The sequence below is a fragment of the Synchiropus splendidus genome, chromosome 14 (genome assembly GCF_027744825.2).
Source record: "Synchiropus splendidus isolate RoL2022-P1 chromosome 14, RoL_Sspl_1.0, whole genome shotgun sequence".
NCBI classification, from domain to species: domain Eukaryota; kingdom Metazoa; phylum Chordata; class Actinopteri; order Syngnathiformes; family Callionymidae; genus Synchiropus; species Synchiropus splendidus.
This window is the reverse complement of record NC_071347.1, coordinates 1,613,994-1,758,172: the sequence shown is the minus strand read 5'-3', so window position 1 is coordinate 1,758,172 and position 144,179 is coordinate 1,613,994. Positions and strand designations below refer to the sequence as shown.

Sequence of the window (144,179 nt, the reverse complement as noted above, 5' to 3'; positions counted from 1 at the left end):
AGGGCCCTTCTTCCTTCTTTTCAAGACTGAGAATTGGTTCTTGCTCCAATTTTTTTCTCATGTTTTACTTTGATTCTTGATGTATCTCGTCACATCTAGTCTGCCTCAACCTATCTTATACATCCTGTATACTCTACACCACTCCTCATCACGCCCTTCTTTATCTCGCCAATGTCTGTCTTTCTTCTGCCCAATGCTCAAACACTCTTCACCCAACATGTTTTTATTCAAATCCATATTATGGCTGTTCTTTCAGAACCGTCCTGCATGGAGCGACTTCTCTCCAGAGACTGGAAAGAGCGTGTGGACTGTTTGAATGCCAATGAGTTGCTAGGAGAAGTCAAAGGTAAGTCAGAGAGGAAACTCGTGGCTCATGGGTGGATTGATGGAAAACAAGGACATATTTGATGATTACTTGCCTGGCGGAGTGGGAGGGTTGGATGAATGTAATCCAGCAACCAGAAATATTTATATAGAATAAACCAAAACTGTTGCGTTGTATAACCAACCTGAACCTACTTACTGCTATTTTAGAAATTTAATGGCTACGTTTTGCTCCAGGATTGTTCAAATCAAAGCAATGCATGTTCTTTTCTATTTTTTTTTTTCAGACTGTCTACATTAGGGGTCTCAAATAGGTTTGCAAAAGGGCTGCAGTGGGTGTGGGCTTTTGTTCCAACCCTGCATGCGCATATACTGTAGGTTAACCAACCAAAGCTGAAATAAGCAGAACCCTCTGAGGACCGCTTAGAGATCCCTGGTCAATATACACCTAGGAAGGAGTGAGAGTAGTGGCAGCAAATGAGCTATTTAAGCTCCAGTGGCTTAAAACCCTACCATTCCTTCTTTTGCTGGATGAAAACATAAATAAATCATGTATTATTCATTGATTGAATTGAAATGTATTGAGTGTATTACTGTTAACCGATTTAATACAAACAACTCCATCTATTTTTAAGCATCCCATGATGAGTAAACTTCTGTATATTGGTAGACGAGAAAGTAACCAAAGATCTGGAGAGGTTAAAGACAAAAAAGTGAAAGGGGACCAGAAATTGAAACACAGTGTGGAAAAGAGGTTAAAAGAGACGAGGAGTGGAGAAAAGTGCATCCAAAGTTGGACGTAGAGTAACCGATGGGGAGGTCAGCAGGGGAAAACTGGGGAAAGAAATATGAAAGCATGAAAAAAGAGACAAGACGAGGAGAATGTTGCCTTTGATTCGGGGATGCTAGGGGGTAATTTCTCTCCCTTTCTGTGTGTGTGTGCGCGCGTGTGCATGGGTGTGTGTGTATCTGTGTGTTTGAGCCGTATGGGTCAGGGGCACAATAGGGGCCTTACAGAACTACAATGGATACTCTGTTAGTATGCAGGTAGTGTTGGGGCCACCTTGCAAACTCTGTGAAAGGCCCCAGGGCAAGATCCGATACACAAACACATGTTCACTAACACAACACACGTATGAGCGAGGGAGAATGAGAGCGAGCGTGCGAGAGAGAGAGATGGAGAGAGAGAAAGAGAGAGCGAGAGAGAGCGGATCTATGAATTGACTCCCCAAAGCTCAATTTAAAAAATAGATCTTGTGCAAATCCTTCACATCTCAAACAGTGAGAAGCTCTCTAATGGCAAACCACACACAAAACTGACTGACTGAACGAACTGATGAAGAAACAAATGAAACAAAAGCTGACAGTAACACATAACACACTGAAAAGGTGTTACAGTTCAAGTTTACAGTACACACAGCCACTGCTCAGGACCACTTGCTATGTAGCACATTCAGAATGTATTAAAATAAGCATTCATTCAAACATTAATTCAAATTCCAGGCTAAAGTCAGGAAGTTCAACATACCATCTTCAAAGTTTGTCTGTGTAAATGGTATCAAATGAAGAAACTAGAAAAATGTGAGAGGGACATTGCCTGCTGACAGGAAACCTGAGCAATCCCCTGCAACACATAACAGATTTCAGAAGACCAGATCAGCATGCGTCTCATTGAGGCCTTCAAATGTCAACCCGCCATTAGCCTGAGGGAGGTATGGTACACAGTTGAGTTGTAAGTTACAGCACCTTCTAGCTTGAGGCCTGTAGCCCTCAGTAGTGAATTCATAGATGACACGGCTGCTGAACAGACTAGGCTAACAGTTATCTGTTTTATGATCCACAGAATGAGTATGGAGGTACAGTATAGCTCTGGCAACACAAAGTCAATGACACTGTCCTTGTGCGCCTACCATCCTGTTTACTGCTGAATAACACAAGGCCTGGATGTTCAACCACCACTCCCATAGCGCATGTGTTGTGTGGTGTAACTATGTGTTCTGGGAGAGTGAGATGAATAAAATGGCTTGCATTAGCCAAGGTCGACTTTGCTCCGTAAAACGTGTATCGAGAGTGCCGTTGTGAAACATCATCCACCCCCACTACCGAACCAAAAGGCATGTGCAGCATATACACCAAGTCCTGGATGTTTTTCAACAACGCATCTTCCCTCCCATGGCATAAGAAATTTACAATGGGAATGTGGTCCAGCAATAAGATGCTGATATCATCACATTTCTTTTTAAATATTTGCTTTTTTAAATGTTGGACCTTTTCATATACTCTAGGGCGGCACATTAATGACTACAAAGACACCGGCATACTTAAATTGGCAAACTCCTTATCTACCAGCTACTCTAAGCATTGTTCGGGGTCCAATAATGGAAGAATCGCCTGAGGTGTTCACAGAGGTCAGGTTGGCCTTAGACAACTATTAAATATTAAAAATTTCCACCCTTACTGGCAATGTAATTTAATTGCTCAGTATACTGTACTTTGTATGTATCAAATATCAATGGTGGAATACCAACATTAAACAGAAAATATTAGTATTTGTGCAGTATGTTCACATTCCTTTCTTTAAACATCTCATACAGATTTGTTGCCACTATCCTCAACTTTCATCGTCAAATTTGCCTGAAACATAAACCTGACAAAAGGTTTTAAAGGTGCTTATTTTCAAAGAAATGTTTATTTTTGCTGGGTGCAACATATGGAGGCACGGCAGAAGATAACTACAAGAGACGGCTGTGAGTTATGTGATTCTGCCACAGGGAGTTTCTTAACAGTTTTCCCCCCTAATTGTTTGTAACTTGCAGGGACGACATTTACTTCAATGTGCTCTGGGCCTCTAACGCCTTACAAAATGAGTTATTCAAGGAATTCTCGAGTTGAAGAAGAATAGAGTGGCACATTGGACCATATTGATTTTTGTGTTTCAAGAGGTCTTGGCGTAAGTAACAGGGGATATGGTTGGGATTTCTCCAAAGCAGCAGAAGGTCCCATGCCGGAATAAATATAAACTCCAAAAGCAACACATTCATGAAAGATAATCTATCAAGCTGTGTTCTTATAAATCCCAACTCCAGGTACACCCGAGTCACTGGAAGAGAAGGAGCATCAACTTTCGACCATGATCGGCCAGCTGATCAGCTTGAGGGAGCAGCTGTTGTCGGCCCATGATGAGCAGAAGAAGATTGCAGCCTCACAGATGGAGAAGCAAAGGCAGCAGATGGAGCTGGCCCGACAGCAGCAGGAGCAGGTACGGACCGTTCAAGAACATCTTCAATTAAATACGTCGAAATTTGTCGTCCAAAGTGAGAAATCCTGACAGCACAATGGCCTTTCAAAACAGAGTACAAAGTGAATATTACCTCTTCCATTCCACATATTTTCAATAGCGAAAAGACAGTTTTGCTTTGCAGGTTTAATGGATGTTAAAAAGGATACGACACACAGTGCTTCATCGGGGGAAAAACATGCAGTGCAAGTGCAGTAATAATTGATATTTTTTGTCAATTCATACTTAACGCTGAACACAAGTAAGATGTCTTATGAAGGAAAAGGACAAATGCATATCAATTTATCATTCTCACTGGGTTTGGCATCAGTTTTATTGGCTTGCGAGCAATTTTAAACGAATCTTTTTACAATCAGGTAAATGGGGCTGCAGGCCGGTGTCATGAGAAGTGGTTTAATGATGGAGGAATAAATCTCACCATTCACGTTTGATTTTATATTCTTCCCACTTGTCTGTAGATAAATTATAACACATTTGCATTTCGTTATTCTATATTTTTTCAGTTAAATGATAATAAATAAATGTTACACTGATAACGTTAAAAGGTATCTTCATGTAGTTCATGTCATCAATACAATCGTTTTTGAGCCACTCGAAGTGAGTTAAAATGAGACAGTGAGACTTGTTTACCATATGTGCAGTGTTTATATTTGAGGAACATTATTACAGGTATGACATCCCAGACATTCCAAACGCTTTTTCATGTAGCTGCGCTGTGGCTTCAGCAGTCCAATAATTGCCTGATTTGTCTGTCTATAACTGAGAGAGATTCCATAAAAATGAAAGGTTGACAGACAGACCAGTGGCAGAGAGGTGTTTCGGTGAGACATTTTCTTTTCTTTTTTCCTTTTTGTTTTGGCTCTTTGTCGACACATTACTGTAGATCTGACTGGCTCTGTTTGGACAAGTCCACAACTCCCATCACAACACATTCCACCTTTCACAGACTCACAAAGGAGCAGAGAAGATTCAGACAGAGAAAAGAAAGACAGATTCCTACATCAAGCAGTCATTTGGCTGTTGAGACTTGATAGCGTAATGCCCTACAGACAAACCTGCTGAAATCTGCCTTTAATGAAATATGACATGAGTGCAAATGGGGCGCCGCCTCCCATTCACCATCCTGTAATTAGGTTTTTGAATAAAAATACTAAATGACTTTGAAAGACAGAAGAAAGAGGCTTCTGCCTGCATTTGCTGATGCACAATAGATGGGATCAGTGAAGCACATGACATGCTCCGCAAGGATTTGAAGCTCACGCAAAAGTACTCCTTCAATCAAACTCCATCTTTCATGGATTTTTTGATCAGAAAAAGACCTGACACATCTGCTGATCTGCACACCAACAGTGAGCATTTACATTGAATAATCATGAGGAATTGAACACATTCATTGACAAAACATGAATGTATTTTGGCCGGCTTGGCTGGATTTCACTAACGTTATTTTATTTTATTTTATTATGTACAGAAGTAACGACTCCACTGGTTCAAACTTGACTGAGATGAATAAAAATAAAAGTACATCTTGAGCGATTAAATGAAAGTTCATTACAGATGAAATCAAAGCAAACACTGGATCAGTCATCTCCCGTTTATGCAATAAATGCTAGTACAGAACACAGAAGTCTGAAAAGACAATAAGTAAAGAGGAACATGACATGAGTACACAGTAGAACTGTGCACAACAAATGTTCCAAAGGAGCCGCAGAGTTGTACACTAAAAATGAACAAATGGAGAAATATTTTTCTTCCATTGCCAGTTTGAATTCCCATTTGAATTATTGTTTTATCAATCTTGCTCTTGTTGCCTAGTGTTATTCAGTGTATTATTTAGGGGTGGGATTCAATAAAAACAATTAATCTAGTTAATTAGAGGATTTGTGATTAATTAATCTCAATTAATCGCTGTTGAATGGTATAAGAATATTTGCCACAAGAAGCCACATTTTTCAATTAGAAAGAATTTGGTATATTACTGAATCAAATGACGGACCCATATGTACATTTAAATAACAAAATATTGTTTATTTTGTATCAGCTTCACAATGGTACAATAAATCACGATGGTGGCTATATTCCAGTTTTTATATCACCTTATTTAAACTAACGCTCTTTTAATGTCTTGAAAATATTTGTATAAGAATTTCAATTTTCTAAGAATTTCAAATACATTCAAAGTAGTGGAAACCCTGCGAAAAACATCCCTGAACAAAAGCAAACAGATGCTTTTCTTTGCTTTTGTTCAGGGATTCCTCCATGTTTGTTGTTGTTGTTATCATCCTAGCTGCCACGTGTCTTGTGCAGCAGTGTCATCAGTGGTTCCATGTTGTCTGGAGAGCAAAGTGTTAAATTAAATTAAATTATTTTTTGTTGTAATTAATTAATCCTAATAATGTTGAAATAAATTAATCGAAATAAACTTCTTAAACTCCCACCACTAGTATTATTATTGTTGTGTATTATTTAGTGTAATTGACTGTTGTCTTTTCCAATATAATTAACCAGAAAACGTACTTAAAAATGAGCCACAATAATTCATTTCAAACTAATTCATGCACTTGTTTTTCGGTCTCTGTTCAGATTGCTCGACAACAGCAGCAGCTACTGCAGCAACAACACAAGATCAACATTCTGCAGCAACAGATCCAGGTCAGTGGGCAACACACACACGCATATATGCACAAGTCTCACTTTCATTCCATACATATCTCTGGCGACTCGCCCTGTCCTGAGTAGACTCTGCTCCGAATCACAGAACCTCTCCAGTTAGTTCCTGATCTTTCGCTATGAGCTGTAGTAGAATAGTAGAATAGTGTAGTAGTATGTGCAAATGGGAGACCTACCTACGCAGTGCTTTTGCAAAGATTGTATTGATCACAGGAAACATTGTTATCAGCCGGTTATGTCTTGCACATTTCCATGGGGCATTGATCATTCTGCGATCAATAAACCATCCTATTTTATCCCAGCATCTATTCTTCAGCATGCTTTCTCATCTCATGTTGATAGACTCTTTTGGTCAGATTTGTAATTAACTTTTTGAGTTGCTAGTTTATTTTTGAGAGCTGACTTAGCAATGAAGCTACTAACTTCAAATTCCTTTGCAGTGACAATGGAATTCTTCATAAAAATGAACTTGTCAAATAATTTAAGTTGCCTACTTCATGGAGGAATTTAGCTAACTTTGAGTCCCACAAATGGCCACAAATCTCAAAGGTAATCTAACGTCAAGTGATTTACCAATGATTTATAATAACAAAATTTTCCAAATGGGAATTTAATGTAATTAAAATATGCTATAGACATTGTATGACTGATTCATCTCAATCTGCATTATTATTTTAAGGATTTCTATATGATTCCTCAACAGGTACAAAGCATTTGAGCCAAATACATAACATTTAATGGAGGACATAAGCAAACGTTTTCCATGGTCATGCATTTCTCCAATCTCCTAAATCTAACTAATTCATAAACAACCTCCAGCAGTGACTGTAACACTGGTAGATAAACCTGCCTCCAATAGTCTTGCACTGAGTACAGTTATTTATTTAATTTACCCTATAATTTAGCATGATCGCGTTAAGAGCCAACTCTTGGCCTACTACTGCAGTGTCAAACTCCCAAGGCCTGTTAACCCCCTGCTGCTCCTTGACTTAGAATCCGCCTGTGTTCCTGAGGTGTGACGCAGTTAACAATGTTCCCCGCCTTCTATTTCTCTTGTTTTATGACCAGGTCCCAGCTTTAGATCTTAATAAAGCTTGGATCAGACTTCATTAGGCCTCTGAGTCCCAGGGGAGAGCCCGTAAACTTAGAACTTCCTGCAAGGTATCAAGCATCAATGCTGTCTGTGTCTTGTTTGTTTTAATGATTAAAGAAGGCTCATATTTTAGCTTTATGTAGTTTGTCACAAAGTTGTAGATTTTAGAGGGAAAACACATTTCCTGCTTGCGGGATGTTAACATAGACACAGTGGCGTTAAGCTACGTGTCAGAGTTGCATTCTTGTCTTCGCCTTTTTACTGATCACTCTAGATGAGTAATGCTATCGTAATCTGAGGGCACTGGCACGCAAAATATACATAACACAGTACTTCAGGGGTCAGATGTGACTCTTTCAACGGCCTTCTGTCATCAGAACTCGGAGAGTAAAATACCGTCAAACACACCACAGCTTCTCTGACTGCGTTCCAATTTAGCCATCCTGCTGGAGCCTTTAATATGCTTTAGTACAGTAGCACGTGAGGTGCCATCACCTTCAACAGCAAGATCATTGAAAGTGACTTTCCTTGATGCTCTGCGGCCCAGTTAACGAATCACAGTTGTTGATCACTATATTGCAGAGTTATGTGGACAAACAAACTTCATGCTGCTACATCACATTGGACCTGTTGGAACTGTTTAGGTCACCGTAACTGAGTTACTGATTATATATATATATATATATATATATATATATATATATATATATATATATATATATATATATATATATATATATATATATATATATATATATTTTTTTTTTTTTTTTTTTTTTTTTTTTTAATATATATATATACACACACCTCCATGCAACTTTTATGTTCAGAATTACATGCCCCCACAGCCACGGACGGTCTCAGACAAAGCTCAGGTAGATCACCATACTAACAAACACAATCATAAAGCTACATGAAGTACTTGTGCGCCAATGAAATCCACAAAAATGAGGAATACAGGACATTTGCTTCATTTCATTTTCATATCTAAATATATCCCATTTAATATAAAGAGCAATTTGTACAAATTCATCATTTTTTTTCAAAATAATAATAATAAAAAAAAAACAAAATGAATAAATAGTAATTATAATAAATACATTCAAAACATCATAATGTTTTTCATTATTATTATTATTTTTTTTTTTTGCTATTTCAGTGTTTTAAATCTAAATCTAAGGTTCTTGAATTATTGTCAAAAAATGGCTCTAATCACAACATATCCTGAAGGGGTGCAAATGTTCTATCGTCTGACATCTGTCCACAACTCACACTCTGAGCAAGAGACTGTTTAAGCTGTGTTGGGATTTTTTTACATGCAGAAAGGGATTCCCTGGCCTGTTTCCACTTATCAAACCGAGACCTGAACTTCACTCTGGCCAAGGCTTTGAGGATCTGGCCAAGTGCTACCATTTCAGCTTAGAAGACATGTTCTCAGTCTAACAGTGCCACTCAGAAGACAGTAGAGCCATGTGCTAAATATTTGAGCCATTAAATGTTTTAGCAAATGCTTTCCGGAAGGGCAAATGTATTTTCTGCTGTTTACAAAAAAAATTCTCACCACTTTGTGTTTCGTACTGAATCGGTTTTATTGTAATTGAAGTTATGGGCAGACACTATTTCATCTGAAGCATTTTGAATGCAATTGTGTCAATGTGTTTCTTGTAGAAGTGGCACAGTTCAAAGTGACTTAGGTTTCCTGTTGTGTGGTTTTAAGTGGGGTGGCAAGCCGGTGGGGGGCATACTGGGGTTAAATAAAAAACTTCCGAAGGTGCCCCTTTGTGGATGAACAAGGTTGCAGACTCTACACAAGATATACTCTGAATGCACCTTCACTTAAAACTGACATAAAGGACAAGTGTGCGGCTGTTGTTGACATAGAAACGTTGCTGTGAGTAACAAGGCTTCAGTGATGTTCCGACTGTGCTGCAGCTTGAGCGACTCGTCCCAGCGGCTGACAAGCATGTGTCTTTGTTAAGTCGGTCCCCGTAATGGCTCTCATATGTGGACCATTTCCTTCAGGCCCACAAAGGCACAGGCCCTAACCGCACCGCCTGGGCCCGAGCTAACAGGCTAATTAATGACTGCAAAGCCACACTCCTCCTCCTTCTGCTCTCCTCCACTGTTTTTCATTTATAGCCCCAGCTCTGCTCTTCCCTTTTTCAATCCTTGTTTCAAGGGTGCTATTTTCTTATTGTTGCTGCCATTTAAATTCATTCCTTTGTGCAGTGGCTAAACTTCCTTGCAGGCTGCTGCATCTGCCCAAGCAGCGACTTTTTAATTCATGTCAGGCCACTTTGCTTTCTATGATTATAATATCTCTCTCTCTCTCTCTCTCTCTCTCTCTCTCTCTCTCTATATATATATATATATATATATATATATATATATATATATATATATATATATATATATATATATATATACACACAGATGAAAAAACAAATGTCAGCGCATCTGGTGGGCAGTTAGAGGGGGTCTTATGTTATTCTAAGGAGCCGAGCGAAGTTTGTCCCCCTCCTCACCACCTTCTCTGATCCATTTATCCTCTCCCCCTTCTCTTAGTTAATGGGGATCTTTGTGTGCTTGTGCTGGTGAAGCAGCTCCAGCCAGTTCCACTGTTCCCACAGGAATACAATGAATGGGAGCATTTTGTCCCACTCCATAACCTACGACCACCAAACCAGACTTCTCTACCTACTTCATTGCTGTTCGGACAGTCTGTCCTAGGTGTTGCTTCATATATGTGTCCACAAATTCGGGTGTTTTTGCTCTTCATTCAGTTCCAATATGTGTAGGGGCTTTCCACAGTGCAGATATGTTATGTCAAGACTCTTTGCTTTTTCATCCATTCTCATCATCACTTCCTTTCTTTATTTATACGATTCCTCTGTCCATTGTTTAGTCTTTGTTGATTTTATTGTCCTTCCTCGCTTTCTTTCACTTAGTGTTCCCATTGTTTCTTTCTTACAGTGTACTATCTCTTTTCTTTCCAGTCCCTTTTCCCTTCCTTTTGGAATTTTGGTTCAAATTTTCAGCATGAAAAATAATTGTTTATTCACATGCTCATTGTAGCATCTAGGTTTTGCACCGTCTTCATATTTTCATTGTTTATTTCTAACAGGTGCAGGGTCACATGCAGCCCCTGATGATCCCTGTCTTTCCCCACGACCAGAGGTCTATTGCTGCCGCCACACAGCCTGGTTTCCTCTTTCCACCAGGCATGTCTTACAAGCCAGGTAACATACTCACGGATGCATGAACACACACTCACATGCATACACTCGCGCGCACACACACACACACAAACACGTTTGTCTTCCTATTTTAGTGAGGACTGACACTGACATAATGCTTTCCCCAGCCTCTCACACACACACACTTGGACCATGTTAATGAGGTGTTTCAAGTCAGGAATGTTCAGGAAAACAGCGCAGAGAAATACAAGGATATTTGTTAACTTCACTAACAATGTATTGGACACCACCACATCTGAAACATCTCTCTGTGCTTTAAAAGTGACCCTGTCTAACACACACACACACAGGCACAATCAAAACTCATGTTTCTGTTGTGCCCTGTGTAAAACATCCATTTGTTTACCAGCAGATCAGTATGATAGTCCGGTGTTTTTAGACTGTTAGAAAGTGCAACAAAGTCATTTTTATTGAAAAATCCGATGGTGCACCACTACTAGAAACTGGGCCAAAGGACAGTTGTGCTTGGTTGAAATTGTTGACAGTACCTTTTATTTTGTCAAAAAAAATGTAGTTATGAATATAGACTTTTTGCGGAAGATAAATTAATTTGTGGGGATGGGCAGAAATGAAAATTATTGGACAAAATGTAAAAACCGAAACACTTGGCACAAGAACTATTATGCCAAATACTGTATATGCGCCACGCCATTCATGGCCAGGACTGTGAGCTTAACTCACGGGAAAAAATAAATACATAAATAATAATAATAATTAATGCATTGCAAAATGAGGTACTATTAATGCTTCAGATATTAGATCAATAAAATTATGTATATATGTAGCACTGGCATTTTTACAATGTGCAAAGTCAAATAAAAAACCTCGCTCATGAATCATGGACAGGCTTCTAACTGAATGGCCCAAGAAATATTTTATTTTTAAATGATAAACTGTATATTTTTTCTTCTAAGCTGAAAATAATAGTTTGATTATAAGTAATAATAATAAGATGTAATTGCCATTCATGTCAACCGTAGGCATATCAGACTGCAATGCAGGGTTGGTGAGGGCGCGTAGAGTTCTCCCTCTATGTCCAAATGATGATCTTTATTAGGACAGACGCGATGACGTGCAGAGCAGCTGAGTGTTAACACACTCAAAAATGAGTGCCCCTGTCATTGTTTTGCACTTACTGGTAAAGGAAGAACGTCCCCTGCAGACGCATTAGAGAAGCTGATCTCTGCAGGTAGGAAAGAACATGATAATGTTCTTTATTAAGACCCACTGTTGTGATGTGGCTGTCGCAGGAAGCTAGCTGTTAGTAAGGGTAAACATACAAAATAGGTGTGAATCATATCATTAGCTGACCTATGTTAGTCATTCAGTTACTTTGCAAAATGGCAAATATGATGGCTGTGTATTAGTGATGGGTAGATGAGGTTTCATGACACTGTATTGTAAGGTTGATGAGTGGTCATGAAACAGTGTCCTGATTTTCAGAGGCCACCAGATGGCACTGTCTGCTGTGAAATGTTTGGTCTTAAAAATCTAATTCAATGAAACCTCAGAAACCTGTTTGTGATACTGTTTCATGATACCTCATGTACTTCATTAATGGTTCATGTCTTATTTTATGCGTATGTATGGTTTGGCTGTGTGCAGTGTACTCGCGAGCAGTGCACGACTACACAAGAGTGCAGTTTGGAGGGATCACTGTTAACAAACACAGTCCTGCACCATTGACAATGTTTGTTCTGGCATTTCTGATAGAATCTTCAAAAAAGAAACACTCCTCTCAGCACCACCTGCTCTCTTCATCTTGCTTAACATTCCTTTCTTCTACATTCTTCCAGGTGTGCGACCGACGCCACACAGCACCAACAGTACACTTAATGCAGAATAATTGAAAGTTGTTGCCACAACGGGTGTCTCCCACCAGGCCTTGTAGAGTGCCTGGGATGAAGAATAGCATTTATGGAAAGCTGTCCTTTGACTTTGGCATGTTCGCAACAAAGACTTGGACATGGAAAGTGTTTTAGACAAACAGTGGGGGTCACAGAGTGGAGGGTATGAATTTGTGAGTGCATTCTGTCGTACAACAATGAATGTTGCAATCTTCGAATGAATCACCAGAGAGCTTTCTTGCAGTTATGAATAAAAACAAGAGATATGAGGGCTTGTCCAAGGAGGAGAACACGTCCATTCTTGTGCACAAAAGTGCCCCCTCCTCATTCTTTCCACCTGTAACTGTGTTGTTTTGTTCCACAGGTGAGAATTACCCCATGCAGTTCATTCCATCCACAATGGCAGCTGCGGCGGCGTCTGGACTCAGCCCATTACAACTTCAGGTAACACACCTGGTCTCACGAAAGTTCACAATTAGCAGCATAATGAAAACGTACAAATAAACAGAACAGCGTGGTTAAGTGGGAAATGATACAGTTCTGTACAAGCTGGGCCAGCTGTTTTTTTTTTTGTTTTTTTTTTTTTTTTTTTTTTTTGGACTTCAGGCCAAAACAAGAAGCACAAGGATGGACAGGAGCGACACTGGTACTTTAAACAATCATTTCACAGTTTATTTGTTGCCCATCATCACTGGCATTCATCTCAGACAAAGGCAGTCATGATGAATCACAGAGGAATTCCACCCCAACAGCTCAACAGCTGGACCTAGCAATTCATCAGATATTTTATAGCTTCTTGACACCTGTGGTTTAGCACTTAAGCATAGCAGCTACCATAAACTACAATAGGGAGGAACAAAAAAGTAAATAAAAACAAAAGATGGCAATGCGCGATCTCGCTGCATGACATGTAAACCCCCCTGCGATGTACCTACCGTCGACGGAACAAAACCTCTTGAAGGCTTTTCATGAAGATAATGTAGACTTATCACATCAGTTATTACCCTAGTCTTGCTTTTTGGTCTTTAAGAATTCTAATCTCCGTTCTTCAATTTGCATTGTGGTGCTGTCTTATCAAGACTCTCATTAGCAGCTATTGACTTAGCAAAGCTTCCGTGCTGCGCCTAGAGCATTGCCGCCTCTAGCGTCGGCTCGCGCCCCCCAACCCCGCCTTTGAAATGATCAAAAGAGCTGTACGGTGCGCGAGAGGTAGAGAGGATGAATGACGCCGGGATGCTATTAAAACACATTACAGGATGTGGAGAAGGAGAGAAACATGAATGAAAGAGGAAGCTTTTTATCACTGCTATGGAGACAGCAGGCAAAGGGAAACGTTTGTGAGGGAATAATGAGTAATTATCTGAGGGGTTTTGGTAAGACGGAGATGGGGCTTCCAGCACATGTTTGCACATTGTTGTGACAACAATTGCACCAAACGCTATTCTGACACATTTTAAAGCTGCTCAGATTTCCATTTTCAGCATGAATGACTAGTAAGTTAACAGATAAGTCGATTAATACACTATGAACTGTTCGCAATAACTTCCAATAGTCACCAACATGCTACATCCCTGGGTACGCCAGCCAGCTTTAACCCAACAATCCTGAGGGTTATTTAAGAGCCTTCCTTGAGTGTTTTAATTTGTTCACCCAACCAGAGATTTTGAATGATAAAGACAGCTCATACAACTCAAGGCAGGTAAGTAATGGAGGGATGACTACTAAAATCACAATTCTGTTGGGTTGCAGCATGGCAAAAGTATAGAGAAACAAAAACAGAATTTTCACCTTTCACCTTTCCACCCATTTAGGACCAAGGATTCATGACAACTGCTTTTGTTTGGTCACAAATCTTTCAAAACGTGTGGTCAGTACAACCACCTGAAGCTAAAAATAACCAATCATCCAGCTTCCTTAAAACATTTGTCACTGTGGCAACATGTCAGCACAACAAGCAGAGACCCTTCAAGTGCTTTATTGCGCTCATGACGGGTAGACAGACTCACAGCTCATGCCAGCTGTGGCATTCATATTTCACCTTGTTTTCTGTTAACATACTCAGACTGAGTTTATGAGTCTTCTTCACCAAACTCTTATTTCATCTGACAGAAAAACATTACTGCTTGAGACACCACAATAGCGCAGATCCATCACAATCCCTAACAAGAACCATCAGCGTGGGAACCTGATCTGGCCAATTGTGCTTTGGAGTAGACCCCTTCACAAACAGTGGATTCCTACTACAGAAAGGCCCCCTTTGTGCACAGCTAACGTGAGGGAAATATAGTTACTAATGCAGACATTCTTCTTAAATTCGAGCCCCCCCACTCTCCGTTCCTCGACTGGTGGCTGAATATTGTCTGTCTGAGAGAGGACTTTTAAATTGACGCAATAATCTCTAGTTTTCCCAAAATATTTTAAGCACTAAAATGTGATGACATGATCAAGGGGACCGTGTAGGGGACAGTGAAAGAGGAGGTGAAAGTGGAAGAGATGCTAATGACGCTAATAATAAGAAGTTGGTTGGTTAGAATACACTTAGAATACAGTACAGGATTTCACTGCGAATAAAAACCCTGAGCTCGGTTGGATTTTGGTGATGACAGAGACCTTCCAAGGAAATCCCTGCACCAAGAGACCAGCTTGCCTTTATCAACAATGAGCTTGTAGCAAGCAAAAATACACAGGTTAAGACACTACAATTGCCTGAAGCTTTCCTCAAGACTAAGGGCTTGTTGGCCCAAGTCTTTTTAATCAATCCTGCTGATTCTCACATAGATCAAAAATGACAGAGTAATCATTTGGGTTTTAGTCAAATTAGCACTAATGTTCCGTGGACCATCCAGTTTAAAGTCCTCTTTGTCAATTAGTAATTTAGAAAATTGCACCATTGTCTTCCCTTGGGGGTTGACAGAAAAGTGAACGCTTTACTTGGGGTTGTTTACACTGCACATTAGCTCCTGCTGTTGCCAATCAATCTGAAACTGTCTCTAAGACAACTAGAGAAAAATAGATAAAAGCTCTTATTCTTCTTTTTTCCTGAGCTCTTAGTGCTTCAATCTCCTGTTGGATAGAATTGCTGACGGTGCCACAACAGCCACGGGTGTGTTTGCTTAATAGTCAGCATGTGTGTGAGTTTGTCCAGGCCTGGCGGTGATATCCTTAGTCTATACCTCAAACGTGTCAATCTCAGGTCCAGCTCTCCACAGAGCTGTTAGGATATCGGGCAACACCAGAAGTTACTCTGCGGTTGTCTTGATTGACACAAGAGGCCTCACCACCAACCATATGAGGTGCATTCTTATGGGGATTTCATATTGCAAAGGTTTGGCCCCAAATGCTCCTGGATCCCTCCAAGAAAAACAAGTGGTGTGACATCAGGGCTTTGTTTCAATGGCGAGGCTTCTAGTGTTTGTGTTTAATATAGTGCACACAGGACTGGAAAGCACGCCAGTCCATTTTCCTAAGCCCGACCGCTGATCCTGGCGTTTGAGAGTTGAACCTGACGGTGGTCTAGTGTGTCTTAAATCACATTCTCTTCTTCTCTTTGCTCTCTGGTGGCTCTGACGTTTTGGCTACGGGGAAATCACTTCACACAATACTTGAGGATGTTTGAGTGAGGGGCAGACAGCAAAAACAGACGGTGGAGCTCACAGATATGATGACTGAAACATTTACTTGAGTCTAACAGAGATCAAAACAGAGAGGACAAAGGGAAGAGTCATCGCAGAATGGTGGAGGGGGGCTAATATGAGGTGAGATTTATGAGAAATGAGTGGAAAGCAGAGAAGAAAGAGCAGAGGGGGAACCTCACTGAAAGCTAGCCACGTCTGGGTGGTTTCCCTGAAGCCATGCTCTTTGATAATCCAGCTCTCGCACTCCGATGCATTCAGACAGGGGCTGACAGTGGTTTAGGGCAGCGGTTTTTCTGGCCAACTAGCTTTGATTTAGAAGGCCCTGGACTGTTGGCTTAGCACTTGGCTCTTTGATTTCTGTTAAGTACCTTGGATGGAAAATCAGTGGAGATTTCATCCATCGTGGAAGGCCACTGATTTACACTGCCCAGGACTGTTCTTCAGTTTCGTATTGTATCCTCAGAGTGAAGCGACCACCTTTTTCAGGGGCGTCTTTCTGGAATCCATTTATTATGTGCTCCATTGTCTAAGGGAAAACTTACCTGTCATCAGACAAGGATTTTAGGAATATATGCAATCTATCAGTGGGAGGGCAAAATAATATTCCTATTATAAATCATTTGGTAATCGGATTGGTTTTAGGCGGGTGAGGTGAGGGAGGCTGCAGGCTTGTGAGTGAGGCTAAAAGACTTTTGCCATTTTCTTCTCATTGTGCAGCAACTGTATGCCGCCCAGCTGGCAAGCATGCAGATCTCACCGGGGGCAAAGATGGTTCCACTCCCACCGGCCCCAAACTCATCCAGTCCCCTCTCCCCATCGTCCCTCAAAAGCGAGAAGAGATCATCCAGCCCTGTCACCCTTATTAAGGTTAGTCATTTGAGACTGTTCTTTTTTTTTGGCGTGTTTCGTTTCAGCTTTTTTTTCAGGTTTTTAAATCTACTGACAATCAAAAGCAGCTTATATAAAGGTCACACACACACACATGCTTACAAACTGACACTGGGGGCCAGCTGCTGTTTGGCAGAGGTCCAGACCTCCTTGCTGCTCAGCGTACGCTTCGTCTTTTCTCAGCGACGAGTCTGTAATGGAAGCCAGATGTGTGTGTGTGTGTGTGTGTGTTTGTGCACGTGAGTGACAGGGGCACAGCTGCAAACGCTGTCACAATAGGCCGGCGTCAAGGCTCACCGCACTCTCACAGTAGTGCTTAAGGAACTGTGCTGCCACCACTAACTCCTAAACTCGGCAGCCCACTGGCATCCCACCCCATTTGCCCCCTTAATTCCCTATCCCTCCACCATATCTACCTTTGTAACCTCACTTTCTCAACCCACCATTGGTGGGATGTTGCTTTGATAATTGGGGAGATCACTGAAAAAACATGCCATTGTTTTTGTGAGAGGGGAAGAACACAGACACAGCCAGGTTCAGTGAGGTTATGAAATGGTCCACTGGCCATTGAGAAAGCAGTTATACAAGTCAAATATAACAAACTTTAAGAGTAGTATCAATTCAGATAAATGTGAATGTGAATAGTTTTATTGAGACACATCATTTTGACTTTTGATTCCATTAGTCTACTAAAAGAGAGAGTTTGAAAGCTGTCAAGATCTGGTTCATGACGTTCACCATTAAACTGGTCTTATGTTAGAAAAACTGTGTGACATCAAGCGCTTCTCTCACCAGGAGGAAGGATCCACACAGCCATTGAACCTCTCAGCCAGACCCAAGACCGCCCAGCCACCCCACTCCTCAACATCCCCGACACACAGTCTTTATGCCGGAAGCAAGACTAGCCCCTCTGGAGTTGACAAAGGTCGTATCCCAAGCCCCACCATGGGCAGGAACTCTTCACTCGGTGGGTCACATCTTTGTGGGAGAAAATGTAACGTGTGACATATACCAAACATAAAAACAACGCACAAACAAACAAAGAAAAAAAAAACAAAAACTACTGGACAAACATTGCAGACCATTGGTTAAACTGGTTACAGTGCGTTTTATAACCAACTGTTGCGCATGGTTTGATTATGTATGAGTTTTCTGACTTTCCACATTTCAAGTGAGGTACTACATGTGGTGGCAACAATATGAGCACTTCACACAGGCAGTTCACCATGTGTGTCTACTGCACATCCAGACTACATGCGTCGCCTCCTCTCAGTTTGCTTTGCCTTCAACAGGAAAAACAAAAACACCCTAACTCCCCCCTTGTTTCTCGCCACACACAGACACAACAAACGGTGTTTGCGCGAGATCAACTCAAACCCAAAGAGGCGTCGCGTATGTGCACGTGTGTATTTGTGTTTTACAGGGGGCCAAAGCCCTGTATTTAGCCCCAATGAAAGCCCCGACAGCGGAAACAGTGAAACCCAGCACACGTTATTTGGTTTTTAAGAGCTTCCTCACATCATTGTCTGCCCGCACTAGACCTTTTATGCCCCTACCTCTGCTATCTGTTATTAAGGCCAATCTAAAGCCTCTCATTATATCCTCCAGAAAACAATTTCACCAGCGCGTCTGGAGTGGCTCTGAGAAGGTTTGTGTTCTTTGCAAAGATATTTTTTGTACGTTTTAACGGCCACCCAAGCATTCAGTGCTTCCTACTTGTCTGCTAATTAAACAAAGAGGGCGACGGAAACTTTGCATCCTTTTATTTATTTATTTCGGTTTTCATGTTTGTATTCTTCACATGTGCTTTAGAAGGGCGAACACAATCAACCGGAGGAAGTGGTGGTTAGGAACGTAGGACAGCAACTTATTTGTTGCAGCACACTGGTGTAATATCTGTTCATATTTTGGATGCCAGGATTTTCACTCTGTTTTGTACATGTTGACTTTACAATTAGTAGCCTTTTTGAACAGTTAGAATACAGTTATGATAAACACGCACACCAGTCACATATTCTGAACAACAATTTTGTTGTTTCAGTCCTCAAAATAAATTTAAGGACTCGAAGTGGATAATAAAAGCAGTTTAATCTGATATAATCTGATAATGTGTTTACTATGAAACTGACCATACCTTGAAACAATACCTTTCTTTTTCCTCCATTGACCCACCTTAATGCATTCAAGATGTTGAGTCAGTCACATTGCAGCCATGATGTTTAGCCACACATAGCGACCGTGACCAGTCAAAATCATTTTCTTCTTTTTTTTTCATTTACTCTTGATTTGCCTTCTTGTTTGTGCTCCACACTACGCAGTTCAATTATGAATCAGGTTAAGTTCTATATATGCTAAACCCTCCATGGAAACAAATACTGAAACCTGTACGGTCATCTTTCATGTACTGTGACGCTAGACAGTGATGAATAAATAAAAATTAGCAGAAGTCACACATAGTGAACAACATTTTAACAATGAAATAATAATAACAGAATGAATGCAATGTGAACTAAATTAATCTTTTGTTGTCTCGCATTTATCCCCCTCTCACAGACATCCTGTCAAGCCTAAACTCCACAGCTCTATTTGGGGACCAGGATGCAGTGATGAAGGCAATTCAGGAGGCCAGAAGCATGAGGGAGCAAATCCAGAGAGAGCAGCTCCATCACCAGCAGCAGCAGCAAACAGGACACCACAGTCTGGAGGCCAAACTTTCTGCCCTCAGTAGCATGAGCCTCAACAATGGCAACAAGGTAAGAATAACTCCAAACATATATATATATATATATATATATATATATATATATATAAGATAGCTAACGTAACACGTAAGGTGCAGCAGTGTCATGTCCCTCATCGGCCAGTGTATTTCAAGATGGAGTGTGACTATGAGAACGTGGTGAAGGAGGACATGAAGTTTGTAGGTTTGAGAGAAGAGGAAGGAGAGGACAGGGTGAGATGGAGGAAGATGATCCGCTGTGGCGACCCCTGAAGGGAGAAGCCGGAAGGTGTGACTATGAGACATGAGATTGCGAGCGAACAGACAAGCTAGGATACATTCGTGAACAGGAAATACAGATTTTAGACAGATCGATTTTTTTTACCCCACCCCTAGTGTACATAAAATGCACTACTTTCAAACTTTATACGGTGTATATCTGTAGCCCCTGTGTCTGTGTCACATTTATTAAAATATTTCATCTTGCGGCTCTGCAGAACATTCGCGGCACAAACTGCAGCTCTCAAGAGCTCTTCTTTTCTCGTCTCATCAGCGCGGCCACCCAGAATCGAGCAGCACTGAGAAGCCAGCTGCTGGGCCAACGACAAGACATAGTTTTGGCCCATGAATGCCTGTGAGTGGGCCTTCAGAAACTGAGCGGCTTATTTAGAGGGTGGGAGGATGGTGTTAACGTCAGTGTAATTCTGTTTAATGGAGTCCAGAATTTCACTTTGGAGAGCCTCAGCCTCAGAGTTTTTGTCCAATTGAAGGGCCGAACTCAATCCATCGGCTAATCCACGACTCAGCACACAACCATCTTACGTTTGGAGCAAAAATGTCTCCGATCAGTTTGATTAGCCAATTGCAGACTGGTGTAACTGATTGAACATTATATTATATTGCCTCCCCTGAGCAAATGGTCCCATGTTGTTGATGAATATTTCAAGGCTTGAGACTTTGAACCCACAAACTAGAAGTAGGTCATGAATGGTGCTCCCCAGAGACAGAACATTTGAGATTTTTAGGATTTGCTTTGCGTCTTTAGCATCAAAACATCTAATATTTGGCTAAGAATCCGACTCTGATGAATTATACATCAGTCATTTTGGGGGAAGCGTATGAAGTTGCTGTGGTGTTTTCACAGCCTAAGTGAAAACAAACATGTATCAGTCAATCTTTGGTTATGTTATAGCCAGTTATTTGTAACATATTATACATCAGTTAGTTCATTTAAACTCACATGTCACGAGATGTCTCTTTTACTCTTATTCCTTTTTTGTCTTTTTGTAGTTATATAGTCATGCATTGATTTCCACCACAGTATTTGAGTCTGCATGTCCACTTACTTCTTGTAAGTGAGGTCCAGTTTAAGTTTTTTTTTACGAAACATTTCTGCTTAAAATTTCCACCTGTGTTTAGGTTTTTCCACATATGTCTTAAGTATTATTAACAAATATTTTTAAACATCACGTTAAACATACATATCTCCACAACTTACCATAATTTCCCTATGCACATCCATGTTGCAACCAATCCTGTTGCACATCCTTTCCCATCTCTGTCTTAATCTGATATGCTTTTTCATTTTAGAAGGCCATACAATTCATTGATCCTTTTTTTACGTTCATGAATTTTATCTCTGTAGGCAAAAAATACATTTGTGCATTGAAACAGTGCGTCCTGTAAAATTAAAATCTAAAGTGAATTAAAGGTGAAATTCCAAACGAAGCAACAGGTTTGCTTGCCGAAGGATCCCACATTAGGGGAGTGACTTTTGGCCCGAGTGCAACATGCTCACTGCTTTCCAAGTTGAGAAGAGCGTTACCAAAGGTTTGTAATTTGGTTTACAGCTCCATGTCTCCTAGTAAAAACCCATTCGGAAAGTCTCGAAGTAATTGTTTCCGGTTGCAGTGCGACAGCCGACATTGTGTGTGTTGTCAATTTGTTTTTCGTTACCTAACAACAGTGGCTGAAAGACTCTTTATTTTGGTTTCTAATACAATTTTTTCTTTTGCTTACAGGGAAAATAGTGTGTATGTGAGTGTGTTTGAAGGCTTTGCCCTGTCCAAAACAATTCATGGATGGAACTTGTTGGATGCTGCTAGAGTGACTCAACCATTCCATCTCTAGAGACCAGTTATTTTCTTTACCTTGGACTTGTGCGTTTTTCTCTCGCCACCAAATAAATGAGTTACTCAATTCCTCTCGTTTGAAGCTCTTAAGACCTGAATATGACTTTTTTTGCTGGCTTTGTGTTTAGAGGGACAACTTTTACCTCCCATATCTTTCTCCGACTTAAATAATGGCTTGTATTGGTTCTCCATGCTACTGTCAGTGTGCCACGCTCAGTCCGCATGCACTGGTCCAGAATCATTTCCGAGTGATGGACGACTGCATGACTTTATTTTCATCTCTGAGACATCTCTGAGGGAGTAGTTTTTCGTCAGCACCTAGCCTGCACTGTATTAGAGTGGCAAACAGTGAATTAGGAAACAGAGGCATAGCCTTTGCTTCACTGTGATCTGTGATTCACTTTTCCAGTATATACATTTTTATTCATTTGACAGTAATACTGTGTTATTTATAGGTGTTTTCGTTGACCTCTAATTTATTGTCTATCTGCAGGAGGCGCTAACTCTCACCTGACCTCCCTGGCAGGGATTAACGTCTCTGAGATGGGCTCATGGTGCATAATGGTAGATTCACTGAAGTGGAAGGGGGGAGAGAATAGGGAGCGAAAAGACTATATGGTGCATGGAAGCCAAAACAAGTGAAACAAACAAGAAACAAATCTTGCAAATGTCCAATAAACGTTAAATTAAATCAGAAACAGACAAAGCTAACACATTCGCAATCTGAGAAAACTGATATTTTCACGCAAACGTTGCTTCTGTTGAGAAAATCAAATCAAATATTTATTGCAATTCATGCAGCGTCAGGTGGACACCAGTCTTATTTAGAAGTGAGGACAACTGCTGAATTCCCACCTCCGGCTATTTTTTGCAGCCGCTGATTCGGCTCATTAGGAGATGCTGCTGTGACGTCTGTGCGTTTGTTTTCTCTTTCTGCCTGTGTATTTTAGTCCCAGAGGTTTCGTTTCAGTCATAGACGACTGTAAGTGATCTCTTTTGTGTGTGTGTGTGTGTGTGTGTGTGTGTGTGTGTGTGTGTGTGTGTGTGTGTGTGTGTGTGTGTAAGCGTATGTGATGTGTCCTGGCTCGACATAGGCCTGAGCCATGTTAATGTCATTATAGCCAGTGTACAGACCGGAGGCCTGGCCAGTTAGCGGCATTGTTGAGTATCATCTTACGCTTATGTTGCTTCCAGCTGGCCTGCGGCTGCCAGTGCTCACTGAAATAGTCACTGTGTATAACTAACCTGGGTGTGTATATATATATATGTGTGTGAGTCTGTGTGTGTGTCCCAGTATGTGCTCGCTTGTGCATTTGACTGCAATCTTTCATTTAAATCGCCACAAAACACCCTCCAAGCCCACTAAAAAGAAAACCCCAAGTTTAGAGGTTGGCACTTCACTCAGTTTACATGTTTTGGGTAGAAGTCTCCAATGTTTTTAACTTGCCACTATCACCTAGAAACATTTGAAGTACTGAGATAAAATGTGTATCTCATTTAGGAAAAAAGAAGAAAGAAAACACAGAAAACACAGTTGATAGATTTGAATTAAACCAGAACAAGAAGTGAGAGGTTTAATTCTCCTTCAGTGAACATGTTGGTTAAAAGTGAAGGGTCCATAACTTCCACTTTGCCATATTGATTTAGACATTCTATTCCACTTGGATGCCAGATGTTATTTTTTGAAAGTTTGTGATTTGCTTTGCTTCTCTATGAAAATGAAACGTCGGTCATTGGTACTGAAACTGATTTTTGGTGAAACAGTTGGTGGATTGGCATTGTATAATCAGCTTTTGATATCCATTATTTAGCTTTTGAAAACCATATCAATCAGCTCTCAATAATTTTGTGCCAAGTATAATTTGTTATTCTTTACATGAGGTCAGAAATGAAATCTGACGTTGTTCAATAGTCTCCAGTTATTAACTCAAATTGACGACTGTGGACAAAAACTCACAAGTACTGTGGACTCCCCGTTATTTGCTGTCATGTCCTAGTCATCTGCTTTGAGCCCCAGTTTTGATGATGAATTGACATCAATTTATATGAAGCCCATGATGTCAGCGGAGAAAAGGAGAAAATAATGTTGCTTTCACAGGGAGTTTGACAAAATTGAAATACCCAAAAACACATTTTTAACAGGTCTGCAGCTCCCCACAGAGTCTAATCTTTCATCTGGCATTTCAACATTCTGGGTTACAGTTGGAATTCCTGTCCTATTCAAATGCTGCCAAATTACAAAGATGCTATTACTTTTTTCTTCAGGTTAAAGACTGTTAATTTCAATAAGTGATTCACATCCATTAAAGGGAAAATTGATGAAGCCCATGCGCTGATTATGAGCAATTTTTCATTTTTATTTGATTGAAAAGAAGTACAAAGGGATGTGCACTCATCTCAGGGGCTACACTGTCAAGTCAATACAAATTCATTTTGCTTATTTAAAAACAAACAAGGTACAAATGTCTTGTTGTGCTGAATAGTTTATCACATATTTATGTTCTTGAATATATGCTTGTACAATCTTGTATTTTTTTTTGCTGATTTGTCTGTTTTAAAAGCTAATGGTTCAACTTTCGTCTTTCACAATAAAAATGGACAAACCTTTGCCTCAGGGCAATTTGGGTAGAGTCCTGAAAAACAAACAAACAAAAAAAAGACATACAGAGGTGGATTGATGACAAAATTGTCCAGAGGTGTGTATATGCATATACAGTGTGTGTGTGTGTGTGTGTGTGTGTATCGTTGTCTGTCTGTGTCCTGTGATGGTCTAGCACCTCGTTCAAATAGTCTCCAACCTCTTGCACTGTAGTAACCATCTTGGGGAATTAGGAATTAGTGGAAGAAACGTGTGCTGTTGGTGTCACCTCTTGTGTCTGGAGGGAATTCAAAGGCTGTGTGACGCATCTTATAATAAATGACGTCACAAACAAGACTATGTTTTTTATCAACTTGTTTGGCATTAGAGCCAGGAAGGTAGGCTCTGACGTTTTTCAGTGGGATGAAAGGAAGCAAGAGAATGAAGTGGCAACTCCATGAAATCAGAGAAAGGAAAATAGAAATAAAGACGTCTAATCTGGCCAGAATTCAGTGGGAAAGATGTCATCTGGAAGAGTGCTGGCAGTTTTCACCGAAGTCAGTTCTGTATCGGCTGTAAGTGAAACAATGTTTGGAGTGTTACCTAACAACGGTGTGAACACCAAAGCAAGTGGGAGGAAATGGATCCAGGGGCTCATAACTTTGAAAATAAACATCCAACAATAAGCTTCAGGACCCACCAAGAGTGATGTGGAAATTCTGCAGATGTCTGAATGTCAGCCACTCTGTCGGTTGTTCTGGTTAATAGATTGCTCCAAATTATGCCTGCCATTGTATTTAATCTATTAAATTGATCAATGTTACTGTGAATCCATCAGATAGATTTAGAATGCACATGACCACAGTTCTTGGTGGTCAGATAATATTGTGTTCGATTTTTGCCTCATCCTTCATCCCGTTTGATCAGCAATGATCTGGTCATCTCCTCTGGTTTCCTGGCTCATTCAGACCACCCGAGTTTAAGGTTTGATGCCATGAAAGTGATTTGGTGGTGACTTTCATCAGTAATCCAAACTTTGCTTTACTTTGTTTTACCTCTGTGATGATGTTTCTCCGGATGACGTCATGAGAAACAGCTCAGCAACCTTAAATGAAAATGCAATCCTGCTTCTGGTAGATTTGAAAGTCAAGTCCAGGATGCTTCAATCAAACTGTCACTTCATCCAAAGCTACTTCCATCTTCAAACTAAACAAAAGGTTGGACTGGAGGATTGGGTTTACCACACACACTCTATCTCAGGCACTTAAGGTCTTTTATCACAAATGCAAACACCCTCCTCTGGGATTGTGATGGTCGTGGTAGTCAACAGTTTTCTGTTTTCTTCCTTCCAGACGTTTGCCTGAAATGCAACATAGCAGTGCATCATATTTAATCTTGTTTTTCATCATTGCTGGCCTTCCTTTGTTTTCTTCTTTTTTTTCTTGCTGCCTTTTTTTCCTTCTCCCTTTTTCTCTCTCTTTACTCCTTTTGTTCGGTGGTTGCTTCCTGCGGTGAGCATGGCACTGCCTAGGCACATGTACTGTGGTGGGCCTGATTACAGTTCTGCTGTAGTGCTGACATTGGCCCGCACTGACTCCTCATCTATAAACACACACACGTCGGCCTCTAAGTTCCACCAACTCTGCCAGTGGCTAACGCGGCATGACTTCACCCGGCAACCATTTCTTGCGTCAAAGAAAATGCCTCTGTCACCAGAAAAAGAAGGGAGAGCACGGAAGAGCAGAAGTGGGGCTAAGATGAAGAAGACGAAGAAAAAGAGGGAGGGCGAGGGTGGTGCGTGGAGGGTTTTCCACTTGAGTTTGGGACCATGGGTGTGTAATTTTAGCTGTGGTTTTAAGGAGGTGATTGTCTGAGAGGAGTAGCAGTGAAGGCTATGGAGAGATTGTGATGGTCAGCATGGAGTCCAGAAGGGAAGTGACTTGTCTGTCAATTTGACCGCAGTGCAGAATATTGGTGTGACCCAGTCATGGGTCATTATTGTTGTACATGGCCCCCCAAAAAATTATGCAAAGAATCTAAATTGTAGACAACAAAAATCAGTCCACTCAGTTTTATCTTTTGCTATTTGACAACTCAGAACGGCTCTCTCTATCGTCTTAATAAAGAGGCTCATTCCCTCTTCTATTGACACTGTACTATTAATGGTCAGATTTCAAAGTCACCAGAGTCACCTCAGTTAAGGAACAACAGCAGGCCAAAGATGAGCATTTACAACAAATGGTAATGTATCTATGTAATGCTTTCTGTTGAAGTGTGGCGTGGTGGTTTAGTGGCACAAGATGCTCAAGGTTCTAGGCCGAACTGTAGCCTTCCTTCTTTGATCCCCTACCTTGTTGATGGTCCATCTAAATTGTCCATTGATGTACATAATAACAAGAATGACATCATACCAAACCAATTTTCCACACCGACTGATTAATGAAAAAAGAGGCTATGAAATGCCAATGTGGTAAACTATGGACTTGGCAACAGAATACATTCCTCCTGGCTATCACAAGTGGAATCCAGCATAATTGTTCTTCTTTTATACATATAATTTTTTTTTTTTTTTGCCAGGAGCGACTTCATTATGAGACACTGAGCCAACACCTTGGAAAGCTGGGGGAAGATGCAGGGAAGATGGTTCATCGAGTTATTGACCTGACAAGACCTGAAGATTTGGATGGTAAGGTGTGAATTTTATCTCAGGTCAATAAACAGCAACAATAATATAAAGACAGGACAAGGCTTGGTCTGAAAAAGGAGGACGCACAGCTTATGGTGCATATAAAGGAGAAGAAGATCAAACAGATAACATCTAAAACAAATGTGTTTAAACATGATGAAGCTTCAGTGAATGTGTTAACTGTGCGATTATCTAAGAGGCAATTGATTTAGGAAGAAGCCATTTGTCCATAAAAATGTAGGTATTCACGAAATCCAAATATTTTCCATGCTCCTCAAGACTCTCCACAGAAACAAACAGTCCAATGTCAACATGCTCTTCACTAATAAAATATTAAAATTCATCATCGGTTATTCCTGTTATGCAGAGCTTTCCACAATACGCAAAATTGAGGTGCAAGTACAAAAATATTTCTTTTACCAAAAATAATCAGAACTATGTTTAATAAATGAAGTACTTGAATCTCACATTACTGAGTGCATATCTGAAGATGAGGACAGTCTATGTCTATGTATACACACTTGTTGTTGCGACAGTGTGGAAACACTGAAGCTCGATTGGAAATGTCTGCTTCCTAACTCCACCTGTTTCCTACGATGGACGAAAGGGTGATGTTTAGTTGAGAGTAGATCAGCATGTATCTGTTGTAACAACTGTTGTAACATCTGTTGTTGTGACAGTGGAAGTAGACCTCTGGTCCTCTGTGTAGTGTATTTGACATATACTTCCATTTACTATGACTGGGAGGTTTTTGTTGAAGACTATTTAAAAATCCAAATCCCCCCCAAAAAAGTATTGAAGAGATTCTATTTTGAAGAAATCGCCTTGTTTGAACTTGTCTGGTATAGGATCAATTAAAATGTTGTCCCTTGACAACTGAATACATGCCAATGTATGTGGTATATGAGAGCTATTGAAACATATTTTTAACTCTGTCTTTCGCAGGAAACAATATCACAGAAGCTCGAGTTTTCAGGGAGACAAGGGGAAGGAACAATAATGAGCCGCACATCAAAAGACCTATGAACGCGTTCATGGTCTGGGCCAAAGACGAGAGGCGGAAGATCCTGCAAACGTTCCCTGACATGCACAATTCCAACATCAGCAAGATTCTTGGTAAAGACCCCCTGACTCTAACACTGAGTACTGTCTTCATGGAGCCTACCTTTGTGTCTGCTTAAGGTGTTGGTAGCATTTTTTTTAATTCAGGAAAAACAATGTTTTAATAGTTTTAGATCAATGCTTTGTTTCAATAATGCCGCCCTCTAGTGTTGGATGGGAGAGTTTTCATTACTGAAGGGTTGGTGAGGTGTCATAAAACAGTAACCTGTTTTTCAGTGTCCACTAGATGGCACTGTCTGCTGCATCATGTTTGGACTTGAACAACTACTTGATTGAAACACAAGATTTCTAAGCCAAGTGTGCCATCTACTGGCCTCTGAAAATTAGAACACTGTTTCATCAACCCTGCCCAATGCTGTTTCATGATGCCTCTTTTCGCCCAAGATGCATGTCAGGCCAATCCATCTCAACCAACAAGAGCACCCAAGGGTCAAGTGTCAGGCACACAGTGATGCATACATCGAACCAGCGGCCTCTCAGTCACAGACTAACCAGGCTGATCTGAGCTATGTTGCCCGGTCACCGAACATACATTCTTCACACTCACGGTGTCTCGTGTTGTGGCGTGTAGGATTAATATGTTTTTGTCTTGAGGTTTTCCAGCATGCGCTGCAGAGCTGAAAGGTTGTGTATGGATGTCATCTAAATGTATTGTCAAAATCGTGTGTGGTAATAATAGATAACTAAAAATGCTTTCACAAAAACGTGCAAGAAAACTGTACGAATGTACAGTATCAGTAACTTCAATTGAAATAAGTTTCCAAGTTAAGCCTAGATGCTACAAATGGAGCACGGCCGCATTGTTGGTGGAGCATTAGGTCTTTGGGTAAAGAGCAAAATTTCAGATTTCAGATTCAAATTCAGAGAAATCACCTATAGCCAAAAATACAATGTGTCTCCTCTAACAAAGGTTTTACAACCAAAAATATTATCAAATCAATCACAGATCCACTCCATTTTGAATAATAGGATAAAGGAAAGCTTTTTTTTTAGATAAAATGTGATGTGCATATGTAATAACAATTGCATGCAATTTGGAATTTCAAACTCAATTCAATTAGGAATGTTGCATGAGCCTGTGGCAAGATATAACTGAACTGGAGATCGGACGGTGCTGGTGCCGAACTTCATGCCTCTTCCACATTTATTAGCAATTGAAAGTATAAACCCATTTAGATGTACAAAGTGTGGCAGTGAGGCTTAGGATCGCAAGCTCCTAACCCCTAACATTCCCAGCATAAACAGAGCACTTCTGTTTCGGTCAGACCATCGTGATGGATGTTAAAGAGCCGTTGTTTTGATGCCGACCACCACGAACATAGATATTCATTCACCAGGGAAAACACTTGTTCATAGAGCGAAACTAAAGAGAGCCAGAGTCCACGCTCTAGTGAGCACCTGTAAACGTGGACAATTTTCTTTCATTGCACAAACAAATTTCTTTTTTCTCTGTAGATTGAGGTTGAGCTGTGTTGTAGGAGCCGATGGGTGCCTTTTTGGATGAGAAGTGTAGTATATTCAAGCACGAACTCCTGCAGGCAAGGACTGTTGCACATATTTACCAAACGGATGGACAATGTTTGGGACAAGATAACACAGCTGTACTGTTTGGGGTTGGATGGTGAGGTCACACAGCATCCTGTGTGACAAAAGTCCTTAACTGGTGATAAACATATACTCACGAGTCCAAGCAGATGTTCCTTCCCGAGCAAAGGTGTGGTTCTTCCAAACCCTGGAGATATACAGACATCTGCGTCCATTAAAAATAGGTGTTGGGAAATACACTTAAATTAAAAATATTTCTAAAATAAAACCAAATGAAAACCAAAATTAGTTGATGGAAATTGAAAGATGGCGATGCATGTATTTTTAATTTTTATTTTTTACTAAAAAAGCTGTCATAAAAATTGATGATGATGTTGCACACGTCGCCATTGTCATCAAAGTGCAGAAATGTGTATAAAGTCTGCCCTGATGAAATTTGATGCATCATTTTGCAGTATCAAAATGTGTTTTTAAAACAATGATAGGCTGACATATGCAGTTCAGAAGGCTTATCTGCAGAGCACAGACACTAAATTAGTTTGATCATAAGAGTATGAATTGATACATCAATGTACTAGCTGGATTGTGATCCCCTTAATATACACTGTATAAACATACAGTGGAATGAATTGATCGTATCAAAGCAGATATTACAATGTAATGTTTGTTGCATGTGATTAATGTAATTAAACATAACCCAGCCTTGTCAGGTAAGTTTGATGGTTGCCCTTTATCTAGAGATGATTATTATTGGTACATTCATAAAAAACCATAATGCACTGTCAAGCTTGAGATGATGTTGTGGATGCATATTGTTTGTTTGTATGGCGGACAATTTATAAGAAAGTTATTATCGTATTATCAGGTGATAGAGTTATTTGTAGTGACATTATACTCTCTGCTCAGGTAAGGACTGGGGTTAGGGTTCAGGGTTCTCAAGCCCTGATACAAGATAAACTTATATTTACAATTTATTATAATAACTTAATCTTTTTTATGTTTAAGAAATAGAAGAAAAAGTGACATTTCCGTGGCAATGTAATGAGAACAGACATTCCATGTTCCCTTCCTGCACTCCAGGTTCTCGTTGGAAAGCGATGACCAACCAGGAAAAGCAGCCATACTACGAGGAGCAGGCCCGCTTGAGCAAGATTCACCTGGAGAAGTATCCTAACTACAAATATAAGCCACGGCCCAAGAGGACCTGCATCATTGACGGCAAGAAGCTGCGCATTGGTGAATACAAGCAGATGATGAGGTCACGACGCCAGGAGATGAGGCAATTCTTTGTAGGGTGAGTGCAGCCAATTTCCTGCATTTACTGGGATCAAGCTTCAGCTCAAACTAAACATGTATAATCCCACATTACGTTTTTCGAAGAGTCTTTTATCTAAAGTGACACACACGCACACACAAGTGCGCTCCCTCTCACCCACACAGACAATGAAAGACTTTCGATTTTTGCCCTTGCTTGTGCTTTTGTAGGATGTGGCAGGTATGCCCAAATAAGCGGCAGAACAAGGAAAGCTGGAGCTGGAATTTCCGGTGGGAGGGAGGCCATGGTTGTCGTGTCAGCGATGACCTCGTGGTCGACAAGTGATTACTTTTGTCTATAACATTTCGGGGTATTAAATATTGTCTCAGACTTTCTGCTATTTTATTTTATCCCTGAAAAAATGTAATATTTATTTTTCCTTGGAATCCTTCTATCTGCTTAAGCCTTTAAACATTCCTCAAAAATCCTTTTTGAGTGGAATGAGAGCGTCAAGGGGAAAAACAGTGGCATTGTCCTAATGGGATCCAGGCCTGAATGTGTTTGGAAGCATGGCAGCGACTGTGCATCAGATGGATTTAGCAGAGGCCACGGCTTTGAATAGGAGTGAATTTTAATTGCTTGTCATTTATTGAATTAGGACAATGGTGGGCGCTTGCGGGCAGTGAAATTCAACGCAGACAGACACAGTGGAATATGAAATATAAGCAGATGTTTAAGAGGAAATCAGAGCGCAGCAGACGTCACACGCTGCATTTACTGCGTGTGGTCAACGAGTGCAGCAAGAAGCCTGTGATTCACTGGGCCTGGACTTTCAATCAGGCTTAAATCAGCCAGTTACCCAGAAGCAGTCAGCATTTAGCCGCAACTCCTGAAGAAGGAGACTAGTGTTGTCGCTAAGTGTTTAATGGGAGTGTGCGCCAGTCAGGCGTGTGGCGGTAATTGTTTTGGGAGACAGAGGGGAGAAAACTGTTAGGTGAGAAAAGTGACAGCAATTTTCCTGCTTTCTGTGCCTCGTCTGAGGAGCCCGGGGCCCATCTGACTCATGTGTGTTCAGCCTCATTCCACCTAAATGGGAAGAGGTTATTGAGCTGAAAGCAGGCAGGAGCATGCCTCCGTTGTAAGGACTGCCGTTGTTGTTCTGCAAAATAAATGCGTCTGTTCTTCAGGAATGGCTGAAGATTTGCTGCAATTATTGAAATAAATATGCGTCTGAGTCACAGGAAAGCTTGGGAGGCAATGTGTCTCGTGCTTCACTGGTACACATAGTAAGTGTGGAGGTTGATAAATGATTGCTACTCTTTAGGGTCTGCCGTGACAAAGTTTAGTGTCAGGTGATTATGTCATATTTTAGCCCTTAAGCCTTTAAATCTTATTCAGCCATAAGTTAAACACTTAATTGTATGTAACAATGATGTCAAGCTGCTGACTCTGTTTTGGAACCATTCTAAATGTAATGGACTATCTTTCCACATAAGTCACCTCAAAACCTGAAACAAACATCAAGCCACAATGACTAAAACCTTGCTGTTGGCCTGGTTGTAAGAAACGAATCATTTTCGTTTAGAAAAATGTGCACTATAACTGGAAAAACTCACTACCATCTTCATAGTGAGGACAGCTCTGCACTGCCGCGCTGCATGAGTGATGGAAGATTTAACTTGTACAAATGTTTTTGTTTACTTGTGTTTAATTCACTTAAAGGGGACCTATCCTGCTGATTTGAAGTGTGTGAAGTGAAGTCTTTTGAAATGACATTGGACCCTGATGGACTGCTGCAGTCTGTTTCTGTGTGCACAAACCTCTAAATATTTTGAAATATTTACATTCCAAAAAAATCCAGATTTCTTGTGTCCCCAATCACGGCCGCTCTGCTGTGTCCTGCTGTGTCAGAGTCAAAACTCCCAGCCCGCCTCTTTAGTCAGCTGCCATCAGGAACATGTCTCATGTGAAAACTCACAGGAAAGACATGGCAATATCAACAGGAGTACCACACACGACAGATTATATGAACCTTTTTTAGCTTTTTGAATGATTTGCACTACACATTTCGTTCTAAGATCCATCCCCCCCAATGAGTACGGGGGTTGGTCTCATCACATATTGGTATTGGGACCGAAAGTCTTGGTCTTGACCTCTGTGTGGTGTGGTGCCAGTACGACTCTGTCTCCGGTTTGGTGATCTTGATGACAATACGTTGGCATGGGTTATTATTGCAGGCGAGGAGGCTGCAGTGTTTATGTTCTCTGCATTGCTGGAATCTATAATGAATGAAGAATGCTTTTGCAGTTAAAAGTTCGATTTCTTCTGTTATGTTCTGCGACTGCTATGCAATTTAGACACTTGTATTTTCACTTGGATTTTAAAGTGATGTGAAATGACTTAAAATTCTTCTTTGCATCTGTTTTCATTGCAGCCCACAACCACAAATACCTCTTGGCAACAGCACAGGTGGTGTGGGAGTGTACCCAGGCGCAATCACCATGGCAACGACAGCTACACCACCCCCACACTTGACTTCAGACTGCTCAAGTAACTCGACCAGCCCAGAGCCAGCCATCCCTGTTATCCAGAGCACGTACGGGATGAAGTCGGAGTCCGGCAGAGGCAATACTGTCGGTGTGGTGGGGGGGTTGGACATGCCAAGCGACCCCGCCAATGGTGATGACATGGACATGTATGAGGATTTTGAGGACGAGCCCAAGTCAGAATACAGCAGTGACCACGAGACACGAGAGGACATAAGTGCCAACTGAGTTGCTATAGGATTCAGCTGAGCGTGACACAGCATATGTTACACAAAGACTTTTAAAACAGCCATACTTCCTGATGCAAGTCCTGCGCTGAGTCAACAAACAAGCTCAAAGTAGAGAGGAAACGTGTGGCGGGGATATGATCAGACACTCAGCTGACGACATTCAGCCAACTTTTGACAATCAAACTGATGGGAGAACAAGTGAGCGAGGAACACGTTGCTGTGTGGTGTGTCAAGAGCATGCATGGGTTTGGAAGCATCAGGAATTTATCCTCATCAGCTATCTGGTCTTAAATGTTTAAAGAGTGATCTAGTTTCAACCTTTATGTATTTAGTTCTTGTGTTATTATGTGCAAGTTTTTGTTTCACACAAACACTTTTCCGGACAGGCCTGGACAAGACTGTCAGAACTTGAAATTTGAGAAGTTTTAATATAAAACCTAGATCTTGTAATCTTATAGTCTTACTTCGTTTCATATGAAAAAAAAAAATCATCACCCTTATCTTAGTTTTTTTTTTTTTTTCCATCAAACTGCCTCCATGTTATTGCTGTTTTTTTTTCTATCCCAGCTCAGGTATGGTGTGCCAGCTTGTGAATGTGTTTTTATTTCAGTTGTTTTGTTTTGTTTTCATACAAGAAAAAAATACTTAAAAAGACTCTAGGTGACTTTGTATCCAACGTTATTATTACTTTTACTGTTTTATTGTTATTTCAGATTATTACAATTGTGCCAAACCTACATTCACAGGCAACATTTAGTCTTAACCTTTCGTGCTACAGAAGTCTTACCATAATATGCTCAGTTTCCAAAGCAACAAGGACAGTCTCAGAATTACTTCATCAAACTTCTGACCATTTTTCAGTCACATGAAGAAAGACATTTTTTGCACAAGTTCGTACCAGTGCTTAGTTTTTACTTCATTGCCCACAAATCCTTGAGGCCAAATATGTTTTGTTATTCTATATTAAAATGGTATCTTTCATGAGCCTCGAGGTTGGGGGGGATTCACTCTGGAGTCACTTCTTCAGGCCCACTGAAGTGCTCACACACTGGATAGGCAGCATGTCAGAGGCTCTTACTAGCATGTATCAGTCAACCTTTGAGACTGAATGGCGGCATAAGTGATTTTAACACATTGGGTTGCTAGTTGGGATGTTTTGTTTCATAATATACTCCTAGCTTTCCTTGATGAAACTCCATTTCAATATTTCAACCACCATTTCAAATACTAACTTTCACGTTGAATTCTAATACTGTCCACTTCGTGTTAAGACAAAGACAGTTTCGCAAATCCATCCGTGTAACTCATAATTATTACATTTTAATTTGTGGTGGCATTTATTACCAAGAATACTTGGATAACAGCATGGATACAACAGACCACTGTTATATTTATTCATGCATACATACGATTTCAGTTTGCTTAGTCCTGTTTGGGGTTGTGGTTTTAGAGTGTCCGATTAATGTAATGAGCATGTCTTGGGGTTTGGGAGTAAATCGGAGAATCCAGAGAAAACACAGGCACAGGGAGAACATGAAAACTCCACCCAGAATGTCCCGAGTTGGATTCGAACCCTGTAGCTTCTTGCTGAGAGACAGCATTGACCGATACATTTATATGACAGCATCAATGCTAAAAGCTTTGCAGTATGTTGTTAAATGTATTTGTAGAAAAGGCTGAACCAGTGCAAAGACCTTAAAAATCCTCTCCCGTGTGTAACCTAAACCTCGAGGACAAGACATTTCTAAAGTTATAATTCTTTATACAGTATGCTATATCCATGAAAAGGTAAATAAGCAAAACAACAAAGCTAAATAAGCGTGTGCATCAAGCAACATTTAAAACACTACATTTTTTCCCTTTCAACATTTGCTTCACAAGCTGGGACTGACCTTTTTTTTTTCACTTCAGTTTTATATCACGCGCACACACAAACACCATAAGCACTGGATATAAATTCTACATTAATTTAAGTATTGACTGATGTGAAGTTGCTTGGTTTTCTTCATGATGAATTATCAAAGTTGACATGAGTTGCTTTGCAAAAGCCAAGTAAAAAGTTTCTTTTTAAACACATTTAGATGAATTCATTCTTTGTCTTCTCTACTTGTCTGGTAAAGTGACAAGGTTGTTCATCACCGCTGACCCGTTTTTTTTGTTTTGTTTTTTTTTTTTAAGAGAAATAATGGAACCTCATGTTATTGTTAGTTGTGACCTGCTGAAGCAGCACAAACGTTTCCTGGTCATACACATTTGTGATGAATATTGTATTTGAAATTCAATTGTGCGTTTTGACATTTCATCATTGTATTTATTAGCCAGAATTGGCTCTAAAAAGTGTCAGTACAACTTGGTGAAAAAGACAATCAAAAACAAAAAAACAACAAAAAAAAAAACAAAGAATAAATAAATGAAAGTGAAGTGTTTGGATTTTTATTGAAATTTTTGAATTGTCGCGTAAGAAAAGAATATGAAAAAAGCTAAAGCCGAATACTGGGACAAAGGCTCATTGGCTGAGAACTGCTGCCCCCCACCCTGAACAACCTCGCTCTTGCACAGGACCTGAACAACTTTTGCTGTCACTTCGCGCAGCCATTTTGCCCCAATATCTTTGTGTTCTATCCAGCCCCCTGTTCCACTTTGCAGCAAAGAACTATGCTGTCTCTCAGTGGCACAACTCACAACGAACACTTTCCCCTCCCCTCCCCCCTCCTTCTCTTGACATCATGGAGCAGGACGTGCTCAGAAGGCAGCGGGTCCGGACAGAGTTTCCCCTGCCATCCTGAAGCATTGTGCTACTGAAGTGGCTCCTGTCATGTTCATGTCTGCTTTAAATCCTCCACTGTTATTCCTGTTCCCAAGAAGGCCAGGATCACAGGACTGAATGACTATAGACCGGTGGCACTGACGTCTGTGGTCATGAAGTCCTTTGAGCGCATGGTTCTATACCACCTGAAGTCCATCACTGCTCCCTGGACACTGCAGTTTGCCTGCAGAGCCAACAGATCTGTGGATGATGCAGTAAACCAGGTCCTTCATTTCATTCTGGAGCATCTGGACCCTCCAGGAACCAATGCCAGGATCTTGTTTGTAGACTTCAGCTCTGCTCTGCTTGAAGACAAGCTTCGCCAGCTCAACGTGCCTGACTTCCTCTGCAGGTGGATGACAGACTTCCTGACGAGCCGGAGTCAGCGCGTGCGGCTGGGGATGACTGTCTCCGACAGTCGGACCCTCAACATTGGGTCTCCTCGGGGCTGTGTTCTCTCTCCATGGCTCTTCTCCCTGTACACTAACTGCTGTACCTCCAGCCACGAGTCCGTGAAGCTGATCAAGTTTGCGGATGACACCACCATCATCGGGCTCATCTCAGATGGAGATGAGTCGGCTTACAGGAGGGAGGTGGAGCGGCTGGTGTCCTGGTGCAGCCACAGCAACATGGAGCTGAACGTCCAGAAGACAGTTGAGATGATCGTGGACTTCAGGAGAATCACTGCTCCTCCAACCCCCCTCATGTTGGCTGGTTCACCCATTCCCATTGTGGACTCCTTCTGCTTCCTGGAAACCACCATCACAGAGGACCTTAAATGGGAGCTGACCATCAGGTGCCTCATCAGGAAGGCCCAGCAGAAAACTGTGACAGCCATCATCGAGTCCATCCTCAACTGCTTTATATAGCAGTGCCACCGCCAGGGCCAAGGGCAGACTGCAGCGCATTGTGCATTGCAGTCCAGTGACATGCAGGTTGGATCAGAGCCGACCCTTCCCAGACAGGTCATGGACTGTTTGTCCCTCTTCCCTCTGACAGGAGGCAAAGTTCAATCCAGACTAGAACCTCCCGTCTCAGTTACAGCTTCTTCCCAGACTGATGAATTTGTGAACTGTCTATTTTATTTTATTTTATTTTATTTTTAACTGCACATTATTCCAAAACACTTTCCTAGTTGGTGGTATCCCCACTGACCATGGCAATAAAGTTGATTCTGATTCTGATATCTTTTTTTTTAAGTACCTTGACACCACTACTATGCAGAGCTTTGTGGAGTTGGGTGGAGAGCGTTCACATGGATTTCAGTGTGGTGGCGTTCTGGCTCCACTATGACATGTCATCAGTTGTGCTGACTCATCAGTGCATTGTCACCTATTGTCACAATACACTCTCACTCGAGGCTGGCCTACTTTAAGCTGATCAGACCTGGGTGAGCGTTGCATTGCTGGCTCCATAAGTAGCTGATACAGTCCTGCTACAGCCCCAGCTGTTGCTGTATCTAACAAAGTATCTATAATGATCTTCTGCTGACCATGACCACTGATTCCTTTTAGTTGAACAACCTTTGATGCCTCTACAGCTCACCTCTACTGGACACAGAAATGGTTGGATCCTGTCCAGTTTTGGGCTTACTTGCCATTGTGCTCATCAAATGTAGCCTCGGAGTTTGTCCAACAGGTGTCTGGTCCACACGTTTGTTGCCATAGTCGTCATGTACGCCATAAATGTCCTCACTGGGGAAAACACAACCCATTATTGGGCATGCCCCTCCAACTATCAACCAGGCGCTGTGAATGATTTGCTTAACTCTTCTGAATAAAATTCAGCTGCAGCCTGGGCATTTCAGTCGCAACACAAGAGCACCCATGGGGGTGTTTCCGTAGCTCTTTATTGACCAATCGCGTGTCGTTTTACTAATGGGTATGCTGCCATTTTCATTTATTCAGTTTTGCAAAAGCTATAGTGGATGTAGAGCTCAAATGGCAAGCTTTCTTCATGAAAGCCTCTGCCTGGGATGAACCCTGTCAGAAATACCGTCTTTGAGAAAAACAAAATCACTGCCTTTTTCCTTCTTCTCACCAATCAGGCTACAGATCAAGAGAATTCAAAAATATTTCTGACAAAGGACGAGCCTCGTGAGATGTAAGTCAGCAAGACATATCTAAATGAGGCAATAAAGTAGAGTTGTTTCTGATCACAAAGGCTGCATCACCCAGTTACTCTCACAGTCACCCTGCTTATCCTGTCTTTGAGTTAAGCGCTTCTGGTGTGGAGACATTCAAGTGCAACAGATTCATTTGAGGAACATTTGACCATCACACTTCCCATGCAAAGCATAGTAGACCATTCATCTATCACTGTTTTTGTTTACTTTGAAATGCCAAATGTGTCTTTATCAATGTTTGTCAACCTTTTTAAAGCCACGGCACACTTGCTTCATTGAAAAAATCTTGAGGCACACGAGCAAACGAACCTCAGCCAAAGGACACTTGTGCTTGGTCAAAAGTCCTGTAGAAAATCCCTTTTAATTTGTGAAAAACTGTAGTTACTGACTCTCGGCTCTTTTGGCATGTAATTTGGAGAAACAAACGGCAGAAAATGTATTTGTTTCAAATGTCTCCAGAAAGGAGGTGGGCAATATGGCAAACTATATCAAGATTTATTTATTTATTTTTACTTGAACTAACTGTTTTGATTTCATCACTTCTCTTTTGCATGATGTTATTATAGTTTCCAGACAAAGCCTTAACATTCTTTGCCTCAACACGCTTCATAACAACAGTGAGTCTTTACCTCTTCACATTTTGGAGGGCAGTTATTTTGTTATGCTTTTTGTTTTTCGCCAACTTTTAAACAAAACTTTGATAGTTACGCATCAACAGATTTATAGTGTATAGAAATAATGTGACCAGATCCATGTAATCTCCTCAAACTGGTAGATCGTCACCACTTTCTCATTCTTCATGGTTCAGCGTCATCAAATCGCCGTCTATCTCCAGACAAAGGAGGTGAAACTTGATCATTTCCCACGGCATACAATGATAAAAGCACCATTTAATTCAGTTTCCTAAGGATTATGGTAGAGTAGGACTCAAGAGGATGTGTTTTCTGATTTCACTGTCAGATCAGATCCTACTCCAGTGTGGTGCTAGAACTAGAACTGGAGTGGGGCTGGGACCGTAGATATCTGATCGACCAGTGGAGAGCCACAGATATTTGCTGACGGTGAAGAAGTCAAAGGTCTATGTTTTTCTTCAACAACATTGCTCTTTTGAAATTGTGACCTTGATAGGCACCACTATATGGATCAGTACCTGCCGGATAACAATCTTTTTTTATTGATTGTTGCAACCAAAAATGTCTAATTTAGTGGTAGATTTGTAAATTAGCGTGTAAAAAAAAACTGATGTCATTTTATTTTAGCCTAGAAAAGCACCAGGATGAAATGGTTTTAATAAAAAACAATTTATGGTTAATCACATTTCATAAACCATAAGAGGACCTTTAAGCATTCACTACGATGGCAGATCCTGCTTTGCCTTTCCCTGAGTCTAACCCTAATAAATAAAGAAATAATTCAAGTGTCATTATTTAAAAATAAATAAATAAATAATAATAATATGATGATGATTAAGATGATGAAGTTGATGATGATGAGCTGTTGAGATATCAAGTAGAGTGGCTGATGTGGTGTGTTTCTCTGGAATAATAATAATATAATATTTTGTTCTGCTTTCTTCTCTCACAAAAGCAAATTGATCGGTAGCAGTATATGGAATTATGCACATGAAAGGGTTCAGAGGTGATCATCCCAGCAATCAGCGCAAATGCTAATAAAGAATGTCTGCACATACTTTCAAACTGTGGTCCATTAAGATGCAATTTCAACCTACAGAAAATATTGATGACTCACCTGTGCATTTGTCACCCAAGAAAATCTACTGTAAATGCCACAAACTGCACATTCATTGCAGTGAACATAGTCACTGGGGCACACATACTTGCTTCTTTGAAGGGCATTGAGTGCTTTCTCTTTTCTAGTATGAGCAAACAAGTGTTTCAGTTCACAGAAACTGTAGTAGATCAGGCCTTAGGCATTTCCTCTGTTTTTAGCCTTGCAGAAATTATATGTTTTCTTCTGGTATACTAAGCAAGTACCTCGTGAATCCGTCCTTTGAATACATTGCTGAGCAGTTTTCGTCGAATGGAAATTGATAAGAAATGTAACTTGATAAGAAATGAAAGTAGAATTCCAGGGGTCAGCAGCCTTGGGAGCGTGTAACAATAACACAATCTAAATGCAATGTGCTCATAAAAGAAGATCGCTCAAAGAATTCTCTTTGAAAAGCAGCTTCCTTTGCTCTGTCTGTGTTTCGATATCTTTGAAACATAAAGGCCTGTACTTCTTTTTAATGCAATTAGAGGTGAAGGGAAAAATAAAAAATACAGCACTTTCATTCAAGCAAAATGGGATATGGACAAAAGGACATTTTTCTACTTTTTGAGGTAAAGTCCTTGGGTCTTTTTCTGTGTAATAGTCTGCTAATTAAATATTATATGTTTAACGAAAAATGTCACTTTGAAAGTAGCTGGATTGTTTGACTCAAAGACACGGAGGCAGCCTTGATGAGTGGGACGGTGTATGACCGTGAGGAGGTAAAAGTACCACATTGTTGCCAGCCAGCCGTTCATTCGACCTGCTATTATCCTTTCTACCCAATCTACAATCACCTTCTTTTCTGTGCCATGCTCACAAAAATAGACACACAACATGGTTGAAAGACCGGGACATAGGAATATTTCTGCAACAAGAATGAAAACAAATTGAGAATGTTATCGCTTTTTTTGGTTCAGTTTTCCGTCTGTTCTGTTCTATCTTGTGACTGAGGCATTGAAGTCATGCTTCATGGCATTATATATATTTTGTTTTCGCTCTTCATGCGCAAATATCTGTCAACCACCACATTGCAGTTTAGGTCTGATTGACATTGGCGGCAGACAACACTGACCAAGTTTTCATGCAGAGAATAGAGAAGCCAGACTAAGGCAATAGCTTGATTAAGCCGCCAGTTTGCAAGCAGCAGAGAATGCGCAAACATCATCCGCAAACTTGATCAGCTTCACGGACTGGTGGCTGAAGGTGCAGCAGTTGGTGTACAGGGAGAAGAGCCATGGAGAGAGAACACAGCCCTGAGGAGACCCGATGTTGAGGGTCCGCGTGTCGGAGACAGTCGTCCCCAGCAGCACACGCTGACTCCGGCTGGTCAGGAAGTCTGTAATCCATCTGCAGAGGGAGTCAGGCACGTTGAGCTGGCGAAGCTTGTCTTCAGAGCTGGGAGAATTGAGTTAAAAGCGGAGCTGAAGTCTACAAACTGAATCCTGGTTTCTAGGGAGTCCAGATGCTCCAGAATGAAAAGAAGGGCCTGGTTTAGTGCATCGTCCACAGATCTGTCGGCTCTGTAGGCAAACTGCATTGAGTCCAGGGAGCAGTGATGGATGGGGGGGGCTTGTAGATTGTGACCATCTTAAGCCCTCTCCATTTTGCAGCCGAGTCATTGGCTGAGAACTGCCGCCTAAGTTTGTGATCCAGCACGCTCTGCTCTCTGGTGGGACATTTTACAACCTGCCTGGACTTGGGAAGCTCCTCGCTCAGATTTGCCTTGTTTAAGTCACCAAGCAGGTGGAAACAGGGGAGCCCGGCAAAGTTCCCTCCACATGCAGGAACTGATCCGCGAGCACCCGCTGAGCTTCATAGATGTCCGCCCTGGGCGGGACATATACGGCAGTTAGAATGAATGAAGCAAACTCACGCAGGGAGCAAAATGACTTACAGTTCACTATAATGCATTCCAGAGAGGGAGAGCAGTGCTGATAAATCACTGTCACGTCCGTACACCAGCGATAGTTGATGTAGAAACACACTCCTCCACCTTTGGTTTTGCCAGTGAGCTCCAGAACCCGGTCCGCGGCGTGAAGCTCAAATCCCTCCAAATGAAGCACAGTGTCCACACAAAATAAAAAAAATTCTGGCTGCTTCCGTGGCACAGCAGAAGCCCATGCAGGTACAGATCACTGATCTGATCTAAATTCAACAAACTGGTTACATTCAGACATAGAGTTCAAATACAGTACAGTCAGACTATAGTGTAATTCAGGTCTCCTTCAGTGTGCTCCGCCCTCTAGTGAGGCTTCGCTATTGGATATTCTCCCGGAAGCCTGTTCCGGCACTGAAGAAAAATACCATGAACTCACCACCCAATAGGGGCAGACTACCCCCCTGCAAAGGGGGTGGCATAATAATGCCTCTTCCTTTCTCCTTCACGCACTGAGGACAGCAGTCATTGCGAGAAAGTAAGTACTGTTGTACAAAACCATCTGCATCTTTGCAAACATAATGCTCTCCGCCTAAGCTATGGAAGTTGACAGGAGAGATTGCGTGAACTGTGGGGGTACTATACCTGATCGTCCACCTGCTCTGCTTCCGCTGTTCTTCCACAGATTGTGAGGTCTGCTAGGCTCTCCCTCCTACGAATAGGGCGCTGCGACTAGCCTACAGGCAGCCGAACCGTTCTGTATTTCCTGCTTCCAAGCCATGGAATGAGTTTGACGAGAGCCAGGTTTTGGACATCTCTTTCCATCATATTTAAGCCACTTGAACCTCTCTTACAGCGTTGTATTGGTAACAGGTTAGTGGCTCAGCAACACCTCGCTCACCTTTCTCGCAGGTGAACCAGACTCGCATCCCGTCCGCCACCTTCATTTGCGGGACTGGACATGGTTAAATTAATTCTCCTTTTTGGGGTTTGTTTCTTACAGGCCAAGGACACTGTTGTAGAATCAGGTTCTGATGTCATTTTGAGCCTGCATTTGTTTCCAAGCTTTGGTTCACTATCCCTCTCCATTACAGGCGCCACCCTGGGACTCCAGAGAGGGTTGGCTTCCCCTTTAGGTTCATGCATGAGACTTATATAGTGTTAACCAAGCTTCTTGCAGTCACCGCTGAATGCTGTTGGAGATTCAGGCATCCTGCTTCAGAGTGCGTGTTCTGCCAGGTAATTCCATTCCTTCTCCCCTTTTTTCCCTCACTTGGAGTTAGGTTGCATAACGGAAGCCCTGCAGGACCCTCTGAGTCCCTGAAATAATTTCAGTTATTGGCCGTTACAAGATTCGGAGTAGGAGTTTATGACTAACTCCATGGTCTCCCACCTTCTCCTAGGTCCAGTGTGTTGCAGTGTTTCTAGTTTGGGTGGTTATGGCTCGGGCAGAGTCCCACCCGCCTCTGCGGGGGCGGTGTCCTCACTAGGTGGGGTTTTTTCACCGCGAGGGGTTGTACTTACTCACTAGTGGCGGCTAGCTGGGGGGTTTATTTCTCCCCTCGTTTCGCTCATGGGGTTATAGCGAATCCTCAATAGAGGGCGGAGCACACTGAAGGAGAACTGTAGGTTACCTACTGCAACCATTGTTCTCCAAAGTGTGCGAAGCCCTCTAGTCTCGCCACCCAGCTACCGCACTCAGTGCGGAAGTCGAATGGAGGGTGAGGCATTATTATGCCACCACCTTTATAGGGGGGTAGTCTGCCCTCATTGGGTGGCGAGTTCATGGTTTTTTTGTTCAGTGCCGGAACAGGGTTCCGGGAGAATATCCAATAGCAAAGCCTCACTTGAGGGCGGAGCACACTTCAGAGAACAAAGGTCACAATAGGTAACCCACAGTTTTCTGTTTCTGGTTGAAAAAAAAAAAAAAAAGACGCTAACACCGACAGCAACTTCAGATGCGGACGTGCAGTGCTGTTTCAAGAGTAAGCATACTAGCACTGGTGTATATGATGACAGAAAAAAATAAAACCTTGCAAACCTTTCTCACAGCTCATGTTGCTGTATCTTAACCAAAGTTAACCTTAACCTCTTAGAAAGTTGCAGATATTTACATGCTGCTTAGCCCTGCTTTAAAGCTGGTACTTTACTGGCCAACAAAAAGTGGTTTACTACATGACAGTTTTCACAGTGAAATTTTGAGAACTATGAGCATGTAGTGAGACTTATTGACTGGTTATAGCTGTCGACAGAAATATACATATGGAGAAGTTGAGCTTTGCGCTGGAGGTGATGGGGCTCTACCTGAAGTCCATCTGCTCCAGCTCATCATCACAAGAGTCAAAACTTTTTCGAAACCAAAACGTTAGTGTTCAATTCATTTTCAGTCTTCATCATGACCTCTCAAACCTTTCGATTTACAGTATCTGCTGCAGGCAAACACACAACTAAGAGTGTTGTGATTTTATATCGGCAATTAGAAACATGAATAAGTCCTTTTGGAAAACCTGTCATGGCAAATGCGTCATGAGGTTAAGGCAACTGTGTACTATAGATAACAGATTCGCTCATTTAAGGGATTGCACTGCCAAACTAATGAGCCAATGTGTGGTACTATTCTCTCCCCCCAGACTGTGCCGCAAGTGTCATGGCTGTTAAGCTAAGGTGACCCAAGAGCAGATGACTCAGAGGACTCGGACAAAGTGAGAGTTCTGTTAACCACAAGATTTATTACAATAAAGACAAAATAATACAGACAGAAATCTAAACTGAAGGCGACGACACCAGAAGCGGAGCACGGAGAACACACGAAGGGAGAGGGGAAAAAACCTAAAACTGAAAACTGGCGTGAGATACACAGCGCTGCAAACAGAGACAACTCGGATATAACGCTCTCTACAAAACTGAAGATGCTCGCTAGAGGTGAAAACAAACTCTAACCGAGGAAATAACTAGCACACAGGCCGAATTAAAGTAGCGAGAAACACACGTTCGAGAAAGCGAACAGGGAGCTAATGACAGGGAGCACGCGATAGGAGAGCTTCTAGATAGAGCGAGAAGAGAGACAAAGGTGACAGAACGAGGAGATGAACACAGAGCAAAACAGAGAGATAAACAGGGTCATAAGCGAACGGAGCAATCTAGCGAGAACGTACCATGAGAACGAAAGATGATCATCTGGCAGCACATGCTGGTTCTCCAGGTGTATAAATCTCTGCAGAAGCAATCAGTGGAATGAGAACCAGCTGCACTGCCATGAAGCTGGAGGGGGTGAGAGAGCAAACAAGAAAACAAGGAACCGGAACACGGGAAGTGACAAAGTAAAAGTACGAACCATGACAGGAAGTCTGGAAACAAACATTAGCTAACATTATCCAGGTTCTATCATATATCCTTACATTTGCTTTTTCTAATACTAATTTTGTATGAATTCATGGGACAGGGAATATCCTCTGTCTTGATTTCTCATGCACATCTTTTGATCTGCTGCACTGATGTTTCTGTTCTTCTTTACTCAATTCAGGAGGACAATTTTTGTATAAGGAGGTCATACAATTAATGGCTCTACCAAATAGTGCCAATGAATGAACCCCTGTTCAATTTGCCAAATCATAAAGTACATCTTTAGTGTACTCAGGTGTCTTCAGGAACGAGAAAATAGTCACTTAACTCAAGCGAAAACAGTACAAATGTATCTTCCAAAAGGTTTGAGGACATTCATATCTGAGAGCCAGCAACATAATTTTCAAAAATTATCTCAGATTCACTTTTACGTAAATTAATATCATCACATCGTGGAGAATAAAGTTCACAATTGAGATTGAAAGCGACATTTTTATTTCCATCAACACCACACAGCAGATGGCTGGATGGATACTCCTGACCATTCTTCTTTCTCTAAGGTGACAACTGACCTGAGAACCTGTCAGTTGTTCTGCTTTCTGTATCAATCCGGTCAGCTCAGTCCAGGAACATGTATCTACTGTACTGTTTCTGCACAGGCGTGCAGTCAATGCTTTGTATTTACAAGTAAATTTTTTTAGTACTGTTGGAAGACTTGCACAGGTTGGAAAATGTTGGAAAAATGCACAGGTTGCTGGTTCAGGTCAATTGCAAGGTCTCAGGGCAGTTTTGTCTTTCATGTCAAATATTCATTGTATATTTTCATCTGAACATACAAGAACACTGGCGTTGGCAACACACATGTTGTGTGCTGGTCTTTTTCACCTGACTTCCTCAAAACTACGTTGGTATAGTTACTACAACGGCATCAGCCAATTCTGCCCGAGACGATGAGCGGCGCCGTCACCATGTAAATGGTGTGAAGTTTCTCCCATCCAGTCCTTTTAGGTGGTCCCCTTGCCGAGTGAACGTAGCCGGAGAATTTTTTAAATTTGATCACATATCTACTGTCAAACAAAATGGACAATAATGTAGTACTGCAACACAACCACATCATATACACAGGTACTAACAAGAGAGTTGGTCAATGAAATCAACTTGAAGACAAATTTTATTATACAGTACAAATCTACAATCACAGCACACCCAAAATTCACTGCACATAATGAACTGCACATATGAGGAAAAATAGGCCTGCTGAACCACAATTATGTGAATTTCTTATTAAAACATAATTTAAGGTTCCCATCAACTGGATAGGTTTTATGATTCAGCTTCAGTTTTGTGGTCGATGTAACTTCACTTTATGGAGCACCAATTAATGTGTCCCTGGCGATAAACTGTTCAGAGTCAGCCAAACAGGCTTATCGGTATACTGCCTGAAATAACAAACATTCAGGGAGACATTTATGAACTTGAGTGGCCCTTACTTGGTGCAAATAAATCTTGCTGTGTAACCCACTTCACACAGTATGGGGAAATCCACTATGAATGATTCCATTCTTAGATGATTGTCAACATAAAATATTCCTCCTTCTTTTCAAAGTAGAAGTTGAGTCTTGCCATGGCATATCTGAAAAAGAGAAAGCATAAAATATTTCTGACAGTTTATCTCAATATAAATATAGTTGATCACTCATCAGCTGTCATGGTAGTATTAGTCCTTACTATTGCGAGTCATAGATCACATTATATTAATGTTTGTAGTTTGGCATCTTTGCTCTTGTGTTTGTGTCATCTTGCCAATTATGTTTGTGCATAAACCTTGATGCGAAACATTTTCTTTGTTTTGGAAAATGATTGAACTGATTGTTTATTGATGGAAAATCACACTCTTGTGTCTGAAGAATGACCAGCAAACAACTGATTGAAGAATTTACCTTTAGCAGACATGATATGTGTCTTTGGACAAAGTTGCAATATATGAATCCTTTGTTAAAGAGTAACTTGCTAACTGACTTCTGTGTCTTTTAAAGTGATATTGGACCCCTAGATTCAAGCCCACTGTGGGGTGACAGTACTCCATCCATAGAAACTTGAACCCCTCGTGCACGACTCTCCCGCCTTGACAAGGCATTTCATCCTATTCCATCATTTTTAAGGTTTTGCACTCGTCGAGTTTCTCATCCTAGTCGCTTCACATATGGCCTCAAACCACTGAAATAAGAATATGAGGTCTTCAGATGAAGTCAATTGCAAACCATCATCTGCGAATGGGGTGATGTGCCTCTCAGGTCACCCAACCAAATAACAAGTTTGCAATGTGGAACAAAAAAGTAAAACAACGGTCAAAACTTACAAAGAAAACCCCACCAAGGCCGGATCCTTACTGGAATACTCAAACGTCTAATCAATGGACCAGTAGCTGCATGGTCCATTCCCCCAGGGATCAGCTCAGCAAAGGTCAAATGCCTTCCCTTGTGAAGAGATGTCCCATGACTAGGGGGAAAACTAGGGATGCACGGATCTAATTTTGCAGGACTGATGATCGGTCAATTCCTTTTTTGGAAGTCGGTCCAAAACGGAATTGGGATATTTTTTCACAGTCCTCCACTACACAGTCCAGCAAACATTGTAGCAAGGAAGGAAACATGGTTTAAAGTTGAAAGCACAGACAGGACCGTTAGAACACAGTTGCAGAGGATCACTATATGTAAGTTAGGCAAAGTTGAAATAAGTCACACAGAGACTACAATTCAAGTCTCACAGCACAACAAATTCTATTTGTAACATCAAACTCGACACCTTCTCTCCATGCAGCACTTAAAACTGGTCAAGCTAACGCTAAAACTAGCAGGAGTAACCCTATCCTCTGGAATCAGAGGTTCTACTATTGTTACAGTTGGGTTAGATCAGTAGCGCCAAACTAATGCACAAAAGGGCCACAGTGGGTGCAGGTTTTTGTTCCAATCCTGCAAACATAGATCGGTTAACCAATCAGATATGTCAGCTGAAATGAACAGCACCAACTGATTACAGCTTCATACTCCTGTTTGGTGAGATGGTGGCTTCTTGACTGTGGCCCTTTCAGGACCGGTTTGAGACCTGTGGGTTAGATCCTCTGTTTCTGCTATTTATGGGCGATAATCTCCAGCCCTTTCCACTCACCTCATTCGAGTTCATTGCCATGCAGCGCAAGAATCTCATCCAAGACACTGCTGGAACATACTGAGCATCCCACCAGGGGTCAGGCTGCCAGCCACCTGAGGTATTGTAGTTCACCAGAAGGGGCATGTCCTTCCTCCCTTTCCATATCTAATAACTCCTAAAATGCTCAATTACTACGATAGTATTTGGCCTATGACAAAGTCAGGCCCATCACTAAACTTCAATGGGAAAAGGAGTTACCTTGAAACATGATCGGATGCATGTTTTTCTTTCGCACTTGCCCAAGAGCCTACCGGTCCCACCCAGTGCTCCAGGGTATCAACATTTCCTCAAGAACGGGTGAAGGAGAACCGCCTGCCCCAACAGCATGTTTACAGCCGGATACACAATCGACTCCGGGCAGAAGTAGAGAGCAGTGTGGCTGATCCTTTAAGCGGAGGATGTGTTCATAACACCTCCCATCCTCCCGTGCCACCAGATGCTGTCATTTGTTAAGGAGCATAATGACAAGCATCCTTTGAGGCAAAACCAGGCAGCTAGCGATCGACTTTTGGCATTACCTGTTGCGTTACTACACCAAGGCGTGACTAATTTGCTCCGTCCTACTATTAACACTTTAGTAGGTGTTCAAGTTCCATTATGCAAAACCTAAAATTATTAATAGGTGGTACACACTGACACTGTAGCTTGCCAGTGCTTCATTCTCGCATGCATTCTTCACGTGATTCTTCATTGTGTTTTCCAAGATGCTAGACAAGTCAAGACAATTTGGTTGATAATGTACTTTCCCACCATGTTACTTTTGATGACTAAAGGCGCTCAATTCACTTTGTGTGGACAACATAGAAAAACCTGAATAACAATAATTCATCAAGTGAAAGCAGAGATCTGAAAGCAGTGCAAAAAGCTTTGCAGCGTTTTAAAACTTAGCTGCAGGCAAAGTAGCTTTGTATTTGTTCTAACCATAATACCGGAGGCTTCAATAAACCAATGCCGGCGTGCACTGTTGCCCTTGGCCATTATGTTGCACTCTTTGAAATTAAGTGAAGTTTCAAAAGGAGAAAAAAGTGAGAAAGGCTGTTATTTAATCAGTGCTTTCACCAAACTCCTCAATGCCGGGTTTTTTTTTTTTTCGCCTCGCATTACTAGGTGAGACAAAGGTATAATTCAGCACACTTTTTAGTTACATGTAAGTCTGGGTTAATCTCTGTATTTATTATTTTGCAGATTGTATTTTTGTTACCAACTGCTAATACCAGTAATTCATGTTTTCTATATTTTTTTTCTTTTTTTTTTTCGTTTTTTATCACATAGAATCTTTGGTAGCCCAACACACTGCATTGATTTGAACAGCTGGACATTGCTTGCACACCAAAAGATCAAGTTGTCAATTTGTAAATTATACACCATTGATGCATGCCAACATTTGCAGAAAAGACCCAAGATTTATATGTTTATATATTTCCACCTGGCCTTGAAATGTTGGTGAATAGATGCCTCCTATATGAAAGAACATTAATGCACATAATGCCGCAAAATGAACTGCTGCACAACTCTAGAGGTTGTGTGACATTAAGACAAATGACACATTCAAGTTGATCCAATTCATACACATGTGCAACAAGGTACACAACAACGCTTGTGTAAGATGAAACTGAGACACATTTTCTGCTCTTCCAAAGTTTAGGGCAAGTTGAAGTCCATTCTGAAAATGGCTTTCCATTTCACAATGTGCTCTTGTGAGTGTGATTCCTTACATTCTGGAAGCTGAGCTCTTTCAAACAGTGGGCCTCCTCCTTCTTCATTTCCTCACAATAATGTCTTTGTCATCGCCAGCAAATCCAAAAATCTAAACCGCTGACTTGCAGACACTTTCAACACATGAATAAAATCATATGAGGAAAGTAAATATGGCCCCTGTAAAGCGGCTGTGCGTTTCCCCTCCAACTCTCCATTGTCACATCCACATCTGGCTCTGATTACAGCACAAGGCCCAGTCGACACATATCACTTGTTGGGGAGTCGGCTGAGATTTGAAACACACACACACACTCACTCAGGCACGCACCCAAACACAAAATATCAGCATTATCTTCATTGCCCAGTATTTGTGTACAAGAAATTTATCTCCAGTTTCATTCACTCCGCAGGAGCACGCTGACGCTGTAGCTGCCGCGTCTATTCTTGAAATAAAAAATAAAATTCCTGAAAAAAAATAGTCAAATGTTACCTTTTAAGTTTGATTTTATGGTCTATAAATGCAGAGGATTATCACTTATGAAAAAGGTTCATTCAGATTCAGCAATTCCACAATGGCTGATGATCTTTCTGAAATGTAACTCTCCAATAAAACCCATCGAATCTCTTCTTGTGCCAGCAGTGGCCCAGTCGTCTAGCTTTATTTATTTATTTATTGAGGCTGTATGATGACATCTCCCCGGAGCCACTGTATTGCTACTGTGTGCTATAATAAATAAACAATAAATAAACTAAACAGTGGTTTATTGGCACTTTTCTTACATTGTCTTCAGTTACGCCTGTTTCTTCTCAACCAAAACCTGAGGCTAATTGGTGACTTTGAATGTGTGTGCATGTGTAATGGTTGTATTTTACTGTACTCAGTAAAATGCGTTATGTTGAGTAACGTATTTATTTATTTATTTTCAATCCATAATTGTTGATTATTGGGTCATGATGTGTTGATGTAGTCAGTCAATGTGTTTGAAAAGCTTCTGGTTGTCCACGTTTTTTTATTGGTTCGCTCCTGCTTATTGTTCATTTGTTGATTTTGACATGCTGGGTTTTGGTGGTGTAGTGATTTACTGTGCTAGATGATTTAATTTGTTGGTATTCAGAGCTCCTCATGATTTTCTAGTTCTTCATACAACAAATTGTTATAATTCTGATATTACCAACTGCATTTATGATACGTTGACTTGTCTCTAATGAAAATTGGATCACAAAAAAGTCCCAATTTTCCTTCTGTTTTCATTTCCAACCACAAATAAAATGCACATCAAAGAAGCCAACAACAACAAAAAAAAGTTTAATCCAACAGTTGGGTTGAAACACTACATAGTTGACATTTGAGTTTGAGCTCTGATCATTTTGCCTCAACCCTCCAGTTTTCTAGGTGTAACATGACCCCCAACGTGCACTTTAGGACAACCCCAGCCAACAGCAAAGCGGTGCGGACGTCTAGCAGATGCATGAAGTCAAGTTGTGGATGAGGGACATATATGTAAGCGAGGAGCGACGGCAGAGAAACAATAGCGTCTCTGTGCCTCAGCACCCTCCTGGATCAGATTTCCACCAAGGTCTAGATCGAAATGAGGCAAGGGCTGTTTCGCTGATTTAGAGAGCGGGCACAGAAAACCACACAGAGGGGAGGGTGCCGTGTGTCAATAGTGATTAGGATCGCAATCACAACTGCAGCAGAGTGGGGGACGCAGAGAGAGAATGCATGCAGCATGAAGTCAAGAATGTCTTCAGGGTTATCATGTGTGTCATGATACATGTTACCTAAAGTATTTGCGATGCTGAGTTTTTTGTATTTGGCTACACGCTACATGCTACATTTATAAATATTATGTCTGCGCTTTAGGTCACAATAAAAGTAGAAGCAGTTGGAAATGCTTTATATGACACACTGCATACACAGAGTCTTAAAGCATGTCTGGAAAAAAAATAAAACATTTCCACTCGGCTGAAGTTCCCAGTCATTGAGAGTAGTTTCTACGCCAAAATATTCTTGCCATCAATCCTAATGAAGATCCTGTTTGTCTAAACACCACTGTAAAATTGTATGAGCTGGACATATTTTTCCATTTGTGTATATTTAGGTTGATGCATGACGGTGTCCCATGAAACAGCACTGATGTCATAAATTTGAATGTGGTTTCTAAAATAAACATTTGTTGAGGGCATGCTTAGTCTATGAGTGATTTGATGAGAAACAATTTGCTATGAGAGCATTTTGTGCTTTTGGGCTGCTGCTTTCTCGCCGTCAACATGACAAACAACGTTGTTCAGGCACAAACCTTTGGAAGTCAAAGTCGATCGAAGAGAATCGTGACTGGAGGATGGCCCAGAGACCCCAGAAGAAGTTTGATGCCTGAAGGTCAGAGGGAAAAATACTGGTGCTCAACAGAAATGTTTTATTTACACTGATCACGTGACACACATCAAACCTTTTTTTGTCTATTACACCGACACTTGGTAGGCACACACACTCTCGTACACACATACACAGAGTTCATTCATTATTCAAAACAGTCATTTTAATATAACACAGTCAAGCCTGCAGTGTAATTGACAAATCCCACATTATTCCTGGACAATATGTGAGAAAACCACAAATCAAAACCACAATAACTGTGGTCATGATGAGGATGTCCCCATATTGATACCAGTAGTGATGGACAGATGAGTTTTTATGACATTGTATTGTGAGGTCAGTACTAAAATCCGAAATGGGTATTTTTCAGAGCTCCACGTGCCTCAGAGGATCAGTCAGACAGGAAATCAGCCGGTGATTAAGTTTTGTAATAAACACTAAGATGATAGACGAGATGATATATATATATATATATATATATATATATATATATATATATATATATATATATATATATATATATATATATATATATATAAACTGTGTTCATCTCAATGAATCCCAGTTTAATGGTATAAAGAATAAAGAATATTTGCTGTGAGAAGCCACATTTTTCAATTTGAATGAATTTGTGCATCAGTGTGATCAGTGGACCAGGAACTCCTACACTTACAAAGGTTCCCTGTTGTCTGGAGAGCAAACTGCTCAATTAAATTAAATTAAGTAATTTTTCGTTGTTGTAATTAATTAATCGTAATAATGTTAGAATTAATTGTAATTAGCTTGTTAAAGTCCCACCACTGTCATTCATATATATATATATATATATATATATATATATATATATATATATATATATAGAGAGAGAGAGAGAGAGAGAGAGAGAGAGAGAGAGAGAGAGAGAGAGAGAGAGAGAGAGCGGTTCCCGGCCACAATCCGTTCCAGGCGGCCGTTCGAGAAGCAATTTGTTCGAAATCTGAATGATTTTTCCCATTACAATGAATGGAAAAAGAAATAATGTGTTCCAAGCCTTAAAATAGGCTTTTGTAGGAGTGAATGTAGAGTGTCTGCTGCAGGTGCGCTGTTCGTCTATGTGTGTGGCCGCTGCATGTGGGAGGGGTTGCCGAGTGAGTGACGTCTCTCCAGAAGTGAAGAGGTGCCCGGTGCATGTCCAGCTCTGAATGTGCACTTCTGTGCAGTTTGGCTGTGACAAAGTAATAAACCAAGTAACGCTCTGTCCCAGACTCGCCTCATCCCTGTCCCAGCTCCAGCCCACAACAGGACATCAAACCCTGGAGTGTGCACTCCAGCCTTGGAGGTGTGGAGAGCGAGCACCTCCCCTGCTTTGTATTTTGGCGCTCTACTACGGTCCAGTGTGGAGACAGGAAAGGTTTTACACCTCAATATGAAGAAAAATCACCACCTATTATGGTTCACTTAAGCATATTCCACAGCAAAATGTGTTTGTTTGTTGGTGCTCAGCAGAAATAATGGAGCTTAGTATTGAGTGGATCCCTCTTAATTGCTCTGCACACTTAGGTTTTCAGTCTTCTCTTCCTCCATAAATTGCTGTTGTTCTCCTCCCCTATTGTAAATCTTCACGGTGGGGGCACTAATGACGAGCCCTAATAAGATCCAGACAGGCCTGCTTCTGTGGCCCAGCGGGATAATCGTAGTTTTATTTGATAATCAAATAAAGGGGCGGATTTAAATAGTCGAAGAGCGATGTGCGGTTTCCCTTGGCATTTCTCCTCCTCCCTGGCAGGTTTTATCATAATCTGCGTCTTTAGCTGGAGGCCGCACATCGATGAATGACTACTCTCCATTAAGAGAGCAGGAGTTTAACACTGAGCAGAAACAGTCAGTGACAGGGAAACAGAAGAATGAGAATGACATCACAGTGGCCTGAGCCTCCGTAGCTGTTGGGAGGTCCACTGCATCTTGGCAAGCTTAGCCTCAGATTTCAAACTCAAAAGTGGGCAAAAAGCCAGAGCTCCCTCTGATGCAGATTCGTGAAAATTCAATTCCGCAGGACAGGAGCTGCCTACAGAGATTTCATTTTTACCATTCATGTATCTTCAATGTATTAGCAATACCAAAGCAATATAAAATGATATCAAGAGTGGAGAATACTGTTAAAGCCTCTGTTAAAGCATCTATAACAATTTAATACTACAGTCTTATTGTCCTGCATATGAACTACATTCAACTTGTTGCCGTTAAACTTGAAAATTTGTCATTTTTACAATAATTTTACAATAATTACAACATTCTTTTTAAACTTTTTAAAAGTCTATATTATTCTTCAATCGCTCATGTCACTTACTAGCGTAAAGCAAACGTGTTTTCATAGTTTCAGCTCAAATATTTTGATTTCTCCCCAATTCTTGTCAACTCCAACATGTTCCATGACTTTCAGGCACTCTGTCATGCATTATGAGTCATCTACAGCCAGATGAAACATCACTACAATGGAGTGTGAAAGATCGACATTCATCCATTACAGAGTAAATTACTTTTAAATAATTCAATCTAACCTGCTTCGCAGTGAACCGCACATCTGGAAATAAGGGCGCTGAAGCTTGAGTTCTTTTGACTTTTGTGTCCATGTAATACCGTAAAACACATTATGATTCGGACAAGGTTCTCATAAAATGGTTATATGGCATTGCCACCTTGTGATGTCACAGGAGGAAGCAAACACCAGTGCGCTGTCAACAGATGCAATGGAAGCAACTGCAATATCTGCGAATAATGAGGGATTTGTCGATGGTTTTTATGGTTTTTGATCAGGTAAACCATGGACTTAATTTTAATTCAACTACATCGTTGTGGAAGCGATGACTCGGGCTACTGTGTGAAGTGTCGGAACGGAACGGAGAGTACGAGTACTGACATTTGTGTACTTGCTAATACCAAGTACCGATACAAGTAATTAATATATATTTGCTATATAATATATGATTGTTGTGCATTTCCGTAGTAAAATAAGACCCACCTTAGACTTTTGATCTCTTTAGTAATCTTGTAAATGTAAATGATATTGTTTGAACTTGGCTTAAAGAACTGTGGGTTTTCCATCTTGAGAGGGATCTGCCCTCTGTCACCGAACAAGGATCTGCTGGTCCACCATGGAATCCACCATGGAATCACAAACACAAAAACAGACTTACAAATACAAAATCACAATAAGATTATTTTTCTCCCCAATTAACATCCAATTTTGTAGAAAGACACTGGCTGGGGTTAGGGTAAGCAATGGGATGGTGCACACACTACTCTTTCAGTCCACTGAAACACCCGTCCTAGGCACCACATATTCTATGCTGAAGGCTTCCTTTCTCATCAGTATAGGACGCAAAAGTCCACTTTCTCTACATCAATATATAACGCCAAGGGAGTGAGGATGGATTACGACAATTGGTCTGTTAAAGATGTTGTCGATTGATATTATTTACCAGATGAAACTGGAACGGAGCCGGCGGCATTGCTCATAGGCCATTTTTTCGTATAACTATTCTGTGAATGAAAGGGTCCTTTACATAGAGCTCACATTAGTGATACTGATCTTGAGATATAGTTCCTAAACAAAATAGATAGATGCAGATATATCTGTGTCTATCTATAGATATATCTGAAATATATGTTAAATGATACTTGACAAGTGTCACAGCATCTATCACCTTCACACACAACTAGTCAAAACAAGTCTGAACAGAAACTCTTGAGTCTTTAGTTTCTCCCACTTCCTCTAAGTCCAAACCTGTTTTGTTGCAGTAAATATAATACCAATCATCACGATGTTATCGTTCACTCCTGCCCATATTTTTTTTAGCCACTCTCCTTATACTGCTTTGTATTTTGGCTCATGAACATGTAATTTCAAAAAGTAATATGCTTATTCATCATCTCTGGGCTATTTCACGAGACATTCACACTGGCCCTGAAAATTGTCAGTACAATTGGGCATATTGTGTTTGCCTATGAAAACCACTTTCCGACAGATAGCCCAGCTCCACTTCAGACACCCAAGAATGAAAATTGTGGTCGTAAGAAAAATAATTTCAGCTGCTGTTTCTCATTTTTGCTGTCTGCAGTTTCCAATCAACTCAGAAGGAGTCCGTCAAACTGTATGCTCCCACAGGTCAGCTGTAGATCCAGCTTGGTTTCACTTCGAGGAAAGTTTTTTCACTCGTGACTGGAAAAAGAAATTGTCAAAATATGCTGCCGAGGTGTTGCCATCATGATCAGAGGTTTACACACAGGCCGATGCCGTTGAAATAAGCACGCTCATCTCACTTAATCTAAGCTCAACATATTTGAGCCCATGTCAGAGGACGGCTTGGAGAAGCTGCCGAGAGATTTGCCACCCTGCAAAGTCAGTGACAAATTTCACCAATTCGTCAGTGTCCACAGACACTTACCAGAGAAAATTTGCAGACTTGAACGTAGAGCTGTGTGACCTCTGCTTCTGTGACTGTGGCTTCAGATCCAGCAGAGACTTTAAAGCTCTCGAGATAAGCTTCGAGCCATTCTCGCTGTAGCTCCTGGCTGGGGTACTGGCCGAAGTTCACTTCATTGACACCTTGAACCCAAACAAGAACAACATGTTGCTCTTGTCCCACAGATAAAAGTGCTAACACCCAAAAGAATGAACCTGTACAAGCACACATTTCAACAGTATTCAAAGCCTCCCCACACACTGTAATGACATCTCTTCACTTGAGGTAGAATTAGTGCATCCTCTGTATTTTTCCTTTCAATGAGTTACTCATCACATGATTGGTCACGCGTGAACACATTTTGACAACATGGCCAACATGGATTCACTGTCATTTTGATTGCTGTCACTAAATGCAGGAAGTTCACATTTGGAATCGGTAGTCTCTCTATATTTCTTTCCATAAATTAAACACACAACACACTCAGAAATGGCTGCCCAGACAATGAATTTTATTTGCAAATCTTCCAGTTTTGCATCTATGCATGTGTTTTTGGTAGATTGACTGGTCCATCATCTGCCTGATTTACTTTTCATTGTCGATGCAGACCAGACCCTGGTAATACACCCACACAGCACCTTTTAGATGCTGTCGTGAAATGTCCCTCTGAAAATGCATGTAAAACAAATTGACGTGGAGCTCGCGACATCACGGGCTTACCTGCGAATTCGTTGAAATGATTGCCAATATCGAAGGCTTGATAGTTGTAACCAGCGTACTCGTAGTCAATGAATTTCACTGTTCCTGAGGAGGAGGCAGCAGTTACCAGAATAAACCCATCTTGGAGGTTACATACATAATCCTTTTAAAGAAGAAATTCTGAGAGATGAGAAGATTACAAATGGTCTGTCGCAGTCCTATGGTGTCCCCTCAAAATATTAGGGATATGGAATATGGCAAATTGATTTCAAACGGTGGTTTTAAGACAGACATTCTAGAACAGTCGTAAATAAAAACCCATTTATGATCAGCGACAGTTGTTAAAGTGTAGTCTAGTTTACCCTCTGCCTCATTGTAGATGATGTTCTTAGTCAGGAGGTCGTTGTGACAGAGTACTGTTGGTGAGTGAATCTGGGAAAGATGTCTCTTCAAGGATTCCATTTCAGCTGACAGAGTCTCGATGTTGGGTAATTCTTCAACTGTGATCGACCTAGAGGGGAGGAAAAGAACACGTCACTCATACCATTTAACATTCAACTCTCACAAACTATGAGCATGTGGAACATTTTTTGCAGAAGAGATTGCAAAATAAGTGCATTGATTTAAAAAAGAAGAAATAATGTTTCTCTTAAAAAAAGTTTTTTTAAGATAATGCCATCTCAATAGTTTGTAGAAATGTGGGCTAAAGTACAGTGTTTGTCTTTGACCGGCCTTCAACGCTGCTGTAACTCAAGGCAAATTGTACTTGCAGCAAGTTATTAACAGTAAATATGTCATAGCACAGCCACTTCATTTGTCTGCATATTTTTTAATTCAAATATGTCAGTCCTAACATCCTGCACATAAGATCACTGCATTAATCACAAACCACTGTCTGAGAAAATTGAAATAGAATGAATGAAAACACCCCGATTGATTTGGTGATTATGCAACAGAGTAAATAATAAAATGGTTATGACTTAAAAACAGTACAACCTCATGATATGACAAGCAGATCAGGAGTCCTGGATTTCAAATATATGCATAACTCAGTGGGTTTGAAAATGAAGGAAAAGGGCTCTTCAAGAAACTTCAAGTTATTGCTGGGTGCACAACACTGGACCTCGTGGCACACCTCGCTTTTTCTCCTTGGAGTTGGTTAATTACGATTGAATGTACATGCTGTTGCTCAGCTATGTCTCAGTTGGTTCGGAGTAAATATTGACATGTAAAAAGGAAAACAGAAAAAAAGGAAATAAAATGCATGATCTATAATCTATAAGAAGGGTGTTCATCCCAGAGCCAAAAACACAAGTTAACCTGAAACCCTTCACTGGAGTGATTGTGCCCATAAAGTGCCACACTTCCTTTATTTAACAGGAAGGCTGTCGTGTGTTTCATTCAAAGCCTGTAGTTATCAATAGGAACCGTTAGAATAGAAGCCAGGTTCCTACTTTGTGGCCACCTGAAGACGAAGAAGTTGTGCGAACTTCAGTTCAGTTAAATCCACAACTGTAATTTGTCAGAAGTGATTCCAATTCTGAAAGCAACTCAAGGATTCTTTCTACATGGCCATTCGCATTATTTTAAGGCACAAATACCAGCAATTTTAATGACTGTATTGAAAAGAAAACTCATCTTGCCTCCCTGGCTTCTGGTAATTGCTGGGCACCAACAAATGTGTTTGTAGAGGAAAAGTTTGCTAATTACATTAACCTTCATTCAGTCTTCAAATACCCTTTGAATGAGAACGACTGACAATTTGACATTGAAAGAAAGAAACTTCTTAAGAGGATTGTGCAGAACTAAATACAAATCTGAACAAAACACATATTATTTTTTGCTTAAATGCTTTTAGTCAGATTCTTTTAAAAACTGTCAGCAGAGCGACAACAGGCTGTAAAAAAAAATCTGTTCTCACAAACAGCGGAAGGCGGCTGGAGTGCACGTCTTCTTTTCTTCTCCAGTGACGTGTTACTAAGCACCAGCATCTTGGCGTTTGTCACTGAGAGAGCACATACCCTTTTTTCACTCTGTTGATGACTTGATTTATCAAAGAAGGCACTAATGTCCTTGGACATCTGTACGAAATACACTTGGTAAAAATGTTTCTGCTAATTAATTTGCGTGTTTTCTTTTCAGTCGTCAGGTCACGGCAAGAGGGCAATGTGAACAGTGCTGTTTATGTTCGACCTATTTATTCACAGAGGAACAAACAGATGCTCCGGTAATAAACACACAGTTGTAGACAAAATTCATCGAGGTCTGTTTAGAGCACACAATAAAAACAAAGCAATGGCGCCTTGTTTATCGTCATGACAGAGGCTACATCACCTCCCACACGCAGGCCTGGTGTTTTTGTTAATCCCCTCTGTCTTGCCCTCACGACTGACTTTTTTCCTTGGCCGTATTTTATATTGTGAATTATTAAAATTAAGGAGGACTCGAGGAAAAGTGGGGTGTTGAACTCCCTCATGAGGTTATTATTCGAAGTTGAAATCTGGATTGATTTTCTACTCAAGTTCAAACCTTAGCTCTGTAATGCATGAAGTGCACAACAGATGTTCACAATTGAAATCTATTAAATAGCGCTATTCAAGATATGCTGGACTGTATGCCATGATTCCAGTGGCAAATGTCCCATCAGCAGACTCCTGATGTACGGTCTAATGCAGAATGTTTACATTTCTCAACTGTCTCAACACATATTTTGTAGGAACTATAATAATAATAATAAAATGTAAATTAATGAAATTATAAAATGCAGACACACCACACACAGGTGACATTTAGAGTGTGAGTGTGTGTGTACTTATGTTTATCCTACTTAGTGGGGACCAGTTCTTTAACAAACCAGTCCTTGTGAGGACTGTATGACACAAGGTTAATCCTCCTCAATTTGAGGACGAAGTCTTCAAAACAGCTGAGGTGGCTCGGGCACCAGTTGAGGTGGCTCGGGCATCTGCACCTGGACGCCCCCCTGGGGAGGTGTTCCGGGCATGTCCTACCGGGAGGAGACCCCGGGGAAGACCCAGGACTCGCTAGAGAGACTATGTCTCTGGTCTGGCCTGGGAACGCCTCAGGATCCCCCAGGAAGAACTGGAGGAGGTTTGTGCGGATCGGGAAGTTTGGGCTTCCCTGCTCCGAATGCTGCCTCCGCGACCCGATAAGCGGCAGAAGAAGGTGAAGGAAGGTGAAGGTCTTCAAAACAACAAGGCCAAGGCCAACTAGGTTAGGTTTGGTTTGGTTCAGAGTCCTGGTTAATATTTGCCATTTGTTTTGTGCATTTGTGTGAGATATTGTGAAGAAATAACAAAAAGAAAATAAACAATTGTCAAAATATAATCGGCATTGTGGAAGAATTCCCAGCACAATAATAGAATTCCATTTTCAAATGATCATTTTAAATGCTGCTCCTGTAGAAGAGATTTTAAACTGCATTTAATTAGCTGTTTTTTAGAGACTAGTTTGATCATTTGGTTCATTTGAACTCTACATGTTTGGAACTCTCTTTTTCTAAGCACTATCAATTGACTCTAAATGTGACTCCATCAATACTTCCCACTTAGTGTCTATGAGTAGCTTGAAGAGATTTCATCGTTGTTTGCTTTGTTGTTGTTTGTCATCATGTGAGCATATTTCCGCATTAGGATTCCTCGTAGAAAGGATGAAATGATGAGTGCTACCAAGAGCAAGTGGTTCATGTTTCATAAAATGAAAACGAGGTGTGAGATGGTTGTCTAAGTCACAGAGCATTGTTTGAAAGGCCACCACAAGTACAGGAGGGAGAACATTCTTTCATGCAATCTGAATATTCTTAAGTTGCTGCCTTATTTCTGACAAGATGGTTCAGTCAGCACTCCTTTTGAAACTTTCGTGGTATAACCAACCAATGTTATTATACCATTTTGTTCCGAGTTAAATAGCTAATTAAAGATTTATATTAGTTTTCAAAGGAAAAAGCTGTCGTCTTGCCATCAGATCTTTTCCTTTCCCATTTTTCGCCTTTTCATGAGAACCATTGCGTGGAGTACATTCGCCTGCTGCTGGGTCTTGCAAGGTAATTAGAGGAATTTCCTCCTCATGCGCTTCATTATCAATGTGCCTATTTACATAAGATTTCAAACATTACAGGGTCACTGATGCCGCCGCCCCCCGCCTTTTTTTTTTGCTTCTGTTTTATGCACTTTGAGTATGGAAGACTCAGCAGGGGGCCTTTGGGAGAACAGGAGGTTGTGCTTGGTTCTTCTATTGCTTTTCTCTGACTTGGCTTTCAGCAGAACTCGCAGCTGCTGCAGCTTCCATCACTTCCTCTTCTCCATGGTCGCTCCCTTCTTCCCACTATCTGTCTCCCTCTTTGCACAGCGGGTGGCTTAAGCGCTGAAGACCTCCTCTGCAGGTGCAGCGTCTTCCTGCTGCTCCCTCTGCTTTTCTTTGAGCATTTCCTCTGAAGATTGCATTCATATTACCACTTGTATATTCACAAGCACTAATGTTTGTCTAATGCTTGCTTTCATAGTAAGTGTATGATATATGTGTATATATATATATATATATATATAGGGGTTGGACAAAATAATGGAAACACCTTAAAGCCTTTTTAGCTTTGTGGTATATATATATATATATATATATATATATATATATATATATATATATATATATATATATATATATATATATATATATATATATATATATATATATATATATATATATATATATATACATATATATATACATATATGTGTGTGTGTGTGTGTGTGTGTGTGTGTGTGTGTGTGTGTGTGTGTGTGTGTGTGTGTGTGTGTGTTCGTGACTGCGTTACTTCAGTCTTCAGTCAGAAATTCATACTGTAATTTCAGTCGCAGCAGCAAACTGAACAATATAGCACCATCTATTGGGATTAAAGCAGCAATGCAGACTAAGGCCAAAGCACGGTTTTTAAGAATTCATTTGTGTATTTGTCATTCATTACAGAAATCTAATAATAATCATAATCATAATTATACACATTAAAATATATTCAGAATATGTGCATGTGCCAAAAGGTCACCACATCAACACAGTTCTCATCTTTTTGGATCTAAACACCACCACAATGTATTTGAATAAATGATATGCTTCCAACTGCAGAATAACAAGGTGTTAACAACACACTTTGTACATATCAGTAACACAGGAAAACGAACTAATTTTCAGTATCCATTAGTTTTTTTTTTTTGTTTGTTTTTTTCCATTACTTACCTAGATCACATACTGCTGTTGCAAATTAGAGCAGAAGGGCAAAGAAGAAAAGATGAGTCTGCTGGAGTAGGGTCATACTTTACTCACAAGGTTATTAATATGAGTACCAAGAAAATTAGGAGCTTGTTAGAAAGATATTAAGTTGTGGTTTAGCTAGCAAAAAACAAAACAAAAACAACATTGGTTAATAGTATTTGCACATTACATACAATCAGTAACTGATCTAAAATGTGTTGACGTGCATACATCATAGCGTTTCTCATGAACGGGTGCAGAAACTTTGAAAGTTGGCTGGCGAGTTGTTCATAATGAGCAGTGTGGGTCATAAACAAAACCACTATCTTATCCAAGTATGGGCGCAGGCGATAGCTTGGATTTCGTGAGGACAAGCCAGTAAAATACCTGTCACCTGAGGATAAATAATAATTGTGTGCAAGGCAGACATGTTTTAGCATGCGCCAGTATAGATTCGTGATTGAGCATAGTGATGAGGTTTCATGAAACAGTGTCCTGATTTTCAGAGGTCACCAGATGGTACTGTCTGCTGTAAAATATTTGGACTTGAACAACTAATTAAATGCAACGTAGTTTCCAAACCAAGAGGGCCATCTAGTGACTTCTGAGAATTAGGACACTGTGTCATCAAACATGCAGTTCTGTTTCATGATACCTCATCTACCCATCACTAACTGAGCATCCAGCATGGAAACATGCAAGTAAGGTGGGATTTCCAGGGCTAATGGTGCATTTGTTTTAAATATATTTTATATTGACATTCTAGTACTGTCTTCTGTTTATTTCTTTCTTCTATTTACTTTTTTTTTTTTGACAAAATTAACTTCCATGTGAAAATGAGCTCTTCATTTTTAAAAGGAGCTATTTTCGTTTTGAACACTGACGGCATCTATGAATATTTTTGTAGTTCTGCTTCAAAATGAAGAAGCAACATTTTTATCCCCTGCAAAACATTCTTTATTACACAGACAGTTCACTATACTTAGATTAACTTTACCGTGAGAGTGCTGTCACTTATCTAATGCTTATTCTTTTCTCATGCAAACATTGGTGCTTTCATTCAACCAAAACAAGAAACTGTCTCCAAGTTGTGTCCCAAAAATATGACTTTTTCAACATGTAGTCAGTGGCACACGTGCAGATGCTCTTTACTAGAAAATTATTTCGACCATTTGCAGCAGACGTCCACACAAAACTGAAGTTTCAGAAGTGTTTTGTCAAAATCTTTCAAGGAAATTCAATGACAGAGTAGACTTTTTTTTAATCATAAGACTCTTTTCTCGATGAACCTTTTTCTTTTGTAGATTATTCACAAAAATTGCTGAAACTCCTGGCTACAGTGTATGGACCCCTCTACATGGCAAACATAAAACTGCTGAACTTTGGGCCAAACACTCTGCTGTCAGAAGCCTCTGTTTCAATGCTCTTCCCTCACCATGGCCCTCTGATCAATTCCGGCTACTTGCGTGGGCCTTGTCCACACTCCAGACAAAAGAAACGTTATTTATCATTTCTGAGAAGACAAACAGGTCTGGAACATAGATGGCAAGTGAATGTTGATTTCTGTCAAGGCCTAATTTTAATCACTGAAGTTATATTTAGGGTTGAATTTCAACCCAAATTCCCTTGTAGATGTTGGAAATGGTCATATGAGCAGATTTTACGGCTGAAATTGAGCAATGTAGTGCAATGCAGTGCTTTCCAATCATTTCTTCATTGGAAACAGTCAAAGTTTGTGACTTTTTGTACCTCTGTGCACATGGCTGTTGCTGAGGTTGATGCTCACTCGACTGCAGAAGGGTGAGCAAATGGGACATGTCCTTCCACAGCAGTGGTTCTACTGGCCTGTCAGTATTTGGTTGGATGGAGTGGATTCTTCCCATTTCCACTGCAATCAGTCTGTGAAGAACAGCAACCACTCTTATTGTCAGAGATGAAACACAGCCACCATGCATTAAGAATTCTTATCACTGTGGCATGTTGTATGTATGAGCTTTTAACTCTTTAAAAAGTCATGCTACATTACAGACCTTATATTGGCTGAAAAGGCCAAAAAACATAGGAAAGAAGTTGCACAAAAATGTAGCATGCACTTGTATTGTGTGTGTCTCCACAGCTGTTACTGAGTAAGAAAGGAAGCAGATTAAGGTTAGTTTGCCAATGTGATCCACCACTGTGATTATTGTAGTTTTTGTTGAATAAAAATGTGGATTGGGAAGAACGGAACTCATTCATTTGGCGTCACACTTTGGAAAAGTGTCCCGCCCCCACACCTGTAGATGGATGGTTGGTGAAGGACCTCGTCATCCAGCACTTTTCCTTGAACAAACTCATAGCAGATTCCATTGTTGAAGCTGCAGTAGATCTCCGGGCCACACCCATGGGCATGAAGAAGCTGGAACATTTCAACTTCCCTATTTCGATTTATGTAAAGTTCTGTCATTTTCCCATACAGTCGCACCAGAACACAGTCCGACTCCTGGAGAGAGCCCACGTAGCAACCGATCAGCTGGTTGGTGAGGCCTTCTGTGAACGTCTGCAACACACAAAAGTTAATCTAAAATTGCTTTCAATGACAACTTGAGATATGCAAAAGTGATTTTCAAGCCTGCTGACTCCTTTCATCACTGGAATGAAGTTGTGGTTTTCCTTGATTCCAAAACTCATTGCCCTATTTTCTTCAGTAACACACTTAGAATCTTTTTCTCCGGCATGTCCTGTGTCTGCCCAGGGATCGACTCCCTGACAGTACCACCTGGACACGCTCGGGGCGGGCTGGCTCGTTTATATTAAGCATTTCATTACATGCTTGAGAGGAATTAGTTAAAATCTTAGATCCATCATAAAACAAACAGGAAGCACATGTTGCTCAGTCAAATCAGCTGAATTCCTTAGCTGGTATTGTGCTCAATTTCACACTTGAACTGGTCCACTGGCTCTGCATGGACTCATAAGAAAGTCATTTGGGATCACCAAAGTTTTCCAATACTGCGTATATCTCAGATGAGAGCTAGGCAGATGGTCTTTTACTGTCATGGTTCAATTCCAAAAGATTTGCAATTGAACCATGTGATAGAAGATTTGCCGCAAAAAAATTAAAATCTGAATCCGAATATCTTTCCACTAGACAAATCAGCACTAGTGTGAACTAATATCTAGACCATGGAATAAAGTGGTGCAGCTTGTGGGGAAAAACAACTAAAAAGTTATCATGGATCTCATGAGGATGTACCCTAGACATCTTCCTTTAGAGGTGTTTCAGCCAGCTGGGAAGAGACAGAGGGGTCGACCCAGGACCAGATGGAGGGATTATATCTCTACACTGGCCTGGGAGCGTCTCGGGATCCCCAAGTTGGAGATGGTGGATGTTGCGCAGGAGAAGGGCATTTGGCGCTGACTTCTAAAGCTGCTGCTCCCACAATCCGGCTACGGATAAGCAAATGAGGATGGACAATGGACATGGATTCGTTTGAGACGCCTGTATGCCAGTTGCCACACCCTCACTTGTAGTGCCATAGTGGCTTATACTAACGTTTGCATCCTATACTGATTATTTAGCATTAGCAGGGCAACACGTGGGACAGCATTGCATTCATTCTATGTTTGACAAAGTGCCAGACTGCTACTTGAAAGGCCATCAAAGGGCCGTGCATTTCAGTCATGGTGACTTTAAGTATGGTTACTAAGGAGGAGAGCTACATAAAACACTCCAACTGTTCTTTGAGTCCATTGAAACACAGATGTGTAACATTTTATGCTGAAGGCTGCCTTTTTTCATCAGTGTGGGACACAAAAGTCCACTTTCCCAGTAAATCACACCATGTGAGTTAGGATGGGTTGTGCATACACAGTCCATGACTTCATAACCTCTGTAGAGATGCAATCGAGAGTGGCCACCTCTTGATTTGTTTGATGGCAGCTACACAGCTTCTTCTTCTTACGTCCGTATATGCAGTGAATTATTGAATTAATAATGTTCAACTGCAAAACCCATTCATTTGTTTTACACTACTGGTGACTACACTACATGTCCCTTCATCACTCTTTTCACTTCATGATGCTTTTCATGTTGTTACTCTCTTCACTTTTACTGCAATGGAATGCATGATTCTGATCACACTCTAGGGCTGAGGGGTAGCTCGAGTGTTTCTACAGACACCCAGTACATTGGAGCACGATCACCTACATCGGACAGAAAGAGAATTGCTGGTGGAGTGAGTGAACAAGTCTCATGGGGCCGGGGGTGTAGCATGACTGGTGTGAAATGCGGTAGAGCACCATTTGTTCTGTTTTCCGTTGCAGGTACTTGTGGCCCAGTGGGAATGATTGAAGAGTGAAGGTTTGTGTGAGGAAATGTGAAACATTAGCAAAGCATTGAAGGCAGTTACAATCTGGACTTGATAATTAATATCATAAACAAAGTAATATTTAATCTAAGTGATGTATTGTTTTACTGCACAACCACCACCTACAATGATATTACATCTTTTATATTTCCTTATGTATGAAATAAGTTTTGTGGATAATTCCCTGATTGTGAGAAATTAAATGACATTGGTGGTGTCTCTCATGAGCGTTGTTTTTTTTTTTTTTTTCTGTCACCCACGGGAGGGATGTGGCATTAAATGCCGTTGACAATGTACATCAGGTCAGGCTAAAATAACAGGTATCATTAAATAGTTTAGTGTGTCTGTGAGGGGAACATCTACTTCCAATGTGTACAATAGTGGACCCGGTGGTGATTGAGAGGTCACCTGCTGGATGGCAAGTCACCAAACAAACATAAACCCTATTTCTCCGAAAGATTGGACCTTGTGTTTGCACATGGGACCGCAGAAAGATTATTATGTTCAGGAGAGATGCTCAGCTGTACCCTTCCAGGGTTAACAACACATAGCTATACAAGACTACTTTTGTTGTCCTTGGTTTTTCTTTTCACTTCTGTCCAGGCAGTTCACGAGCACACTGGAACTGTCGGCGCTATTATTTGGAGCCCTTTAATCTGACACATTTCAGACTTTAGTTCATGCTCTGCTTTATTGCGGCGTATTTCATTACGTATTCCATTTCAAAAGAACAGTCACATTGCCACTGTCAAGCCTGCTGACCAAACACACAGTATTGCTCTAATTTGTACAATTGGGAAAACAGTGTGTGTAACAGTAATATTGCAGAGCAGATGAGGTTTCATGAAAGTGTCCTCATTTTCAATGGCCATTAGATGGCGCACTGCTATATAACGTGAGGCTTTGAACAGCCATCACATAATTTTTAAACAGAGAGTGCCACCTACTGAGCTCTGAAAATAATTACACTGTTTCATGAAACTTCATCATGTGATACTGATGAAGTTGCATGAAAACATGTAGTTTGTGCTTGTGTAAATCAGCCATTTTCCAACGGTGGCAGTTACAGGGTTACATTTTTTTTTGTGTATTTTCATGTTTGGTTTATGACGCTCTGTGTCTCTCTACGCAGTGAACACTTCACAGTCATGACCTTGACTGCAGGATTTACTGAAAACCCCTTATGCACAATCTGAGGAAATTATTCAAACGCTTGATTTGGTGCACAACATTAATGAGGACCAACATGAGGGAGGAAAGAAACACCTAGATGCAACAGCACTCCTCAAATCAGCGTCACCGTTGGGACTTCACATGACTTCATCGTTCCACATGACATGGGTCCACTTAAATGCTTCGGTGATTAATACAAGCCTTGGCAAAAGTGATGGATTCACCAGTCTCAGTGGATGTTCGCTCAGTGCATTTTCGCTCATTGCCCTGGAAGATCATTAACCGAAAAGCATTGTGGATAACAGGATAAACGTCTTATTCAGTGATGAACTGTGAATCTGGAGGAGGAGATGATGCAGGAACGTTTATTTGATGCCATTCCAATGGGGTTTATGAAGAACACTGCCTCATGAAAACATGTAAGGTTCCACACTCATTGATAATATGGACTGCATGTCTTGCGAAAAGCACTGGGGAGATGGCTGTTACATCTGTCCAAGTTTGTGTTGACATTTAGGACATATTTCTTCTCCCATTAACTGAAAGGATGTTTGGGGATGATGAAAACATTTTTTCAAGATGATAATGCATCTTCACATGGAGCAAAAGCTGTGAAAACATAAGGTGACTTCCATGGCCTGCAAACAGTGTAGATCTCAATCCACTTGAAAATCTGTGGTGGAAGTTGAAGAAAATGGCCTATGACAAGGCTCCAACCTGCAGAGCTGATCTGGCAACAACATTCAGAGAAAGTTGGAGCCAGACTGATGAAGAGCACTGATTAAGATTACACTCATTAAGTCCATGCTTCGGAGAAGACATGCTTTTATAAAAGCCGGAGGTGGTGCAACAAAGTATTTATTTGTTTGCCTCCATATTTATTTCTCAGAATTGAGTAATTCCATATTTTTTTTCCTCAGCCTGGATGAAAAAGTAACGGGTGCTGACTACCAAAATGTTTATTTATTTTAGTGTTTGTTAAGGACACAAAGTTTCCATTTCAAATGACTTGAGTTTTGTGTCACGTCTACAATACGCCTTTTTACTGAACAAACAACTGAGTGAACATCCTCCGAGACTGGTGATTCCATCATTTCTGCCAGGGGTTGTATTTGCCATCAGTCAAAACCGCAGTAGAGTCACAGGCTCTATTTTTGTAGTACTTGTGACTAAATCTCAGTGCAAAACAGAGCGTTTCAAGCAAGGTGGTCATACACACATACATTGTCCATTAACCACCGCTCATTGTCATTGGGTGAGAGGCGGGAATACACCCTGGACAGGTCGCCAGTACATCGCAGGGCACACATAAACATCTAGGGGCAATTTTAGATTGTCCAATTAACCTAGTGAGCATGTCTTTGGGCTGTGGGAGGAAACCCGAGCACCCAGAGAAAACCCACGCACACACAGGGAGAACATGCAAACTCCATGCAGAAAGGTAGACCGACCCAGGTATCGAACCACCAGGCCGCCGTGTGGCCAGCGAGGTGGTCTTTTTCTAAAATTTAACAGGACAAAACTTACAAATTAAAAAGATGCAATATTTCATATGTGATTACTGACAAAATATATCAATCAATGGATCAATTCTTACACATAATGAAGTAAAAGAGAAATACTTATCTGCAGGTACAACTGCAACTCATGTCATTATTTTAAACCATAGATAGTCATCTGCTGTCACTGCAGGGAATTGGATGTATATGCGGAGTTGTGTTGTTTTTATTGTACATGATCAATAAGTTAGTGCTGACAGTCAACGTGGCCAAAAAGAAAGAAATAGGGGAAAAAAAACAGGATAAATATATCACTGTTTCATTACAAAGCATGGAAACAGACTGCCTGAAGTACACAAGGAGAAATGTGTTCCTCCTGCTCAACAATATCTGACTTGATCTACATGTGACCGTTAGACAGCACTAATTTTCTTAGAAACATGAAATCAGATTCACTTGCCTTCAGCTGAATATCCTGTGCCTTCCATTGTGGACGTAGTCTGCTGAGAAGATCCAAAATGTCTTTTTGAGGTTCATGCTCATCCACATGGAGGTCGACATGAAGGAGTTTTTCTTCGGATCTCAACAAGTCAACGTTCATATTTGTGTGTCAAATATCTCACAAACGAACAGGAAGGTCAGACACATTGGCGGATTAAGTCACTCCTGTAATTCATGGACCTGCTGTGCTCTAACCAGTTGCGATGAGCCAGAATGGTCTGATCTGTTAAAAGCAAGCAGGTTGACACTTGTCACTAAATTGGACATGTGTTTGTCCAGCAATTGCTTATCAGGGGCCAGTGAGGACAAAGGGCTCATCCTATCCCTAATGTTTAGAGAGTTTATATATTAACCCCGGCGTCTTGGTTTTACCAGCAGTTCAATAGGAATATTCAACAAGCAACACATCTGGAATTTCTCCCTGAATTTCTCCCTACTTCAGAATAAGTTGATAATAATGGATGTATCTCTCAATTTTTTATGGCCAAACCAAACTGATGTATGGTGTTGGTGAAAATGCAGTTAAGCATGGTAGGAAACCTGCTGTTTGTGACGCTCCAGTCAAGGCAAAACTGTCCAAATACAGCAACGGTAGAAACCTTGTTCATTACACTTGGCACCCATAAATCGGACCCAGTGGTGGCGAGAGAGGCTGTTGAAATACGAAACATAAACTTTCATGCTTGTGAAATGCCATGGAACATTTTAACATGAGCACTCTCTAAACAAAATGGCTTTTATGAACCTGGACTGCGCATGTTTTTGGACGCTTCAGTTATTTAGATGTCTGGCCAATGTTTACTGTTTTGCATCATTACAGCAATTGCCTTGAAGAGGCTAATGTGGTGTTCATCTGGACCCAAGCACTTTACATGCGTTCTATCACTCGCCATCAAAGGGCGGCTGATCATCCAACTGGCTACAGAGAGATGACTTAATGATGATTAAAAATGTGAGGTCAGCCTGCAGTGCAGGGAAGCAAACTCACTGTTGGAGCTGCTGCAGGCAGAGAAAAGATCTGGAGCACAGACTCCACGCTGACACTTGCCTCACTAATTAACCCACAGCACGGCTTAATTGCACCTATTAGCTGCTCTTTCTTTTTTACCAATGAAAACGTTGACATTTGGGACTTTGAGCTGAGCAAATGAATCATTAATAAGAAGATCAACAATGTGAGCTGTGTTTGAGGCCAGGAAGGATGGGCCATGTTGCTGGAGTTGCTCTTCACTTTGTTTATTTGAATTCCTCTGAAATGTGCACACAGTGGAGCTCATACATGCTGCGGTTCAATGCACCACCACATACACAGATCTGCACTTGCACATTCATCATATGAAGATAGACGTGGAGACCATATGAAGACAGAAGGAATATTAGGGGTGTTGATGGGTAATTAAAAAAAAACACACACAGAAGGTAAAGAGGTAAAGATAGCTAATAAATGAACATGCAATGAAAAGGTCACCTCCAAAAATGTGTTTATATTATTTTGTGTCACACCTGATTTATAACAAATGTTATATAACAAGTAACAATTAAGAAATTGAACAACAAACTATTCAGGTGAAGGTGTGACGACTTTGACCATTTTGAACAAGTGTGTCACAACAAAACAAAACAAAACTTTTTGATAGATTTTTTTTTTTTGATCGATATTCTGCTGGGTAAATGAAAGGGCACTTTCTACACCTTGGAGCCAAGGGATGGTTCCTGACTAGTGTCTTCATTAATACAATAGCATTTCAAGGTTCCAACCCCTGTAGGAGGATGAGGGCAATGACAGTGGATGACAATTTGAAAAGGTGTGATTGGAAGCGAAGGCTTCTTTGCTATTGGCCTGAATGGTCACTTTTTGTTGTGTTTGTTTGTCCATAACAAATAAAATTTTTAAATATAACTAGCCCACTAGTCCGGGTGTCACCAGGACAGTTTTTAGGTCCGCCAACCTAATTTGTTTGTCTTTTTTTGTTCCAACCCATGCAGTGCATGCGGCTTCACCACGCTGTCTGAATGCTATAATCAGTTTGCCAGATTGTCAGTCTGGTGCTTCAGATTGATTCAGCTGACACCCGATTGGTTAAACTGTGTGTGCTTCAGCACCCCTGCCCTTTGACAACCGGTTTAGACACCCCACGATCGATGGAAAATGGCCACTGTGGACTTCAAGCCCTTGGTGGATGAGGCCAGTTTGAACTTAAGCCATATGAAGTAAGATTCTCAGATCCATGCACAAGAGTGGAGCTGTCAAGGGAAGACATTATGGATGTGTGTCAAGCTTTAAGAAGAATACATCTGTGGGCAGTGAGCAAACACTTCAGATTGTTGAAGATTACTAACCATTAAGAAACAACCGGCATCACTCTCAAAACTATGAGTTATGGCATTGTTTTGAGTAAATTGTCACAGTCAGGTCAAGTCACCCAGCAATACTTTATAATGGATAATAACTGGCTAAAGCTGCTGTGGTAAAAAAAAAAAAGAATAATAAAATGAAATAATAGTAATCTAAAGTGTAATCTTAAATTCTGAGGACAAAAATATCAACAGAGAGTTTGGATTCAGGAGCAGGAGATTGATGCATCTAATGGGTGAGCAGGAGCACAGGAGCAGCGAACGGACTGCAGGGTGTGATAGGAATACATTTTATCTACAGTGGAGAGCATCTGTTAACACCGGAAATGGAGAAAAAAGACTAGGCTGACTAAATGTCAATCTGCTTTTAAATGTTGGAGTTGAAAATCTATTGATTGTTATTGACAGAATCATTATTATTATACAGCCTGAGTGTACGAACTATATTCAGACAGGAACACAGGGCCACCTGCAGGCACACACACATATATCAATATGCTTCTCCTGACAGAGGCCACTTCTGTGTCTCTATCGACATCCTCGCGCTATCCTAAATAAATGACCAAAACTGCCGATCACATGCATTCCAATTAGTCTGTCTGTGCTGCTTTGTCGAGGCTAGATGTCGATGCCACTTTATTAAGAAAGAAACTTTTTTTTCTTTTTACAAGACAAGCCAACAGTTATTGTGTCCTCCGATCAAACATCTTCGGAGTGAGCAGACATTTAACCGTGTCTTACAATTGGTGCTCTCAAGGTCTTTCATTTATAAAGTTCCTCTGGGAAAAGTAGGGAGGCATGGACTCATTTCATCTACTGGTACGGTACAGTATATTTATATTTCATCTCCAATCAATCCCGGCCAGTGTGCCTTCCATATGTATTTTCCCCTGCTGCCCCACTATAATTTCCACCGACATTTTGTGTGCAAATGTAGTAATAGACACATTCATCACATCATAGGGATTCAATTTTCTTTTCAATCATCCCCCAGTATGAATAGCGCCACATCCTCTGCAGCCAACAATGAGGGATCATTACCGGGCGCCAAAGGATGGCTTCCCCTTATATGCTTTCAATGGGAAAGTGTGTCAAACTATTTGCTACGTTGTTCTAGGCAAATGGAGCCAAGCTTTCAGGCAGCTTTGCCTCCAATTTTATTGTCAGACAAATGCTGGTTTTGTTTGGTATGGACTATAATGATCGGCATCACCAGTGTTTCCTCCACAGTGAAGCCTGCAGTTAATCCATTTAATACCTCAACTCTCATGTGTAGCAGAGTAACAATTCTTGATAAAAAACACAATCCTCGTGGGGACCTTATGTCTTCGTGGGGACCTTTTGCCGGTCCCCACAGATCCGAACCTCAATTTGAGGATGAAGACTTCAAAATAACAAGGTGATTGTAATTAGGTTTCAGTTTGGTTCAGAGTCCTGGTTAAGGTTAGCCACGTGTTTTGGAGGGTCGGGTTAAGGGTGAGAGGCTGGGGAAAGCATTATGGCAATGAGAAACATCACAATATCCCCACAGGGATAGCAATACAAACGTGTGTTTGTGTGAGTGTAGAATAACTAGTTAAAACAGGTGATGTTTTATTTTCATATTTATTCAACCAAGAAGTAATAGTTTTGCCTCATTGGTTATTTGTGCTTCATCTTATGTTATTAATTTGTTTTAAAATTATACTTGGCAATTCTACATAATGCCAATGTGAGCCTCCTGAAATTCTATAGAACCATTACTTTTAAGATTGGCCACAAGTCATTCCACAAATGTCTGCCGTGGTCCTGAGTTGTCCCATCGTGCACTGCACAACTGAAAGGTTTTTCTTCTGTACGGATTAGGTCAGCACCGATACCGCTACTGGTATGGGGTATCGGTCTGATACTGAACTTGAGTACTCAAACTCAAACTCAAACAAAACCAATACCACTTTATGGCAGCGCGCACTTTTTGAATGTCAGTTTATGAGTGACAAACTCGTGACTGTCATCCAAGAACACATTTGAAGTAACTTTATGCGTAATGGCGTAAGTAGTAAGTACTCGGTATTGGTATTGTATCAGTGACTACTCATACACTACTCGTTTTGAATAAAAAAAAAAAAAAAACATCCCTAGAATGAGTGCCATCCAGTAGTACTGTCAAAATCCGATGTGGTAATGGCAGTATTTTGATGCCATTAATAGGATTTGACTGTGGACAAAGAGGGGTAACCTGGGGGCCACTCCCAGGTTTAAATAGAGCACAGAGCGGACCGCAGGTTTGGAAGCCCTGCTCTAGCTTCTCCAAGAAGAGTTTCATTGTTGTCCTACAGCATGTGACTGAACTCATTTTGCAAAGGAGCGTCTCCTCTGGTGCTTCCAATCCACTTATTAATCTTAGCGAAACAGGGCCAAATCAGAGGTCATCACCTAAATTACATTTTTTTGTAGTGTTTTGTAGTGACCTCTTCAGAAAGATGCGACAAATATCAGAGGCAGGCATGTGAATCAGTTGTGTTCTGTTCTGCCAACAAAACATTCACACTGAAATAAGGAAGCGAATATCAGAGCGTGTTTCCAGCACTGACACTGAAGGAAACAATATTCCATGGGTGTAAGCAAAAAAGATGACATATTGATGGTGATAAATAATGCAGCCTCAAGATGCAACTTGGTGTTAAATATGACTGCCTAATTGATTTCACGGGCCGACCAGATTTTTCACAATGTTGTGTTCAGAGCTGTCTCTCCCATTAAAAATGCATCACGCAGGCCCGGGCCTCTGACCTTGGCTGCATAGCTCGCATCATTTCATCTTGGAAAAAAAAGCGAGTCTGCCTGCAATTATAGTGCGTTAATTACAGATTCACTTTCATCTGCAAAGAAATCACCCAGTTCTGCCCTGAATGCTGCTGTTAGGTCTTTTTTGAAGAAAGGAGGGAGAAAAAAGGGAGTTGAGTAACATCTGTCTCATTTGTAACATCTGCTCTTCTTTCCCGGTTTAGAACGCTCGGATGCTCATCTTCAACTTTGGTTGGTTTTCTCGCCCACTGCGCAGTCGAAGCTGTAAGTAGAACTACTCACTCGATCGATGGTGGAAGAGTGAGTGATCCAGTGGTTAGGGTGTCATGTGACAGTAAATGTGAACAATATATTCAGCCTATTTGCAGGGCTTAATTTGTCAATCATAATGAACGCGAAAGCATGTGACAGCACATGGATGACAAGGCCACAGAATGTATCCCAAAAATGGTGTTGAAACCCACATGCAAACGTCCACTTGCCATGCTGCGAGACTGAAGAAGCCCCATTTGTCAGTGTGTCAGTGTGATTTGGTGGCCCTGCTCCGACAGTCTGAAATGGGCTGAAAAGCAAATACAAGTATGTTTGATTCATATCATTTGACAGTTGTTTGGAGATTCTACCCACTATTACTTTCCATTACATTGCATTTTCTTTTATCCAAAGTGTATCAGAGAAGACGTTGAAGTTGCCAAACTTCATGTGTGATTTGATTTTTTAAGTCTGTTAACTACCCAGTTGAGTGGATCGCGTACTACTAATTAGGTTTTGATCATCCAGCAGTTCGTGACTAGTAGTTCACAGTACACAGTAGAGTACATTACCTGTTCCTCATTAAAACAATTAGAACCTGGTGGGTTTGTCTATATTCAATTTGCTTTTTGGGAGAAAACAAAAGGTTATTGAGCAAAAACTGGAACCAAAAATGTTGCCATGGCAACATCTTGTTTTGATAAATCAGATTTGGAGGCCATCACAGATGAGACATAAGAAATGCTTCTTCACTACAAGGCCGAGCTCCCTCTGAAATATGCTTATCACAATTAGGTAGAAGTGTGTTTCATATCAGTGCTGATTAAATTATTTATGTTGGAGTGAAGAAAACAAGATTTAACGCACCTGGAAAAAGCAGAACTCAATGAACTTTCGAGTCAGTCAAGCCAATTATCGGCACATGCCCAGGTTCTGCAGATCTGTTCTATGTCCAGCCATGCGGTACAATTGTTGACACAATACTGTTGCTATTAAACATCATTCAAAGTTGTGTTCTGCTGTGACAAATGAACATGGACATGCATACGCAATTTTGCACAGTTAGTGGAGACAGACTAAAGCAAGCAGCTACTCCTCAGGCCTCCACAGTGGTTAAGAAGATGGCGAAGAACAAGAGGATTTTGTTTCGGGACACCAAGAGGCGTTAAAGGAGGTGGCGAGACGTCTGAGGAGGAAGACTAGTGAGCGCAAGAAAGGGAGAAGATGGAGCGGCAGCTGCAGCCAAACAACACCAGAGGAGTCTGGATGGACCTGAAGACCATCTCAGGCTTTAATGAGAGCAAGACTCCTATTGGGGGGGATGAGGCGTAGGAAAATGACTTTAACCACTTCTTTAACCAGTTTGATCAGCTGCCTGCTCCAAGTCCCACTGAGCCCACAACCTCCAACATTGCTCCCCCCTGCACCAGCGTGCAGCTGACTCTCAGCCAGGTGAAGGACCCAGCTCACGAAGATCAAGGCAAAAGAAAGCAACGGGTTGTTCCTGGCCTCTCAACTCTTTCACTGTTTATCATCCCAGAATGTACAAAGGGATTTTCTTTTCTGGTGTTTTATGATAAAATCATGAATTAGTCACGTAAGGCATTTACAATGTATGAGAGGAGACTGAGATATCATTCGTTTGTGATGACATTTCACGAATATAGACCAAGTTGGTTCATTAGTACTAATTACTGCTCCCGTGTTCTGTTTTGTACATAATTTGTAACCACTTTTGGGCAGTTAAAATTTTCCAAAATGGGTGGTTACCAGTTTTTGTTGTAGTGTACCTTAACTCTACGGACAAATCTTTTTGCACATCCTGACTTGTCTCTATCGATACTTGCACCAGTCGTTTTTGACTGATAACTATGTAACTCTTAACAATGTAGAACTACTGAGCTCCCCAAATGTTATATTAGCTTGTAAGTAACCATTCACAGCTATGGAGTTTCCTCCATAGTTTGAGCTTTGGTTCCATAAGGAATGTCTCGTAGAAAAACTCAATGACCATTGACTGTGATAAGATGGGCACTGCCGAACCTGTATCCAACATTAGTTTGATATCTTGACTCTCTGAACCCGTACTGTACACTGTACACCTTATGCTGTTGGATTTATTACTGTTTACATTCAGAATAGTAACTTCAGGTACTGTTTTCACCTCATTTACATTTTCACTCCCTCTACAGACCTTTGCAAAGTGGCCCTTTTTTATTTTTCTCTTAGCAACCCCTCTTCCATATTTCCAAACTGACTGTTACTAACTCTTTTAATGCAGCAACATACTGGTCTGTCGTTTGACATGGATGTTGGCTCCATTGTCTGGATCTGTAACGTTCCGGGAACGCGTTTACTTGCGGTGTAAAGAAGTTGGCCAGAGCCTCCACTGCTATGCTGCATCTGTCATCCACGGCCATCAACATGTAAATGAGCCTCAGTTCTTCTGCTCCCAAGCAATAGATGAGTACCGCACATTTACGTGCCTCTGGTAGATCCGACTCCAACATGGCCCTCAGGCAGTTGTCAAAAGTCTGTGTCCATACTTTGAGCGAGACCAGAGGTTCGCTGAAATTTTTTAGAAACGCTGCAGGCTGGCTCAGGTACAGTGTCATCATCCAATATATTGTGTAGTAGGCAGAGAAACAACATGGAAGTTTCTTTCTTGAGCCACACTTTGCTCTTTTTGAGGCAGTTGATGGTCAATATTGACACACTAGCACAGTCCTGTCCTATCAACAATCGTGATGACAGTGGAAGACAATAGATAAAATATTTGTGTCGTCCACAGGAGGAACAATTTCTCCTTGGTCTGTGAGACTTTGTCTAGTTTAAGAATATTTGCTTTTGGCGGCGCCACTGGTAAATGAGTGTAATTGCAAGCTGTCAGCCACTAGCGGCTAATGTGGGAGCTAATCCGTTTTTGCTGGCTGTATCTACACTATACTGTGATAATAATAATAAATGAGACAAAACGGACACTTACACATTTGTTATAATCTTTTCCTAATAATTTGATAACACACCAAAGACCAGCAGTAAACACAAACAATGCCTTACAAGTCTGTTACAAACACGTGAATATATATATATATATATATATAGTTTAACATGACTTGTGCGATTATTAGCATTGTGGCTAATTGGTTTGGCCAGCTTTATGTTCTTTGTACCCTTCGACGGTGCAATACCACAAACATCAGATAACCATAACTGTGTTAGAATGTGAGCAAGTCATTTTCGCTGGCAATTGGTTCATTGAAAAAAAATGTCTACCACCCGTTTGAGCACCGCGGTTCATCTGTTTAGCTGCAAACATTTATACTACACTGATATAAAAACAACAAGCATATAGACATTTGTTTAATGATTTGGCAACACAACCGAGACAGCAGTGAACACAAAACTGACTTACAAGTAGAGTAGATTGCCCCTTCAAGATCATAAGAAAAGCCTTTCGTAGCTCTCAGTTATTGTCAGGCTATAAATGCACCACCTATATTGACACTTGTCCGGGATCTTCCTCTGTCATTCCATTCTTCTGCCACGATGTAAACAAAGGTACTCAGCTCGCTGCTGAGATTGCGCTGCCGTTCTGCCATAAAGTGTCGTGGTGGGGTTGGAATTGTGGCTGTGACACCAGTCACAGAACACGCCGACGAGCGGCTCGCCCAGAGAACGTTACATAGCTCAATGGAGCATTTAACAGACATGGAGAGTCTGACTCTGGGATTTTGGACTGTTCATACTGAAACCTGTCATCTCAGGAAATGTGAAAATAATGTATTTATGTCTAAATGTGATGCATTGTTGCTTTAAGATAGAAAGACCGGTGCCTCCTGACGATGCTTATTTGAAACAAAGAGTTGCAGCTGTGAAGCATAACACCTGAAACGTGAGGTTGACATGGGATTTAATTTTATTTCGAAATTCCTCCGGTATAACGTAGCATTTTACCAAGTGAACTGAACTACACTGCAGTGTACAACATATTTGATTAACCTATTTAGTCTGTTCTAAACTACTTCGTAGTTCAAGTCCATCAAGTAGTTTTGAGGGGTATTCTATGTACTTCCTCATGAATATAGATGCAAAAATGTTTGCGTGTTGCCTTTATTTACAAATGAGACATGTTCAAAGGAGCTGGAATTCCGTTCGTCTCTAAAGAGAAGTGGTTTTCGTCTCTGTACACTCGAGTACACCCAGAAAAACACATGCTAACAGGCAGAAACGACTTCATAAAAACACCCTTTGAAAGTGACTATGGATGCTCAAATTGTAATAACCTCATTTAATTCATTCATTCCTTTTTCTTCAAGCACGCTGCCCGACGTTCAATGAGCAACTGTGCACAATGCTCAACAGTTCACAGAAGATTTAGAAATGTCTTTTTACAGAAAATTAATCACCTTTTGTCTATACTTTGCTGTATGAAAAAAAAAAAACATAAATTACTGCTCTGAATAGACTGAGCATCTGATCAAGGTTGTGGGTCTCTACAAAAGAATGGGCGGGTGACATATCGTGTCTGCTCTGTCTGTATTACCGAGTAAGTTCTGACCTACACACATACACAGGTCGATTGTGCTTCACCACGCGTGCACATACCCACACACACACAGGTTTGCCGCACCATCTTTGTGGGGACTGCTCATTGACTTTCATGCTTCCCCCAGCCACTCACCTTAACCGTAACCATCCAAAACAAAAGGCTAAACTTAACAAGGACCAAACTTAAACCCCCTTAAAGAATCTATTACAGTGTCTTCTTATGTCATAGAGTTTCACCACAGATACCTCCTATTTGAACAGCTCCCATCAGGTAGTCGACGACTTGGCTCAAAAACTCCTTTCTCCATTCTGCTGTCCAAATCATGGCCAATACTTATCACTGCATTGATCCACCAAGGACAATGACCACGGCACTCATGCTGCTTGTCCATTGTACTTTATTTTATTACATTTAGTGACATGGCTGCCTGAGGTTGGACCAAGGTGCAAATGATTACTGGACGACAGGAGGCACGGGGACGAGATTAAATTAACAATCTAATAGACAAAAGACGAGATATACACAGACGACCAGGAACAAAGAACGGAAGGCGCCGGAACCAGAACATGGACCGGGAGTAACATGTAAGGGGAAAATCCTGAAACAAAAGAGAGGCCAATTAATAATCAAGCCTATTAACGGGGAGAACTCAAACGCACTCTGAAGTTAATTGCGAGGCCAATAAACATAAAGCGTTCAGTGGTGGAAAACACAAGGAAATAACTATGTAGATGAGATAACAAAAGGTGAGATCTACAAAATACTCACACGCGGAAATCTCCCTGGAAATGAAACAGAAACGAAACGAGGAGAACAAGAACAAAGGAGACAGGAGCTTAGCAGGAGACAGGTCGTGGGAGAGTTTTCCATTAGGAACACGAAGAAACCATCTGGCTACACAAGCTGGCGTCGAGGGGTTGACATCCGTGGAAAGTCTGATGATCAAATGCACGCCAGCTGTGACGCTCAGAAAGCTGGGGGGAGAACAGGTAAGGGAAACGAAGGAACAACCGGGAAGTACGCGAGAGATGACAATAACGATACAGACATAAAAAACACGGACATGACATTTAGGGCTGAATGAATTAATCAAAAGTGATTACTTGATGAATTCCTTACTAACTAAAATGCTTTTTGCTTGTGATCCAAATAAAACGGACTATTTGCGTATGAATGTTCTTTTGCAAAGAAAAACATGTCTTCACTGAAACAGCAGGTACACAGCATTATACAATGTGACATCCTAACCAATCAATAGGCAGCCTGTCACTGAACTGTTAAATCTCAAACTGCACACTTGTCAGTGAAATCACATGCAGCCAAAGCTCCTCTTCCCCGTCCGTCCAAATGAGCTGATGGAGAAGAGCAACATCACCGGGGCATTTCCAAACTCCGAGCAAACTTCTCACCATGAGGGAGGAGACAGCAACCTTCAGGGGTCGCCAAACTGTTTCAGAAAGGGCAGCAATTGGTGCAGGATTTTGTTCCAACCCCTCAAGCACCACAGCTTCACCAGGAAATTGTCAGTCAGCTGCTGCTTGTTTCAGCTGACACCTAATTGGTTAACCTTTCTGGATCAGTTTGGCGACCCCTGCTTTAGAGCCTCACATTCCATTCCAGTCTAAATAGTGAGACAGTATCCTTACAAGCAGTTCCCTTTTCTCCTTTTTTATGGTTTTTGATAAACAATAATAACAGACAGTAAAAAAAATATTTATTCATTTTTTCCTGCCCAACACATTTTTGTAAGCAAAAATGTCAAATTTGGTTCATTTCCATGAATAAACATCCAGAATGTCTGCGCTGTGCCAACTCTGTGCCACGTTCAACAACCAGATCTGGTTACAAATCAACCTCTACTGCCAAAATTTTTCAATAAAAAAAAGATCTTGTGTCATAATCAACTTTCACCCATAGTTTTCACTGCATACTGAAAAAATAATTTATCTTCTCTTCCCCTTTATGCAGTGAAGCACATGAAATGAAATTAATGAATAAGAAGAAGGAGGGAAAATAGACAATTATGGAATGCGGTTCATGTTTATTTGTTTTGCACTGCTGGTCAGGAGTTTTAAAACAAATGAAACTGCTTCAACTTCTTTGGAAGCAATGTATTACTCTCCACTTGTTTTATCCTAAAGTTACCACTCAAGCGTCTAATATTAATTACGCTCCATGTCAAAGTGCGTATTTGAGCAATTAAACTCCCTCTGGGTCCTCTAATGGGGTCCACCCAGGGACTGGGCATGTATGATCATTCAACAAGAATATAGCTACTTTAATTGGCTTTTGGAAAAGTGATGGCAGTTCGGTCATTATAAATGTTCTGCAGTACGATTTAAGAAATATATGTATATATATATATATATATATATATATATATATATATATATATATATATATATATATATATATATATATACCCTCTCGGCTATATTTTCAGCTGAGTTGCCGCTAAATGGTGGATAATACGACTCTCATTCGCTGAGAGGCTAAGCTGCAGGCAGAAGCATCTGTGTAGTGGATTCCCTCTGCGCTGTTTCCCCAAAACACACATCACTCTTCCACACAAAATCAGTTTATCAGATGCATTATGTCAAATTCTGCAGTATTCCATGTTAACCAGCCAATTCATTTTTCAGGAATTTTTCCAAGAAACTGCAGGTGATGGGTCAATGTTGCCCCAGCAGCAGAGGGAGGTGAACCACAATTCTGACAGTCCAACTAAAAGTTTTATTAAGGTCTTTTGGGATTATTGCTTGGTTGTTAGAAACACAGTAAATGGTATTGTTATTTAGTTTGAAATTTTGAACAGGATTGCAGAAAAAATAATGAATAATCATTTGAAAAATAAATGCACAGGACACATATGCCAGACACGAACATTGCCACACCGCAGTTTTGATAAGGATCGTGACCCTTCATGCAGCCAAAATGACACCATACTTACACTGTTGCTCAAAAAAGGCAAGTTTCATTTATTCAGTTGGGTGGGAGGCGCCGGCAAGGTAGGTTCACCAAGGACCACCAATGGTTAAAAGTATTTGTGACTTCAGGTGTTTCGCTTGTTCATTTTTGGTTCCTAACCACTGCAAATGTGGAGGGCATTATTAGGGTATTATTAGAACATAAGTATTGTGTCGTTTCTCTGTGGCTCTTTAACTGATTCCAACATGCTGTGAATGACAACCAAACTTAGAAAGCTGAGGTCCTATAGGAGTCACAAACTCATATAAGGTGGCAGCAGCCACCTTGCCGGTACAGTGATGAAATGCTTGGTTAAACCAGCAGTGAGGAAGCGTACAGGTTACCGTTAACAAAACTTTCAGCAAAGCCTTTAAGCAAGGTAGAGATGCCTCAGCCACAGAAAACAGGGCATATGTCGAACTACACATGGTAAAATGTATGCAAAGCTACTTCCACATGAGTGTGGGACGAGATGGACCATTCCAGTGCAATGCACTTCACATATATGCGACGCATTTTGCTTATTACTCTCTTTCACAGGTGTGGTCTTCTTTATCAAGATACTGATGCAGAGAATTAGAATCTTGGGGCCATCACTGACATTCTGGACAGCAGTAATATGCGCCACCATGTTAGCAAGGCTGCTAACATATTTATAAACACACAGACCGAAGCTCAGGTTATTTGTGCTGACAGCAGTCAATGTCCTAATATCCTTTTCCAGATTCTGATTGCTGCTGGCGAGACGCCTGTACCTTGTGTTCCTTCATCATCTACATCAACATCTTATCCTCACAGATGTGCTAGTCCAAACTCCAGCTAATTTCCTTTCATGCGTTTTGAGTTGACATGGATTCTGCCTGACATTGTGTCTTAAATGAATTGGGTTTTGGATGCCTTGAGCTGTTTTTCTTTTTGTTAATATTTTTACTTTAAGACACATTTGTTTTTCACTGTGGTCCTCAGACTCTGTTTGACTAGTCGGACGCTGGTTGACGAACAAACCAAGGATAATGCTGTTTTTTTCTCCTTGTTAAAACACTGGTCTATATTTACAAATGTGTCTGAACCTTCCTCTCTGTGCTTTAACAGAGCTTCCATTTGACTGCCTCCTTCAGGTTAACCTCTACCCTGCATATTACTCATCTGTCCTTCAGCAATTACAAATATTGGAACAGAATTTCATCAAGGATCTCTGCTTCTTTGTGCATGTGACAAAACTATGTCATAATCTTTTTTAAGATGCTGCCAGTATGAATTTTCCAACATAGTTCTAGCCATTTACTCCCTTTGCCGAGGTACATTTTTGTGTGTTAACTACTAAAAGAATTTATCAAAGTAACTTCTCCAATTAATTTATTTTCATCTTTCTGTCATGAGGGAAAAAGGGGAAGCTTCTCAAAACCAGACGATATGACCCATAAAATATTTAAGTCTCAGGGGAGTGACAGTAAAAAGAGTCTTGGTCAGAAAAAGAGACGTCAGATGTTTTTACTCTGGTAAAAAAGATAGAACCACTAAATGTGATGCTTGAGGCAAGAAATGCAGGCAATACTTTGCAAATGCAAGTACAAAAAATGCACAATGCGTCTATAATCTGTGATTAGCAATGTCATTGCGTTATTGATCTGAAAGTCAAAAAGAGCCTTTTTGAACTAAGTGTTGGACAATGCTCCCATTTACAGGTATACTGTATAAGGTGTATAAGGTTTTCTCTCCCCTGCTACCCACACTCCATCCATACACCTGTTACTCTCAGCAATAGTGCTGTGTCTTGACAGTAGCCAATATGTCCTATGTTGAAATTTTAACATCTGCTGCAAAGCTGAGACTCCGAATATACATGATAAAAATCCAGGTCAAGTTGAATAAAGTACATTGCACATCATAATTCTGAGATAAACAATGCTACTCTTGGTCATGGTCAAAGCAAAACAACATCAAAGTGAGCATGGTGTTTTTAGTTCTCACTGTTTAGTTCTTTTCGCTCCCAATACATATTTTATTGACCCTCAACAAAGCACGGCAAGATTAGAATCTATCACAAAGGCCTCTTCAGTCCCACGTGTATGCTGGACACCATACAAAGCAAGCCAATTGTCTCAACATGGAGCTCGAGTGTAACAAGTCCAGGCCTTGCATTTGCCCTTAGGTGAAAAAGAATCTCGAGACAAAGTCAGGGGCTCAATTGTCTCTCCAAGGACAAGGAGGCTTATAGTGCAGAACAAAAAGATTATTTTCATCTGAGAAGACAATATGAAGGACACATTTTTTTGAATGATCACGTACTTCTTCGCCAACACTTTTGACAAGTTTTTTTGCAAATGACTTGCAAAATATGAAGATATGTTATAAAAGGTAATAGACTCAATGGTTGACAAAACACTGTCTGAAATGTCTGATGTGAAAACTTTAAGACATATATCTTAACCTACCCCCCAAAGCTCCAGAAGTCAGTTAGTTGGAGGAAACCATCAAGGGTAAGGTGGTGGAGTTGAGGATCGTGGCTTTGATGAGGAAAATACAGACTTAGGAAAAACTGTTTTTGGTGAGAAAATAGACTGATACAATGAAGAATGTGTTTAAGGAATAATGTGAATATAAGAGAGGGTGTGACGCAAACAAATACAGTGTGCAGGGAAGTTCAAAATCAGTGATTGGAAATTGCCAAAATAAAAGTGAGTAAAAAACTAAATAACAATAAAACAGCACAGGGATGTGACAGGAAAGGGGAAATATTAATAAAATGAAGGGCATCATCTCAGTAGAGAGCCTAGCACTGAAAAGGTAGCATAAAAGAAGAGGAACAACAGATTGTGGGAAGCTAACCAGCTTCCCACAATCTCTGGTGAAGACAGAGGAGCGATATTCACGCTTGGAGGCTGTGGCAAGATCGAAGAATATGATGAAATATTCAGAAGACATGATAATCTCAAAGCAAATCTAATCAAGGACGAGAAATGTGTTATTGACTCAGCTGACAGCTGTACAGCAGACCTGCCTGTTATTTCATCAAGACAGAAAGAAACATGTGGCGGTGAGGAAGCGGTTCCTTGAAATAAAGGCAGTTCAGTTACAAGATTGTTAAGACATTTAAGGATGACAGTTCATGGCAAGATTTTTTAAGTGGTCCTTGTCCTTCCTCCAAAGACCAAGCAGGTGTTGAACGGTCAGTGTTTTAGTGATATTCAATGTTAAGCCAATGGCTGCAGCATTGGGGTCCACTTCCTATAAAGTGCTTTCCTCTTTCTTTCAGCATCTTTTAAAGTACACCTCCTTTGTACCTCTCCGTTCTTTGTTCAGACAGTTTAAGAGCAAGGTTCCTGAGCAGTGGCGGGCCGTCAGGGCCTGCTAGTCCTTCTCTGCTAGCCTCACATAAGCAGAAATCATGAGCATATAAGACAAAAGTCAATTTCATTTTTTATGTATTTTCCCAAAATATATTATACATCGTACACTGCGTTCCAAATTATTATGCAAATGATGTTTTTGTTTGATTTTCCAAAATAGTTGATGCAAATAATTTTCAAGTCATGAGCTGTCGAAATTTATTTCAAATGTTATTGAACAAAACTCCTAATGAAAACACTTAAAACGCACTGTTCCAAATTATTATGCACAACATAGTTTCAAGATGTTTTCTAGTTTGTGAAGAACTGAAAATAGTAATTTGTTGAATTTACAGCAATATAAGGTCATGTTTACTAAAATAAAAAGCTATTACAATCCAAAGCATCTTAACAGGTCAAGTTACATGTTAACATAGGACCCCTTGTTTGATAGCAGCTTCACAATTCTTGCATCCATAGAACTTGTGAGTTTATGGACAGGTTTTGCTTGAATGTCTTTGCAGAATGTCCCAGAGTTGCTGTTTGGATGTGAACTGCCTCCCACTCTCATAGATCTTTTGTGAAGCTGCTATCAAACAAGGGCTCCTATGTTAACATGTAACTTGACCTGTTAAGGTGTTTTGGATTGTAATAGCTTTTTATTTTAGTAAACATGACCTTATATTGCTGTAAGTCCAACAAATTACTATTTTCAGTTCTTTACAAACTAGAAAATGTCTTTAAACTATGTTGTGCATAATAATTTGGAACAGTGAGTTTTAAGTTTTTTATTTATTTTTTAAATACTGTTTTCATTAGGAGTTTTGTTCAATAACATTTGAAATTAATTTCGACAGCTAACGACTTGAAAATTACGTTGATCGTTATTTGCATCAATTATTTTGGAAAATCAAACAAAAACATCATTTGCATAATAATTTGGAACGCAGTGTATATATAGTAATCATATTCAGTATATCCCAGTGTTGTGTTTCTAGGTTAGAGTTTTTATCCAATCAGAATTCAGCTAGTTCGTGTTGGATGAAATCGGTCCAACGCCACAGTCAAGAGTGCAGGTGCAGGTACCCTCAGACTGAGCGGACACATACAGTTGATGGACAGTTGCGATAGCCAATCAAGTCACGAGTTGGGGACAGGGAGGTCATCTAGCTGGCCTCACGTTGAACGTGACTTGTACGCTTCCTGTGACTGGATACTCATACCGCCATTTCTGGGCTTTCGCTCTTGGAACACTGTGGCTTAAACATAAGACACACATTTAAGATATTTATTTTGTTCACGTTTAATAAGTTAATGACATGGCGCACTGGCGCAGCTGTGTGATTCTACTCTGACATGTTTCTTGCGCTGCTGTCTGCAAACTGTGGCCGTCTTGTTGGAGTCTTTCTGATACGAAACTTTTGCAAGTGCATGTACTACAAGGCTTCCACCATGTATAAATTACTACTACTACGACTTACATGAGCGCCCCCACGCCATCAGAAAACTGATCTCTTTTTAATGATGAAATCTCACGTGATCAAACATTTTAAAACAAAGTGGAAACATTAAAGACGTGGTCTTGAATGTGATTAAAAACTGGTGTTTTTGCTCTCACCAATTCAGTGAGTGACAAAACATTCCCCTCTGTTTCTCTATCACTTCTTGAATGGCTGACTGAAGGCCTAGGTGTAAAATGCACGGCCCACCACTGTCCCTGAGTGATGACTGTGGATTAGGGTCACCGTTTATGAAATGTGGAACTGTTTCAGTAATCAACAAAATGCAAAAACATAACATATATTATGGACATAACATATTTCTATACTTAAGGAATTCAGAAAAGTCTTAAATGTGTTTTTGATCACTATTAGAGCATTTTCTAGGAAATCCTTTTGGCCCGAGGAAAGCAAGAAAAGAAGTAATACGTGAGACTAATGTGAAAAAAAGAAAGTCTGTGCCTCTATTCCACTTACCTGAGAAACAACCTAACCACATTGCTTGAGCCAAAAAGTTATCTGCCCCATGGTGTGATTTATTACAGGTGATAAAATCATAAGGAGGGACAAACGTGCAACTTTGAGTTGTTTTTAAACCTGATGTGCCTCTAACTAGACCACGACAGAATGATTGTCCCTTGTCGATGCCACTAAAGACTGTCTGCATTGTAGAACTAGCAGAGCTAACAGCTACTTCCTCTTACTTCCAAACCGTATTGGCGCTCATAGACCATAAACGTTTGCTTCATTGTGTAAAAGTTGGCTAAAAACTAAATGCAGAATCAAATAAACATGCTAAAATGTGACTAGAGAAATAATCAATGTGATGAAGCAAAGAATGTAAAAGATTTGTCTGGAAATTCCCCAGACTAGAAAAAATAATGTAAAAAATGCGTTATAAGCGTTCGAAACAGTTATTGAAAATGAATAAATGAATGAATAATTCATAGTATACTTTTTCCCATAATGCCCAAAATAGAGTCAGTAGGTTCCATTTTTCACAAAGTCTAAGGAATTTTCTACAGTACTCTTGACTTTTGACACAGTTGCGCTTTGGCCTAGGTACATTTGGTGGTGTGCCTCTGGATTTTTTTCAATGAGGGTGTGCCGTGCCTTAAAAAATGTTGAAAAACGCTGGACTAAAGAATGTGTTAGTCACTTAGCTCGCCGCAACAAAGCTGACACCATCTACAAAAGTGCCCACTTTGGACCCCATTTGCAAAAGAGGTCGGGTCCAAGCAGCGCTGACACTTTCTGCCACTGAAAAAGTGCAATTAGTTTGCAATAAATTACAACTTGCAACTAGTGCAAATAATCATATTTTTTTAATCTAATTTTTTAAAAAAAATTAAATCCACTAACACCCTGACAATGCTTAAAAACAAAAAAGAAATATGTGGAATGCATATGCATGCACACATGTACAATGCTGTGAAACTAGTATGGAATTCATTTACATAATCAATGTGGCAGACTGACTGTCATTGTCCACTCCAAAATGTGTCATGCTGCACATCATGGATCAAATTTTCCCTTACCACCTGACTTGGATGATGTGTCTGCCTCTTACTGATCCTCATCCCCTGTAGTCGAGTTAAAAAAAAAAAAAAAAAAAAAAAGAGGAGATCAGGGGCATAGCCAGGTTCAACCACCCATTCACAAAGAGGGGAAAAATCCTTTTACATTGCACTTATACTTCAAGATTTTTTTTTGAAGGGTTTTAAAATTGATCTGTGTGTTGTCTATTGCTTTTCTTGATTTAATACAATACAAAATTCTATGTTTAAACAGGATTTAAAAGAAACTGCAAGTTAAGATATTTTTTTAATAAAAAGAAGTGAGTTAATTTATAGGATATATTGAAAGAAATATCCTATGACTATTCATAAGGTGTTTTAAGCAATCATGTCTTAGTTCATCTGACACTGAATAGCAGTTAAACAATACATTAAGATACCATGATGATTTAATACGTTTTAAGAATTATAAATTCAAAAATCCTAAAATAATAAATGTGTTTTAATGAACACAGTAAATTGTCAGGAAATCCAACAAATCTATTTTCAGAAAAATCGCTGAAAAAACGACCTATTAAATAAAGCTATTACAAAATAAACACTCAGAAACTCAAAAGCGTCCAGCAAATACAAAAAGTGACGAGCATGAAACAATCCATTTGATTAACCAAGTCAAAAATGGATATATATATTCAGCACTGACCTCTCTGAGGCCGGGCAGAGCTGTCTAAAGACCCACAAATGCAGCACAGGTCGCGGAATGCCTATCTCTGTACATGTTTTTCAGTCATCTGTGGCGTATGTGACACCATGCAGATGCGTATTAGACAGCTGTCAGGTGGTGCTGTATTGTTTGAGATTCAAAGACAACTGACTTTGTGAATATCACTTTCATATAATACTCTACTGGTTTTATGTCATGCATCATCCACACACGATGTACATATTTACTCTGGTTACCTGTGAAGGTCAAAAATCATGCCACGCCTTAAAAAGTACAAATGTGTTATAACTGTATAAATACAATGGTGTTTCATACTTGTCAATAAATACAGAGTCTTTTATCATATTCCAATAATTTACTTGACATTCTTTGTCATCAACTTACAGAAACAGCAAATGAGCATCACGCTTCACGTGGCTAACAACTGCATTGGATTATTCATACTTGGTTGAGTAAAAGCCGGATATTTACAAGTCAATCTCAGCCAACGAGAAAATGGAGATGTTGGTTACATGCAAAGTCTTTTTAAATGAGACAAGCATATCCTCTCTCCACGGCAGCATGTGGCGCCCGAGTGTCTCTTCTTGTGTTTCCCATCAATAGTCAGCAACAAGGCACAGACATAAGGACGACCCAATCACACGGTGGTGTTGAAGTGAAGCTGCTCGTTATCCATCTCAGCACCATGAAACAGTCCGTGATCCCGCACATTAGCTTCGCTGCGTGAGCATGTTGTGCGCCAGAGATCATACAAAGCTCTCCTCCATGTTGGAGCACAGCAGGAAGGAGTCCACCAGCCGCGGTTTGATCAGCTGCTGATGGTCCTTTGCATCGATGCTGTCGGGACACCCTGCTGCCAGTCTCCTCAGCGCTGCCTGCAGACACGCATATTTAATGTCACACACACACACAAGCACAGATAGATAGATAGATAGGTAGATGTCACACCCTGAAATTTGTTTAGGAAATATTACTTTGTCCTTGGGTAAATTATTTCCCATCTTTTAAGAACGACAATATAATTGTATCTAATGTGGTTTCTGCAAAAGCTAGCAACAGCCCTTATTTTTTAAATTCTGTAAATTCAAAAGTTCAAAATATAAATGTAATAAAATTCTGAAAATAGTAAATGATAGAGTAAGTAAATGTAAATAAATTTAATTTACAAATTACATATATATATAATTTATATATGTATAATTTCTCTCTCTCTCTCTCTCTCTCTCTCTCTCTCTCTCTCTCTATATATATATATATATATATATATATATATATATATATATATATATATATAATTTCTTCAACTCACTACAGTACTGCATAATGATGTTTCCTGATCATTTATTTAACATTCTGAAATTACAAATGATGTGAAAGTACCGCGTCCTCTTTGAAGGCAGTGTCTCGCGCAGTACAAATGCACTGCTTAGCCTGTAGCTAAAGGGATAAGATAGAATCACATTAATTTGAATTGACTGACAAGTGAGAGGGCGTTTGTCAGCGTACGCTTTCCCCCCAATTAAGTTTCGGCCCCTTAATGTGCCGGCGTAATCCTCGTCCCTCGTCCACTCCACGGCCGGGCCTTGATCATTAATAAGAGCAGCTGTACAATGTTATTCATGATATGTGCATATTTAAACACGATATGTTTGAGTTGATGTGCTATATCAACACTCTGATGCGTTATAGATTTTCAATGTTCAATTACCGCCCGCAGGATGTCGTTACATTAGTGGAGTGGCAGTGCAGCTTCTCTCAACACGACGGTCATTTTGAGGGTCTGCGAGACACTTCTCTTCACAACATGCTGTCATTTATGGCTAATATTCTGTGATAGAAGCGTCTACACACACAAATACATGCACACACGGTACTTACGAGACTGGCGACCAAAACAGAGTCACTGTTATTCCTCTCAGTTGCAGAGCGGCACAGTTCAATAAGGCGAGGGATGGCTGCAGACAGCAGAGACAAATTCAGGCTGCTGATTTCCTAATTGTCCTGGGTGATGTTGAATGTCATATTTAGCAGCCGAACTGAGCGGAATCATCCGCCTCCCAAGTCATTTATTATTATTTACCAGAGGGCAGAAATACATTTGAAGTTTTCAGAGCACCAAGCTCAGGTCACTGCACTTGATAATGTTGCTTTTGACATTAGTGGAGTGAGAGCTAGTCTGAGATCAACGTGCAAAGGTTGTATGTTATTATCTTGATAATAGACAATCTTTTTCACTGTTTATTCAACACTTGTGTCTATTTTTATTTTATTTTAAAGCAAGTAATAATACAATGTTTTAAATTAGTGAAGCACCCATGACTTGAAAGTGGACAACCACAAAAGAACTCCAATGTCTGCCAGAATAAAGCATCTCTGGAAATTCATTGAAGAAAATCGTTCCTCCCTCCTTGACTCTCAGAAGATACAGCTATATGTTTGCTCAAAAATGTAATGGTTTACATGTGACAGATTGCAACAGTGCAGACAAGTGCATGAGGCCACGTTGTCAAACTGAAGTATGGCTGAAGTGTCCATATTTTCAAAGCCCGCTAGATGGTACTTTAGGAACTAAAATCTTGTAGGAACGACAACCATTTCAGTGACACCTCACATCAGTTTTGGACTTCCACCTACAAACATCTGAAAATGTTTCATGAAGCCTCATCAGCCCAGCACTGCCGAACACAGTCATGTTTGGCCATTAAAACTGTATTTATTGGAGAAAAGTTGTGCTGAAAAAAGTGTTGTCTATGTTCAGTCAAATATTCAAGCAACTCGAACCTGTTTTGACATGAAAGTGAGTTTTCCCACTTGCAAAAGGAACTCAACTATAGTGACATCTAGTGGCCACTGAAAGTGAAGGTACTATTTCACGAAGCATCATGTGCCCATCACAAGGTATTTGCAGTGAATCATGGCAAACGCTATGAGATGTATTTTATTATTATCTAACAGAGAGCGCCACCTACTGAAAATAATTATTGTTTCCTAAAATCATCCCATCAGCAATCATCTTGACCTGTTGTGAGGCATTTTGTTTGAGTTTCTTCAATAACTGATCCCAACAGCACCTAAGAGTACAAGATTAGTCATTATTCTTTTATTATAGTAAATGCATTGCATGTTGGATGTCAGTATCTGCTGTTATGTATTGATACGAAGGTCAGACCTGAACAATCTCAATAGTGTATTCGCACTCTGATCAATGGCGTCATCTTACATGAGCATCCAAGTGGTCTGTCCAGTAAGGTATTGTAAGTTAGCAAGTACGGTAGATGTTGCTGTATATGGCCGTTATGCCACGAGGTTCTGCTGGCGATCTTTCATCAAAATGAAAAAAAAAAAAAGTTAGTTGTTTTCTATTAGTTTCTGGGAATAATAATGGGACTGATCATTTTAATGGATCAAGGAACAGATATTAAATGTTTTGGTAATGTTCTGGATTACCGCATGCAACCTGTTGACTCCACCCATGGTGCTGCACCAACTTTCTTGCCTGTTTGCTGAATGACATTTCAAATGCAAAAAAATATTTTATAGATAAAATAAATTCAAGAAAATGAAGTTTTAAGCTCACACTATGGCGACCGGGCAGAGATCTGCACTGATTTTTGGAAAATGTTTCTCGGTGATATTACACTCAGTATGCTCATGAATAGGATGTAAAATATTCAATAGATGTGGCCAATACACCATCAGATGTAAAACAAAATCAACCAATGGGAGATGCATCAAAAATGTCACAATCACACTTGGGTAGTCGAAAATGCTCCAAGTGATGAATTTTAATTAAAAATATACATCCCTGAACCAAGTTTCCCTGTATGGATGGACAATAAATAATAGATGTCACTGCCCCTTTAATTCTTTCGCCATATGTCTCTGACAGAACATCTGATGGCTTCAACGGAATATTAAACATGTAAATCTGCATTAACTACATCATGGCCTCCCATGAGACCTAAACACCCAAGGGACTGTACGTGCAAGTACATTCCTCAATTTTCTTTCACTTTTTACATCTATTTTCTCGTTTGCAATTATAAAACAGGATTTCCACTAAAACAATGCAGCAAGTGCTGTTTATTGAACATTTTCTATTTTTTTTCGGATGGGATATTTCAAGAAATATAATTGAAATATGTTCATGAAATATGAACATCTGCAAACCTGCACTCCATGACCCATGAGTGCCCTCCTTAAACCCACATCTCGATGCAACACTTAAGGTCTCATCTATAAGATATTATGATTACATTCCGAAGACATCATAATGCATTTGGGTTTATAGAAGTAGATAGAAGAAATTGTAAATTTTCATAATCACGTATGAAATCAAAGTGATACGTGTTAGGCTTAAAGGTTCTTGAGTCTTGAAAATGCTTCATAAATCTTGTCATAAGTTAATATACATTATTATGTGCATCATTACGTGCCCTCTAAAGTCTTATAAATGCATTATGATGTCTTGTGAATGTACTAATATCCATTATACATGAGTGCTTCAAGTGTTATCAAAAACCTTTTCGAAACTGAATATGGTGGTGCCAACTATTGCTGCTGTCAGAATCGGAGCAAGTTTCTGTATATAATGAGAATTTTTATCATCTATGCCAAAATAATTCAGGTGCAGAACAAAGGAGACATGGCTATTCAAATCTGTCATATGTCACGAGGATTGCAGTGGGGTGAGATTGGTCAGCCACCAGCAGAGCAAACCAGCATAAGGAACTGACCCAAACACAGTTTTATTGACCAAATACCAATCACCTAAATAAAATGTGCATGTTGCTGCAATCTGAGGTTATGAATTGAGGTTCCTTACATCTAATCCAAGGCAGGAGAAAATATTTCAAGTGCTGCACCTTTGAGCTGTATAGCTGTTTTGGCCACCTCCGGGTCTCGACTTAGACGGGCCAGAGTGACCGCTGCCTTCTGCTGGACTCTCTCGCAGGCTGCCCCCTCGGACGGGCTGGAGGACGAGGGTTTCTCTCCCAGCAACAGAAGCAGTCGCTCAATTCCTGGGCAGATAATGATTGCATTCGCTATATAATATTTCATAGTATTATATTCACTATATTTGAAAATATACCGGTGCATTTTAGATCACATTAACCCGAGGAAGTCATGAGATGGCGAGATGCTGCCATCTTCAGGATGCTGCATGTACCATGTCTCTCTCCCACCGCCCACCAAGTGTATACTCTGTGTAGTTACCTTGTTCCTGCAATACTTCAGCCGAACACTGCTCTAAGACAGACAGGTTTGCCAGAATCGTCACCACCTGCGAGTATTGGAGAATTGATTATTCACTTGTCTCAACTGCGTCTTTTAGTATTCGAGTATTCACTATTGTGCGGATTGAATTTGCTCTTTCATTGCTCTTTGAATTGATTAAATAAAAAAGCATGCTATAATAAAGTCATCATATTTATTTGTGGGTCATATCTTGATTTAAAAAAGAAAACGAATTGCTGATTTTGAGGTATATTCCATCTGAAACAGATTCCCAGACCTGGTCTTTGGAGTAAGGTGTGTCGACCCTCTGGCGGTCCTGACAGGCCTGCAGGAGGATGTGGATGGCATTGAGCTGCAGCAGGATCTCACAGGCCATGCTGTCAAAGAAAGTGATGTTGGCCAAAGCTGCAGAAGCCAAGAGGAAAACCTCACCGCAGGAGGCACTCTCACACAACTCTGAAAAGAAAAGAGCGAAGGCATACATTGTCGTTGATCCACCACTTAGTCCTGTTTGGGGTTGCGGGCAGTACTGGAGCCTATGCCAGCAGTCATTAGGCGAAAAGCAGGAATACACACTGGACAGGTCGCCAGTGCATCACAAGTCCAAGGCTCAGGTTCAAAGTGTCCAATTAACTTAGTGAGCATGCCTTAGGGCAGTGGGAGGAACCAGAGAATTGAACCTTGCTGCAAGGCGAGAGTGCTAAGCATTAGGCTACTGAGATATATCACAATTGAAGTACCTTAAGATCATCATAGTGGTATCACTAGGTAACACGTTAATGTATATTCAATTGAATGGTGATGCCCACATGACACATTTGCTGACGGAATATAGACGTACACCTGCACAACACCAGGCCAGCTGTCCAGTTATGCCCCTCTGGTTCTGTTCTATTTATAGTGATAGGTTGATGGTGCGTCGGTGAAGTGCGCCCTCGTTTTCAGAGCCCACTGGGTGGCGCTGCTTGCTCTGCTGTGTTTTGCTTCGAACATATGTATCTCACGTCATTTTTGCACTAGATTGTATGACATAGAACACCACCAACTGTGATCTGAAAATGACCACACAGTATCCTGAAACCTCATCAAAGAGTTTACACGGATGCGCTGTACATGGACCCGTAAAATCAGAAATCACTACATCTCATGAAAGCGTTGTGGCAGCCCTCAAGGAAATGCAAAAGGATAAGTGGGACCAAGACTGACACAGATGGTAGTCCACCTACTGATGAGTGCGGTGACAATGTCGTGCATGCTCTCCAGAAAGCTAGCCAGGTGTTGAGTGGACGTGTGGTGAGGCGAGGTAATCTGAGCGACCACTGCCGCAGCCTCCGCTCTTGCAGCTTCCACACTGCTGTCATCGGTCAGAATGTCAGCAAGACACAGAATGCCATCCACCTGCAAGAAAATGATCAAGGTGCTTATTCTGAAGATCAACATGGTCAAGAGTTAAGCAAGGAAAAATGTGGGACTGCTATTAACCTCTAACACAGTTTTAGGAAAGCAAGGTGACCTTAATCTACTTGAGTATTATTTGCTTTGGAGCATTTGATGTGGACCTTCAATGAAGAGGGTGACTTTTTGTGTTCGGTTCATTCCTCATTACAGTAGCTATCTGTTTATGTGACAACGTAAGTAGTTCTTCAATTTCCACTCCAGATTATTGATCGAAAAAGCCTCACTGCAGCCTTGTTACATGATGATGTGATGATGTGATTCTAAAGAACCAGAATGGCGCTGGAGAAGGGAACTGGAAGCCATTTTGTGTGGAGAGTAGATTTCTTTGTGCAAAAGCTCCTGCAGGTAACTCACTGAACTGGCTCAGCGAGATAACTGGGCAAGCTGGAAGCTGTCGCATTTGGCCTGCAACAACCAAATTAAACGTAGCATGACTGTATCATTCAAATCCAGGGTCCCTCTAACGGGATTGAATGCACGAGTGTCTTGCTTAATCCAGCCTTCAGTGAAGGGAAGTGCCAGGTCAGACTGACCCACACTGTGGAAGCTGTTGCACCGTGAAGTAAACAACATTCGCCACTGGAGGGTAGTGTTGTACAACTCACAAGTCTGATCAACGTGCCAGGGTCTGGAAATCGTCCACCCTGTAACTCTATAATGGATCGTCATAGGTAGCAGGATATCTTATTTTAATGCATCATAGTTTTACCAGCGCATCAATAAAATGGTTCACGACTGAGCATCTGTAAGTGATGTTGCAATCGGTGGCAGCAGCCATGTTTGAAAACAAAAGTTTGAAGCGTCCTTAGTGATGTGAGGAATCCCAATTCTCACAGCTGTCTTCTTCCTCCTCAGACAAGCCTCAGTGAGCTCAGCTTCTCAGGGCGGACACAAGCAGCTCTGTGGCAGTGCAGCCCGCTGACGTGGAACAATCCTCCCCACCCCTCTGTTCTTTATAATCGATGAGGAGAAAAATTCAAGTTAGGGTCCCACCTATAGAATGATGAGGAGGAAACTATGTGAAGAGCATGTCATCCTCATTTACAATAAATAGAAGGAAACTGATCTTATGAGTTGCGCTCTCAACCTTATTTTAGTTGAATTAAACGCAAAGAGAAGCATCTCCTTGGCAGCTACAAATTAAACTGATGAGTGTGAACTGCTGATGAATCAGTCTGCCACTGTAGGAGTGATCAAAGTTCCAGTCAGTGGGTGAGATGAATTCCTCAATATAAATGAGCTTTAACCAAAAAAAAAAAAAAAAAACAGGCTTCTAGACAGACCCAACTCCTTGGGTGTGTCTAAAAGGATGGCTCAGGATGGCACACACATGGCTCATAATCGATTCAAATGATGAATCACTTTACAATTAGATAATTAGAATCTACTTTTATTGTCCAAAACTTCATAATTTAAGTAAAACCACATTCAACATTTATTTGATGCAAAAAAAATCATTTCCATACAAACATTTCTGTCTTTAATTTGTTATAAAAAGTATTATATTGATATTATCAATGGATTCCCTGGCCTGACTTTGACCATCCAGCTAGACCCTCTGAGTGACATAATACTTTTATTCTGTGTGGGGAATAAAGTTAAGAATAGCTCATCCAATAAAAACTCTGCTTTGTGTTCTGATTTAATCTGCTAGTGACAGTTGTCTATCTCAAGGCTGAGCGGCTTCCGGCAAGCGGCTCGCTGCTTTGCCTCTCTCCTTGGGGATCCTGCTGCTAATCTAAAGCAACTGAGGTTCCCATCAGAGAGTTTTCACACTCGGATGCTTCCTGATGTCCATCAAGGAACCATCATGGAATTGTTACTTTGTAACATGAGGCATAGTTTTGGTGAAATCATCAGTCATTCTTGAAGGCTGGTGTACACACCACATGCAGGCATTTGTGAAAAACCAGGGTGTTTTAAAAACCACTTTTTTTCCTCTCACCTTGAACCATGAACTTTGGATCGGCAAGCAAAAACATGTGAGACTTTGTCATTCCCCAGCCTGAACACTGCGTTTAAATCCTTGCATGGTCTCCCGATGTGTACATAGAAAGAAACCCTCAAAACCTATGCAGGTAGGCAGGTAGTGGTATGCAACCTCAGGCAGACACTGGGTGTCCAAATCCCTGACAGACTCCTTGGCCAGGCTGCTACAGTATTGCTGTAATATTTTAACACTCAATCAGTTGTGCGGATTCCACTTATTTTCCCTTCTTAGGGACATGTCTGCCTGATGCATCCGATGCAGTGTGTAGAGTGGCAGCCAGACGTCTAATGCTCCATTAGGTTTGTTTTTGGTAGGGGTCTCCGTGGTTTCAAAAGTTAGTGTCTCATCGAGAGGCGCCTGTGTCCTGGGGATGACAGTCTTATCGAACACAGAACTTGCGCACACACAACTGACACAGTGTGGATGTTCAAAGCAAACAAAAACAAAGAGTCCTGGGAGAGAGGAAGAGTAGTTCTCGTTACTAAAATGTCCCTGTTGTCCAATCCAACATGGTTTTTAAATAAAGTACTTTGGTATCCTGGACATCTATCCACATTTCAAATTCCCACTTGAACAGCTGCGGTGCCTCCTCGGTTTGAACGGTGAGTGCCCTCGGTCTTAGGAGTATTGGGGCACACTACCCTTGCATGTGAACGCGCAAAACCGAGTGTTCGGGACCAAATCGAGTGTTGGGGGAAATAGGACACAGCCACAGTTTCATGAAACCTCATAAACCTTACAATACAGTGACATTAAACCTCATCTGCCCATCACCAATCAGCACCATTCACATACAAGTAGTCCCTTCTGAGAAAGGTGTCATGGGGAGGTACCTTGTCCAGCTGGTTGATGCCCTCTTCCACGCAGCAGATGGAGGCCACTGTTCTTAAAGCATGAGCATAAAGGTCCTTAAAGCGATCCTGTCGGCAGATTTTAAACAGTGCCACCACAGCACCCTCCTGTGAATAAAGTGTACAATTAACTTTTTTTCCTAAAATAATTGCAAGCCTTTTTTTCCAAACAGATGGCTGACACATTGCGGCAATTTTGTAATCCTGAAAAGTCATGGAATTTCAAAATACAATTTCTAGTTCCTGCATGAATTGGAAAAAAAGGGCAAGTATATAGATGCATATGGAACTTGAAGAAAGCATCCATTTGCAGGTATTTTGTTTTCTGCAGCCATTTGAACAAGATACAAACAAATGACAAGATAACACAACTGTGCACCAACATTTTTCCCTTTTCTTTGAGTTAATTTTGTGTCAGGTGTAACAAGATTACACCAACAGACTCCAGCCACCTGTCAAATCCATTGAATCTCCAAACTTCATCACTGTACATTTTATCACCTACTTAGGAAAGGTTAAGTTGTGTAATCACGCGTGCGCTGCTGTTATTCATCAAATAAATGTATTCTGGTTTGTTTGCTCTTTGCACCTTCCTTCTTCATGCATCACCCTTGTACTCTAGTCAGTGAGATCACACCCAAATTCAGAGATATCTTCCTATGATGGTTCACACCAATGAGGTCATTCAGGTAATAAAGTTGTGAGAAGGTGAACCTGGTGCATATATGTTGGATTTAGAGGGACTCACCTCCACATGCGGTTTTGGCACTGAATTCAGCAGTTGTGATACTATTATTATTTTCTTTTTTACTCAACAGTAAGTAAGAGATACTGTATATATTCAGTCAAAAACTTTTATAAGCCTGGCAAGTAACCCAGAGAATCCAGATCAATGCGTCATGATCAGCTCTTATCTGGAACTACGCGTATTGCTCTGGGATGATGGATCAAATTGCTCCCTCTGCAGACAACGGGTCCCGGTGAACTGAAGCCTGCCGGAGAGTCCGAGAGACCTGGGATGACTGATGAATTTGGCCGCCTCTACCTCACAAGTCTGCCAACTCAAAGCCTAGCAAATGGCTCACCCAATTTATCATGTGAGATAAAAGCAGCCAGAATATACATATTTCATGAACAAGAAAAAGCATGATTTGTTGGAGATAATGGCTCCACATTTTCCCGTGGCATAAACAAAAATAACTTGTGTATCAGCTTTCTGTTGGTAATAAAGCTCTCCTCAGATCAAAATGACCATAGGTATTCAGCTCTGTTCACTGAGCAAATAGATGGAATTACCTGGAGCAGAACGTAGACTGTCATTGCAGCCATTATCCTAATAAGGCTATTTTGTTGGGCTGGGATGTCTCCTGCTAGCGAGGCCGCGCTGCCAGGGCTTTGAGTGGCTAATCATCCTGCCCTCCACTCTTACCGCTTTTTCCCGTTTCCTGTTTGCTGCCTATGAAATATTGCTCTGCTATCCCAGGAAGAGTCTCTAAACGCTGTAGCACAGTTGTCAGTAAGTCCAGAGGGGCGAGCAGGTGCCATTGAGCCACAGCAGCATTGATGTTGTTGTTTTGTCCAACTCTAAATACACGATTATAGCTGTGTGACAATTATGAACTTTTGTTAGTCTATTGAGAAATCAAATTTATTGAGTTCACTAAGACGTGTTCCATCATGCAAGATACTTGAAATGTAGCCTACAAGCTGACTGCACATGCTGGTTAACCAAGTGAACACGTGTCTTCTAATCTGTGAAGTAGTGAGAGCTTCCTTTAGGCCCATTAATGCTCAACATTACATACGGCTCTAGATACAAATGAAGCCGTCTGTCTGTGCTCTGCATCCATTTCGTCCATATAATCCCGGATACCAACTGGAGGGAGGATGTCCACCGTCACTGGCAATCAACCAGGTTTAAATGTGCCTTTCAGGGAGGTCTACACCTTGGTGCCAGTTCGTGTCGCCAGATGGTTACTTCCCTCGTGACTCCACTCTCTCATGCCTCTGATTAATCGAAGTTCTGTGCGTGCTTGACTTTCTTTTCAGCCGCCACTTTAGTTGTTCTCCTGGCCTCGTTTTCTGTTTCTCACCTTTTCTTGGTAGTATCGTGTGTGTTTTATATAACTCAGGTTTTTTTTTGTCAGTATAGTTATTTCCTTGTGTGTGTGAGTTTTATTTCCACCAGCAAGCGCTTTTTGTTATTTGGGCCTTGTGAGTTAATTCAGAGTGTGTTTTCGTTGCCCCCCTTAGTCAGGCTTGAGTTTTTGATTTGTTTGTTTTTCTGTTTCAGATTTGTCCCTGTCCCTGTGTGTTCTCTACGCTCCGCGTTTTGGTGCCGACATCCTTGGTTTCATTCTTCCTGTAATAAATCTCTGTTAATCCTCTCTCAATCTCCCAACAGTTCAGTGACTGGGTCTCCATCCTAAGCAGCCAATGACATCTTCTACATATAAACGCCTGGTCAAACATATTTAGACAATACAGACACATCTGAACAAACAGATGGCACACAACGCATCATGGAGGTGGAACTCTGGCAGGACATATGAAGAGACAGACAGCATGAGGAAGGCTGCAGATTACAGAGGGCTTTACATCTCAAAACTAAAAAATAGCGTTCTGATGTCACCAAATACTATATATATATATATATATATATATATATATATATATATATATATATATATATATATATATATATATATATATATATATATATGAACACGTGTTCAAAAAAATTATATATATATATATATATATTTTTTTTTTTTTTTTTGAAACACTTGTAAACTATTACATTTGTCACCGCAGCCGACAACAACAGGTCACTCACAGTGGTCCAGGTGACCGCTCAGTGAGTTTTTGTGTTTGCGTAGACCAGGGGTGGCCAACATTGCCACATTGTTTTACTTTGTTGCTGAAAAGAGCCACATCCTTTTTTGCATGAAATCAGCAAAAAACAGATTGGATAGGAAAAGGAGCATCCCCATATTAATGTAGCCTCAGTACAGGAGAAAATTGTATTCAGTGGCTTTACATCCCCGTGTTTTTTATTTGTCACATTTCCCTCTCAGGTAAGAATTCCCTTGTAATCATTAAAAAATACTGACAAAGTAGGCCAGCTGATAATGAGCATACGGGTTTCAGAATGAAGAATGTAAAGACTGTCTGCGTGAGAGATGAGCTCATGGAGGTGAATTGATTTAGCCAGGCATTGTTTATATTGAGTATTCATTTGTTGCAATGGGGAAGCAGGTTCCCCCGCAAACACGATACTGTTGGTCGGCTGGACCACAGAAGTGCGGTGGATTGAGAGGTTAAGACGCCTGAACCTCCTGATCAATGCTCACTGCTAATGTTAGCTGACAGTATTGATCTTCCAATCTGGCAGCCAGAGGAAGAGTGTGTTTCTGTATGTGTGTTTAGGGAGGACCAGGAAGGGTCTTATCGAGAGAATACTGGAAGCAGCCAACTTACTAATGGACAAATGAGACTTGCTGTCTGGCCTGTCTTATCTTGTGTTGCAGTGAAACAGAGAGTTTATCATAATGTGCCGTCGGGACATCCATTCACTTTTTTTTCTCTTTATTTTTTATGAAGAATGTATGAAATGTCACCTTTGCAATGATGCTGCAGAGCTGCGGTCCGTCTTGCGTGAGTGAGAGCAGGTTACTGATGGCGTTGCTGATGGTGTGGACGCTGTCTGAAGATTCGATCTGTTTAATGAGGATCTGGAAAGGACAAGAAAACTGTTCACAACTATTATTAAGCAACGCATTCTCTGACAATCACTGCAGTATTTCTGTTCATTTCCCAGGATCATAATTGGAATTCCATCAGGACTTAGGAGCAGTGAATAATTCCGCTTGCAAGTGTTTGTCTGACATCAGAGTCAAAGACATCTTCATATACGTACTGCTGCAGGCTTACACGCTCATGTGTGCTTAAGGTCTTCCCCGGTATTTTGCTTCACCAGCACCTTCAGTACCATTTGGGTAGTCCAGCCTTACCTGCCAGTTGACACTGCTTGTTCCATGCTCTATTGTACGTCAGTTCATACAGAATTGTTCTCTGTTTAACATCTGAAATTATCATATATGTACCCAAAAGACAAACAACCTAGGATCCTTTTTCAGGACCCTCGACAAAGGAATCTTTGTATACTGTTTGATACTGTTACAGTATCATTGCATTTAAACATGGTCAGACGGCTCTCGACCAATGATTCAAGAACATTGTCTGGACGAATTAGAGTTGAAAGTAGGATTATGGGTCAATTAAGATTAACATTTTAATGTCTTAAAAGGTCAATTTCTTAAACACAGATTTTTCTGTGCAATTTGTTTGTTCTCATATTGAGATGAATCATTCTGACTCACTTCATACATTTAGATATCTATTAGACTGCTCTTATTTTATAGAATTGACTCAAAAAGTTATGGGCCATAACTGCACTTCAATATTTATATTATGCTGTCAAAGACACCCCCACATACCTGACACCGGGATTCACCTCTCCCTGGTTTGGTGTCAATCATGCGGGGTGAATGTGTAAACAAATGGTAATCTTATTTACATTTCTGTGCACCCATGGTGGAAACTGTCTTATTCTCAAAAAAGCTTCCTGATGCAAGACTTTTTCATTCAGCTGCCATACCTGTATCTCGTTGGCCAACGCCATGTCAATCATGTTGCTGAATGAGTCACTGACATCTGTGAGAATCTCATGGATGGCGTCTCTCATGGACTTCAGAAAGAACTCGTCATCGCTGTGGAGACACCTGCAGAATCATAAAGAGTTTCAAACTTTCTTTTCAGTAAACTATGCCAGGATGATATCGAAGAGGAGAGAGTGCCTCTGATAATGTGGGCACTGTATCATGAATCCTTGTCACAAATACAGAGTGAATTAAAGAACAATTCTTGCCACATTTGTCTGTTTGGATGTCTTACCTCTCAGTGATGTTGGTTAGCTCCATGCACTTGTCCAGCAAAGATTTCTCATACTGCAAACAATAAGGATATCAGTGTCATCATGACTTCAACATTTTCACCAAAAATGCTTTCCACCTTTTGCATTTCAGGCGGTGTGCTTCGTGCAGTGCTGTACTCATGCACAAGGGAGCGCACATGGCAGTTAGCCCTAACAGCCGTGCTGTGGACCCTCTGCCATCGTCCTTTCTCCAGCCGCTGGAACATCTTGCCAAGCTCGGTGCTCACCACCAGCGCTCGACGCAGAAGTGACTGTAGGTTGTTCCTGGCCACATGATCTCCTCCACCAACAGCAGAGGCAACGATTAGCTCTGTCTGCTGGCTCTCATCCTCCACTTCGATGGGCTTGGCCTGGAGGACACACATGCACTCCACCTCAGTCATGTGTCGCAGGTCCTCCATCCATCTCTGCACTGAGTCCATTTGGAGGGACTGCATGTGGGTACTGCAGAAAAATGACAAGAAAATGAATACATTTTTTGAGCATGACCATTAAATGAACCATATACAAACTCATCCAGTGCTGCCAAGAGAAAGTCCATTTTTTTTACAAGAAAACCTACAAGCCCTCCTGTGAGCTTTGCCTGATGGCCTCCTTTCATGTTGCAATGTATAAAGCATGGCCACCACAGACTGCAGTTAATATTCCATAGTTGAGAATTTGCACTTACTCGACAGCAGTCAATGTGGTCGATTGGTGCTTGAATTTTTATCAACTAGGCAGAAGGCACCATGCCGTCTGATAGTATTCCTGTGGAACTAAAACTAGAACATGGTGAAAAATTCTGATAAATATGCATAAAATTTGAGAACTATCAATCTGCATGGTCTGACGGCAAATAAAAAATACAAAATCGAAACAACAACTTTTAAAAGCAATGTCTGAATTGGGTGCCAGAACCAAGGTGTACAGCAGGGGTCACCAAACTGTTCCGGAAAGGGCAGCAGTGGGTGCGGATTTTTGTTCAGTCAGACACACTAAGTTTACCCAAACAGGTGTCATCTGAAACAAGCAGTATCTGACTGACATTGACTGATCTCAGATTACCTGCTCAGATTACCTGGTTGGAGGAGCTGTCAAGATTAGATTGGTTGGAACAAAAACACTTGGCAGCTGTTGTCAAAACTTTCTTTACATCAGCCATGATTATCTCAGAAAAAACACTGCAGTTTTAGTAACTGCCATCTATGAATTGAAATAAAAGTATGAAAAGTAGCAACACTGACGAGAGACAGAGTCTTTAATTGCTAAGGCATTCAGCCATTTTCAAAGTGCCTGAAGGGAAAATGCAGCTGTCCAGTTTACAGACGTCACACCTTGGTGCCTCTTTTAATCATACTGCTGCGACAACAAAGGCTCATGAAACCCATCTTGCTGTTGTTTCTCAGGTGCCTGGCTTTGAAGACAGTAGCATCAGTCTCCAGTGTGGAGATGATGCACACGTGAAAGCTTTAATTATCATCCCCTCCTCCAGAGGACAGTAACGATTTTTCATTTGAAATTGTTTGGACAACGACATGCCATTTAGCTGTGGACTAATTATCAATCCCCAGCCTTGTTTTTTTTTTTTTCTTTTTTCAACTGATTTATGCCACAAACTGTTTGGGCCCTTCTGATTGATTTTCAATGTTCTGTGAGGTGTGAGGATGTTTCCAGACAGTGAGGTTGATGCTGAGATTAACCTGAACATAGCCACCCATTTAAGAGGAGATGCAAAAGGAGTGACAGTTTTACTCTCTATTTTATCATTATTATTAGGAAAACAGCTAATTGAGAAATATATACAGAAACTCAGCACGTTAAATGAGTTTGATAATACACCTAGCTCCATCCCAGGGTTGCTTGAACGGCAGCCAGTTTTTAAATTACCATAGGGTTCGGATTCAGTTTGCATCTTCCAGAGGGTCAAAACAGTGTTCATGCTTCAGTTGTGGCAAAGAACACACAAGGTTGGGTGAAAGAAATGAATGAATGTATTTAAAGGGAATTAAAGCTGAAGTACAACTGCAACTACCAATGAGCGAGCGCATATGATCAAACAACAATTGGTGGTGAAAAGCAAAGTGTGGCTATTCTGTCTATGTCACTGATTCCATTTTTCAACAAACCAAGTCATCTTAACTTGTTGTACTAGGCCGGCTGTTGTCCAGCATTATAGAAACCAAGACCTCCTTTGTACTCTGAAGCAATTTAAAAATAATCCACTGCCCTACTGATGAGTCAAGGCGCCCCCGCGTGTGGACAGGTCATTAAGTATTCCTTGTTTGAGCTCACTGTTCAAATGGCAGGTCACTGGAGACTGATTTGTTGTGCGGGTATTGAATAGTCAGTTAAATGGAAGTGCGTTTACTCCAAACAAATATTTTTCATTGACCTCATATATTTATCATTGAGCGTGGACCCCAGGGCGAGGCGAGCGGACTCATTAGAAAACCCACAGATGTAATCCAGCAACAAAGCCAGGAGAGGGATGCTGTTTACCACAGAGAATCAGAGCGATGGGAACTGTTTGGGTCAGTCTCAGGTCTCATTAGAGAGTGGAGCAAAGAACCAACGGACAATAAAGACCCTCAGTATCACTAGGAACAGATCATTAAAGTCCAATCTTCACAGCAAACTCAATCATCATTGACACTAACTCAGTCCTTGCTAGAAGAAGACCTGCTTATTTCATTGTGAAGCAAACCGCAGGAGGACAAATATAAAAGTGTCAAATAGTGTTTTTATTTAATATATGAATAATATATGAATTACGTTCAAGCAGAATATAGTTTCAGACACAATAATTAGTACAAGCATATTTGTTTAAAAATGTAAGTCTGTTCACCCCTGAATATTTAGCTCTTTATATCCCTATGACCCTTTTCAAGCTACAACCTTTTCAAATCGGAATATAAAAGTGGAAAGTGGAATATATCATCAAAAAAAAAAAAAAAAAAAACTTGCCTATATATATATGTGTATATATATATATATATATATATATATATATATATATATATATATATATATATATATATATATATATATATATATATATATATATATATATATATATATATATATATATATATATTTGACTTTATAAACCCATCCAATATATTCATTGAAACAGATGAAAGTCAGCAACAATATTTGAAAACTATTTATCTGGGATTCCTCACCCGATCACACAAACAAATCTTAAATCAAACCAGACAAGCAGGGTCAGCTTTCATTTGGCATTGGCTTTTGTTAGGCGTGCGTTTCCTCTCAGAAGTAATAATATGTGTTTGTTTTCAAAGAAATGGGAAGCACAACGCCACCGGCTGGTAAATAGGAAAATATAGTATTTCCATTTGAGGCAACCAAAGGGTCAGTGGACAACAGAGCGATGTCTGCTCAGCCAGTGATATGATGGCAAAGGACAGCAGAAAACAATAGCTAATGAATAGTAATGTTTCTGTCTGTTGTGTCCACAGGTGTTGGTTTTCAAACTATGGACTGCACCTAGTGATATGGATATTGTTAAACATTTATATAGAGAATTGCAGTTTGTTCTTTAAAAAAATGCTTTTTATCAGCTTACGAGGTAACTGGAACAACACAGCAGTGGAAAGGTGACATCAATAAAAACCTATGGTCTCTTGACCACTTTTTATTTGTAATTCATGTTTGGGAGCAGTCATGTTTTGCCATACTTGTGAGTGCTGAGTCTTGACAAGCCACCTTCTTGTCAGGACATTTAGGCTATTACCGTCAAACAAACCTCAGTTTCTCTGACTGCAATCCTATTAAACTATCTTGGTCGATCTTCCAATAAGCATGTGAGGTGCCATCACCCTCAACAGCAAGCACAGTAACGGTGACTTCACCTGATGCTCTGCAGCCCAGTCAACCAATCACAGTCATTGCTCACTATATTATGGACTTTTTAAACGTGCTTCATGCTGCTAAGATTGAGCCACGTCTCATCAGACCAATGAAATTATTGGAGTTTTGTTGACATTAAAGTGTTTAAACAAGTGTTCAAACAAATATATCCTAGTGAAGTCCTTTCTGGGGAAAACACTCCCTTGTCCCCACCGGACCGCAAAAGGTTAAGCCTCAATTTCAGGATGAGGGCTTCACAATCATTGGGTCATTATAATTGAGGTTACGTTTGGTTTCAGAGTCCTGACTACATTAAGCCATTTGTTTTGGATTGTTAAGTTTCATTGGTGAGAGGGTGGTAAAAGCATTATGTCAATGAGAGTCAAAACAGGATTGAAAAACAAGGATAGAAATATGTGTGTCTATGTGAGTGTGCTTAGTTGGTTCCTATTTTAATTAATTAATTAATTTTTTTTCTAATCATTTCTTCACCAATACATTCATTTCACAAAATGAAACCTCACATCTTCCCACACACAATACTATACTAAATACAAGTGTACATTCATTTTAATACAATACTATGAAATGTCACTTCTGTGGCACAAAATGCTGACTGCTATGTACTATTCTTTGTGATAGTCCTGTGCCCATTTTTATTCAGGTTTGGTCGAGAGCTATGTACTTACTACAGATGGTAACAAGTGTGATGTCCAAAATTAAGAGGCATTCACAAATATGAGCTGGTTGGACTGAAGTCAGTGCTTGATCAACTTTTAATATACTTTCCATCGTTTCTTCTTATACCTCACTGAACTGATTTGAAGCCTGAAATGCATTGAAGACAACCTGTATAATCTTCTCATGAACCTGCGTTTGTTTTCATTAGATTTTTCATAATAGCTCTTTTTAAAAAATTCACTGGTGCCAACATTCTGCCGCCGCAAGTTGTATGGGACAAAACTGCATTCTGCATGGTCACCACTTGATGGAGACCTAAGAGGGGTTGAAAAGGTCACAAATTGTCATTTCAGTGGTTCAAAAGACTGAAAAACATCAAATGAATGTCGGAATGAGGCAGGATTACATAATGTCCCGTTAAAACCGCATTAAGAATAAGGGCTGATGCGGAGCTTGGCAGCTGTGGTGATTTACAAAGGACATCAGTTTGCTGCTTAGAATTATTGAGGCAGAACACGGCGAACTGATCATTTCTGTGAAACACCAAGTGAAAATAAAACTTTCAGGTGCTTTTAGGTGAGTCACTCCTCAAGACTGTCTGACGGCACATGGCGTGGTTCTGTTGGATGAGTCACAAGGAAGCTGCAGATCTGCTGCAGATTCCCAGAGCGCTTCACGCCTCAGCTAAGCTCAAGATTATAAAAGAGAGTCAGAGTTTGACCAAAGGAGTAGTTAAAGAGACAGATAAAATATGTTGTTAAACACACTGTACATGTAAAAATCTGTAATACTTTTGGTGACCCTAACTGACCCAGTTGTGTGTCCTTGTGAGGACAATTCTAACCACAAGTGAGACAGAAAGTCACAGGATATCAGGGTCATAATTGTGGACCTCTCTAACAATTGTTCCTCAATAAATAATAAGAACAATAAACACCATGGGATTCTTTGATGTGAAATGTGGGACTCAAACCAAGAACGAGAGAAAATGACAGTGTGAAGAGGCTGGGTGGTGCTGGTCAGTCAGACAGTTAATGATGAGAGGACAAAGGGTGGAAGCTTTTACAAGCTTTAGAACACCGTCCCAGCTGAACTGAAAGCAATTTCACTGAAAAAATGCCAATAATGCAGCTTGTTCTTCTTCAGGTGGGAAGCCATGTTTTATTTACATCAATTCAAAACTTTTGTGAAAAGTTCTGTGCAAATAAGGAACCTGAGGTTCCCGAAATGTTTTCAAAATGTCAAGGAGGCGATCGTCTCCTGACAGGCCTCGTGAATTTAGGGAGACTCCTTCCTTCAAACACTTGCGCACACACACGAAGATCTCCGACAAAAATCATCACAGAGTGTGAGTCACATTGTTTGCAGCTAAAAACAGCAGCCGCTAATGCATGAAAACACACATTTATCTCCACAGTTCTCTGCGTGCCAATTGAGGGTCACCCACTAATCACATCATCGGGGAAGATGATGAACGGAAATACAACTGTACAGTGACACAATTCCTGTTGCGACTTCAGACGCCTCTTCTATCAATTGCAAAAGCATAGTGAGTCAACAGCAGCGTACGGCAGAATGAAAGCCATCACACCTCAAAGGATGTTGTGTCTTGGTGTAGGAGGACAGCAAGATCTGGAGGAATCCATTTTCCGCTCGTCTCAAACTGCCTTCACATTTTTTTTCTGCCAGATGAAAGAGCTGGGACGCCTAAACTTCTATCTCTATAGTTTTGCACTCCACGGCTATAAGGATGCATGTTCAAAGTAAACCTCCTTAGAGAATCCTTGTCGATTTTTTTTTTGCCTTTCATCACCATACTTGACTTTCTTTATTTTTTCCTATTGGCACATTTATGGACACAGCCTGTACCATATAGTAATTACAGAACTAGATTACACCCCTGTGGAAAAAAAAAAAAGACCGCAGGAATATCTGCAAGGGTTCCACAGCAAGTACCAAACAAAAAAATGTAAAGATTACAATTTGGCTCACAGCTCACCAGTCATGAGCAGGAGTAAAACTGAGGACATGCTGCAACTCACTAAATGAACTTTTGGACTGCTGGAGCTGATTTGTTCATGGTGCTTGAGGGCTGTTACAAGAGTTGTTCTACATGTTGCTGTCAGTGTCTTGAGATACAGGTACATGTTCAACACTTAAGATCAGGGCGATGACTCTCCATGCGTAGCTAAACAGCAGAGAGCTCCCCACTGCTGCTTGGAATTAAAAGTGTGGACGTCCTGAGTGGCACAGTTTGGCTTCCTTGAAGTGAGCAAATTAACTTCTTTGACATAATGTCCTACATGCAGTGTTGCTCTCTTTTCACAGAGAAACACAGCAGGACAATGTCCGCTGAAATCTGCCCCAGACACAAACAAGTCATATGATACTACATTACAGCCAGTTTCTGTCTATAATATTTAAGCGCTAGCTGTTTCCGATTGTTTCTGTTTATTCAACTCAAATGACCTGGTGGGGAAAGCCATAAATTCTGTACTAGGATCAGCTATACATCTGATTTTCAGGACATTCCAATGACACAGTGAGCTGAGTTGTTCAGTCATTCTCTTTCAATTATTCAATCACTGGATAAATATGGCAGTAGTACAGTAGTTTGCAACTAACATGGGAGGATCAGTTGATGTCAAACAAACACAACACATTCAGGGGATTCTGTTCTGGCAATAAGCTACAATGGCTGCGCAGGAGAGCGGCTTGATCCTCTAAATGTCCATCTTTGATTTTAGAATTTTCACGACTCTAGAGTTTGACAGTGTACCTGTGGTCGATTTAGTGAGACGAATGTGCAACACCAGCATGTTGCCAGAGATGTTAACCGGAACAGCCTGGCTAATACAATATATGTGCAGGTGAGAAAACCCTGCTACTTTATATTTGGCATGTTGTGTTTTCGAAAACACAGATTCACCCCATGAGCAGGCCGACAAACAGGCCTCAAAGAGAACATTGTAACAAGCATTTTGAAAGCCTGAACTTGTAACTGTGGTCACTCTGTGTAATGACAAACTGACGGCAAGGACACAGCGATGGATGCATTACTGGAAGCATTAATCTAAATTAGGAAGAAATCCTTCCTTTCAGTGGTTTCGTGATTATTCACGTCCTCTGATGCCAAGCACGTATGAACAAATGGAAATATGTTCCATCCTCCACTGTTGCCACAACATGAGAGGGGTCCAGTTGAGGCGAGGCAAATGGAAATGTGGTCAGAATGAGCTGTGAGCTTATGAGAGCAGAACGTTGTGGGTTTGGCTTTAAATGAGCAAGTGTGGCTACTTCTTCAGCAAAGAAATCCCAACTAAGGCATTCTTTTAGAGAAAATAATACATCTTCATCATGTGATTCATTGCTTTTTACTGAGACAATAGCTGTGGTAAAAAGACTTGGGAGACCACTCTCCATAATGATGGTTCCACATGGTATGGGGGAAAAGATGAGCTCACGGAATGGTTAAAGCATATGGTGTTTCTAAATCTGCAAGTCACGCCTGGTTTTCACTGGCCTAAGGTCAAGCCCAGTTGGTTGTAATGTGAAACTCTGACGGACAAAGTGATGCAGCAAAGTCCTGGCAACTGTGGCGGACATCTGACATCCAGATGTTTTCAACCTTCTCTAATCTGCATCCAAGTGCAGCTTCACACAGGGCAGCTCATGTTTTCTCTCATGCTCTGCTATTTTATCCAGTCGTTCAATGTTGTTGGAAAACACATTTCTGACTACAGACTCTCACCTTTGCATTTCTGCAGCCACGAGACCACATACTTGAGGAGTTATTAGCATGCTGTCTATTGGGAACTTGAGGACACCAAGTCTTAATGGTGAGGGGTCAGAGCTAATCCTTACACATAGCAAAAACATAAAAAACATACTGTGACTTGGATTCATATCTGAAGAAGTGTGCCTCCTTATTCTGCACAGGAAAATGTCCCCATCAAAAACTAGTCAATGAGGTCCGAGTATCATAATCACTGGCTTACCTCCTAATGAGAATACTGTTGCGCAGGAGGAATATTTAGTCATGTTTCACAGGATTGTACTGCCCTCCTTCAGGTTTCTGAAATTCAACTTCTTCCCATGCTTGTCCTTCTTTGGGAGCTGCCCTCACAACCACCTTCCCTGAACTACCGTTTCAATCATCTCATCACTTTGATCGGTAGCGTCAAGATCTTCAATTTGGTCTTCGCCTGAAATAGACTGTTTATTCTCTGTGTTTTCCCTAACATGGTGAATCCTTTTTAAATCACCCGAGTTACAACACAACCACGTCCGCCTTTTATTTTGGAAAAACTTTCAGCTGATTCCCACTTTTATGCCAGTCAATATTGCTTTCTTAGTGAACCTTTTTTTATACACAGAGATGATGGGAAATCCAGCATCAAGTCCCAAGTTATTGACCCGCTTTGTATGTGTGTTCTTGAGAATTTGTGTTCTTTTTAAAACATTTTCTTCCATGATTCTATTGTGATCCATCGCCACTCATCAACCACCTTGACAAGACACAAATACAGTACATTAATGCTTTTGTCATCCGTATTTGTTCTCAGTCTTGGACCTGGTCATAGCCGTGACTCATTCTTGCCCACTCTAAGTCCTAGTTATGGTTTGCACTTGACATTGTGACATTTTGAATGGATCTTGTGTTAGGTGGTCTTGACTGCGACAATGCTCATTACACACTGGGCTAACACGGTGTCCACTAGACAACATGTTTCCATCCCTGTCCCCAATCAACCTCACCTGCTGCCCATCCTGAACACAGCTTGCTCCACTCTAAGCTCCTCCATCAGCCTACTGCCTCTCTCTTTGGCCTTCCTCAATACCCCAAGTAGCCCTGTCTACACTTGCCACCTCTCTTTTTTCCCCACATTGTCTTTGCCTTGCTTATTTCCAGAAAACCCTGAGGTTCAACCGCAAAGTCTCCCTTTGTCATTTAACAGTATTTATAAACGTCTCTGGCTTGACTCTCAATTGCATTCAATGCTCACTGAAGGAAAGGGGCGGGAAGACGTTTCAACAAACACATTCTATTTGTGAATGAGTCGTCATGTCCATGCATGTCTTCACTGATTCCACATCTATGACTAATGACTACGTGCTTCGCCTGTTCTCATGTAAGCGTTTGCACACACATTATTTGACGGATATAAATAATCATGCATTCAGTGACAGAACACTGTTATTTACAGCAGCTGGCTGAAGCTGCTTCACGCAACAGTACGGGAAGCGTTTGAATCAGCTTCCAAAATACGACCAGAACAACGTATTTTGGAAGCTGAATATCAGCTTTTGGAAGCTGGATACCAGCTTTTGGTATCCAACTGACACAGACACAAATATTAGATTTTACTAGGGAATGACATTCCTCATTTAGTTAGTTTAATTTCTTTAAAGTTCTGCAGCTCACAGAAATGTCACAAAAAATCTTTTACAAGTTTTGTGTTGGTACCTTCTCCAAGTATCCACATGAACTGTCTGAGACAAGCTTTTCTGCCACGATGACAATAAAGGAATATGGGTGTCACACAAAAATTGACATATTCTATTGTTATTTATTGTTGTTTATGATGTTATTTGAATCATGATGACAAACTAATACCTAGCTTCAATTTCTGTTTCACTAAATGAATGCTTCTTTTGATCGGAATGATTCATTTAGATGGCATCATGCAGAATACTCTATGTTAGAGTATTGTTACGTCAGCAAGCATTTCAGGATAAGAGTCTCCTGAAATGCTTGCTGAGTCTGAGAATGGCGCTAATGATTTACCACATTGCTTCTTCTTTTTACATTTCTGAACGGAGACGTGTAAGCACTCCTTCTGAAAAAAAGTGAAAATTAGAGGTGGGAATTCGCAGGATTCATTTCAAATTTTTCAAAATGATCGACACAAATAACATGCTAATCGTGTTTCCATTTACTTTGGCAGCTAACATATTTCAGGGTACCCATTCCAGGCGCAAACCATTTTAAAATGTGACGACATTACCAAAACATGCATGAAGTACATACATGACACTAAATGAAACTTGGCCCTGAGCCTGAGTAAAACCAATGGTTGATTTTATTTTATTTTATTTTTTTACTACCTCCCCCAGTAAAAATACTTTGTACTATGGTCAAAGGTGTTCCCTTTTTGTGTATATCTTGCAGACATCTAACTTTATTAACTACTTTGTGGTAGCTTCAGTTGCTGCTGTGTGGATTGTCTGTCAGTAAAATCATAAAATGTCTGGTTGGATATGATATAGTGGGGATAAGGAACATAAAGATCAAATGAAGGCATGTCGTGTTGACTCAAAACTTGATGTATCCATAATCCATAAATATATATAAATACATATGAATTGCCAACCCTCAGTTTTATGTACCTCATCGGAGAAGAAGAGAGGGAGCTGCTTTGTCTGGAACTGCCCTGGGGAGTCGCCATTCTTCGGTTAAACGGTCACCTAAAACAGACACAACTCACCATTAGTCATCTTCTCATTTCTGCCCATATGTAAAACACTCAGTCAATCGCGAAAGGATCATTGCAGATTAAATAGTCTCATGCAACAGTAGCCACATGAACACAGGATAAATGTAGCGTCTTGCTGGCTGTGACGCTGCCTCTTGATACACTACAATATTGATCCGCCTCCAAACATTCTATTCTTGTCCTTCTTTTTTTCCCTTTCCACCCAAGTAATTCAATTATCAATAAAGCTCTCTGTTTTAAATAGCAGTGAGCAGTGAGTATGCCAGCGGTATAATATTTCTTATCATCTAATTTATTGGCTGGCTGCCATCCAGTGACTTTGAGTCGGGCAGACCCGGGTGACGCTCTTAAGTGCTTGCAGCTTTATTCTGCCATTTATTGATGTATCCCATTTGGATTAGTCCATTTCCAATCTGGAGAAGCTGTGGAAGTCCATGCGCTTGGGCCAAACTTTAATCCTTTTAGCTGTTGAAATCCTGCAGCAGTGTAGCTTCAGAATTCATTCTTAGTAATAACAATTAGCAGGTTGCTCTGACATGACTACACTCACACAGCCTGCCTTTACCTAATGCTGCACAGTGCGGAGCGATCAATAGAGACAAGCGGAAGAACCTTCATTACAAGCGAGGCTGTAGTCATTACTCTATTGTTTTGGAAAACATGCGTATCAGTCACTTCCCAGTAGTGTCTTTGTCACGAGTCCTATGGTCTGCTAGGAGCCAATGTCAGTCTCTCCTAAGGTTTCCATCCCAAAAGTGCTGGGTTGCCTGACCGCAGCAGAATTGCATTAGTGACGCTGATCATCTTCAACAAGCCTGTCTCCATTCCACATCCTGTCTCCTTTGACTAAAGGCATGTTATTTTGAAATTATCAACATATATACATTCTAACATTTTCCATTTCAAACCATGTCGGCATCCATTGACCGTGACCACCACCGTGCCTATTTTCAGAGAAAGCCTGAGAGGGTAGCTAAAGTGAGACACAGTTGAGTTGGGTGAGAAAAGTTCTGGTCAAGAATAGGAAACCAAAGAATGATATAACTTCAGCATCACGGTCTGACAATTGAGCTGTAGATGAAATTTACTGGCCTGAAACTTGACCATGGGGGTCAGAACCAACAATGCTGAAATCGGTCAGGTTCCATGAGAGATCCTTGAACGCGCCAAGCCCTCTTGTGTGGATTACCATCGAAATAGAGATGAGTCGTGAGGTGCAGCTAATCATGCAGTTCAGAGGCGTTAAGGACCACTTGAGTGGGATTGGTAATTCTGAGTGGAGTACAACACATTTTAGGAAAACTTTGCAGACAAATGTGTATCAGCCACTGCGACAGCGCCAAAGCATCCTCAAAAGAGGCAGTGGTATACTGAGTAGTAAAAGGTTTAATGCAGCCTGTGCTAATTTTCCTGCTGAGGTGGACATTTCTTTTTGTGTCTGTGAAGAAACCCGAGTGGACTTGTGCTTCCCAATCACCCTACCCCCATTTTGTTTCTGTGAAGAATGTGGTGGTACTTCGGTAAGCCACACAAAGGACGCCACTGTCTTAGCCCCGAGTCACATGCAGGGTAGCAAAACAAGCACTCAGCCAGGGACTTGGCTTGGGTATGGATTCCATGCTCGCTAGACTACTGATTTTTATTCTTTGCATGTGTGTAGAGGAGGTTTAAATATCCCGCAGTGATTTGGCACATGTTTCCGTCACTCGTCATCAAGTCTCAATGTTATATGAAAAGACTGCAAGGAAAACACAAATCAGCAGTTACTAGGTTCATACTTGTGCTTGTTCCAAAGCAAACCTCTCCTGTTCATTCAGTGTTAACACACGCCTTCACGAATGATGTGCCCAATAATGCTTCGCTATCTTTGGATTTAATATAACCAAAAGAAGACCTGGTGCCTTTAGTGCGACCGAAGAGATGAGCAAGATCAATCCATGAATTGTGCCTGAAATGCTATCTATTGCTAAGTCCTTCTTGGGTCACCTGTGAGACTTTTGAAGAGTTTGAGACGTTGGACTCCCAGTCAGTGTGCCAAATTTACAATGATGTGGCCATGGAAGTTTAGGTAACAGTCTTCTGGTAACAAGTAACCCTTATATAATCATAGAATTCTTCTGTTTCCACTTGAATATGTGCATTTCCACATGAGTTCCTCAATGCGGGCTGCCTGAGAAGATAAGGGTGGTGAAGCTTCACTGGTCTCAATTATACACTGATTTTTCAGTCAGTGGTTTGAAAAACTGATGCATCATAACCTGTTACTTCTTTGAATATTATGTTTTTTTGTTTAACCTTTTAACCCGATACGTATATATTTTGGAGGCCGATCAGCTTCATGTACTTGGATGGACTTAATTGGCATTCTTATGAATCATGACAAACCCATCAAACATTGATATGGACCACCAATTAATCTGCTGGTGTTTATCCAGAAATATGTAAATTCTTTTCATGAGCTCGTGTTTACCAATAGTCATGCTTGACTGTTTTTAAAGTGCCTATAATAGTCACCTATTATCAGCCGCGATGCTCCTGCACCCATTGTATCTTTAGGTTACATCAGCACATGCCAAGGTCACATACATTTCAAGAAATCATTGACAAACGAAAATGTTTTTTCTTCACACTTTGGAACAAGAGAAAATGCTTTCCATTGTTGACTGACTAGTTGCCGTGCCAACTAGTGGGTGCGGTAGGTGCCTAATAGATGACATGTAAGATTTATCCAAACTCTGTTTTTACAAGGGGGTATGTGTGCTGACCTTGAGTTATTAGTCTTTCTAATGGAGCTGATGGGGTTCTATTTTGTTGCATAGAAAAATAGATACTGTTAATATACTACGTTAACACCACCACTAGTCCTTTACTTTGCTGCATAATTCCACAAAGCGCCAAAGATTTATTGTTTTGTACCTCAGAGTTTGAGTCCCCGTGCAATGATAACTTTCCACATCTCTTTGTAATCATCTGAGGTCCAGCAGACAGACAGACTGGTCTCGAAACCACCAAGCTGAACACAGTAACTGGTCTGCACAAAACAACACGCTCATGTGGTTTGGCTGCCACACCGAACAACAGAAGAAAAAAAGCAGCTTTGAGGAAATCAGGAAAAATAATTCAGCATAGCCACTCACCAGTGGAGAAGCCAAAATAGCTTTTTATTTAGGTAATGCAGTTCACTGACGCGTTTTGGATCTTGATCGAGCTGCTAAACAGATTCCGGTAAAACTTTGTGCAGGGAAACTTCCAGCAGTGTTCGTCTTATATTGAAGAGACTTCGAATGCTGTGACATTTAAATATGGAAAAAAGATCAGTTGTGTGTTGTACAAATGCTGTAATTGAGCGTCACCACAGAGGGATGACAATCAGCTGGATGTGCTGAACCACGGAGCAGACATTCCCCTCCCACACAATTGAGTTGAAAGTCGACCCTTGTTCTCTGTGACAAAGGAGCTGCGTATCAGAGTTGGCCCGGAGTGCATCTTTGCTACCGTTGGAGTCATGACAAGAGTTTAAGGACTGGAATATTATGGCAAATAAGATAATCACGATTATTTTTCAATGATTTATGTTTTAAGATCATTGTTATAATATCATTGACTTTACTCAGCATGGAACTACCATAAAGCAATCAAAACAATGTGTAAAATATAAAACAATTTCACCTTCATCATGTAGCTCTTAAAGGTTTTTATCGAGAAACACCAATCTGGATGTGAGGATGTTGTAAGCTGTGATTTCACATTTCAGGAATTTTAAAGTCATTTTTCAAGAGATCAATAGAGAAGAAGTCACTCCTTTGATTGTAAAACTTCTATCTCTGAGCACTCTTCCTGCAGCCTGGCAGCACCGCTGTCTCAACTCCCAAATTATCATTGGTTTTCAGAAAATCTCCGACAAGCAGCAATCACTGCTGCTGTGACTCAGAACACTGCATGACAGTCTGCTGCAGGGAGGTTCTGAGGCTGAAAACGATGCCTCCATTGTACAGAGGACCGTGTTGTTACATGCACTCCCTTCTGCTGAGGAAGCTCACTCAGTGTAGGGGACTCACCATGTCTTCCAGAGTAGCTTCCCTCCAAGCAATTTTCACGGAGACAAGACAATATTTGGGTGAACCAGGACAGAATGAGAGCAGCTAAGGAGAAGGTTTTCATAATTGTATTAAATTGTACAAGGTCAATATAACGTCAATGTCAATACATAAGGGAGTTTGGGTTGTTCAAACTCCCCAAAGAGTGCCACTCTTTTTTGTTATTGTTTCCCTAACAGTGGAACGGAACAGTGACCATGTCTGACATCGTAGATTACTCAATAAAACCCATTATTTCTTGACATTTAATAATGGTGGTGTTGGTGTTTCATTGCACGGTGAGAATGCAAACAAATAGCAGCTTTGTCAAATAGTTGCATTGACATCACACAACACTCAAGATGACAAAACAGTTTTTCCCTGCCACAACATTGTACTTAGCAATTATCTCAGAGAATCTAAATTTAGAACATTCCTCATATAACACTGTCCTGACTTATTTAAAGGACAAGACGCTTTTGGCTGGACTTTAGTCCGTTCACACAGCAGCACTTATGACAGTTCCCAGAGAAAACTGCATCTCAGGGTTTTATCTGTTAGCAGGTTGGAAGAATTCTATGAACTGCTCCGTTGTTATTCTGGTCATGACACTCACACATCATTTCTCTTCTTACAGTAGCTTCTGATTGACTTCTGTTGAGAGGAGCTACTAAAGCCTCACTCTGACGTTGCTAAGCTGCTTTAAGAACCCTGTCGTCATCTGATTTCCTCCTCTGATATCGCTCATTGTTAAAAGGTTTCTTTGTTTGCATCCTGTCAAGAAAAAAACAAGAAAACAATCTTAGTAATTCCACGTTGGGAATGCGGATTAAGGGCATCAAATATGTTGATGACCATGTAGTTATAGCATTAATCACAGTAAGTAACCAAATCCTGACAGTCTATCATTCTGTAGCAATTCTAAATCAAAGCAGCCCCCTCAGTGTGACTCTAAAATAGTGAACATTGGATGTCCCGACTGAAACAAGAAAATCATTGTAGATCTTTTGATGTGCTTCAGAGAGTCCTTATTATTTCTGTGAGACGCTTCTCACAGGATGACCGACACATTCCAGATACACAAGTGACCCCTTTCTTGAACTGTGGTACTCTCTCACGACACAAACACTGAATCACAGTGAATCCTATGCTGTGCTAAAATGTTGAAAGAAAAATAGAAAGCTCATAATTGGTTGAAAGTTAGATTAAAATAAAAATGTGTTCCTGCCCTGCAGATGCAAAAGTCACTCTCATTTAGGGGTCATCAGATTACACTCTGCCTTGAGGCTTCTGGGAAACCACTTACATATGTTTAAAATCAACTTCATGAAATTAAATGTTTGACTCTGAAAGCAAAGGGTTGGACTGACTATTGGAGGTACATCCACATAATCACTGAGAAGGTATATTAAAACCATTCTGGTGAACCTCTTTGTCTCTTCCGCCTCTATGCCTGCAGCTGTTTTATTCATTAGAATTAACTCAATGAGACATTTACAGGTTGAGTTGGTGCTGGAGAAGAAGAGCAATATAAAACGCTTCACTTCAGTCTTCAGACAAAATAGTGTGTTTGAAGAGTGTGCGATTGAAGTTCAGAAGAAGGAAACAGCCGTATTTTATTTTCCAATAGTAAAGTCACAAGCTGCTCCTCTAGATGAAAGTCATTCATTTAACCTCAAAACTCATCGCTAGAGTTACAATTATCCTTGATGCATCAAATCTTCTTCACTCACTCTCATGAAATGTTGACGTTTCTTTCGGTCCTGGAGGACTTTTGCGTGGTCAGTCTTTTCACCAGGGTGTTGTGTGGTGGGAGCCAGCGTCACAACAAACATATGCTTTCTCCTGCTAATGTAGTACTCACAGTCTTACTCAGTGAAACATTGTCATAGGATACATGCGGCCAGTGCGTCTGTACTTCATCATCAAAATCACACATCATCAGTGAAGGTGGCTATGAGGAGTTTTAATGTTTACATTTCATTTGATGTTAGGTGATAAGATGCCACACACTCCTGCTTCCCCAATCCACCAGCATTAATCAGTGCAGGAGCTTGGTCAAGTTGTGTGAACTGTAATCTGTCATAAAAGGTGATGGGCTGATGAGACTTCATTAAACAGCATTGTAGGTTTCTAAATGATGCTAGGTGTCATTGAAATGGTTGCTCAAATAAAAAATAAAAATTGAGCAGAGAGTGCCATCTAGTGGGCTCAGAAAATATGGACAGTGTTTCATGAAGCCTCATCAGCCCATCACTATCAATAAGCAAACGTAAGTAAGATGACTGTCAAATGTTGAGCAGAAGACGCGCCAACAGAATGATTTACTGACTATAGTACAGGTACTCAAAAACTCCAGTTGAGTGAGGGTATTTTTACTTCATTACTAGTCAATTAAGTCCATTGTATATGAGTCCATGAATTATTTTTGAGGCTACATGAATTATGCAAAAACTCAGTGTCTCAATCATTAACTTGTTGGTTAAACTTGGCTGAAACATTTTCCAGCTGACATGTATAAACATTGTTATACATGTCAGTAATGTCACACCAAGTTCCGTGATACAGACCGAAAAAGTTCCTAAAACCAATGCTGTTCAGTATGTCTCAGTGTGGATTAAGCTGGTTCCACGGATGCAGTAGAAATGGGTTTGTGAGACACGTCCAGCAACAGTCACGTTTGTCGGTGACTATATCAAAACTATTTCACCCTGTCTTTTCTTCATGTCTACCCAATGCATTTGAATGAACTGTTGTTGGTTTTTTGTTGTTTTTTTTTTACCTTTTTTTTCAGTTTTTTAAACCATCATAGCTCATTTGAATTCATGTGAACAGTGACCCAAATATGACTATTACTCATGCTGAAACTGCTTTTGGCTGCTGTTTGTTGTAGGAACAACTAGGAAAAGATATAAAACACTCTTTATGCTGTGCAGATGGTCCCATAATTGATTAGCTCTTCTCACCTCTCCATTCCCCAAGAGTCTTACGTTTATTACAACTGCACGCAGTAATGGTGTTTTGTCCATCAGAAATGACTCTGCCAACGAACTAAATGTGAGCCAAATAAAGATGTCCTCCCAGTGCAACCTGATCAAAATGCATAAGAAGTTCTGTGATAGTTGCACAGTTGAGTTTGTAACAGCCTGGCAAAATATGTGCTGTCAGGAAATTGACACTTGATACGTACAGTTTCCAAAACAAGAGCAAAAGATAAAAATGAATGCAGCATTGAACAGCTCACTAGGGGTAATACAGTTCAGTGTGAGTTTGTTTGAGTCCACTGAGTCTGGCCTGACCTCCGCAGGTTTCCTTCAATTCATGATTTTGGAAAACTTTCCCCTCTCAGGCCTCAGGACTGGAACCTCTAATCAACTTGCAGAAAAGGAAGTCACATGCTGCTTAGGTGATGTTTCTAGGCAACAACGTGTCACTTGTGAAGGTCAGGTCATGTTTCACACACAATTACACAGAACACCTGCAAGCTAAATGACACAGTGTCATGAAGCTTCTGGAATCCATCATCGATGAATGATGACATACTGGCAAACTGCAGACATCCAGGAGACCACCGGACATTTTCTCCTCACAAATATCCAACCCAGAATTGCTACCCCACACGTCTGTTAAAATGAACACTCTGAATCCCCTGAACACCACACTCACTCCTTGAAAATGCTGCAAATGTTATAATTCAGGTATAAAATCGCAGCCATACCTTGTGGGAGCAAGAGAAATATCCAGATGCATTTTAAGCCACTTGCTGTCACTAATATACTGATGAGGAAAGCAGTTGGAGGCGAAAAGAGAGCAGCAAAGGGGAGCACCACACTTTGGGAGCAGCTCTGGCAGGGCAGAGAGTGAAGTGGATCCTGACACACTGGAGTTAAGTGGAGGGGATCATGTGGGTATCTGACACCGGAGACGCCGCGGCCGGCCTAACATCAGGAGCCGCTTAATAATGAATGACCAAGACTGGCGAGCAGAACACATGCACCACATGGCCAGCAGAATCATGCTGACATAATAAGAGACAGACACAGAGGACATGCTCAGGTAGAAGTGGAGTTCAAGGCTATAATCAGACCAAGCCACATGTTGGCACTGACTTAGTCTGTCATCATTTTAACCAGCACTTAGTCATGGGGTTTAAATACATTCTACAATCAGATTTCACTCACCGTTAAACTCCTTATATTTGTTGTTGCCAAGTAGCACACACCACAAAAATATCATGCCACAACAATCACTGGAATCGAGATCAATACTATTTCAGGCTTCTATCTTCCTTGTTGTGTTTGGTTTTGTTTTGTTTTGTTTTGTTTTGTTTCTTTCAAAAAGCCAAAAGATTTTCCCAAACACGGTCACAATTCTTTTTGTTGTAAAAAAGATTTTATATTCATATTCATTTAATTATGATAATATATAGCCTTTCTTTTGTCGGACCTCCTCTTGTTTTGTATCTTTTTGTATCATTTTGTATTGTTTTGTATTGTTTCGTTTTTGTATCCACTTGAAACCTTCAGTTTCCCTCCAACATGATGCTCTGTTCAACCGGTTAATTTCACAGACTGAGATTCCGTGAGCAAGTTGCAATGGACTCAGTGGAAGCTAGCCATAGCAAGGAAGAGTTCAAAATCTGTGGTGGTGCTCGATATTCCAGATGTGAAAGGACCACAACCATGACCAGAGCAGAGTAGCAGACCTAGGATTAAATAACCTTCAACAAAAGAGAACTGTGTTGAGGTTGAACATCCACATAGAAGATACTTGCACGTGAGATTGCATGCTATAATATATATATATATATATATATATATATATATATATGTGTGTGTGTGTGTGTGTGTGTATTTTTCTTGTTGAGGCAAGATTTTTTTGCTACCGCACATCTTTAAATTTTCTCTTGACTCTCTATTCCACTGATTTTTTGCAAATGGGGCAATATTTAAGATGTGGTCCCTTGTGGCGAGCTAAATCGCAGGCTTGGAGTGTGTGATTTAAAGTCCACCACACCCACGTCAGAATGTCAACATGACTGGTTGGGATGTGATCCTCGTGGCGCAGAAAAAAGGGGGGAAAGGGTAAAAAAAAAATGTTGAGTCAACTGAACCACCAGAAGCAAACATTGAGGCTCCAGGCAGATTTCATGAGCGGACATGGAACATTTCCAGAGAAGGCCCATATGAAGTGCGTTTTCATGGAATTGAAAGACCGAGTGGATCATGGTGATAACAGATCTGTAGCCAGCACAAGTGGAAAGTATATTTCTAACTTGGACACAGGAAATTATTCCTGCTCAGTGGGAATACTCACTGAAAGGCAATGAGCATATGCATCCATATATGTGTGTGCATCTGCAGTACATAACAATGACATGGTGAGTACTTCAATGAAACTGAAATTATTGATTGACTCTCACCATATGGCAGAAGTCGACATACTCTCTATACTAGTTATCTAATATATTGTCACAGGTTATTTATTTGTCTGGAACGGGACACACGGCTGTCATCACATCATTTCACTGGGGACTATGGACCAAGATGTGCAATGAAATGGCACAACTAAATGAAGGTTTTCAGGTTCGGATTGTGTCATTCATGATTGAAAGTGAGTCATTTAGTTTTCTTCAAAGGAACATTGTGTCCACGTTATTAGTCCAATCACTTCTGCAATCCCCTCTAACTCAATTTGTGTGCTGTTGACATACAGTGTACACGGCTAGCTCCTCCAGGCAGCAAACAGGACAGGAATATGGAGAGGGATAAAACAATTATTGCGACAGACCAGCTTCTAACCCATTTATTCATAATATATATATATATATATATATATATATATATAGTATACAATAATATATATTATTGTATATATACAATAACAGGTTTTCTAAAAAACGTTCCAGTGATATTCTCCATGGCTGCACCTCCACCCACCAGTACATGAAGTTGATCAAGTTTGCGGATGACACCACCATCATCAGGCAGGTGGAGCGGCTGGTGTCCTGGTGCAGCCACAACAACCTGGAGCGCAACGCCCAGAAGACAGTGGAGATGATCATAGACTTCAGGAGAGTCACAATTTCTCCGTCCCCTCTCATGTAGGCTGGTTCGCCCATTCCCATTGTGGACTCCTTCTGCGTCCTGGAAACCACCATCACCGAGGACCTCAAATGGGAGCTGACCATCAGGTCCCTCATCAGGAGGGCCCAGCAGAGAATGTTCTTCTTCTACTGACCATGGTAATGAAGTTGATTCAGATTCAAATTCTTGCAAACAACAAATCATTTCCCCATCATGATCTAGAAGTTTGTAAAATAAGATGCTGGAAATCAGAGGTCTATCCCCTACTTGGGTGGTACCAAAACATACACTACATTTCTACCTGCTTTATTGGAGTTCACTAAACTCCATGTTGTTTAAGCGCCGTAACTCAGCACAGGAGCACAATAAAACAACAGGGGCTTGTTATGGACTTACGGTGGGAGACATTGTAAATTACCATCTTTGGATTTTACTATAGTTCCTCCCCACTGTGGGTAAATTATACATAAGGAGTACAGGGCCATGTCCATGTTTTGCTTGTTTTAATTTCAATGGAAAACATTGAAGGTGAAAATGAACTAAGTCAAATGAAATTCTGTCTCCTGATGGTCATTATGTGGATGTGCTCCTTGCAATGAACATTCAGAAATGTAAGGTAGCATGAAAGGATGTGGCGAATGGGACCTTGACAGCGTGCTGTGAACCATGCTGAGGGACTGTGCTGGTTCAGTGGTGGGGTCTGATGATTGACTCCTCCATTATCAGGACCAGTGCACCTCCTTCACTGAATGGTCCCAAGCGGGATGCTGGATCAGGCCACTACTGCATCCTCCATTTCAAATCCACCTGACCTATGTGTGTGTGTGTGTTTGCGGTATGATTTGGTTTGTTTGAGTGACTGAGGGAGATTGACCTCACAGACATTTGTGTCACACGCTTACTCAGCAAGATGCAGCATCTTGGAAATGGCACTGACCTAGTTAAGTCTGTCCTTTCACGCAGGAAGGCCTCTGTAAGTACAAACATGCGAGTCAGGTGTAATCCATGAGCAACGATTTAGAATGTCATCTGTCCATCCATCTCCACCCACAGGACCACACAATTTTAATTAATGACCTCATATCCAGTCCATGCCCGGATTGTAAATAAAGGCTTGAACAGGACTCTCCGGTTAAATGCAGCTTTAGGGCTTATGAGTGACCTGATATCAAACCTCAGAAAGGAAGAAAAGTAATGGCTGCAATTTCTTGCCCGTCGACACCACAGCTGTCATACATTAGCAGAGTCAGCTGGGTTCATGTGTATTCAGGGGAGAAGGGAAGGGCCAGACAGACGTGAAAGAGCACTGATCACTTGAAGACAAGGCAAAGTGATTTGACTCATCCACTGCTCAACCTGAGGCAGTGAAATCGGTCGCATATGCGACCAGTGTGATGCGTAAATATGGCAAAGGTATGTACTAAATAGTCCACATGTGTCAACTGTGCACACACATGGCACATCAAAAAGTATTTTTTCTTTCCATTTCAGGCTCAGAAAGCAAACACGCGAGAGCAGTCTGGGTAATTGCGACTGCAGAACACACTGTTATGTCTTTGTGAAAAGGAAACACATATTCTCAGAGAAATAGTTAATGTGTTTTCACAAATGAGGCATGGAGTATGTGGACTGGAGCAGTAATTTGAACAACTGTGATTGCTGTTGGAATTGATCCCACAGCTTCTACTACCACGCCAAAGTGTAGTATTCTAAGCAAATGAATTTCACTTAACGTTGATTCAACAGCACATAGCTCATGTCTTTTACCCCCTTGAAATGTATTCATCATCAAACAACAACACTGAGATGCCCTAAAGAACTTCTACAGAGTTTGCCACATTGTTATCAGTATACAGACAGAAAAGCAAAAACAATCTCAGCCTCAGAAATAGTCAAATATTGTTCTCAACCTCCCAATCCCACAAGCAATGCCTCAAGACTCCACAGATCTATTTGAGCAACATCATGAGAGTCTGGCCTGACCCTAAGATTGGCATTATTTCAGCTCCCCCTGAAGAACAAAAGCCACATAGTGAAGTAAAAAGTTTTTTTTATGTGTATCCAGTCATAACCTCCCGCCAATTAGCAGTGGACGTGTGAAAAGGCAAGGAAAATGTAACCAGATCACCACGGTGTCAAGTTAACACACCCAGTCTAGTATTGATTTATCCGAAGCCCGGGGACCCCAAGTGGCTGCCATACAGGGACCACCTACACAAAAATTTATACCTGCACTCTCCTAATTGAGTCCCCACCAGAGTGAGTGTCCACTGAGTCTCAAGCAGCACCACTGTAGGTGTGATACTGTATGTCCTGTCTCAGCCACCAAGCACATTCTGAAAAAAATTGTCAAAAAATAAATAAATAAAAGCAAATGATTGCGCTTACTCACAACCTGCTTTATCGCATTAAAGTTTCTACTGGATTGATCTGGTTTGGGTCTTCAAAGACACATGTAGGTACAAAAACATAATTTCTTTAAAAGGGGTAAAACAGCACATATGCCCTTGTTAATACTGTACCATATATAGCCAGTATATATATATATATATATACATATACCGGTATATAAAACCAGTCTTCGATGCAGACTTCTAAACAGTGAGAACTGCTTGATAAATCAATACCAGGATTTTGGATCTTCAAATTACAAGCAGATTCCAGATAAGACCTCCTTCTTATTACTTATTCCTGTATGCTGTCTTCTTCGCTCGCTTCAAAATACAAGGCCTTTCTGATTTTAACATCAAGTGGCCACAACAGCAAAATCAGTCCAATCTTCCACTTGGGCAGACGCTTGTGGAGACAAGGGTTGAGTCCAACTTTAGCTGCGGTCAGAAAGTGAGTCCCGCCCTCTGACAGGCAGGACAGAGCCGCCAGCATGTGTTTGCTCTCCAGACAATGAGCAAGAGGGAGGAGAGTCTGAAGTGAAGAAGCTAATTAAAACAATGTGATGGCACATGAAGGGCCACACCAGCATGTGTGGTTGCAGTGAAATGCTCCACACCCTTGTTCATCTGTTCAGCATGAGATGACATGACTGTGACTACTGATATGTCTCCAAACAGACATGTGTTATGGGCTAAATGCAGCTAGCAGCTGTGAGCTTCGGAGGAGAGGATACTCTATGGCTTCTTTCACACATCAAAGCACACCCTTTTGTATTTCAGTATGAAGGACTACCTGTGATTTCAAGCCTTTCATAAAAATGGCCACCAGCTAACTGATCAGCTGAAAGCCACGTTTGCAGAAACAGAGGTGTGTGTGGCACAGCTAGAATGGAGGTCTCTCAGCTGCACCACAATCATTTTCAGTGTTAAATGAAGGGTATTCAGTCCAACCCGATCTCCTCTCATGTGTGCTAGGACAGTGATTCTTAACCATTGGGCTGGGGCCCATCATTGGGCTAGAAGTTTTTTGTTTTACACCTCTGGGCCATGAGGGCCACGAGATACTCAGATTTAATACATTTGCCACATATGGTGGCAGTAGTGTGTTATTGAATTGACTTGCTGCAAATCTGTGACAGTTACAAACTATGAAGAAGCTTAAAGAATAAGAAAGAAAGAAAGCACCTGGTTCTGCTGCTGGTTGGACTTGATGTTGCGCTGATCTCATGGTTCCATGTCATTTCACATGACATGTATGGTTGTTGAACACAAATTAAATCAGTAATTCTGGAATCAGAAATCAGTGATCACTTGAATGGGCCCCGGACGTTTTTGTTCTGGAAAAAGTGGGCCCCGAGATCAGAAAGGTTAAGAACCCCTGTGCTATGATACAGCCAAAACTTTCGGCAAACGTTTTTGAAAGCATCATACACTTGTGTACTTGCTGCTGTTCTGAACACTACTAGCTCAGGGGTGCCCAATACGTCGATCACGATCTACCAGTCGATCGCAAAGGTAGTGTGGGTAGACCGCGTTGTGCAGATGGGCAATGACAGGAATGCACATGCACGCACAACAACAGGTGTGCACAGGCGCACACAACGGCACCTTCTTTGCGAGCTAGTGAGTTAACGTTTCATTTAAAAACTAAACTTAAGGGGTAAAAATATGTGATGGCCCTGGACAAAGTAAAAATACAAAAATGTGCCACTTCCATACAGAATGGGAGGAGGACTATTTCTTACGATTACATTTTCAAAGTGCCGGATCAACATCTCTATTCCGAAAAAAGGAAACGTGGAGCAGCATTTTCTGTCGGCGCATAAAAACTATGACAATGACTTCACACCAAAAAACGAGCTGAGAAGGAGAAAGGTAAAGGAAATAAATTCACAATAGTCTGGGCAGCAATCATTTTTCATGCAACAAACTTCGAAAGGAAAGGCAGCCACCGAAGCTTCATTCCGGTTGAGCCACTTAATCGTTAAGAACAAGAAATCCTTCCGGGGTGGACAGATGATGAAAGAGGTATACGTTGAAGACTTCAAAAACATAGTGGAAATACTGTCCTCGGTCAGAGCTCTCCAACTTTCAAGAATGACAGTAACACGGTGCTGTGAAGCCATAGCTGAGGATCTGATCCAGCAACTTTGGAAAGATATTGCATCCTGCGAGTGCTTCTCACTGAAGCTGGATGAGTCTACGGACATGAGTGACACAGCACAGTTGTGCATTTTTATTCGGATGGTGTTTTCTGATATGAGCGCAAAAGAAGAGCTGTCAACAGTCCTAACCATCAAAGAACACACACAAGGAGAGGACATAGAGTATTTCAGTCCTTGTGACGACTCTCAGTAGTGGCTACTCTTAGTGACTGTTGCATACTGCTGCCATATGGGTTAGTCTAGGGAAATTCCTGCAAAGGTTTCGAGAGCTGACCTTAAGGTTTTTCTCAGTGAAACTAGAGATGCAGAATATATTAAATGATGACCAATGGCTGTTGGACTTGGCATTTTAGCTGATCTGACCAACATGCTGAATGAACTGAACCTAGAGCTGCAAGGAAAAGACAAAACTGTGATCAATATGATAAGCTCGATTTATGCTTTCAAATGAAAAATGCAACATTTCTCCTCAAAGCTCCAACACCATGATTTGGCAAACTTCAAAAGCCTTGTCTTGGAGTCAGAGACACAAGGGAAGTCATGTGCACAGCTTGACAGTGTACTCTACACAGAACTGATTGATAATTGTGTGTCAGTTGAGTTTGACAAACAATTTCAAGACTTTGCTTTTCTCAAGCCAATCGCTACGTTCATGTGCTGCCCTTTTCAGGAAGATGCTAAAGTTGTTTCAGTTGCATCAAAAATGGCTCATGGACAGTTCTGGTGCTTACTCACAGAGGAGAAGTACCCCAACAAGTACCCTTGCATTATTCGGCTCAACTTATTTATGTGAGTCAACCTTTTCTCAAATAAAGATCATCAAGTCCAAGTACCATTATACCATGACTGATGATCATTTGGAAGTGTGCTTGAGGCTAGCTGTCACCAGCTACTGTGCGGATTATGCATCGCTGGCTGATTCCATTAAGTGCAAGTCATCAGAGTAAGGTAAGGACAAAAATTATACTCAGCAATAAGGGTTCACACAGTTATGCAAGGCACAATACCGTACATGATTAATATAAAGGATTCTCAGTATATTTACAAATAAATTCATGTTCTGCAATTTTTTGGTAGGTTGATCATTTTGACTTGGTCATTTTGTAGGTGGCTCACATGTTAAAAAAAAGTGGGCACCCCTGCTCTATCTTATTATAATATATATTTCTTCTTTGTAAAGAAGGAAGAAAATTTTACGAAAGGAAATATTTAAGCTTCTGCACACTTCGTATCGCACTGGAAAACATCCACGCTTTAAATTTTACTTCGAAGGAAGCATGTAGGTTCTTGCCCTGGAATATAGATAAATTCACAACAACTGCTCTTAGAGTGACTTTGTTACTCATAAGCACAATTAAAGGCAGTGTTTCAGCAAATAAACTACACAGTAGGAATAGGAATTAGATAAATGTTGCAGATTCAGGATGTCAGTCTTAATGCTATTAGTGGTGTGATGGTTGTGAGAACAGGGTATGTGCAGTGTGCATTTCCTTTCTGTGACAAGCTAGCATTTTTTTTTTCTTTTCCTACCGGAAGAACCCAAACAGATATAGTTGACTGTATCATTGCTGCATATACAGGCATGACAAGCGCAGAAAGGATGCTGTGTGGGTTGGGCAGTCAATCAGCGATAAAAAAAAAAAGATGTTAAAAAAAAGTCATTCTTGCTAAAAGGCCACTTGACACACAGTGTGCCCTGGTTATTATGGCCAGTCTCACTTTAATAAGTTATTTTCCACAGTCTCGGCTTCCTTCACTCCCACACACACCAGATATGCCTACGCTGATCAATCATCAGCGGTATTCTTGTCCAGCTCTGGCATGACTCACAGGAGGAGACACACAACTGTCTCACACAAATGAGCTGAGCAAAGGTGTTGACTTATGGTGAGACGCAAATTAAAACGTTTGTACATTAAAAGTGGCTGATGATCAACGCAAACAGGAGAAGAAATAATGCTTGAGGAAAACTTCCAAAACAACACCACAAACTAGACAAGTGACACACCCTGTCTACTTCTGGTATTGTTTCTGGAGTCCTCACAAAGCTTTATCCCAAACAACAAGGCTTTGGGTTTTGATTGAAAGTGACTTGTTACTTTTTAACGAGACTTCTTTTATTTGCCTTCAGTTGTGTTTGTGTAATTTCTCATCAAAAGTGGCTCCGGTGACCTCATTTAGTACTTTTTTTTTCTATTTTTGTTTTCATGTGAATCTGGGAGTGTGATGGGAGTGTGATGGTCGACTCAGAATGAATATATGTGTGTCATCTGATAAGACAGACTGAGGAGCCTAATAACAGAGGGGCTCCCTGAGTGGAGACTGGCCCTTCAGGTTCACAGTCATCATCACAAGTTTCTTGTTCCCAGGATCACTTGTGTGTTCAAGCTACTCAGCAGCAGGCAATGCACTCATCTGTCAAAGAGATGATTTGATCAGGAGAGAATGCAATGGTCCATTAGTCGAAGGACCAAAAGGGTACGTGCCCCTGCTGCAAAGTGTATCTTCAGTAGGTGCAAGGCGCATGTGCCTAAATGTGCTTCGGCAACAGGACACTGGCAGATCTTCAGTATTCACAATTTCTCTATGTTTTCTATGTTTATTAAATTGGGTTCATGCACTTGTCTGTCAAAAGTCTCAATACTGCACTAACTGGACACACGTTTCTGGGCAAGACAGTTCAAATGGATTCTGATCGGTTCCTCTCTGAAGACACTGCTTCTCATTAAGGGCGAATCTTGCACCTCTTCAACAAAAACTCATTTCAACTGCATGTGCCCTCTATCTTTTTGGGGCCTATTGGCATGTAAGGTCAGGATAGGTTGTGCTTATCAATGAAGGCTTTTCCATGGTGTGGGTCTCGATCGTACCATCTTTTGGTCACTTGCATGAGAGCAAAACCTCAAAATACTTAAACTTTTCCACCCAGGGCAGCATCTCATCTTCTCACCTCCATCTTGGACTGGCAATTAAACACTTTTTGGAACCACACCACCACCTGTCGGACACCAAAACGTCCAGTGTGAACTCCAATTTGTGCCGTTATGGCCACTGCGCACCACTTTGTGAGCATAATACAGAAACAATACAATAATGAGATCACCAAAATAAAAAATAAAAAACTGCTCCAATCTGACTGCAAAGAGAAGTTGTGCTGATAAATCATAAAAACAATAAGTGGGAGTACTGGCAGTGTCCCCCTCTGTAAATTTGTCAGATTTTTTTATCAATGATATGGACGGGTATCTCTCCACAGGTTGATGCTCTATGGTCTCAGTGCACCTCCCACTGAACGGGCCGCAGTGTAAGAAGCAAGCAAAATGAAAGCAAGAAATAACATATTTTAGTGAAAAGGGAGACCCAATGACAACTGTCATCTTAGTAATCCTCCTAATAGGTACTAGAATTATTGTCACTTTCATTGTAAGACAAAGTTTGTATGTAAATAAGACTTCTCTGATGGTTTCTTTGTCTTACCTTGTTTCTCAGGAACAAATGGTTAAGTGTTCCTAGTGGGATTCATTTTATGGCCCATCTCCCAATGCAGACTCCGTATCCATATCCACTCCTTCCGTCTCTCTCTGGGTTTCAGTCTGTTTCCTGTCTCAGAGTCTTATGGGCTAGACACCACCGATTTGCCTGCTAGGGTACGACTGCACTGCATCTAAAATTGACTGGCCTTTTCTTGCCGAGAAAAAGCCCACATCCCACTGTCAGTCAGGCGGCGGAGCATACTTTCAGCTGGGCCGCCATCCAAACAGACTTGAAACTATTCTATTTCGGTCTGCCATATGAGCAGTAATGCTTTTCCGAGGCAGTGGGGGATGAGGGAGTCGTTGCTGGAGCACATAATTACACAGTGACCAGTAATGGTGAGATCTAATTGCAGACTTCATCAGTTGGAGCAAAACTTGCGACAAGAAAACGTAAATGACTTTAAAATAAGACTTCAAAAAAAGAAAAAAGTAACAGACAGACCACATAAATAAACGGAGAGCTGGGTTCCAGATGTGGCAGCAAAAACAGAGGGTGGGGATGAGAAGAAAGAAAGGGAGGGACACGGAGAAGTCGGGTGAAAGAAATGCCATAGCAGCAGAATGAAAACCTGACATGAAAAGTGTTTACCCTCACAGGAACAGTTGCAGTAGACTGAAAAAGGGGTTTGGGGAAGGTGAGAGGATGTTGAGTCGGTTTTATGTTGTTTCTGGAGCCAAACCACACGGTGTCCTGGGTGTCTGGTTTCACATCGGCCCAAGAAATGACTACCTTATGGAAAAATTGGGCGCTTTAACATTGGGGAAGGAAAATGAAAATATAAACTCCTGCCGACTGGGTCCCATTACAGGCAGGTCTCTACAGGCCTGGGTGGTTTGAGTTAATATTGCTGTGAATTCACTTGCGAATAATTACCAGATGATTACGTGAACATGGTCGCTCAAGCAGACCCCTGTGCACAAAAGACCCACTTACAGAGTGAAGAATTTTACCAGAATATTGCCCTGAATCGGAACATAAACAGCTAATTTCCTCCTGCGCTTTGCTTCATTTCCTTTCCATTGCAACAAGACGGCAGACGTAATTCTCAGTAATAACTGTAGCTCTCATGGTTCAGGTGAGGTTTACGCAAGTCAAACCAGGACTTTGCACTCTGACTCATTGGGTGCATTGGTGGGCGTATCCAGAAGTTGAGCTCCAATGTCATCACCGACACTGCCATCCAAATCTTGATTATGACCCACTGTGCCCACCTGACTTCCACCTGGCTCCCAGTGCATGCTGGGATTGAGAGTCAAGAGTATAACAACAGCATTGTAAGTCAACGTTGAATTTGATTGATGAGAGAAAAAGTATTGTGTTCCTGTCACCTCACCACTGTCAGACACAGTTGATGCATCCACTATCATTTAGTGTTCTAACTCTGATTTCAATGATCATCACACTTCTGGACTGCTTTGTTTATTTTGCTCTTATTTGTCAGGATCGAGCCACACCTCGGAGAAGTTATTAGAAGCCACACATTTGTGAGAATATACGGATTATCAGTAATATTAAACTAGTTTCTGTCATTCGCATCAGCTAATCTTCTGCTTCTTAAATCACCAGGAAACGTTAAGTTACCAAGTTAACAAGTGGCAAAATCGTGCTTCGTTACAAAGAGGAAAAACTCTCGCTGGACCTCACCCTACTGCAGATGAGGTATTGCCAGTGACTGTATTCAAAACCATACGAGATAACATCCCAGTGGTCATATCACGTCATTAAATCTGCACATAGGTTGCCGTGGACGACCAAGATGTAGCCTGACAGATGTCCTGTGCTTTTAATCCTCTGGTGGAAGACACTAGGCCTACTACTCTTAGCCTTTCAGGGGGAGGTTGACTTCCACCTCATCTGATTTGCATGACCAGAGCAGTGTGCTCTTGAACCTCTTAACATGACAACGCAGGGATCAGTCAGTCCTCTCGTTCTCTACAGCACCAGAGCTGCTTCGAAAGCATTTGGAAAAGATCCTTGGTGCCAGGGAGCAGGCGAAGGACAGACCATGTACTGAAACACATTTCTCCCTATTGCAAAACAGAGATACATTCTATGACGAGGGACGATCGAAACATGAACTTACCCATCGGTCAGATGTAATACACCCTTCTCCCTCCCTGAGGAGTAAACTTTCATGACGGCTCTCCTCTGAAGAAGACCACTCAACTTTTTTTTGTTGCCAATACATGTCTTCCTGAGAGCGGAGAGTACTCTGTAGAACAGGGGTGGGCAAACTGTTCCACAAAGGGCCGCAGTGGGTGCAGGTTTTTGTTCCAACCAATCAAGAGGACACTTTTTCACCAACAGGTGTCTTAGGGGTACAATCACTCAGTCAGTCACCTCCACTTCATTGGTCAAACTGTGTGAGCTTGTTTGGTTGGAAGAAAAACCTGCACCACCACGGCCCTTTGAGGACCGGATTGCCCACCCTTGCTCTAGAACAGGCCTGGCCAACCCGTGGCTCCCGAGCCACATGCAGCTCTCTTCCCAGTTTCATGCGGCTCTTCACCAAACTTTGTCATTCCCTAAACTAAACGTATGGCATGTGTTTCACCTGTTATTCATTGTTGTGTAATTCAGTGAAGTGAAGATGAGACGCTTCAGTCTGCAGCGTCGCTCACACGCACAGACCAGAGCGTCATGTTATTGGTGGCATGAGCCACGTAAAAAAATATATAAGTAAAATAAATAGTGCACACATTTCTATCTACGTAGCGTGATATTTCAAGGAGGATTACGGTAAAAAGTATGAATTTTAAAAATACATGCACAAGAGACATACGCTGGACGTGAACCATCAGCCTTGTGACACACAGGGATGTGCTTTAACCACTATACTGACGCTCAGTCACGTGACCAGCTGTTCAGGTTGAGTGTTACAGCCTTACATATTTGTAGGATGTGGCTCTTTTCAGCAACAAAGTAAAACAATGTGGCTCTTAGCCTCTGACTGGTTGGCCACCCCTGCTCTAGAATGCTACCACAGAGGCAGAATTGAAATCCAACCATGTAGACCGAGGTCTGTACTTACCAGGACTGGTGAAAGCCAGTGAGCCTGGTGCTTTGTACAGCTGTTCCGCCCATCACACTTCCGACGCCCATTGGAGATGCGGACAGGAGGGCTGACAAAAAGAGATGTTTTGAACTACCACATCTGGGACCTAGAGAACTGGAGTTACGATTTCTCTGTCGTTCATGCTCTGCAGGACTGGAGACCCAGTTTCACAAGTTTTAATGTTTTCAATCACAGTTTCAATTACACTCATTTACCAGTGGCAGCACCACACATATGTTTAAACTATGTGAAGCTGCTTAGATGTGACACTAGCTTCATGTTTATGTCAGCCTTAAAATTATGGACAATGTATATTTTTTAATTACGTCCTTAATATGTATTTTAGAGTGCACAATGGCTTAACATTGGCAGAAATGCATGTGTTTACTTTGTCTTGTCATGGCCTCTCCCGCCATGCTTTTATTTTATCAGTTACTTCCTGCTCCTGTTTTTTTTTTTTTTTTTTGTCTTCCTTGACAGAGTCGGGTGTTATTGGCTGCTGCAATCAGTTCCACTGATGAACCTGCACCTCATGCCTGACCTGTTGTCGGTGTGTGACCTATCTGATTGCTCCCCGGGTTTTGATTGAGCTTTCTCATTTGGAGGCATCCTTAATTATTCATTTTGGACTTGGGTCGGGTCCCATTTCTGTTGGCTCTACCATTTTGGCTTTTTATAAGGTTGTTCTGGCATCGATAAGTCTCTTGTCTGGGTATCACCCACACTCTAACGGCCAGTCGGAGCGGGCGGGTCAGAATGCCGAGTTGTTTCAGCACGCCATCCCGTTTCCTGGTGCATTCTTTTACCCTGGGTTGCCTGGGTTTTACCCTGCAACCGGTTTGTCCCCTTTCATGGCCGCTTATTGTGCTGACTGAATCAGCGCGACAGTTGACCGCTGTCCCCGTCATGGAGCCATCATTATCGTCGACATGCTTCCTTTGGCAAATCTCTGGATTAAACTAGCAAGTTTCTGAATAAAATTAAATATGCAAGAGACTCTGTTGCTTTTGTATTGCGAGAATGCTAACTAAACTGAGTAACTAAAGCACCGAGTCGAGCCCTGATTAACTTAGCAACCACGCTAACAGTTGCTAATGTGATGGTAATGTTGTATCCTTAAACAAACAAATCACATCCTCTAATCTTCTTGTGAGTAGAAACTATCACAATGCTCTGCGTGAATGTGACTGACGCAGCTCTACACATCTGCGAATCATTGTTGTCGCGAGTTATAAAACTCAACTGATATCAGGTTTGTTGTGTGTTCACCACAGACATTGCAAAGACCCAGGAACACACACATACTGCATCAGGCTACACACACCACTTGTCAGTTATATAGAAGGTTAGACATCACTCATGATCAGTCTAGGAATTTGTTCACTTCCGCAGCGTACCTGAAGCTGGTGCAGTCCGGTTATAGCAGAGCTATTCGGCTCCATGCTAGCTCAGTCCAGCGATTAACTAATTAACATTAACTAGCCATGATGTGTAGTATGACTAAGACAAATTCAGATTTCTTTCCAGCAGTCAGACTAAGCTGTGGACATGTATTTCAAAAGTCCATACTTAGCCTGGCTAACGCAACAATTTGGTTTTCTGGGCCAACATGCTCACTGTCTTCAGAGTTGGTAATGGTTCACCGATGTGTGCTTCATTGGATGGAACAAAAACCTGAACCACCCTGGCCCTTTGAGGACCGAGTTGAATATGCCTGCATCTCTTTGGACTCCAAATAGGATATTTTAAAGCATGCCAATATTGGACACATAATCAGGTGTTGGTACAATTCTTGGCGGTTCATGGCAAATTGGATGTGAAAAGTCCTCCATACTATTTCAACTGGCGCCCATACTACAAATGGGTTTTTGAAGTTGGGTTGTTGTGTGGCAGATATTTCTGGAGATGGAGTCGTGATATTTCATTTCTCTTACAAGAAGTCATTTTGACTGTAAGGGCTCCAGTTTGGAACTATTTACTGCTATGGTGAGATAGATTAATGTCAAGCAGCTAAAAAAAAAAGTCATGAATCATCGTCCCATCAGCGTCAATTATCAAAATACCAACAGTGGCTTCATACACCTCCCTCAGTCATCTGGAGAAAAGTTTCCACAGTGGTTGGTTATATGGATGACTGATCCCACACTCGAACCATTGTATTATTAGAACTGCAGAGAGGGCCCTGTCATGGATGAGAGGACTGTTACAGCAACAAAGAGATGGGGGTCTTTGGCATGGAGTGAATCCGCCAAGTGCAATGCTAATTCTTGCGTCTTTACTTATTTTGTCCCCCTTTGCATGTTTAAAAGATCAATGTCTGCCTGTCAAATAAACAATAGCCATGAAGACTGAAAATGGAAGACAATAACAGTAGTAGTAATAAATATGAACACAGTGACAAACATCCAGCATTTGCTCGGCTTCACTAGATGTTCACCCATGCAACTAAATCGGATCAACCAAATCCTGTTGTGCAATTTCACCCTTATTGATTGCACTTATTATCACATCACACATTTTACTTCTGGTTTTGGATTACATCTTTGCTCATGAATTTCTGTTATCTTTACATATTTCAGGCAAACTAAATAATGAATGTTTGATGAGTTGTAAATAATCAAATGATTTTGACATCTAAATTGTGGATCCGTGTAATCAAACACGAAATATATTGTAAGGGGAGATGGCATCTCGATACATGTAACAAATTTCGCTCACAAATGTGCAAACAGTTCATATTTCACACAGATTTTCAAACTGATTAGAAGATATATTGCAGAGGAAATTACATTCTAGTGTAGTGTCTAGGGTGATGCCTTTTGCGCCATGTCAGTAAAGGTAAAGGTGACAACACTACCAGTTTGACCATTGTGAGTGAGGCAATTTCATGTAATATTCCTCAACATCTTCACTATACTAACAACAAAGTCTGCCATGCTTCAGTCAAAAGGTAATTGGCTCAGCTCAGATGCCGTCAAACAAGCATTGCATCGTTTCAATTTGTTTCATTTGCTTGTGTCAATTTTTCATTCTGAACAATTCCAAATGATGGGTTCATTCGGGTTTTTTTCATCATGCCAGTCTTTCTGATGTATCTGAGTTTCACTTGTATTTGCAATGAGGACGTGAAGTTAACTGCTGAGATATTCTTCAGTGTTTTAGTACAGCTCACCAGTCGGTCATGATAGTTATGTTGCCCCCTATTGGAGAGCCTCCGCACATGCACACAAATGAACAGACACAAAGTGGGACTCGGAAAACCCTGCCTTGTATAAATAGTGACTTGAACAGGATACCTGCTGAATCTTAAATATGAGAAACCTGAAGTCCTGCCAGGCCTTTTTGTGCAAACGGCTGGGTAATTCATGTAAATATGGATTTATGGTGCTTCTTATTAGGGTGATTCATGGCGGAGAGCTATAGAAGAACTGGTTGGTTTGCAGCTTTGGACTTGACTTCTAAACAGCCAGTGCTAATGTTTTTCTGACATCACCTTATTTCCCAGCTCGCCATTGCCGCTGTGTAGACATTTTTAGTGTGTGTTTGCAGACATGCATTTTTTACTCAATTCAACCTCACATATACGTACATGGCGATACTGATGTGCAGTATAGAATATGTAATGATTAGCAACAGAAGTAACAGAAGCAGTCTTCACTAGCTCTTCTACTGACGGTTAGTGATTGTTTCTGAATGTACCTTATCCTGTTTGTGTTCATTTCTTGCCATTTATGTCTATATGTCAATAACTCCTCACAAGGCTCCCCGGTCATATCTGTTTCTAGCAGAAGATGTGAAGAACAACACAAGTACCCAAAACCCGAGTGTATCTAAAATACATTTTAATCTTGCTTAATTTTTTTTTTCACAATATTGTTTACAATATTCATTTCTCTCCATTTTCTTTGTCCCCTTGTCTCAGGTCTTCTTTATTGTCTCGAAACAACAGAACTGTACAATCATCTAAATCATTGTTCTACATCAAGGCACAAGACAACAGCCGTTGTGGGGGGACCTTGCGTAGACTGATCTTTAATGGCGTCCCACTGGCACAAAGGAAGAGAGGACACCTTCAGGAGATGAGTGGGAGCTGATTTGAGAAATGAAGGAGTTGAAGAGTGGAAAGGGCTGATGTTACGACAGTAGGGGGTAGGGTGGATCGTATGAAAGGTCATGTGCTTGAGGTAAAAATTGGGAGAATAAAATAACGGTGATAACCACTGATGCTTCCATTTTATTTTCCACTGATACGCATGTATAAAAAAGAATAACAGAAACTATTGGATTTTTTTTTTTTGGTATTAAAGTGCTTTTTTTCTCTTATTTGCCAAAAACATAACCGAATAAGCAGAATGGAAACACGGACATGGAGTCCAGCAGGTGGTGTGAGTGAGGGGGTTACGGGCCAGTTCGGTGTTGATTCTGTTGGGGGGTTTTTTGTGGATTTTTGTTTGAAGGACAGTCGATTTTTTGTTGTTTTTTTTGTCAGATGCTTTCTTGTTGACCTGTAGAGACACACAACATATACAAAAAAGTGAATATCAAAGGTTTGACTTGAGCAAGTTGAGTTAATATTATTTTTACCATTTCTTTGAGGTGTTGGTTGCTCACATCTGGACACTTCTCCTCCGCCTACCGAAAGCCTTGGCACCAACATTTGTGGGGACGAAGTTGCTGTTGCCCATTCCACCCGATCGGCTGAGGAAGTCTGCTAGGCGGTGAGTCACGCAGGTTGCTGTGTTGCAAGCTCGCTTCTGTGCTGTAACGCTACTTCAGAACAACAAACATCTGGTAAACACACTGAAGAGCTGCCAATATTTTCCAGATAGACTTCATATTACAACAATTTTACAGTTAAACTGCATATATTTTTGTGGCAAAAGTAAAAGCAAAACCTCTCAATTGTCTATCAAGAGATTACTACAATTTTATTTAGTTTTTACTTTCGTTTGTTTTGTTAAAACATAGATAGGACGAACCAGGTTAGATTATGTGGCAGTAATTTCTTGGTTGCAACATGGAAACTAGCTTAGGGACATCAAAGTCCATATCTGATATCTATGCATCACTTAATATTGATTTTTAGAATTAGGGATTCCTGAGCAAAACAATGGGATGATTAAGTAGGTAGTTCAATGTTTGTTGCTGTTGGCCGTACAGGGTAGTTTTTTAGCTATTGATTTAAGCTAGAGTTATGAGTAAGGCGAAGTACAATGGTGTTGTACACTTGGTAAAACTGTATCGGAAGTTTGCTCATAGATTTTGTCCTATACCATACTGACACCTTCACATTTATACTCTGTTCTAAGTCGTTCGGACTAATGGTCATGCAACAACAACTCAGTTTTATTGTATCAGTTCTTGCTAAATATATCTTAAAATTCTATCTTTCATACATTTATTAGGCCAAACATGGGCTTTTGGCTGCTTGATAAAACTATCGGATTCCAGGCCTCCCCACCCAGTTATTAAATTCTTATAGCCAAGAAAGTCCAATATGAGCTGCCAAATTTCACAAAACTCTATTTCACTCACCTAATGGGTGGACATTGGACTGAGACGGAGGTACTAAAAGAACACTATTGTAATACTGCCAAACCTTGTCACATCATTTGGGGGGTTAAACAAAGTTAAAAAAAAAAAAAAAAAAACACTTTAAGAATGCAGTTTAATCCAAGTATTACCCAGAGAGGTTTTTTTTTCTTACCTGCATGCACGCAGAGAACTTCAGGGCTAAATAATGGCCTCTATTTGATGGTAATCAACTAAAAGCTTTTTAAGCTTTATTGTTTTTGTTTTTTTCTAGTGTGATTTAATCCAAGAAAGAAGGTGCGCTGGGAGTTTTCCTGGTAGAAAAATACATTTATTGACCAACAAATATGGTGTCGCATGAGTGGATCATTTATTAGAAGATTTAAATAAGTGATCGCTCTTAGCTTTCATTCATCATGAATGACTCCATGTACAGTACAAAGTGACAGATATCGGACCTGGCGCAACAAAAATTTGGATGTCTAAATGTTGGGGTGTCGATAATTCTCTGTAAAAATTAAACTAGGATGGTGTGGAAAACCAAAGAAAAGGCTAAGATTCTTTACAAGCCAATCAAGCAGGTTAAACCAACATGCACTTCTAAAAACAATCAATGGGAGATGTGGATGCAGGTAAAATAGGAGGTCTGGGGGAGAGGAGCAGTTAGATGCTGTCAAACGTCTCGCCGTAGCTTGCATAGCTGTCACTCTCAGGCACACTGCGCTTCTTGCCCGGCGTTCCTGCACCCACGTTCGTGCGAGGGAACGTCTGCAACTTGTGCAGCTCCTGAGACAGTTTTCCCAACACACAGGTGCTGAGGTTGGAGCAGCGCTTGGTTA

General features: G+C 40.9%; 4 protein-coding genes across 12 annotated transcripts in view; 1 reads left to right on the top strand and 3 right to left on the bottom strand.

Annotated features, from left to right (window-relative positions):
* The window catches only part of LOC128770883 (transcription factor SOX-6-like), an 86,414-nt gene extending 50,218 nt beyond the window's left edge, over positions 1 to 36,196 (top strand). For all 4 annotated transcript variants that reach the window (XM_053885828.1, XM_053885827.1, XM_053885829.1 and 1 more), the window contains 12 exons: positions 257 to 346; positions 3,411 to 3,583; positions 6,206 to 6,274; positions 10,510 to 10,624; positions 12,854 to 12,933; positions 16,842 to 16,991; positions 17,808 to 17,979; positions 19,566 to 19,765; positions 27,019 to 27,127; positions 28,073 to 28,243; positions 30,875 to 31,088; positions 33,484 to 36,196. In XM_053885828.1, the coding sequence (XP_053741803.1) occupies positions 257 to 346; positions 3,411 to 3,583; positions 6,206 to 6,274; positions 10,510 to 10,624; positions 12,854 to 12,933; positions 16,842 to 16,991; positions 17,808 to 17,979; positions 19,566 to 19,765; positions 27,019 to 27,127; positions 28,073 to 28,243; positions 30,875 to 31,088; positions 33,484 to 33,823 (1,883 nt within the window). In that variant the 3' untranslated portion in view covers positions 33,824 to 36,196. The remainder of the gene's footprint in view (positions 1 to 256; positions 347 to 3,410; positions 3,584 to 6,205; positions 6,275 to 10,509; positions 10,625 to 12,853; positions 12,934 to 16,841; positions 16,992 to 17,807; positions 17,980 to 19,565; positions 19,766 to 27,018; positions 27,128 to 28,072; positions 28,244 to 30,874; positions 31,089 to 33,483) is intronic.
* Positions 36,197 to 46,898: 10,702 nt separating this feature from the next.
* zgc:113516 (uncharacterized protein LOC541449 homolog) lies at positions 46,899 to 71,146 on the bottom strand. Its single transcript, XM_053885770.1, has 8 exons — positions 70,914 to 71,146; positions 65,709 to 65,971; positions 65,185 to 65,334; positions 58,536 to 58,684; positions 58,195 to 58,278; positions 57,457 to 57,617; positions 52,956 to 53,029; positions 46,899 to 47,380 (listed from the first exon to the last, which is right to left on the bottom strand). The coding sequence occupies exons 1-8, from the start codon at positions 71,052 to 71,054 to the stop codon at positions 47,311 to 47,313; spliced, it is 1,092 nt and encodes a 363-aa protein (XP_053741745.1). The 5' UTR covers positions 71,055 to 71,146; the 3' UTR covers positions 46,899 to 47,310.
* A 20,202-nt stretch (positions 71,147 to 91,348) lies between these two features.
* On the bottom strand, positions 91,349 to 124,434 carry LOC128770880 (protein inscuteable homolog). Of its 3 annotated transcripts, none has more exons than XM_053885821.1 (13): positions 124,294 to 124,434; positions 116,393 to 116,470; positions 105,547 to 105,913; positions 105,430 to 105,482; positions 105,134 to 105,257; positions 104,094 to 104,207; positions 100,456 to 100,581; positions 97,401 to 97,572; positions 96,452 to 96,630; positions 96,154 to 96,220; positions 95,802 to 95,957; positions 92,815 to 92,891; positions 91,349 to 91,811 (listed from the first exon to the last, which is right to left on the bottom strand). In XM_053885821.1, exons 2-13 carry the CDS (start codon positions 116,449 to 116,451, stop codon positions 91,683 to 91,685), a joined length of 1,623 nt encoding a protein of 540 aa, XP_053741796.1. In that variant the 5' UTR covers positions 116,452 to 116,470; positions 124,294 to 124,434; the 3' UTR covers positions 91,349 to 91,682. The 3 variants fall into 3 exon arrangements, with proteins under 3 accessions (XP_053741796.1, XP_053741795.1, XP_053741797.1); XM_053885820.1 differs by lacking the exon at positions 124,294 to 124,434 and adding an exon at positions 119,637 to 119,774; XM_053885822.1 differs by lacking the exon at positions 124,294 to 124,434 and adding an exon at positions 119,416 to 119,448.
* Positions 124,435 to 141,661: 17,227 nt separating this feature from the next.
* The window catches only part of LOC128770805 (calcitonin gene-related peptide-like), a 4,891-nt gene continuing 2,373 nt past the window's right edge, over positions 141,662 to 144,179 (bottom strand). For 2 of the 4 annotated variants that reach the window (XM_053885683.1, XM_053885682.1), the window contains exon 4: positions 142,428 to 144,179. This exon is cut by the window's right edge and continues 14 nt beyond it. In XM_053885683.1, coding sequence (XP_053741658.1) covers positions 144,004 to 144,179 — 176 coding nt within the window. In that variant the 3' untranslated portion in view covers positions 142,428 to 144,003. Of the gene's footprint in view, positions 142,314 to 142,392 lie in introns of those variants that run through there. The other 2 variants (XM_053885684.1, XM_053885685.1) reach the window with 2 other exon arrangements.

What these genes read in the sequence shown, in the direction of transcription:
- zgc:113516 (XM_053885770.1), bottom strand. Translation starts at nt 71,054, where the DNA reads ATGAACGTTGACTTGTTGAGATCCGAAGAAAAACTCCTTCATGTCGAC. An exon ending in CACCAACCATCCATCTACAG is followed by an intron (nt 65,335 to 65,708) that starts GTGTGGGGGCGG and finishes TGTTCTTCACAG; the next exon opens with ACTGATTGCAGTGGAAATGG. An exon ending in TCATTTCAACGAATTCGCAG is followed by an intron (nt 57,618 to 58,194) that starts GTAAGCCCGTGA and finishes TTTGGGTTCAAG; the next exon opens with GTGTCAATGAAGTGAACTTC.
- LOC128770880 (XM_053885821.1), bottom strand. Translation starts at nt 116,451, where the DNA reads ATGGCGACTCCCCAGGGCAGTTCCAGACAAAGCAGCTCCCTCTCTTCT. An exon ending in CATTGTCACCGCACTCATCA is followed by an intron (nt 96,631 to 97,400) that starts GTAGGTGGACTA and finishes TTTTCTTTTCAG; the next exon opens with AGTTGTGTGAGAGTGCCTCC. An exon ending in AACAGCTATACAGCTCAAAG is followed by an intron (nt 92,892 to 95,801) that starts GTGCAGCACTTG and finishes TGCTGTCTGCAG; the next exon opens with CCATCCCTCGCCTTATTGAA.